Consider the following 144179-nt stretch of genomic DNA (forward strand, 5'->3'; position numbering starts at 1 on the left):
AGTGCCTCGATGGTTTCATATGTCATCATACACGAAAGAAGTACAAATTCACGGCTTCGCAGATGCCTCAGAAAAGGCGTTTGCAGCTGTTGCTTACCTGCGAGTAGTTGATGAAAATAATGCAATCTATGTATCAATGATTGCATCTCGAACAAAAGTGGCTCCTCTAAAACAGCTTTCTATTCCAAGACTTGAATTGTGTGCTGCTGCATTGCTGTCAGAATTAATGGAAGAAGTCACTGAAATACTAAAAGTTTCCATCGATAATGTTTACGTGTACACCGATTCCATGGTAGTGCTATCTTGGCTTCAATCTCAGCCGGGTAGATGGCACACATTCGTCGCCAACAGAGTGGCAGAAATACAAAGAAATCTTAATAGTAGCAAGTGGAATCACGTACAATCATATGAAAATCCAGCTGACGTTGCCTCCAGAGGAGTAAAATCCAGTGAACTTAACAACATTGACTTATGGTGGAATGGGCCAGAATGGCTTAAACATGAAAGAATACAAATCTTAAGAAATTATTCTATACCTCAGACCTATGAAGAAGAAAAAGAAGGAAGTGAAAAAGAAGGTTTTTATCATACCAACATATTACAGGAAGACGAAAAACCAATATGGGAACGATTTTCAACCTTAAACAGATTGAAAAGAGTTATATCGTACTGTATGAGAATGAAGAAAGGAAGCAAGAAGTTACATATCACAACCGAAGAAATGGAAAATACATTACAAAGGTGTGTTCATTTTTATCAAGGCAGAATATATCAAAAGGACATAGAAGACTTGAAGAAAGAAAGAAAAGTCAAACCCAAAAGCTCACTGTCAACATTGTGTCCTTTTCTAGATGGTATATATATTAAGAGAAGGAGGAAGACTGCAGAATGCAGAAATTTCTGAAGCTAGTCAACATCCAATTATTTTATCTCAACAAGTGTAAACGTTTCGACGTTACTAGCACAAATAGAAGCATGTCTAAACTCCCGCCCCATATACCAAAAGAGAAAGATTTCATGTTATGATATTTTTTGCATGATATTTTTGATTAATACAGTCCACTATTCGAAAGGAAGTTTTTCAAGTATTGTTACATTTTTTTTATAAGGTTAATAAGCATTGTTATTTTTTGTATAAAGTTAAGTAAGAAGTTTAAGATCAATATAATATAATGTAAAGCTTTAAGTTAAAAACAATATGTTTTGGTGAGCGGTATGTTTAGTCATGAGTTGCAATAAATGAGTCGAAGAGAGAAGACGTGTTTGAGTTTAATTTAACAATATGTGGTATTAGTCTAGTGGTAGTAATTTGAATATTGAACCTTAAGTGACCGAACAACACTTTTAATTAATTTCGATAGAGGGCGCTGTCATCAAGTTACTAATGCAATTTAATGTTTTATAAAAATTCGCCTATAAACAAATCGACCTATAATAATAATTAAATATATATTTTAAGTACTACACAGTCTTACGAGCACCCTTAAGGCCGAATAATTCATGACAAGGACAACAATATAATTCTCTATACAAAGATAAGAGACAAGACGACCTATGTTTAATACAACAGATATTTTGTCGAAAAAAAACCCGTTCACTCCTCTTGGCTGGAACTCTCGGAAGACGAGTCCAGCTGAGCAGTTCTGGTGGTTGGTGTGCGTTCCGTGGTTTTATTCGGCATTGTTAACTCGCCGAGAAGATTACTAAAAAAAAATAACCCAATAAGAGTTTAAAGCAATACTGCGATTGAGCTGCGACCTTTACGGTCTACTCACGCGACATCATCAGCGTCCAACTTCCAGTTGAAGAATTCATCACCGATGTTGAAAGTCAGATTCGATCTCATCACCAGGCGCACGGGACGACCGTCGTTCGACTGAAATAATACTTTGTATAACAACTACTTAACAACAATAACTTCATAAAGTCAGGCTAAAACGCTGGACCGATTTTAATGAAATTTGCATGGGTTCAAGTAAGTCTCGGGTCAAAACCTTAATTTTTTAAACATGAAATAGGTTCTATAACACTGCAACGCAACAGCGCAGGTGACAGATAAAAGGCAAATTTAATGTTCTTCCGATACCGACTTTGTATGAAGCCGAGGTTAGTGTATAAAAATCACAAATTTAGTACATTTCCACCTACCCACACACAATTTTTGTAACTACCTACACACTATTTTTACACATTTTATGTTAAATTGGGTCAGGTCACATGTAATTAAGTAAAAATCTATGCCCCATGCCCCAATATTACGAGGTATCCGGTTTCAACCGCAAACTGTCACTGTCACGTCCGTCGATTTTGACGTTCGCTCCGAGGCTTTACCTAGATCTGTTCCGTATACATCAACGCTCTGGAAGTCTTTACGAACGCCGTCCGTCGGTTTGTCTTCATCACTGCTCTCATCATAACGTTTATAAATTTCATCCGGTTGTTCTAGATCTGGTAAATTAACATTAGTTTAAATGGGTACTGAAGAATTCTCATATATTAAGGGCTTATAATATATTCTAATTTCAAAATTCGCCAATTGGTCGAAAAGCCTCTTCCACAGTCCCAAAAAAAGTTACCTGAATTACACAATAGCAACATTTTTTCTTCGAAACAATATTCTAAATTTGAATTCGATAATAGATGAAAAACTACCTGAATGCGTCCGTGGCAACGTCATTGTTTCTTCTAAGGGCGAGTCCTCAATCGATATTGGTTTTAACACATCGTTACTGCAAGAGTAAATTAAACTTTATTTTATTATTTGCACTACACTATGCCAAAATAACACTAGAACACATAACTAAGTGTAAAAATTGCTTGCCATAAGAACTTTGAAAGGTTCAAAGTTCTTATGGCGTCGATAGATATATTTTTGTTTTATTTCATAATAATCATATATATTATACATTGTCATACAGATTACAGATACTCATTTGACAGTTAGAAAATGTTTGATTGTGTTTACAGGCATGTTACGTCACAGGGTCTGCGATGTCATCTTGGTTTTGGTGGGTTCTTGAAAATGTTTTGAGTTTATTAAGGCAATAATTTACTAATTTAAGGGTTCTGATGTCATTAATAAAAAAACAAAAATTGTTTTTTTAAATCTTGTAACATTATTTACGATTTCAGTTCACGCTATTCTTGTTTTCACCACTCACGAACCCGAATACCCAAACAAAATTTAATCAAAATCGGTCAAGTTTTTTTTTAGTTTTTAAATACACACACAGAAAAAAAAATTATATAGATTAAAAAAATTCTTACTTAATCATCGGCAGTATTTTTTTGTGATGTTTTCGTTTTCTCTGAAACCAAAATATTTCAAAATGAGCGAATACCATTATTTTTTTCTAAAATATGTTTTCAACTTTTGCCCAAGGGATGGCGCTGCGCCGGAGATAGTTAAGAATACCTTAGGCTGGAGAGTGGGTTTCGGCGTGATCTCCACGAAATCCTCAATTATAATCTTCTTCTCGTTATCCTGCTTCAACCGCACCACGCCCGGTTCAGTCTTAACCGGTTTCTCGGGAACACTCGTTTTTATCATCTTGAACATCTGGTTTCACTTCCTTCGGCTGGATTTCTTCGTGCTGCAAAATATTATAAAATATCTAGGCTATCCCTTTCGTTTTAAGCGATATGAAAGAGAAACCTACAAATGGACACAAACAAACTACCCTCTATCTTATACGATGTGTCAAAGATCGATGGAGAGATGAAAGGAAAGAAAGAACAAAATAAAAGATACAGTTTTAAGAAGAACAACAACAGAGGTACAAAATACGCAAAAAGGAAGACAATTTAGAATATAGATAGACCTAGAAAACAGCTGATACATGGCAGAGAGTGAAGAGTCCAAGAGCAGCAGGAGTAACAGGATTTGGAGGAGGCCTGTGCCAAAAAAGGGCACAAAGAAATATGCATATGTTTAAGTGTAAATAACTGAAATAAAAAGCTCACTCCAAATGTTACATTTGAAAAAGCTACCTCCTATGGTCTAATATCATAATTTTGCTCACCACTTTGTGTTTGTGTGTGTGTGTATGCGTGTGCAGTGGTGTGACTCGATGTTTCTCAAACACACGCCCATTGTTGATCACCTGCGAAAACATTAAAAATTAAACAGATGCAGTCTAGGCAATGCAAACCTCAATTACAAAAACTCTAAGCTCAGATCATTGTGGACAGTTAGTGGCGCTAAAATGTAAAATGGTGAAACAGGTAAAAAACGTGGTGACATTTAGACACAATATAGGTAACATATCTCTATTACCGTTGTCACAAAATACAAAAATCTAAGTGATTGTATTAATAATGAGTTCAACACCATTTTTACCCCAAAGAAAGTCTCTAATTCGCAGTGTAAATCGTTTAGTGATTGGGCGACAGCGGGAATTTGTAAAAGTAGACAACGGTTGTATGACCTTTACGCTGAAAAGTCATATAATCATAATGAAGAATTTACTCCCTATGTTCGAAATTATTCCCGATATATGTTTCCCGATCTAATAAAACATAGTAAATTAATACATTATTAAAGGCAGGTAGTGTGTCGGACCCCAGTAACTTTAGACCAATTTCCTTACTACCGACTTGTAGTAAAATCTTTGAAAAACTATATTAAATCAACTTGTAAGTCATTTTAACGTAAACAAATTATTACATCATAATCAGTTCGGTTTTACCAAGGGTCGCTCGACTGCCGATGCCGGTGTTGAGTAATATAGATAGTTAAAGGTTTGGGAGTAGCATGACCCTTAGGTGTTTTCTGCGACTTATCCAAAGCATTTGATTGTGTCCGACACGAGACTTTAATCTTCTGACTTCCTACTTACACAGTAGAACTCAGAAGGTTGGAAGTAATGGTATTTTGGAAATTTGATATTTGTCGTTTGATTTTAAAAATCAAGGACGTATCATCTACAAAAAAACTATCTGATGTTTTTTTCTCTACCATGAAAGGTAGATCATTTATATAAACAAGAAAGAGAAAAGGGCCAAAAATTGAACCCTGTGGTACCCCCATATCTACTGCCGACTCAGAAGACATGACAATCTCGCCGTTGCCTTGAAAGTCTTGGCACAACTGGAGCAAGACTCGGTCGTCGCAGGAGAAGGCTGTTTTTTACCCTAATTTGATTATGACTTTTCTTTGCTTTCTTTCTTTGGGTGCCAAAGAAGAAGAATTAATATAGAAGTGAAAAAGCTCACAGTAATATCCCTTTCGTTGAGTGCGCTGACGATGTCTCTCACGAAGCTATTATTCGGGTACAGGGTTCGATGTTTGCAATAAATATCCACCTCCAGATGCTCCTCGCTGCTGATCGCCCTTCTCACTAATTTCAGTATAAACTTGTCCTTCTTCCTCTTCTTTTTGCTCTTTTTGTGTCGGCGTTGATCTGTTTCGTTCACCGATAATAGAGAACGGGAGATGCGTCTGTAAAAATACCAGTGTTGACAACTTTTAATAATGGACTTCTCTTATATTTGGGTGTTTTTAATTTATTATTTTTTATAAAAAGCGCTAATTAAAAATAGAGAAGAGTGCAATATTTCGATAAAAATTCCATTTCTAAGTATACGTTTAAGGAACTTACCGAGGCATAGTGTTGCCAGACATATAACCGAGAAAAATAAAATATATACCTCTGTCCTCTCAATTTCTGCAATCTAAGTTCTTGTTCACTCGGTTCACCTTTATCTGCAATTTTATGTTTAAATCAAATAACAAAATAATTTTAATCTGTGAGGGATGAACTCATTATTTTTATTTAATCATAAATAACTTAGCGAATGATATGTTTATTTAACACAACAAATTAGAAATAATTCTTTTATGAATAATTTAAAATTAAACTCACTGTCAAGTCTAAAGTCATTCTCTACAGTATAGTCTATGGACCATTTCTGCTCCACACCCGACACACACTTGGCCGCCGTGACGTCACCACCCGCTTCCCTCGGCGATGTCAGACATAGGCTAGTCTCAATGTGCTGAAGCTGTTTGGACGGCAGGTAGCGCCATCGCTGATAAGAAGACAAGAATGAACAACTCGAGGAGCAGTTTCAACATGAGAAGGAGAAAGTTGGTGCCTGAAAGAAATCTCAAAACAGCAATTTACCCTTCACCTAAAGAATATTCGCTTGGACACTTCGCACATACAAGTTGCCAGAGAGCTCGCAAGTGCGTTGCCGGCCTAAAAATAATGTATTTATAGTATATACCTTTAAATTCCACCTGGAACTTTAATTGTAGAACTATATTCTTGCAAATTAATCGCTGAGGCGATTTACAGGTGTCAGAAAAATTCACCTGGCATATTGAATTCTGAAATCCAACTCACCTGTCCCCTCAACTTCCTGTGACAGGTGACCATGAGCACACGCCGACTGCTGGCTTCATTTTCGTCCGGAGCACGTCTAAAACAACAATTGAAATTTGAACATCTTTTGGAAGAAGAGACCAAACAGTGACACAGTTGTAAACAGTTGTAAGTGGTGATATTAATAATATGGTACCTCTTTTCTTCACAGCGTAAACACAATGGCAGAAAGAGACGAGAGATAATTGGTTTAATAAAAAATATTGCAAGATATTTAACTACAAATTCCTATAAATCATTTAAAAACTAGAATATTAACTTTTATATTTTAATTTAGGGATCGTAATGTGCAGTCGATAAGCATGTCACGTCATAGTGCGACGCCATTTTATGTAACGTTTTGCCGGGTTTACTAAATGAAACATAGAGCAGTTCTTACCTGATATATTGCAATTCGGCACATCTTTCCTCGTCCCTGAGTTCTCCTTTCAGTGAAAGAGCGAAGTACTGAGTGGCTTCGAGAGTGTTATGACAAGGGTAAGAGCCGAGAGGAGACCCTTCGCCTTCTCGTTGGAGGCTATCCAGGCAGAGACCGGACGGATTGCGGAACCTGTAATGACTCCCACTTGTGAAGATCCATTCATAGGACCACAACCTTCTCAGGAAATTAAGTACAATTTAAGAAGGACTTTACTTTTTATGAGGAGCAGCGTTGGTATTGGCTTCAGTGTATCGCTAAGGTCGAAGAACCTTGGCTAAACAAACTAACGAAGGACGTTCCACCGCGTTTAACACCTGCTCGTATTAAGGAAAACAAAACAAAAGCGGTTCCTTCTCTTCTAAAAGAGAAGACCTAGGTTTGTTTCTTATTGATTAATGCGTTCCACTTTTGTTCCATCGCGATATTTTCCTTCGTTCCTAAGAAAGAAATTGGTTCAGCTCCATGGCCCATACCTGCCGAATCCAAAAACGTCTCTGACGGGCACAAATTTATCCTTATAAACATGTTGGAGGTACCACGCGAAGCTCTTGCATTTGAGCTTCTCCCGGAGAACCTTTCTATGTGTCACGTCACCGATTTTTGGATTGTTCTAGAAGGAAAAGGAGAAATTTTCTATAAACACTTTGTACTTTATCTCTTTTGATCACAGCGCCAAGTGAATTTCAGAGAAAGAGACGTAATGCGGATCGGTACGCCTGTTCTGATGGCCAACATGTGATTGTTAATTGCTATTGGGGAACCTTTTACCTTGACAGATTTTTCTAATATTAAGGATTGTCCATTGTCATATGCAAAGATTCGTAAGTCTGATCTGGAAAACCAGAATTTGTATCCGAATTTGGGTCTAATATTGTGGCGTCCTCGTCGTCATTGGTAGCTGAAATAAAATTATCAAAATAAATTATATATTAAATTACAAAAATGCACTTACCAACTTTTACGTATAGACCGTGTCTATTGTTCTCCGCGGCAGACGGAGGGCGAGGCACGCGCATTCCACAGCGCGCTCCGCCACCAGTACGGCCCACGACTTCTTAAGTGACACACGTACATCTCGCTGCCGACGCCGCGGTTTATTTTTACGAAAAAGATATACATCGTTGAGATCACACAAGTTTTATTATTTTTATATAGTGATATACGACAACGCGAACACTATACTGGTGACCCCGACGTGATAAGAGTAAGAAAAAAACTACACGCCACGCGGTCTTAGCACTTTTGTCATGCAAGACGATAACGGTGGGGACACGGACAATATGGAAAAAGGTGCACATGAAATTTTCAAAGTTGGAATTAAAATACCACCATTTTTACCGAATAGACCTGCACTCTGGTTTGCTCAATTGGAAGGCCAATTTTGTTTGGCGGGAATAACGTCAGACACGACTAAATTTTATAACGCGACTAGCCAACTGGACCCACAGTTCGCTATTGAAGTTGCGGATATTATAGAAAGTCCTCCCAAAGACAACAAATACCAAACCCTCAAAGCGGAGCTAATAAGGCGATTAAGTAAACCGCGCGAAGAAGAAATCAGGCAATTTTTAGACAATTAAGAACTCGGCACTAGAAAGCCTTCACAATTTCTTCGTCACCTACAACATTTGGCCGGACCACAGGTACCAGACGAATTTATTAGATCAGCATGGCACAATAGGTTACCCAATAACATTCAACCTATCATTGCATCGCATATGGATATGCCGCTAGAGAAACTTGCAGAGTTGGCTGACAAAATTATAGCCATCGCAGCCCCAACCCCACCAAATGTTTACGCCGCTACATCGTCCTCAGCTAACCAACATGCTGGAAATCCTCCAGACCACTACCTCACCGCCTTAGAAAGCTTGGCCAGGCAAGTTAACGAATTAACCAAGCAAGTTGCTTCCCTGAGCATGCATAATAGCCGATCAAGCAGATCACCACAACGTAGGTATAACAGATCAAGATCTCACTCTCGCTCCACCCAAAGATGGAAGGAAAACAAAATGAATAGCGTGTGTTACTACCACAGAAAATTCGGTGAAAACGCCATAAAATGTCTCACGCCCTGTTCCTACAAGACTTTAAACGCGAACGGCAGCCTGTAGTGGCGGCTAACGACTGCCTTACGCATACTCCTAATGACCGCCTCTTCATCGTCGAAAAGAAAACTAAACTGAAGTACTTGATAGACACGGGATCTGACGTTTGCGTTTTTCCTAAGTCGGCGACCAGAGACCAGCGTCATAAAACTAAATATGAGTTATACGCTGCCAACAACACTATCATAGCTACGTATGGCTACATAGCCTTACACCTGGACCTCGGACTTCGCCGGGACTTCACCTGGAGATTCGTAGTTGCGGACGTCACACGACCCATTATTGGTGTTGACTTCTTGGGCCACTACAACCTATTAGTGGACTGTCGTCGTCACCGCCTCATCGACGGCCTCACAAGTTTGTTCGTCAACGCGCCACGCTGCGCCAACATTTCTGTGGAAACGGTGACCATCAAAACAGTTGCTGGAAACTCCGACTTCCATGACTTACTTCGCAACTACCCAGATGTAACGAAACCTACTGGAAATCCAAAAGAAACCAAGCACCAAACGAAGCATCATATACGTACTACCCCTGGTCCACCAGTCGCAGCTCGTCCCAGACGTTTAGCCCCAGATAGACTGCTTATTGCGAAAAAAGAGTTTGAAGAGATGTACGCAAATGGAACAGCTCGTAGATCAGAGAGCCCATGGTCGTCGTAACTTTCCTCGGCTACAGCGTCTCGACTGAAGGCATACGCCCCCTCAAAGAGAAAGTGGAAGCTATTACCAACTACCCACAGCCAAAAACAGCAAAACAACTCCGACGGTTCCTGGGAATGATAAACTACTACCGGAAATTCATCCCTGATGCAGCAAAGATACAGGCTCCTCTGAACGATGCCTTAACAGGTAACATCAAAGGAAATGCACCTATCGATATGACTAACCTTGTAACAGCTTTCAATGAGTGCAAGCGCAGCCTTTTTTTTTTTTTTTTTTTTTTTACTTGGGGAAATGCTTTGCGCATACCCTTCCGCGGCGCGACTGCTTGGTGCAGAAGGATTATGTGGGACTCGCCATTGTGCATACCCACTAAAACCCCAAGGTGCCACCAACAATCGCCTTATGCGGGATGCGGTAACAGCAGAGCCTTATCCGCTTCCCAACACGCGATGCGGCGGTTGCGTCCGCCTCTTCCCGCCCATTGTTGATTTGTGAGGATGCTTGACACAGCAAGCATCTTTCACAGACCGGGCCATACGCATTTACAAATAGCTAGGGGAGATCGGGTCCAGTACTTGCAGGGATGGGTCATCATCCCTTCTTTTAGACGCATGGACCCCTGCTCCCCGCTTAGGCACTTTTTAGGCGGCGAGAATTTGGTGAGCGCGTCGCGCGTTTATGCGACGGGCCTGCGGTTTTCTTCGCCGTCGCGGATGGGCATCGGGACAAAGCTCCCTGGTCCTTTCCGCCTCTTCTTTTATTTTCATGACCGCCTCGCAGAAATTATAAAATATTTTCCACGGGCCGTCATTTCTCGCGCTCACTAAAACCTTCAATACATTTGGAAGTGTTGCGTCCTCGCCCTGGAGTGCATCCAGCAACGGTCCCCTTTCCACGTCCCATGCTGGGCAGTCTCTCAGCGTGTGCTGGGCGTCATCCGGGCTGTCTCCGGCACAGTGGTGGCAGGTTGGTGCCTCTTCACACCCTACTACTCTGTGCAGATAACTACCGAAACATCCGTGTCCGGACAGGATCTGCACAAGACGATAGCTGAGCTGGCCCCAGCGCCTCCTTACCCAGTGTTGGAGCAGGGGTCTGAGGGCTTCTATAGTATATTTACCGGCAGTCGCTCCCGCCAGCTCCTTTTCCCACTCTGCTAGCATTTCTTGGGCTTCCAGGGCTCGCCAAGCGTTTATTTCTTCCAGTGTGGGGTTGCTTCCTCTTTCCCTGGTTTCGGCTCTCCGCCAATATACTTCGCTAAAAGCAACCGCGTCGAGATGCCAGGGTGCGGTACCGGCTATGACACACACTGCGTCATAGGACACAGTGCGGTACGCCCTCGCAACCCTGGCTGCGATCACTCGCTGCGACTGCCTGAGAATCGTGCGATTGTGCCTGGTAAGTTTGTCGGCCCATATTGGGCACCCGTAGAGTGCTTTCGCCCGGATCGCATTTGCGTAAAGGTGGCGACACCCCCCATTCGGCCCGCCGAGGTTCGGCATTATGCGCGAGAGCATGTTTGCGGTGGCGGTGAGCTTAGGGGCAAGTGCTGCGAAATGTGGTCTGAAAGTCCACCGTGGGTCGAGAATCAGCCCTAGGTATTTAAGCGTGGTACCAACCCGGATGACTACTCCACTGACAATTATGTCTGCGCCTTGGGGTGGAGCTTTTCTGTGTCCGTAGAAGCATATAGCTTCTGATTTCTGAAGGGCGACCTCGAGGCCGATCTTTTTGATTTCAGAAACCACCCGAGCTACTCCAGCTGTCGCTCGAAGGCGCGCCTCCTTAAAATCTTGTCCAATAGCGACCACGAGGGTGTCGTCTGCATAGCATATCGTTGACACTCCCGGAACTAGTTCCCCTCGCAGCACTCTATCGTAACCTATGTTCCAAAGGAGTGGGCCAAGAACCGAACCTTGTGGAACGCCGCACTTGATGAGGTGGCTCCCTATGCTATTTTGTTTCGGGAAGATGACACGACGGCCGTTAAGGTACGATGCTACACATCTTCTTATATGGGCCGGTAAGCCGTGGTGGCGCAGGCCATCCAGGATACAGTCCCAGGGCAAGGAATTGAAGGCGTTCGCAATGTCTAACGACACCGCTAGAACTACTCTGCCCCGTGACACCTGCTCCTCGCACACTCCTCGCAGTTGCGCAATTGCATCGATCGTTGACCTGTTTTTTCGGAAACCGAATTGAGCCTCATGTATGTTCGGTCCTATAGTTTCCAAATGGTTATAAATTCGGCCGGCAATGATACGCTCGAAAAGCTTACCGGCTTCATCTAGAAGAACTATAGGACGAAACGCTGATGGTGACTCCGGAGGTTTTCCACCCTTTTTTAGAAGAACTAACAGACCTGTCTTCCATGTCGACGGAAAAAGGCCCCTTTTAAGACATTCCGTGAGGAGGTTTCGAAAGCGCATGTCAAGACCAGCGTCGAGGGCCAGAGCCAACACTCGTCCGTGCATGCCATCGGGGCCGGGTGCGGTCTTCTTAGAGGACATGCGTGCTATTGCCGTCTTAAGCTCCGAAGGAGACACTTCAGACACTATTTCTCCGTGGTCCAAAGTCGTATCATGTGGGGTGCTCGAGGCGTCACGTTTAGGAAAGAGTTCTGTCACCACTGTACTGAGCAGTTCCGGCTCCATGTGTGTCGTGAGGGGTGGGGCTCGCGAGCGTAGCTTGTTTGTAACTATTTGGTACGGGCGCCCCCATGGATCCCGCTCGAGCGTGTCCAGCAGTTCTTGCCATGCTTTCTTTTTTGCTTCGGCGATACCTGTTCGCAGCGCCAGTTTTGCAGTTCGGTATGCGCTATATGCTTGCCGTTCCTCTACTGCGCGAATGGGTCGCCTTCTGCGAGTCCTCGTGTAGCCTCGACGAGCTGCAACACAAGCAAACCGCAACTGGGCGAGTTCTGCCGACCACCAGAATACACTGGTCCGGTGAGGTCCAGGGCGGCTTCTTCGCATCGCAGCATCCGCGATGTTCGTCAGTGCGCCACGAAACCACTCTGCTTCTTTTTCAGGCTCTACGGAGGCTGGGCTGGGGCACCAGGCCTGCACAATCGTTGCCAACTCCGCCTGCTCCTTGTTCAGACTCTTAAGTGCCCATTTTGGGCCCAGTTCTGTCGAAACCGGAACAGGATTTGCCGACGGAGGGAGGATGCAGAAACGGATATACCGGTGGTCCGAAAGCGTCTCAACCTCCGTCAGGACCTCCCAGTCCTGGATACAGCATGAGAGTTGGGTGCTCGTGAACGTGACATCCACAATCGACTCACCATTTGCTCGAACACACGTAGCATCAGAGCCTTTGTTAGCCACTACCATACAGTGCGCTGCTGCCCAATCCATCAACGCATTTCCCCGTGGCCTGGTCACCGGCGAACCCCAGGCCGCGGACTTCGCGTTCAGATCCCCAGCGATGACTAAATGTCTCGGGTGACTCCATTGCACCAGGGTTTCCAGTTCGTTTAGGAAGGCCTCAAATTCAGCTAGGGAGCGATTGGGGGAGAAGTAAGTGCTCACGATACACATGTCGCTACCCAACTTTGCTGCCACATAGCCGTGGCCTTTTCGGACTGGGCCAATGCAGGGCGAGCTGTCTGCCGGAGTAACGATAATTGCGGCCAGACCATCGAGGTCGCCAATGCAGTTCGTTTTTTCGGGTATTGAGTAAGGCTCGGAAATAATGCCAATGTTGATATTCCACTGCGCCAGACTCTGGTACAGTAGGTCTTGCGCAGCAGCGCAATGGTTTAAGTTGCTCTGGAGAATCCGTAAGGCCATGATAATTTACTGCGGTTTAAATAACCTCCATGCGCGCATTGTTACGCGGAGACTTTGCGGGCGACTTCTTTTTAAGTGAGGGGTGGCGTCTGGAAAATTTCACACTGGGAGCCGTGCAACTATTTCCCCCTAGCCTGTGATCCGCTTTCCTACCGGCCTCGTCGCAGAGTAGGCACTTGGGTTTTGCACTGCAGGAGGCTGCTCTATGGTCTGCTTGACCGCAGCGAAAACATAGTTGGCTACGATCAGTGTCGGACATGCAGCGGCTAGCTACGTGCCCGACTTGTAGGCATCGAAAGCACCGTAGCTCTCTTGGCTTTGCAACACTAATATTTGCCGCTACCCAGCCGACGAGGAATCTCCCCGCTAAGAGTTTCTTAGTGGCCGTTATGGGGCAGTTAACCCAAGCAAGCGCAGCCTATCTCAAGCCACTCTTCTTGTCCACCCTGAAATCAACCTGGATCTAGCCTTATTCACAGATGCTTCAGACGACTCCATCGGCGCTGTCCTGCAACAAAAACGAAAAGGCAACTGGGAACCCTTGGGATTTTTCTCTCGTAAACTGACGACATCGCAAAAAAAATATAGTCCATACGATAGGGAGCTTCTGGCCATATACGAAGGTATCAAACACTTTAAATATATGTTGGAAGCAAGAAACTTTTGCATTTACACCGATCACAAGCCCATCACCTACGCCTTCACAACAAACAGAAGCCAGTGCTCTCCAAGACAATTCCGCTATCTTGACTATATATCTCAATTCACCACCGATCTAAAATACATTCCCGGTAAAGACAACATCGTCGCTGACGCCCTATCACGTGTAGAAGAGATTGTCACCATAAATTACGACGCACTTGCAAGAGATCAGGCTCAAGACCCTGAATTGCAAGCTTTGCTTACCAAAAACACAGCACTACAACTGAAGCAGATCGCTGAAAACCAGTTGTACTGCGATTTTTCCACCAAATCGCCTAGACCGTATATAACACCTGCCTATCGCAAACGCGTTTTTGAAACCATACACCAACTCAGCCATCCAAGCGGCCCTACCACTGCTAAAATGGTAGCTCAAAGATTTGTGTGGCCCGGAGTAAGACGCGATTGCAAAACTTGGGCAAAGGAATGTGTAGACTGCCAACGAAGTAAAGTCAACAAACATACGAACGCACCATTTACAACCTTTTCAGTACCATCAGAACGTTTCGCCCACGTACACCTGGACATTATAGGCCCATTACCATACTCTAATGGCTTTAGATACTGCCTGACAGCAATAGACCGCTTCACACGTTGGCCTGATGCCTATCCACTAGCGGATATTACAGCAGAAACTTGTGCTTCCGCGTTCATTACCAACTGGGTATCTCGTCATGGATGTCCACAAACTGTAACAACAGACAGAGGCTTACAATTTCAATCACAACTCTTCCAAAGCATCACTAACCTGATTGGCGCAGAACATCGTCCCACCACCTCATACCATCCGCAATGCAATGGAATGGTGGAGAGATTACATCGCCAACTAAAAGCAGCCATCATCTGTCACAACAACCCACAGTGGACTGAAACACTTCCCCTAGTGCTACTAGGAATAAGAGCTGCCTGGAAAGAAGATCTGCAGGCATCAGCCGCCGAGCTAGTATATGGAGAACCACTACGACTACCGGGACAATTTTTCTCAACTTCGCTTGACCAGAACCTAAATCCAGCAGACTATACAGCTCGCTTGAGAAATCATATGGCAGCATTAACCCCAACTCCTGCATCAAACCACAACAGTAAAACATTCTATTTGCCGAATGACATACATACTGCACAGTTTGTTTTTCTTCGCCGTGGTCCCGCAAAACGATCACTTGAATCACCATATACCGGCCCATATAAAGTTCTGAAAAGAAATACAAAAACATTTTCATTAGACATAAAAGGCAAAGAAGTTACAGTAACAATAGACAGAATAAAACCAGCTTACCTTACGAAAGAAAACAGAGAATACGACACGACCATTCGTTCACCGATGACCGTACTGCCGCTTCACACCAATCACGATGCACCGCTACCTGAAAAAAAGACTAGAAGTGGAAGATTAGTTAAGTTTCCGGACTACTATCGACCGTGAAACGGTCTCGGCAGGGGAGTGATGTGGCGTCCTCGTCGTCATTGGTAGCTGAAATAAAATTATCAAAATAAATTATATATTAAATTACAAAAATGCACTTACCAACTTTTACGTATAGACCGTGTCTATTGTTCTCCGCGGCAGACGGGGGGCGAGGCACGCGCATTCCACAGCGCGCTCCGCCACCAGTACGGCCCACGACTTCTTAAGTGACACACGTACATCTCGCTGCCGACGCCGCGGTTTATTTTTACGAAAAAGATATACATCGTTGAGATCACACAAGTTTTATTATTTTTATATAGTGATATACGACAACGCGAACACTATAATATTGTGAAAAGCTGAAATTCATCATACCGAGGCGGATTTTTGTTATAGAAGTGAAGGCAAACTTGCAAGCCGCTCACCTGATGTTAAGTGATATCGCCCATGGACACTCAACGCCAGAGGACTCACTCGGGCTGTTTTAATATAATTTTTTTGTGAAACAGGAGACAAAGAAGCAGGCGAGTCACTTTTCAAAAAAGTCAGACGCTAGAGGGTGTGTTGCCAACCTTTGAAATAAATGAATGAAGTGTCATTTAACAGTATATAGAATATACAAATTATATTTTAAACGCACCCCACAAAAACGGCTCCATAGCATGCGCGTAGGCATGTGTTTAGTCATTAGTTGCAATAAAGGAGTTGAATAGAGAAGACGTGTTTAAATTTTATTTAACAATATGTGGTATTAGTATAGTGGTAGTTATTTGAATATTGAACCTTAAGTGACCGAACATTTGGTCTATAATCGAGCCGGATGAAGTAAACGTGCAAAACAAAAAATAGTGAGCTCGGCCGCATTCCTTAGATAAGAAACCGGTTTTTGATGCATTTGAGTGGTCGTTTTGCGCATAGAAAGAATAAATGTGAATAAGTGAAGAATTAAGACGTTTTGAAGTTTTAAGATATATTTAAAATATAAACATTATATATATATAAATAATAATGACGACAACAGTTAGTGCTGAACAGCAGGTGCTTTTAAATAAACTAGAAGATTTAGCCTCAAAAATTAAAAAAACCGAAGTAAATTTTAAGAAAAGTCCGAAGTCAAGAATAACTACTGGATATATTCGTGCGAGGCTGGAATGTATTGAAGAATATTGGAGGTTATTTAATGTAGCACATGAAGATTTGTCGTCATGCACTCCAAAGGAACAAAAGGGAATATTACCCTATTTTCTAAACGAAGAATATTATAAATATGAAGAGTTGTATTTGTATTTTAAAGCCGATATGTTGGACTTATTAAGTAAGAATGTAATTGGTAGCCAAGAAAGTTGCAGTAACCACCAGAGGTTAAGCACCGAAACAAATTCATCTTGTGTAAAACTGCCTCAAATCGAATTACCCGTATTTTCCGGTAATTATGAAGATTTCTTAACTTTTCAAGATTTATTTTTAACCCTCATCCACAATAATAATTCGCTTGCCAATGTACAAAAGTTGCACTATCTGAAGTTAAGTGTTACCGGCGAAGCAGCTGCCTTGTTAAAACATATTAGTGTAACAGAAAATAACTATGACCAAGCATGGAATATTTTAAAGAAGCGTTACGGAAATAAGAGAATAATTATAAATTACATATTAAAAAGACTGTTTAACCTACGTAAAATCAACACACAGACATCAAATCAAATTAAAATAATTTTGGATACAACAAGTGAGTGCTTAAATAATTTAAATAACTTAGGAATATCGACTGAGTCTTGGAGTCCGATTATAATACATGTAGTGGTAAATAAACTTGATCAAGATACGCATAAAAATTGGGAAGAATATATATACAAAGATGACTCCGACTACTTACCAACTTGGGAAGACCTAAAGAATTTTCTAGAATCCAAGTATCGAACTTTGGAGCTAGTAAACACAACTAACCAAAACTATTCAAAAGATCTAAGACAAATAGTACAAAAGAGTTTTTACGTGGCTAAAGAAGGTGTTGATACTAAGCCCTCATGCTCCTTATGTAACAAAGACCATTACATTCATAATTGCACAGATTTTATTAAGCAAAGTGTGGAAGACAGACATAATATTGCATTAAAAAACAACCTGTGTTTTAATTGCTTGCTACCAAATCACAAGGTGACTGAATGCAAGCGACACATTTCATGTAAGTTATGTGGACGAAAACATAATTTTCTTCTGCATTTAAAAACGAAACAAGAAGCTCCTGCATCACTAAAAACAACTTCATTAACATCGCAAGATATTGAAACAAAGGTAGCATCACATTATTCCAGCGAAGAAAAATCGAGTCAAGGTGTTTTATTGGCTACTGCACTAGTTCACGTGAAATCAAGCTCGGGTGACTATCATACACTCCGTGCCCTTGTTGACCAGGGTTCAGAAGCGACTTTTGTAACAACCAGAGTCGTTGAACTTCTTAACTTAAAGAAAGAGAAAGTCAACGGCACAGTTTCGGGTATCGGTGAAGAAAAGCATTGCCTTAAGTCTAAAGTCCAGCTATCAATTAAAGCTAATTCTACTTACATTTACACTGAAGCCTACGTTCTAAAAACTATTTCATCATTAATACCTGCGAAGAAAGTAATTATGAATAAAAGTGATTTACTAAATATTGAGTTGGCTGACCCTACCTGTTTTATGCCAAGTCGAATTGATTTATTATTGGGTGCTGGTGATTTTGCAAAAATAATAGAAGATGGGTTAATCCGTCTTGAATGCGGTTTAGTAGCTCAGAAGACTAGTCTTGGTTGGATACTGTCTGGGAAAACCCTATGCTCCAACTATAACATTAATATTACAAGTATGCACATTAAAGAAGACAATGATTTACTGAAATCTTTTTGGGAAATTGACAAAGATTTATTTAAGAAGAAAGTTATATACACAAAAGAAGAAGAAGAATGTGAAAGAATTTACTCAAGCACAACCCAAAGAGACATTGACGGTAAATATATTGTACAACTACCACTAAAGCGAAGTAAAGAAGATACTATTAAGCAAGTAGGAGATACTAAAGAACAAGCAATAAAGAGATTTCAGCATCTAGAGAAAAGATTAAATAAAGATAAACAATTAAAAGATGAATATACAAAAGTTATAAAAGAATATATTGATTTGGGTCATATGAAAGAGCTTGAAGATCAGAATGACTGCAATACAATTTATCTACCTCATCATGCGGTAGTAAGACAAGACAAAGATACTACGAAGGTTCGAGTAGTCTTTGATGCATCAGCAAAAGGTTCTCAAGGGTATTCCTTGAACGATACAATGTTGGTTGGTCCTGTAATACAACAAGACCTTCGAAGTTTAATTATCACATGGAGACAACATTATATTTGTTTTGTCGGTGATATAATGAAGATGTATAGAATGGTGAAGATGTCCGAGGAACACACAAAATTACAATGCATCGTTTGGCGAGACAATTCAGATGAAATATTAAAAAGTTACCAATTAACGACTGTAACATTTGGAACGGCTGCAGCTCCATTCCTAGCTGTAAGAACTCTATTAAGGTTAGCCGACGATGAATGTTCTAGTGATGTTAGGTACTCTGAAGCTATGAAAGCAATAAAAGAGTCATTTTACGTTGATGATTTAATGGGGGGACATGAAGATGTAGAGAAGGCAAAAAAGTTATGTGTTGACATTAAAGAGACATTAGAAAAAGGCGGTTTCAAAATAAAAAAGTGGTCAAGTAATTCTGAAGAAGTACTACAACACATTCAAGAAAACAACAAAATTGAAGATTCATTGGAAATTAAATTAGACAAAGTTATTAAAATCTTAGGACTTACTTGGGATCGAAGAGAAGATGCATTTAAAATAACAGTTAACTTACCTTTACTTACCTATCCTATAACAAAAAGATCTATCCTGTCTGACATTGCCCGTTTATTTGACCCTTTTGGGTGGTTATCTCCTGTCATCATCATAGCAAAAACTTTTATACAAAAGCTATGGCTTCTAAAATTTGAGTGGGATGATGAACTTCCTGAAAAGCTAGTTAAAGAATGGATAGATTATAGAAATGACTTACCAGCTCTACAACACATTAAAGTGCCTCGTTGGTTTCATATGTCATCATACACGAAAGAAGTACAAATTCACGGCTTCGCAGATGCCTCAGAAAAGGCGTTTGCAGCTGTTGCTTACCTGCGAGTAGTTGATGAAAATAATGCAATCTATGTATCAATGATTGCATCTCGAACAAAGGTGGCTCCTCTAAAACAGCTTTCTATTCCAAGACTTGAATTGTGTGCTGCTGCATTGCTGTCAGAATTAATGGAAGAAGTCACTGAAATACTAAAAGTTTCCATCGATAATGTTTACGTGTACACCGATTCCATGGTAGTGTTATCTTGGCTTCAATCTCAGCCGGGTAGATGGCACACATTCGTCGCCAACAGAGTGGCAGAAATACAAAGATATCTTAATAGTAGCAAGTGGAATCACGTACAATCATATGAAAATCCAGCTGACGTTGCCTCCAGAGGAGTAAAATCCAGTGAACTTAACAACATTGACTTATGGTGGAATGGGCCAGAATGGCTTAAACATGAAAGAATACAAATCTTAAGAAATTATTCTATACCTCAGACCTATGAAGAAGAAAAAGAAGGAAGTGAAAAAGAAGGTTTTTATCATACCAACATATTACAGGAAGACGAAAAACCAATATGGGAACGATTTTCAACCTTAAACAGATTGAAAAGAGTTATATCGTACTGTATGAGAATGAAGAAAGGAAGCAAGAAGTTACATATAACAACCGAAGAAATGGAAAATACATTACAAAGGTGTGTTCATTTTTATCAAGACAGAATATATCAAAAGGACATAGAAGATTTGAAGAAAGAAAGAAAAGTCAAACCCAAAAGCTCACTGTCAACATTGTGTCCTTTTCTAGATGGTATATTAAAAGAAGGAGGAAGACTGCAGAATGCAGAAATTTCTGAAGTTAGTCAACATCCAATTATTTTATCTCAAGAAGTGTAAACGTTTCGACGTTACTAGCATAAACAGAAGCATGTCTAAACTCCCGCCCCATATACCAAAAGAGAAAGATTTCATGTAATCTGCATGATATTAATACAGTCCACTATTCGAAAGGAAGTTTTTCAAGTATTGTTACATTTTTTTTTATAAGCATTGTTATTTTTGTATAAAGTCAAGTAAGAAGTTTAAGTTCAATATAATATAATGTAAAGCTTTAAGTTAAAAACAATATGTTTTGGTGAGCGGTATGTTTAGTCATTAGTTGCAATAAAGGAGTTGAATAGAGAAGACGTGTTTAAATTTTATTTAACAATATGTGGTATTAGTATAGTGGTAGTTATTTGAATATTGAACCTTAAGTGACCGAACAGCATGTAACACGGAAGTTGCGATCTGACAGGTCAGTAGTAATCGCAATTTTTTATTATTGATATTTCTTACCCTCAAATCTGGTCGATGGAGATAAAATAATTCGGCATATTCATCCATCCACACATCGGCCATTCGGGCTGTGTTTATTCCTGAAATATTTCTAAGTATTAGCGCTCTCACCTTCACTATTCCCATATTTATCCCACATACGTACGGAAAAGAGATGACAATAACGTGAATGATCAGCTTTATCAGTGACAATGACAGGAGGCAAACGGCAAGAGGCTGACCTGATGTTAAATACCACCCTGGACTCGCTGCCTCAAGCCTCGCCCGTTGATGGCCTTTTGACATTTGGCACGTTTGTTGTGGGACTCCTCAGCCTTATGTGCCATGCCGTAGATTTTTAGGGTCTAAGACCAATTTCCTCATGATGTTTTCCTCCATAACAGGGAGTGTTAAACAGATAGAAGACCATTGGTGCACAGCCGGGTCCTACCAACTCAGGAAAGAGAAATGAAGCTACTATTCCAACACTGCGCAAAAAGAACTGCAACTGAAATTATCTATTAATACTACAATTATATAATATAAAGTTACCGTGTGTGTCGGTGTGTGCAGGTAGGCCATATGGATGGAACGATCGAAACACATGTCCGACCCGTGAACACGGAATCGTTTCGAGGGTACCGCCACCTAGGAAATTATAAATCTGTTTTATAACATATAAAATAAAAATACTAAAACGTATTAAATATTTAATAATTTATTTTGCTAATACAAATAGATTTATAATCTACTTACACTGCCAAATCCTAAAGGACATTTCCAGGTTCTCACCACCCCATCCAGCCATCTGCTCATCATACGCTCCCAATTCCCAATAATACTGACGATTTATCGCGAAAAGACCACCCGCCATTGTTGGAGACCTGGTATTTCAAGGACATATCTATGATTTCCAAAATTTGTCGTCGGTTTTAATATTATTCTATTATCTATGTATAGTACTACAAATGTTGGCCAGAGAAAAATCAGCGTGCTCTTTCTATCCCTGAGGTCGTATAGGCTGTGGACTTAATGAAGAAGCCTTAGACGACGTATCGGGCACAGAAGGATGATTTGTAACACCACTGGTTGTAAACAATATTTCCAAATACAATAACATAATATATAGAACAGTAGGATTACCTGATGATCAGTGATACTTGGACGCTCTCAATGTCATCCGGCTTTCGATAAAGATGCCAAACACAATTAAACAGATATTGTGATTATCCTACCATAAAACATATTTATTAATCTAAATCTTACGAGACTTACAGTTGGCCGAGGTTGTGAGACCAAGTTGTAGCAAAAACGTTGCAACTGAATTCTGTCTCCACTATCGTTAATTACAAACAAACAAATAGGTAGATCTTGGAAACCTTCGCTCGCTAAGTTGGATTGCATACATATTTCCAAGGAATCTCTTAGTCCACAAATCCTTACCATGTTGGGGCAATGTCTGATCCGCGCAGCTTTTTCTCCCATTCGGGAACATCAATCCACGTGAAATGGCCCATGAAAGTGAACCCTCCCACCTAGAAAATTATCGAAAATAAATACCACAGACTGTCATAGTGCTGACAAACGAAGTTAATTAAATACAATTTGTGGCTAGCGTTCAGAGTCGAGACTTTAATGTTTTCGATATGGACAAGAGCGCTCCCCCTGGAACTGGACTAAGGGTACAATTCAGAAAGGAGCCTTGAACATTGCAATAAAATATCTCACTTCAAGACAGGCAATTCAGTACCTTTTTACCTTAAAAACAGTTTTATGTAGACCAAAACAATGCGTATATGTTTGTGCATCTTGGCTTGTGGGGAAACTAATTTAAAATTCAAGAGGTTTTGCAGTTTTTTTTATCAATACATTTTGTTGGTCAATTTGCAGCAGCCAGTGTTGTATGAACAACACAAGGCACATTTTTATTTTATTTAAAATCTTTTATTATTGGTTTGAGGGCTTGGGTATCCAGAAGGTATATTCAGGACGCTCCATTCGTGTGTCATAATAGTAAAGGAATCCAACTCTACCAAGACGTGCGTCTGCTGCCTGATCTTCTTCCACTTGCCACTTTACCACTTGGCACAGACTAAGTCAAAGTTTGAGTTGATTTGTGAATACAATACGTGATGTACACATGCTCTTTTATGAACTTTACCCTCAGTCACTTTCCTTAGTTAAAATCAACTGTCATCTTGTCTAAACCATTATATTAAACCAACGTTAAGCTAAAACTACGTTAGTATTCGGTGGGCTGAAAAGTTCACTACATGTGGTTTTTTTTCCTTTACTCACAGTGGTTGCCTGGAAGAAATCGCTCGAAAGCGATAAGGGAGCAAGTTGCTTTTAATTAAATTATGTTCATTATTTTTTCTTTTATGTAATACAACGAAGTGTTAATAAAAATAATAATAAACTTTTCTGCCAACCTTAACAAACACCGCATGCATAACTATTTACAAGATAAGAAATAAAGACAATTACCGACTCTTTAGAGTTAGAGGTATAGGAAGGAAGGAATTGCAGCAAACCTCATTCAATGGTTCAAGTTTAACAAACTAGGCTAACTGATAATGATCATTTAATTTTCTCTTCTACATTACCTGTGTGAAGGCTGTATTAAAGTCGGCTAACCAAGTCCATGGAAAAGTGGACAATTAATAAATCAATATGTACCTATCTTAAATTACATCAACTGCCAGTTCTCAAATTATTGTCGGCTATTGTTTTGTCGGCATTAATTATCTGCTTTTGGCACATGCTATATTATTTATGCTATATTATAAATAAGCTATATATTATAAACGCATTCCGATGCTCAATCGAAAGTCCAAAGTTGCTATTTTAAGTTCAAATATGCCATTTTCAGGGCCAGATAAGCCATCAAAGCCGCATGTTCAATTAAAAGCTGCCGTTTAAAGGCTAAAGTGTAACTTTAAGGCATGCATGCATTGCATATAACCTGAAACTGCTCAGCGGCCTCAAGTTGAAAGGTGGTCTGATCTATGACATCTATCAACGGTGTCACGACCGCGTCCCGTTTGTGCGAGATTCTTTGCAACAGTGGCCTTATCCAATCGGGAGCGGCTTCGCAGTGCGCGTCCAGAAATATTAACACATCACGCCTTACGCGCGCCACGCATTCGTGCCCTCATGAGACCTTGCCTACGGAAGACTTGATGTTTGAGCTTAAGCGGTAGAATACTTTAAGCGTACCAATTCTGAAAAGGCCTTGCCTGATGTTAGGTTAAGCATTGGCTAACCTGCACTTAACATCAGGTGAGCCTCCTTTGAATGCGCTAACCAAAATATATATAGTTTTCTTTATAAATAGAGCACTGAGTTTTAAATGGAACAAACGTGCAGGAGGCACTCAATGCCAGAGAACTGGCCTTTTATGAATTGCTGTGCTTGAACTCGACTTGTTTCGCAAATACCTATTGCTTACAGACACCCATTGCCAGAGGGCTCGTGAGAGCGTTGCCGGCCTTTTAGGAATTGGTATGCTCTTTTATTGCAGGACCCTTCGGAAATACTTCAGTGGGCTGTCCACGACGGCGGTATCGCTTAACATCTGATAAACCTTCTGCCCGTTTGCCGCCTATTTTTATAGAACAGGGTTAGGTATATACTGTCAATGCCAGAGTGCATTGTTGGCCTTTTAGGCCTATCAAGGCAGAAATGTGCAAAGTGCCAAAAATACGTGACAACAAAATGTGCTGTACAAAATGAAACTTAAGCGAACCGCTCAAGACGTTACATATATCGATTAATACCCGATACGGCACTAGATATACGCGTATCGAAAGCGTATTGAAATGTCAAATATCGAGTACAAAGCCCTTAATATAATAAATATTTACTACGTACAAAATTACGTATGCAAAAGAAATTTAAATGTTTGTAAACAAACGTGTCGAAACCAAATCAAGTGATAGGTTCCTCTCTTAATCAGGTTTCGCTCTATTAAATTGAATTCATGTACGATATGATGCATATATAGAGTACGATTTCGATATAATACTTAAATATCGAGTCCTAATCGATATAAGACTTAAATATCTGAAACGATACCGCGTATCGAACGTATTTATTTCGTTATTACTATTCGAGGACGTGCCGATCGATGGATAAACCCCAAAAGTTCCCAAAACCTAACCTGAAACACGGCCGGGTCTTGAACGCTGTAGTAAAACGTGTCCGCCTCTATCACATCTATGATGGGTACCACAACAGCATGAGGGGCATCCTTGACCCGTTGGAGTAAGGGCCTAAGCCAGTCGGTTTGCGTTTCGCAATGTGCGTCCAAGAAGACCAACGTATCGCCAGTCGCGTAACGAGCTCCCGCGAGACGTGCTCGTGTTAGGCCGACACTGTATGAAACGACTTCGTTAGAAGCGAAGGCAAGGTGAGGAAGACCGTTGAAACTAAAGTGCCACTGTAAGGGTGAGAGACTGTTCCTCCAAACCATAGAACGAATCTTCGACCTGCCTAATCGCTGACTGGCTTCAAGGTACCAGTGATTAAAAATCTTAATGGAGAAATTGTAGTTGTATATGCTTAGTTGAAAATACTTCGATACCGCATTTAAAGGTATGACGTCATCGCAGTGACGTTCCTGTTAAAATTCTACCCAGACATTTGCTATCTACTCTATAACCTATGAATATTCTACCCCACTCTCAAAATCAAATTTATAATGAAACACTCCAATAGTAAACTAACTAAGGCAAAGCTTTTTAAAACTTGAAAATATTCTAAAACTACCCTCATTTTCATTACAAACTAGTCTACATACCATAATTTGATTTCTATTAAAACCAAACACAACCAAAGTACCCTCATTAAATAACCTCAAAATCTTTCCCCGTCTCATACTCAAACGTTGATTGATGTATCATATCAATGATGGGCGTTAGAACGGCTGTGTGCTTCTCTTTAATCCTCTGAAGTAGCGGTCTAAGCCAGTCGGCCATTGCTTCGCAATTTGAGTCAAGGAATATCATGACGTCAATAGTAGCTTTGCGACTACCCTCGAAACGAGCACGCGTAACTCCTACCCTACATTATTTTCATATAAAATTGAATTTCATTTTAATTGATTGAAATTATTATTGAAGTCTAGATGAACATAAGAACAGAAGATAGAACACACAGGGACTAGGACCCCTCTGAATAATAAAACTAGATATCTGTTTCATTATTATATTACAAAAAAAAAAATATATATGAAATAAACTCACCGATCAGGCAACCGTAATATCTTGATCAGATCTGGTGGTATCCTGGTTCGTATGTAATGACTAAGTTTACCTCTTAGTTCAGGCAATGTTGAGTTATCATCAACTAATATTATTTCTTTTACAAATGGTGATGATGGGTCTTGGCCGGGATACCCTAAAATAATAGAAGAAAGAAAACAACATTTATTTGTGCAAACAAGAAGTCTCAATCCTTGCATTGTACCTTGAAAGCTGTTTACAACTACTAACATTTGTAAAAACCCGATAGTTATAACAGCCACTGACATTGTTATAAGTACATACCTAACAGAATAAAATTTATCCGGGACCATTAATTTTGGTCAATATAACCAGTATGTACTTATAAACAATGTTATCATAAATGGTTTTGACTATACTTATAACTAGATATCAACTGTATCTTCTCTGGGTGTGTGAGACTCATAAAATCTGAGAGCATAATATATTTTTTTGTATTTATAAAGGTAAATTATTTGCTGAAGATGTTTTTAAAACATAATAAAGTAGTCCCAATTAATTTATAAACAAATAATTATCTTGATATAGCCTAAGTCATAATCAATAACTCACCCATTGTCATTTTGGCCCCTGTATGCCTATCAACATAGTTTACCCTTCTGTACCAGGGCTGGTTTCTTCTTGCACTGTTCACAACACTCCATATAGTTCTTACAACAACTGAATATGGCTCATTGTGAAAGATAATTATCACAGATGCTGATGGTAACTCAGCATCATATAAAACACGCTTACGTGCAGGATTACGATGATCTAAAAATTCATAATAAAAATTGATACTTCATAACAAATAAAATGACTCTTGAAGGAGGAACATACAACTCAAAGGTAAGTACCATTACTGCCTGTCAGATAGCTACTTAAAGTCCTTGTATGTTTTTATTTCAAACCTACAAGACAAAGACTTTTTGCCCAATGAAGGCAAAATAAAAAGGCTTTTGTATTTATGGTGCACATTATCATTGAAACAACTTTAGTTGGCTACTATGATACCCAATTCTTCTAACACAGTTAACCACCCACCTCATAAACTAAACGGCTTTCTTAATTACTGGGTGAAAATAATACTACTTAACTTGTTATACAGTCTTGTTGGCAGAGTTTTAGGCATTCAAGTACTTTGAGCCATAGTACAAACTCTACTTATGAATAACCTCACCAGTTAAAACAGTGTTAAGTTCTTTGACAAGGACCAGAACTCATTTAATAATAATATATCTTAAAAACTGCTAATGGATATAATCATATAGAAGACATTTCATTTAAAGAAATCAAGAAGAAAACTCGCATATGATGATGTGAATAACAGAACTGTGCCGGCAAGCGGATATTGAATATATTATAACTGTTCCTTACCCTCTAGAGAGCGATTGTACGGGAATTGGTCGCTCAAATACACATTGATCGCCAGTTGCTTCTCAGATTGTTCGCCAAGTCGTTTCGCATGACCGAACAAATGTGCTGCAACACCACCTTCTCCCAAATCAGGAATAATTCTGGTCTCGTCTTCCAGAATCTGCTTTTCAAATTCATTTTGCTCTTCAGTCTGCGCTTTAACAGTTCTTTTACCACCACGATAATGTTCGAACAAACTTAGTATTAAACAAACGAAAATTAAGAAGAAACTAATTTTTGCCACATAATAACACTGTCACTTTCTCACCGGCAATTTCATATTTTGTAAATACGTGAACGACGCGTCCACTCATTCATTCATTTTATTTTTAATGGCGACTTCTGTGTCAATCAGAGGATAGATTTGATGGATTGAATTAAATCTAAGCAGAGTTACCCAAAACAAAAATGACTTCACAGAAAAAAGACAACACATACAAAGCTTACATCAATCATAGATATATACTAATACATATATACAAGAGGTTAACATAATACTACAAGTTATGGAGGGGAGAATCCTATAAGTTTAATTTATTAGCAGAAATAAATTTCCCTAACATTTTGACGATAGGACTGGATGGGAGGGAAAGAAGGGAGTTAAGGTTACATGGACGAGGGAAGTTTGGAGGTAGGTGGTCATATAACGAGTCATTAATTAGAGAACAGTTAAAAAATATATGATCTGTCGAGCCTTCGTCCATACCACACTCACAGAGAGAACTGTCTTTAATTTTAATTTTGGCTAAGTGAACGGGAGTACAAGCGTGCCCTATACGAAGACGGCAGATTAAAGATGTGACCTTTTTGCTTAAAAACTTATGTTTAAAAAACCACGGCGAAGAAGGGATTGAATATTGAATATTGGCATAGTGCTTGCCGGTTTTTTCTTTAGAAGATTGCCAATCAATAGTCCAGGATTTTAGAAGGTGGGAGTATGCAAGAGCTGTTAGGTCGTGGGCTGAGATGTTAGGGTGCTGACAAGACCCGCAGAAAATAGCACCTTTTGCACAAGAGTCAGCAGTTTCATTACCCGCTATACCACAATGACTAGGTATCCATATAAGTACAATTTGAATATCTTTTTTACTACACCTAAACAAAGCTTCTCTTATTTTTAAAATTGTAATATGTTTTTTTTTAGATCTAAATGGATTAGAAAGAATTGCCTGTAAGCAGCTGCGAGAATCGGAAAAAATTGTAACTTTATTCAGGTTATGGGACTCAGCGTACAAAACAGCCTCCAGAATTGCAAAAGCTTCACCTGAAAATACGGAGGTCAAAGGAGGAAGTTTATAGCTCAAAACTGTTTTGTATGAAGGGACCCATACAGCCGCACCGATGCACTCATTACTGGGAAACTTGGAGGCATCAGTATACATCGGCAACCATCCCTGCCAGTCTTTAGAAATTTTTTCTAGAAAAGAAATGGAAGCTTGGGGGGATTTTATATCAATTCCAAAGTTTAAAATTATTTTAGGATCAAAAATGAGGGATTCGTAACTATTTAAAAACAAGGGATTACTAGGGAAACTTTCAACGGGATTAGGAAGACGAGAAAGTTTCTTAAAACTGAGTAATAGGCATGGAACATTACCTGTACTAGATGGCATCGTAAGAGAAGATAAGCGACGTAATTTGGACAAGATAGAGTGTGAAGAATATTGAAGGACTTTGATGAAGAATCGGTCACTTAAAAATTGTCTACGCAAATACAGGGGGGGGTCAGCACATTCTATTTGGAGAGCATTGATGGGTGAGGATTTCATAGCACCAAGGATGATGCGTATAGATTTTGATTGAATTTTGGAAATAAAAGGGAAAAAGGGCTTGCTTGTTGCCAGGATCTAAAAGAAAGGTGCCATAATCAAAATGACTTCGTACTACAGCATTGTATAAAAGCTTTTGCGAGTAGGGATGTGCTCCCCATCTCACACCAGATAACGAACGAAGAACGTTAACACCCTTCTCACTTTTTTAATGACATGGTTGAAATGGGGAACACCGTTTAATTTTGAGTCTAAAATAAGGCCTAAAAATTTTACATGCTTAGAGCAAGACACAGGGGACCCTTTAAATGAAATGTTACATTGAGGAACCCTGTATTTTCTAGTAAACGTGACTGCCGTACATTTGGACACAGAAATGGAAAGACCATGATCATCTAACCAATCACCCAAGTAATCCAGAGCCGAATTTATGCGTCATGATGCTTCTTCAATTGAATTTGATGAAAGGTATAAGGCTACATCGTCCGCGTATTGAAGGATCTGACAGAAGGAATTCACTACAAGCTCCAGATCATAGGTGTAAATATTATACAGGAGTGGACTCAACACAGAACCCCCCCCTCCCTATAGATCTAGGAGACAGCTCGGTATTTTGGGATCTTATAATAACACAACGACACGAAATAGAATTGCAAATAAAACGTACCAACTTCTCAGGGATACTCAGCTGAAGCATTTTTTGCCTGAGCACTGGAACCAGCACGTGGTCATACGCAGATGCGATATCCAAGAAAACACCCACAAGGAACTGTTTCTTTTTAAAAGCAATCCGAATATCGGTGGTTATGACACTTAGACTATCCGTCGTACTCAAGCCCTTCCTGAAACCGAACTGGGATTTTGCGAGGATATTGTTATTTTCACAAAACCATTCTAAACGATTTTTAATCATGTATTCCATAATTTTTAAGAGGGTGGAAGACAAAGCAATAGGTCTGTATGAAGAGAAATCTGATGGGTCCTTGCCAGGTTTAAGCAGTGGAATGACGATTTGTCGATTCCATGAGTCAGGAATAATTCCTAGATCGAAAAATATGTTGACTAAATCAAGATAGTATCTTTTCGTGCCTAATGAAGAATTTATGAGGAATGAGTAGGGGATTCCATCTACTCCAGAGGAAGAGTCAGAAAGACCATTTAATGATTTGTTAAGTTCTTCCAAGGAAAATTGACAATCCAGACTGTTTGAAGAGGGGATGAAAGAATTATACTTAAAAGGAAGACAATCATAAAAAGGGACTGAAGAAGGAGCCAATTTATCGGCAAAGGAGGTAATCCAGCTGGAAGGATCATTGAAAGGGACATCGTAGGAATTGAGCGAACATCGGAATCTTCTGATCTGCCTCCAAACCACAGACGAAGCGGTACCAGGAGACATGCTCTCACAAAACTTATGCCACCCAAGACGTTTTTTTTAATAAAAAGTCTACGAGCAGCTGCAGAGGCTTGTTGATAAATTAAAAAGTTTTCCAAGGTCATGCAGAGACTGTATGACCTTTCTGATGCTTTTCTTCTTTGAATCATCTCTGTGCATTCGGAATCCCACCAAGGAGGGGAAATTTTTCTTTGTGTTGAAGGTGGCGGCGCTGGTTGCTGATTATATTATTTATATTTATTGCAATTTAAAGTGGACTGTAATTTTCTAAATACGGTTGCTCAATATTTGGATCTTATATTGGAGAAAGAAAGAAAGGACACGGCACAGTACCTTCAACCTTCTCGGCTTCCTTTCTTATGGCTGGATGTGGCTTCTTGCTGCTGGATTTGAGCTTCTTCCACTAACTTTATCACAGACACCGAAAAAGTATGTAACGATATATATATCACAAAACAATTATTACAATAAACAAGATAAATAATTAATAAGGTTAAATGAAACGATACGAGCGTGCGGAGTCCGAAACAAAAATCAACACATTGCGAGGCGACCAAATTAATACTACCCGCTGCTCAATTTCCCTTTTTCTTAAATGTCGACGCATTATTGTGCGTCACCTACAGCCCGTTCCGGTACTAGTGCCGTCATAGGGAAGGACATTTAGGATGGATATATTGAGCAACCATTAAGATAAAAAAATGCGAATTTGGCGCAACCATTCCCCCGGGCTTGAAGGGTGGCCTTCAAAAAAAAAAAAAAACAATAAAATAAACTAGAATACAATAATCGAAAAGTTCATTAAGCTTACTAATCTACCTAGTGATCTATTAATCTAATCTATACAAATGTAAACTAACTATTCTCGAGGTAAGGGACAGAGACGTACTACAGGACGTATGTAGGAACCTGTAGCCGTACGAACGCGGACCACACGTGTGACACCGTTTGAACCAGGGAAAACTTCCTCCACTATTCCTAACGGCCAGTGAAGCGGCGGTGCATTGTCAACAATAACAATAACAACATCACCGTTAGAAATTGGGTTAACTGGCGTGTTCCACTTGTTCCGCATTTGCAATGTATGACTGCACTAGCTTATCAACTAACTCATGGCGTGAAAGCAAATGTAACCTATCTTCTTCGATTTCTCTAGCTGGTAGATACTTAAGCGGTGTTAAGTTAAAAAAATGAGCGGGTGTTAACGCGAGAGGTTCCGAAGGATCATTGGATAGCGTGCGACACAGTGGCCGCGAGTTCATCACTGCCTCGATCTGTGCCAGTACCGTGCTGAACTCCTCGAACGTTAGAATTTGATCACCTATCACCCGGAACAAATGAGTCTTTACACTTTTGATTGCCGCTTCCCAACTACCACCAAAATGTGGAGCGTTAGGCGGAATCATTTGCCATGTAATACGATTTTCGTTTAATACGCAGCGAAAGTCCTCACTGAATGCGTTAGAAAAAATGAAATTTTGACGTTCGCTTAAATAGGAACGTGCACCAATAAAATTAGTTCCATTATCAGAATAAATGACTTGGATTGGACCTCTGCGCGACATGAATCGTTTTAAAGCATTCAGAAATGAGTTAGTACTTAAATCAGTTGCGGTTTCTATGTGAATCGCTCTTGTCACAAGACATATAAATACGCAGATATAAATCTTTTCACTTTTACTACCCCGTCTACGAATAGGGGTATATGATAAATCACTATAGAATTTCTTCCATGCTTTAATAATATGAGGAGGAGCAATCTCATCCCAATCCTGCTTTAAAAGCCAAAGCTCCTTTATTAGAAGTTTTACGTATAGTATGAAAGGTGCGGCAAAACCTAGCACGTCCCATAAACGGGCAATGATAGAAAGCATATTACGCTCAGTTGCTGTGACATTAGTTAAATTACTTACTTCGAACGAGAAGGTATCTGATTTTGAATCCCATTTTACACTTACAACTTTATGAAACTCATTTGAGTCAAAATGAACTGCTTGCGGATGCAAATGATGGGAAGGTAAAGAAGAAAGTAACTTTTCAGAATTACTAGACCATTTTAAAAGATCAAATCCACCAGCTGAAAACATTTTAATAAGTTGAGAGGATACTTCAACTGCTTCGGGAATCGAATCGCAACTACAGCAAATATCGTCCATATAATAATTAGCACGATCAATAACGTCAGCAGCCAAAGGATATTTGGCCCTTTCATCATCGGCTAGTTGTTTCAAAGTCCGAAGCGCTAAATATGGGCTTGAAGAAAATCCAAACAAACGCGCTTAAATTCAAATAATTGTAACGGATCAGACGGATCAAATCTATAATAAACGCGTTGATATTTATTATGTTCAGGAAGGGTTTTCAGTTGTAGATACATCTGTTTAACGTCAGCGCAAAAGGTGATAGGGAACGTTCTAAACCGAAGTAGAACTGCAAATAAGTCAGGCTGTAAGTTAGGACCGACATGTAAAATGTCATTAATCGATATGTTATTATCAGTCTTCGCGCTGGAATCGAGCACCATTCTAACTTTGGTGCTTATAGATGACTCACGAATTACACCGTGATGTGGAATAATGTAACCTATATTGTCGCACTGATCTACTACATGAGAAATATAATCTTTTTCCAGATATTCAATGAATATTTTGTCGTATGCCTCACGATAACTAGGCGATGACTGTAATTTACGTTCGAGTGACAGAAACTGCTTTTTAGCTATGTCCATAGATGAACCCAGATTAAGAGGGCTTTTCTTGAATGGAAGTGCAACAACATATCGACCTGACAATTCACGATACGTGGTAGTCTTATATATGCGTTCACACTCTTCCTCTTCCTCACTAAGGAAAGCGGAAGACTTAGATGACGGCTCCTCAAGCTCCCAGAATCTTCGCAAAATGTTTTCTAAAGGGATACTCGAGTAAGCGCATAAAACCGATGAACTTTTTATATTAAAATTTGTAGACAAAATAGGCGCTTCACCCATTAAAATAAAACCAAATGTGGTTTGAACAGCATCAGGCATACCAGGCGGTCCCTGGATACGACCCTGCTTGAGTAGTTTCGAAAACAGCTGCGCACCGATTAACATATCAATCTGACCGGGTTCATGAAATATATCATCGGCGAGCGGTACGTTAAACAAATACTCCAACTAAAGAAAAACACTTTTTTAACGGATTATAGATATGTATTATTATATTTAAACTTATAATTATTTGTACATAATATAAATCCCAAGATTGGTACGCGAAGCCATTGAAATCAAAAAACACGCCAATTTCAATAGAGAGGACGGCCTAAAATTATCAAACACCTGGGATCCAATAATATCCAAATTAAAATCTCAAAATAAACAACCCGCGAAAATGGAGGACACCGTGAGCAATTTCTGCAAAAACCCTACATCTTTTAGTCGATACCAACTCCGGGGAAATAAATACAGATAACACAACATTTTCTGCAGCTGTAATACTTTTTGACATTTAACACCTTTGTCTTCAGTCACCGTGACCACGCACGCTGTAAAGCACGCGAAACGTCGGTTTAAATTTAAAATTATGTACAAATAATTATAAGTTTAAATATAATAATACATATCTATAATCCGTTAAAAAAGTGTTTTTCTTTAAATGTGTAAAAGTTATGTAAATAAAAGACAATACTAAATACTCCAACTTCGATCTATCAACCTTAGAAGTGGGTAAATAATCCGTAATGCGTTTCACGATTAAAGAATTAATAGAATATTTAATATTTTTATCAAAACGAGAGGATATAACAATATTGGTTACTCCTATTATATCATTCGAACAGCCACCAAACCCGTTCACAAACATAGGTTCGGAAAACGTATTGTAATTAATTAATAGTAACTTTTTACAACACTCAGTCGTTATAAAATGATTTTGAGAGCCGTTGTCTATAAGACAACGCAAAATATGCGGGTTACCACGCATATCAAGAGTACATACGCGGGCAGTACCAAGTAAAACCGTTGACGGTTGTGATATTAAAGTATTCGCTTCATTCTGCAATGAACACAGAGAAATCGGCGCGTGATTGTTATTAGGTTCGTCAAAGGAGCCAGACGCGACGCGCGGGGTACTGTCGACTAGCAAAGACTCACGCTGCGACTCAATGGCTTGCGCGTTTGATCGCAGTCCATCGATAACAGGTTCGAACGGTTTCTCCTGTTTATTGAACAAACTGGAATTTAACGAAAAATGCAGCAATGTATTGTGCGTATTAGAATTACATGTTTTACAACTTTTAACAGAATTACAATTTGTGGTTTTATGTTTTACGCTTAAACACTTCACACAATAATTTCGTTTTTTAATGATACTGAATCGTTCTTTAGCATTTAATTTTAAAAAATCAGGACAACCGTATAACTGATCATGATTTTTACTATGACATAAAGGACATTTTAAATTAGTTTGATCAGAGTTAGAAGTTACAAAAGATTTCACGGTTTTGGAATATTTATTATTAGCCGGTTTAATAATAATAGAATTGGTTCGATCCAAAACTTTACACTGTTCTCTTAAAAACATAACTAATTGCGTGTAACAGGGTAATTTTTCTTTTCTAACGGAATTCTCAAATGAAATAATTGTTTCGTTATCTAATTTTTTAAGTGCCAAAAATAAAAATAAAAAATTCAATTTATTAGGTATTTCTAGTTTTTCAAATGCTGCGATTGATGTAACAAAATTATCAAGAAAATTATTTAAACCCTCTGTAGAAGAACTAGTTAATGTTTTGAAATTATATATATTATCTAAATACTGAAACCCGAGAGACCGTATATCTTGATATTTATCAACCAAGGTAGAATAAATTAAATTATAATTATTCGCGGTTGGATTTATGCCCGCGATCACAGTTAGGGCCTTACCTGTTAGTTGCCCACAAAGATAAAACACCTTTTCTGAGTTCGAAATTGACCCATTATTATTACTACACATATGTAAGTGATGTACATGGCACAACAAGGTGGTTAGATCACTGTGTGGTGTCAGAGGTTGCGCGGAAGGCTGTAAAAAGTGTTTAAAATTTGTTATGACATTTATTGGTCTGACCATATCCCATTTGAAATTCATTGTGACATTAATGTATTAGGTTCTAAAATGATGAGCAATATAGAAACCTATAATCATATTAAGTGGGGCGATAGAAACCCCCAACAAACAGCTTGTTATAAAGAATATTGTAATAGTAAATTAAGAGATCTTGACTTCCCGATTGAGTTAAGAGAATGCAGTGACAAATTTTGTGACAATTCTGAGCATTTAAAAATTATTGACAATTTATATGACAAAATTATTAGTATATTATTGGAGTCATCAAAACTTAGTTACAACATTCGGTCCAATAAGAAACATGTGATAGGATGGAATAAGCACGTTAGACAGGCTCATATGCAGGCTCGGTTAAGTTTTCAAAATTGGGACTTACAAGGTAAGCCCAAGGTTGGTCCAGTCTATGAAACAATGTTGGCAACAAGAAAAGAGTTTAAAAGTAAGTTAAAATGGTGTCAGAATAATAAAGAACAGATAAAGATGGATATCATAGCATCACATCATTCTAATAAAAATTTTGCAAAATTTTGGAAAGAAGCTAATAAATTTAATCTTAAGCCGGGCTTGCCTGTGAGCGTGGGAGGTGTTAGTGATCCTAAACAGATTGCAGGACTTTTTAGAGGTCATTTCAAAGTAGAGTCCACGCTGAAATCATTTAAGGAACTGTCATACTCTAGAGATTGCACTAATAAGCCTCAAGTCCTCTTCACTAGTAGTCAGGTCGATGCTGCAGTGAAAGGTATGGCACGTGGCAGGTCGCCGGGCCATGACTCTCTTAGCATTGAACATCTACAGCATGCGGGTGTTCATTTGCCTCGAGTGCTTTCCATGCTTTTCAACTTCTGTCTGCGGCACACATATTTACCTAGTAGTATGATGAGAACTTTGGTGGTGCCAATTGTAAAAAATCGTACGGGTGATATGTCCGATATCAATAATTACAGACCCATTTCATTGGCCACCATTGTTGCTCGGGTGCTGGATAGTGTGCTGGACAAACACCTTAATAAACATCTTTGTCTCCATGATGCGCAGTTTGGCTTTAAGACAGGACTTTCCACTGAAACAGCTGTGCTTTGTCTTAAGCACACTGTCAGGTATTATACAGACAGGAAAACACCTGTTTATGCATGTTTCCTTGACCTGTCCAAGGCCTTCGACCTAGTGTCTTATGGAAAGCTATGGCAGAAGCTGTACGAAGACACAACTTTACCTTGTGAGCTTATAGAATTGTTTAAGTTTTGGTATGGGTCTCAAGAAAATGTTGTGCGGTGGGCAGGATCACTATCACAAACATACAGAATGGAGTGTGGAGTAAGACAGGGGGGGATAACGTCAACAAAGCTCTTCAATCTGTATATGGACAGGCTGATTGGTGAGCTCAATGACTCCATGGTAGGATGCTCTATAGATGGGATGATCATCAACAATATAAGCTACGCTGATGATATGGTGTTGTTGAGCCCATCAATCAGTGCCCTAAGAAAACTTTTGAGCATTTGTGAGCGTTATGCGGAGGCCCATGGTCTCAGATACAACGCTGCTAAGAGTGAGTTGCTTATATTTAAGGCGGGAACTAAACAGCACCAACAAATACCGCCTGTCTCTCTTGGAGGCAGAGTACTCAAAGTAGTTTCTAGTTTTAAGTATCTGGGACACTGGGTCACTGATTCACTGAGTGACGATATGGATGTTGAAAGGGAGCGAAGGGCGCTGGCTGTCAGGAGTAACATGTTGATTCGTAGGTTTGCTAAATGCTCTAAAAATGTCAAGCTTACACTATTTAGGGCCTATTGCCAGAGCTTTTACACATGCAGCTTGTGGACCGACTATACTCAACGGGCATTCAGCGCTCTTCGCATACAGTATAATAATGCTTTCAGGATGCTGCTGGGGCTGCCGCGTTTTTGTAGCGCATCAGGCATGTTTGCGGAAGCGCGAATAGATGATTTTCCATCTATAATTCGTAAACGAGTGGCGTCTCTGATGTGCCGTGTGCGTGGCAGTGTGAGCAGCATTCTGCAAGTTGTCGCTCAAAGAATGGACGGTTCGATTCTCAAGCATTGGATCTCATCTCATGTTATGGCGTCGAACCGCTGTGCTAAGTAGTTTTAATTTATAATTAAAATATGGGATATGGTTGAACATAAATTTTTAATTAATTAATTAATTAAAATAAAAATAGAAATTGTTATAATCTGTGTAGGATGGCTGGTGTATAGTGCATCCAACCTAATGGAAGCATCTTCGACAAGTCTTATGATTGGCTGTCCCGAAAGCACCAGTGGTTACGCCTCACTGATGCGTGGGGTTCGTGCGAGTACCAACAATATCCTGATGGTTATAGCAAATAAGCCTGAATGTGCTGTTTTGAGACACTGGGTTCATATACATGCCCGTGTGCTGGGTGTCTCAAATCAACGTAGACTAATGAACTAAATGTTTTTAATAATTTTACTAACATAGTTATAAGTCTTATAAGTTTTACTATACTAACAACATATGGACTAGTTGATTGGTCTGAAATAAATGATTTTATTATTTTATTATTATTATTATTATTATTATGCACTAAATGGTTAAAGGCTTCATAAAACGACGTCCAATTATTTGGGTCGCCATTAAACTGTGGTAATTTAATTGGAGGCAATTTCAATTTCGGGTGATCTAATTTCTCCTCAGGTGAAGTATTTTTAATTTCCTGCAGCTTACTTTGTATGGTTACGTACAGGTCCTCAAAGGACTCCCATGTTTGAAAAGAAGGAGTGAACTGAGGGTTATGCTTCATTTGTTCAATATTTAATTGAGTTACTAACTCATTAAATTCACTACGAAGTACTTGTATATTAAACGTTTTAATTTGGAAATTTTTTTCGTCTTCCTTACTATTAATATTTAACGACAAATCGTATAATGATTGCATCTTAGAAAAATACGAATTTTGTCGGGCTTGTAATAATATGGAACTTTGAACATGTTCTAACTCGATTGGTGAACATTCACCGGCCTTTGTTCTTGTTCTTTTGTCCATATTATCTACAAATAATTATTAATCGTTTCAAATTAACTTTATAAAATAAAAAAATAAAAAAATTAAATATGAACAATACGATTAAATTAAACTATAAACAGATTTATTTCGATTGTTAACTATGAAACAATTTTTAGAAAAAAGTGATGTAGGTACTAATGTTACGCATGATCATTCTCACCAAATCAGGCACAATATATTATTAAATACGTAAATACGTAATACGGGATATGAAATACGGATAATAGATTTATAAATACATATAATATTTATAATCTATATTAAAATTGTCGTTATACAGGTAATAAAAAATGCCCACCGGCAATTTCACCTAACGAACAAAATTGAAAGAAAATATACGAAAATATATATGCCTAACTAAGAGATATGATACATATACGGCTCGAAAAGGACCAAAAAAATGGCGGCGCTGGTTGCTGATTATATTATTTATTGCAATTTAAAGTGGACTGTAATTTTCTAAATACGGTTGCTCAATATTTGGATCTTATATTGGAGAAAGAAAGAAAGGACACGGCACAGTACCTTCAACCTTCTCGGCTTCCTTTCTTATGGCTGGATGTGGCTTCTTGCTGCTGGATTTGAGCTTCTTCCACTAACTTTATCACAGACACCGAAAAAGTATGTAACGATATAATAAGCTGTAAAAAAGTCAAGTGGAGTGTAGCAGCGGGGAATACTGGACTAAACTGGTTTTCAGGCTATATAAGCACGGCGCGCTGTATGGTCGGGCGCACTTCTTCGACGCTCGCACTAGATATAGGACGTTACTATTGTTGTTGAATTTGTGGTTATTCGTTGTGTAATCTAATTTGGTTATGTTTAGTAATTTTATTTGTTAATTTCTTACTTCAGAAGTGGGATTCGTTCTCATTTCTGATTAGTTTAAATTAACGCCCACGTGGTTTTATTTTAGTCAGTTTTAGGATTCATCATAAAATAAATACATTATTAAATTGTTTTAACTATCATTAAAAACAATTTTCTTACCTTGGAAAGGTACTATTGTTGAATGTTTTTTCTTTGCTTCCCATGATGGATGTAATTTCTCTGGTTTTTCTTCAATTTTATTACTTTCATTAACAATATTATTAAATGATTTACCTTTTCTATTAAATTGACTGTCACTTGTTGTGTCAATAAAACCATTTTGCTTAAATTTAGAATTGTTTTGATTAAACTTTTCATAATTATTCTTTTTCGGTTTGATTTTAGGAACATGTCCAAACATAACTGCCCTTCTATATTGTCTATTCCCTTGCTTATGTACTTCTTTAATTTCATCTGGTGCTCTAGGCTCAGCAAGAGATAGATAGTTATCTCCCGTTGATGTAACAAAGAAGGGATCAACGACTTTAACTACTTGTGGCATATCTTCTGTTTTTTTCTTAAAATTCCTATTTAATATTTTCTCATTGATATTTTTGTTTTTATTCTCCTTTCGTTTATCTAATTTTAGTTTTCTATCTTGAGTTTTGGGGTAACTTTTTTCTTGGATTACCTTGTTTCCTATCATTGAATGATTATTTTGGGCACTTTGAATACTGCCTTCATCAGGAGGAGGTCTGATAAACTTTCCTACATCCATTTTGCCATCGTCACTATTAATATAGCTCGAGCTATGGGCTGGAGAATTACCTTCTTCAATTATTAGATTAGGCTCACTAGAAATATTTTCATTTTCACTCATATCAGTATCATCAGGTGGAGGTATGATAAACTTCCCTAAATCATTATTTACATTTATATTTCCATCATCACTATCATTATCATTTGAGCTATGGGTGTGACAATTACCTTTTTCAATTAAATCAGGCTCACTAGAATTTTTTTCATTTTCCCTTATCTCAGCATCATCACTACTGTCATGTTCTGAAGCTTTGTCTACATTAATTTTTTCTACTTCCAAATTATGTTGAATATAGTTAGGGCCATCTATGTCCTCCGATTCTTTTTCCACTTTGGTTTCTTTCTTCAGTTTAGCATTTCTTTTTTCTTTTTGTTTATCTCTCAAATCTTTTTTAATCTTTTTACGTTCTTGTCTTGACATAAGCAAATCATCAATAGAAAGATTTCCAAATCTTTCTCTTATCATTTTATACTTCTCTTGTAAGGCTTTATGTAATAGAAGCCTAGCACATGCTTTGTTTTGATCCACTTCTGATTTGTTAAGATAGTCACTAAGTTTGCCTGAATGAGTTAAGGTAAATCTTGCAATGTCTCGAGGCTTAAGTTTCTTTATTATTAAGACTTCATTAACAGCTGATTTAGCTTTCCTTTCAAGTTTCAATTTTAAAGCTTCTGGAGTTTTTCTTTCAGTAAAAGTTTTCGCTTTTCTGGTTAGCTTATGAATAGTTTGAATCTTTGCTTGATTTAAATTCTTCTTTAAATTAATAACCTCATTATTAAATGCCTGTTTCACTGCTCCAACTTCCATTGTTTCGCTTTTAATTTAAATTAAACATTTATGATAAAACTTAAATAAGAAAGATACCTTAAAAGTTTAAGGTTATCATAATTATTTTGAGTTTTCCAGTATCTACTATCTACAAGTACTTAGTATACAGTTTGAAACGCGAGTGTTATACGTTTAATAAAAATAATGGAGGGTAGGCGGCGAACACGTAAAATAAGACGGTGTGCCCGTCTCTGGGCTTGAAGAAACGTTACAGTCGATATTAAACCGTCAACCGACGCAAGCGACTGAGCTATGTCCACCAGTGGTGTCACCACAACTGTGCTCAGCAACACCACCGCGAGGGGGTCGGCCCTTTGCACCGACATGCGCAACACCATCGGGTCTGCTGCTTTCTTCCGTAAGCGACACTCGTTAACACCTGGTACTGACGGTTCGCACAATGGTACTGAGAACGCTCCGGTGCCAAGTTCAAGCAGCGCATGCGAGTCAAGCACTGATCTGGTACTTAATCAGGTGACCGACAAACTAGTAAGTGCGTTGAGCACAATTCTGGTAAGATCTAACTCCATTTATATTTCTAATTTTGATCCGTCTTTCAAATATTTCGATATATGGTGTGAGGAGGAAGACTGCGCGGTTGTCTAATTATTGGGATGACCGTGAGTGTGTATCTCTGATTGGATACTGTTTGAAAGGGGATGCTAAAGTGTGGCTAAATGAGTGGCTTAGTAATGATCATAGTTGAGAGAATTTAAATAGCTTTTTCCGTAGCGAGTAGACTTAGCAAATATTTTATTCGACGTAATGACAACAGACTCTGATAGTTATCTCACGTATTGCGTGTTGTACGAGGAATGAGTGAAGAGTTAATTGTCGCAGTAGTTATTTGGGGTATTAAGGACCCACAAGTTCGCGCCGCCGCGACTAGTGCTAATTTATCATCGGTAGGCTTAGTTAAAATCCTCTCATTTTATACCAAGCCCCTAGAACCGCGCTCTATAATACAAAATCACGTTAAAAGGCCAAATTTGCGAGATAATTCCCGAAAACGAGATAATTTTCAGTCTAATATTAACTGTTTTTCATCTGGGGTAATTGGTCATATACAAATTTTGTGTCCTAAAAAAAAAACTAAGTATGGAACCGCACCAGAGACCCAATCTACAAACAATTCAAGTTTAGATAAAAGGCAGTTTTCTAATATCAAAATTATTTGCACATTTTGAAAGAAGGTAGGACATAAAACGGAGGACTGTTTTGTTCGACAGCGTTCCGAGTCGAGCGGTAGGCTAAATTAGTTATAGTATACCGCCCTTATAAAATGTCGTATGATGAAAAATTACGCGTTAGAGATATCATAAAAGATGTGTTGAATCAATAAATAATTAGAGATAGAGATTTGTAAAAAAAAAGCGATTCAGATAGGCTTTGTGTCGACTTTAAAGTTAAAACTCAAAGACAGTTGGAATACCCGCTTCCGTTAATTGAGGACCATAATATTGATTGGCTAGATAAAGCTACCTATTATATTTGCCTTGATATGGCTACTGGCTTTCACCAGATAAAATTAAATAAAAAATAGACACCACTCCCGAGATTCGTAACACCTGAGGGTCATTATGAGTACATAAAGATGCCATAAGAATTAGGTAATGCACAGGTTGTATATCAACGAATTATATCAAATACGTTACGATTTTACAAAGATTAGGCAGAGCCCTTGTGTGTTGTAATTGTGTATATGACGTATTATTACCTAGTAAAACAATAGAAGAGGGTTTAGGTACATTACATGATGTGTCAGAGATGGGGGTAAGGGTAAGGGACCAGGCAGGCTTTTTCATTAATTAAAAAAAAAAAATGTAACTTTCAGACTACGGAGATCGAGTATCTATGCCGAGTCATTAGCAATGGTCAAGATATGAAGACATCGTGCATTGCGAGGTTGACTCGCAAGGGTGTGCATTTCAATGGCGGCGATTTTGCATTTGTGCCAAGCTGTTGGTAAGCTAGACTCCTGTATGCGCGGACCATATGTGGTTTTAGCGACGTTGTCGCAGGACAGATATGAACTAAAATTAGTCGCTGGTTCTTATGGTAAAGCTGCCGCGGAATACATGTTGCCCTGGCGCGGGGAATGGACCCCTGATGTGTGTGCCGCATTCTTTGAGAGTAAGTAATTTTTACTTGCCTTTTGAAACTTATGTATGTTGATAAATGTTTGTGAGAACTGTAATTTTATTAGGACTGCTTATCATATAGGTAGTACCTATTTTGGTAAAGACCTGCGGGAGTCTTGTGTGATAGTAATGGAGTCGCTCTTACTATCAATAGCAATGGATTCGCTCTTGCTTAGTGTGATGTACAGTAATGGAGTCGCTCTTACTGTTAAAGCAATGGAGTCGCTCTTGCTTAGTGTGATGTACAGTAATGGAGTCACTCTTACTGTTGATGGCAATGGAGACGCTCTTGCTATGTAAAAAAAAATGAACTAATGTTGTGTCGAGAGTAATGGATGCACTCTTACTTTCGATGAAGTTATGTTAATTTAACGTTATAAAAACAAAAATGATGTAATTTTTAGGTGGCGCTGATGATGACGATAGTCCTTCACCACAACCACCGCACGCGATACAAGAGTCATCAGCAGGTCAAGTTTCAACATGCCAACCTGCCTATCATCACACGGGCGAGGACGCACCGTCGTCAGGAGAGGCCGAATAAGCTGTAAAAAAGTCAAGTGGAGTGTAGCAGCGGGGAATACTGGACTAAACTGGTTTTCAGGCTATATAAGCACGGCGCGCTGTATGGTCGGGCGCACTTCTTCGACGCTCGCACTAGATATAGGACGTTACTATTGTTGTTGAATTTGTGGTTATTCGTTGTGTAATCTAATTTGGTTATGTTTAGTAATTTTATTTGTTAATTTCTTACTATATATATATCACAAAACAATTATTACAATAAACAAGATAAATAATTAATAAGGTTAAATGAAACGATACGAGCGTGCGGAGTCCGAAACAAAAATCAACACATTGCGAGGCGACCAAATTAATACTACCCGCTGCTCAATTTCCCTTTTTCTTAAGACTCTAACATACGCCGATGACTTTGAGGATTTGACCTCTACTACAAACAATAATTTACTAACGCCATCTAGTCTAACAAAATAGTGAATAGTCTAACAAAACTACGTGAATACGAAACCAATTATTAGCTAAATATAAAAATTTATAAATAAATATTGGTCTAGAAAAAATGGTGGCTGCCAATTATTTATCTAGTACATACATGATTTTTTTACACGTTTAATTCGTTCTGAGGTTAAAACTTTTTAATGTCAGTATTGCTAAAATACCGAAACCGAGTCATCATCATCAGCTGACGATGGACTCTGATGGTTGGTACTGGATCTCGAGGATGGTAAGCAGTAGTCATACCGTCATTGAGCTCGTTGTAATCAGCTCAGCGAAACGATACTAGAAATGTGACTATATGAACCTGATAATGGACTCCGAAGGTGGGTACTGGGTCTCGAGGATGGTAAGCAGTAGACATACCGTCATTGAGCTCGTTGTAATCAGCTCAGCGAAACGATACTAGAAATGTGACTATATGAACCTGATAATGGACTCCGAAGGTGGGTACTGGGTCTCGAGGATGGTAAGCAGTAGACATACCGTCATTGAGCTCCTTGTAATCAGCTCAGCGAGACGATACTAGAAATGTGACTATATGAACTTATTAATATTTAATATTAAATAAATATTAGGTAATATTTACTATAATACCACTATATTTCTTTGAGTTTATTGAAAAAATAATCAATTTCAACGATTCGTCTTCCAGTTGAAATTTTAAATATTTTTCTTGGTTCTGAAACCTACGAGTGCAGCATGTTATATCTGAGCCCGAAAATGAAATCAGAGTCAATCAGACCCAGTACCCACCTTCGGAGTCCACCATCAGGTTCATATAACACATTTCTAGTATCGTCTCGCTGAGCTGATTACAACGAGCTCAATGACGGTATGTCTACTGCTTACCATCCTCGAGATCCAGTACCCACTTTCAGATTCCATCAGGTATCAGGTTCAGCAACTTATTTTACTTGGTTGTACAAGTTGCACTTGAAACTTGACAACTCTAAATTTGAGTTTTGTTTGGGTAGGTACTTATATACATATACTTATAACATACAATAATTTCCGAAGTTCATGTCCTCGCCTCACTTGATATTTCTTTTTATATTTTGGCATTTCTAAAAAAATCCGCGGGTAAAAACTAAAATACGCAAATATTTAATTATTATTGGCTTCGACACACAAGCGTAGTCCTCCCGTCGCAAAGCGTTGAGGTGGACTGAAGACAAGCCGCATGCAGGGCTCGCGGGTGTGAAATTGCGGAGGGAAGCCCATTGCGCTTGAGTTTATTTACCTTTTATTACTTTCCATGCCCAGGAAACGAATTAATACAAAAATTTTTTTATCAAAATAATAATATATGCTATATCTAATAATACGTGTAAGATTAAAATAAATCGCATAAACCGTTTTGGAGCGAATTTGTAATTTATGTCTAATCTACGGTTCGATGGTAAATTTTTTTTTGGGAAATTGGTATTGCTTTTATCTTTTTTGATTTTATCAATCGATACAGTAGGCTTCAACCCACAATATATATTTTTTTTCAAATGCATATGAGCGACAGTTCTTCCAACAATTTAATTTAAACTAGGGCTAGTTGACCGATTTGAGCACTGTTCAAGCCTTAAATGTCGACGCATTATTGTGCGTCACCTACAGCCCGTTCCGGTACTAGTGCCGTCATAGGGAAGGACATTAAGGATGGATATAGTGAGCAACCATTAAGATAAAAAAATGCGAATTTGGCGCAACCAGAAGGTTTAAGAGGAATATGTAAACAGGCAGATGAGTTAAGGGAATTGATAAAATCATTGTATAAAGATAGACAGTTTTCAGCAGAAACTGCGGGGAGCGCAGCTATTTTTGAGTCCATAGTGGATGAAAAGTCTGACCAATTGGCCTGGTTCAGATTAAATTTTAAGAGAGGAGAATGGCGAATAACACTCCTTAAATTGGATGGGAGATCAATGAAAATAGGGAAATGGTCACTTCCACATGTGCTCTCAAAAACCCGCCAGGATAGAAAAGGGAAGAGATCAGGAGAACAAAGTGATAAATCCACTGCGCTAGCGGGATTCTGAGATGGAAGACACCTTCTCGTAGGACACCCATTATTCAAGACACTTATGTTTATATCATCAAGTAAATCGAGTAGAAGGGACCCAAAAGAATCTGAGGAATGACAACCCCAAGCAACATGGTGGGCATTGAAATCACCCAACATGACAACAGGAGGAGGAACCGAAAGGATAATAGAACGTAAATCAGAAATGAGGTCAAAATGGGGATGGGGAATATAAACAGAAATAAATGAGATATTAAAAGCCCTCATAGCAACAGCATTAATACCATCACTATGAGGAAGGGATAATGAGTGGAAGGTGAGAGATCGACTGACCAAAAAGGCACAGCCAGCATAGCCATCATCCCTGTCATCTCGGAGACAACGATACCCAGAAACCCTAAAGCGGGAATCCGGCAATAACCAAGTCTCCGATATGGCTAGAATAGATGGAGAGAATTTGTTGATCAGAAAGGCTAATTCGGATTTTTTATTACGAATACTCTTACAATTCCACTGAATCACCAGATTCGCCATTTTTGGTAACAAATGAGTGGAGCAAGTTGATTTTTTGGGCAACGTGGGACGGTACGGGGATATCATCATACTTAGATAGCATGTTACAAATCAATGCCCATAAGCAGTCAAGAAGATTTTCATTAGGGGAAACTTCATTGTTGATAAGGGAAGAGGGGCTTATGGCACAACCATTTGGTAAACATGAGGGTAAATTGGAAGTAATGGCCTCATGGGCCGCTTTATCATAAGATTTACCTGATGTTGGCCTAGAGCGAGAAGGGAGAAATATAGTTTTCCTGTATGATGTAGTCTGGGGGAATACTTGGGAAGGTATAATAATGGGCTGGGATAAACTGAATGAAGAGGACGGGGTAGCTTTTGCAGAATCTGCAAAAGATTTGCCACTGCTAGGTCTAAAGCGAGCTGATGCTTCCAGATAGGATATATTTTCCTGCGACATAGAGTGTTTAATATTTCTTTGTCTATTATGCTCGGGGCATGCTTTGTTGGTTGCAAAGTGTGGGGCAGTACAAAATAAACATAATGATTTTGTTTCCGGGATATTACATTCATCGCCAGAATGGGCTAGAGTACAACGAAAACATCTAGGTTTCGACCGGCATTGTGACTTAACATGGCCAAATCTGCAACAGTTAAGACACTGGATTGTTGGAAGTTGGTAAGTATCTACGGGGAGGGAATTATGACAGGAGAATATTCTTTTCGGAAGATTTTGTCCTTGAAACGTCAAAACAACGGTTTGTGTTGGAGTCCATGTAATTTGACCATCGGAGATTGTCTGGCGATTTAGGCGTCTGGCCTTGAGGACTATACCAAAACCTTCGGGAATTTCAACAGTCTCAACAAATTCTTGCATCGACCAATCAGCTGGGACACCTCTCACAAGGCCCATACGGGAAACATTATAATTGGGGATAGTAACAGAATAATTGCTGGAAGGTACTATGGGACTAGATATAAAATTATTGGCATCTAAACCCGACTTAAACTCAACAGATATTCTGTTACGACCCACTTTCTTAACACCATCTCGAACAATGTTGGCTACTTTGTTTTTGACCAAGAAGTGACCAAATTTAATTGGGCGGATTGATGTACCAGCGGATGGGTCAGCTTCAGGGCAAGAAACATCTATACTTCTATACTAATATTATAAAGAGGAAAGGTTTGATTTTTTGTTTGTTTGTATGAATTGAATAGGCTCCGAAACTACTTGGCAGATTTGAAAAATCCTTTCACTGTTGGAAAGCTACATCATTCCTGAGTGACATAGGCTATATTTCATTTTCAAAAAAAATAGGCATCCTTACTAAAATTACGATAACATTAACATTTGTTTATTATTTGATACAATTTTAACAGATGGCGCTGAGTTAAAGGTAGTTTAGTTTAGGTCCGTGTCGTGGTACCAACGTTTCACATAAGTTCTCCTACGGTTTCCCTTGATTAATTTACTACTATGTAATATAACAAAAACCTTAGCCACAGCAACGCTTGGCCGAGTCTGCTAGTGTACTATAAAAGGACCCTTGTCATTGACAAGGTAAGTCTTGGGTGAGTCAGTTAATGATGGATGGGTATAAAACCCAGGGTTGACATCATCAGCAGATGACCGGCCTTCAATCAATGGTTTTTTAGAGGGTTCCATTAAAACTTCTTTGTCAGTGTCGAGTCTGCGTTTGACACCGGGATGGGAAAACATTGAGGGGGATGAATCCATTAACTCAACCGGAGAAGAGACCCTATCCGGAGGGTCTGGAGGATGTTTCTCCATTATGGACTACCAAAAATATAACAAGTTAAAGGGAAAAATTAAAAAATAAATAAAAATAACTTACGTTATTAGTTGATGTTATTAATTAACCACCACCAATTAGATAAGTCAGCTTAAACTACGATAAAAATAGAAAAAACTAAATAATTAAATCCGAAACACGTGTTAACACTTAAACCCGCAACGACGGAAAAAAACCGACGCGTCCACTCACAACGCGTTATGGATTTTGACAGTTGACATTGACATTTTTTGATTAGTGACGTTTAGTGTTTACAATTATTTTATGACCGGAAATCAATGTGAAAACAAACAATCCATAAATGTTTTCTTTTTAATAACACACGAACTTAAGATTAAATTTAAACAATAATAATCAACTATGCTGCATTAAATAGGCAAACATTACACAAATTTTCCAAACAATTTACTATCGCTAAACTTTAACTCTGCCGAAGGTATTTTGATGACATTCTTGGATAGTTTTGGTTAAGGTTTTCGGTCGGGTTCAGAGTTCAGACGAATTATTTTAAATATATAGTTATATACACATAGTAGCTGCCCGCGCGAACTTCGTTTCTCCTTAATGCCTAGTTTGGATATTAGTACACACCTTTTTAGCATCATCACATTATGTTATATCATAAAAAAACGAAAAATTTCGTCAAAAATATAAAAAATTCGCACTTCAGTGGACGCACGATATCGCTAAGGGGTATGCAAAATAGATAATAGCCGATTCTCAGACCTACATATAAAATTTGCTATGCATATAAAATTTGATAAAAATCGGTCAAGCGGAGGAGTATGCTAACAACTGACATTGAGACACGAGAATTTTATATATAAGATTATTACTTCAACAAATCATTTCTACGAAATAAATACAAGCAAAAATGGTATTCATGTAAAATTGGAAAGTATGACAAATATTTTACTTTTTTATGTTTATTATTTCATTTAATCACATAAGACATTGAGTGTCCATGGGCGGCGGTATCACTTAACATCAGGTGAGCCTCCTGCCCGTTTGCCCCCTGTTCTATAAAAAAAGCAGGTTTAGGTCTGGGCTATAGATCTGTATCTGTTTCATTGTAAATCTAATAGGCAAGTAGGAGATCAGCTTCGTGTCTGACTTCACCGTTCGACCTTAGGAAAGACCAAAACGTTCAGCGTGTGTGTCTACAGATTGTGTGTGTCTTCTATTGGCTAGAAGGTCGTTGTGGCGTTAGTCGCGTGTTTTCAGATATTTCTACAGATTTTTCTTTTTCTTGAACATTTGAACGAGAGACTTCGTAAAGAGTGAAACAAAAGCCATATACGTCTATAATTTTATTTCCAATAAACAATTATTCTAATAATAATAATAATAATTTATTTATTGCAAGAATATGGTACAAAATGTTAAGGTGGTACAATCGTAAGTCGTTCGCATATTCTGCCACACACAGTGGCGCGCAAATTTATCTTAATTTACATTTTACATTATTAGTTAGAGACAATTATTATATTATCTGTATCATATATATCATACTTCATTAAATTTGTATAAATTACAATGTCTCACACAAATAATAATTTATTGAATAGTACATTTTTTCAAAAGTAATGCACTAAGTCGCTTTTTAGGGTCTCTTTTTATTGTAAACTTTAATTGCCATTCAAAAGGCGTTTTTCCGAAACAGTTGTAAATGTATTTTTGGCTCTCCCAATTTCTCCCTATGTTTAATTTTTTACTTCGACTTCCACATTAGATTTAAAAATAGGTATATTTCTGTGTACGAATAGGGATATTTCTAAAATATGAATACATGGAAGAGATAAATTTGCTTTAATACATTTCTTTTGGGCCTTAAATACCCTAATACATAATCTCGACAGCCCGTCAAGTTAGCTTGCTATTCGTTGAATTAAACATTTACTTACGATATGAGGAAGCAATGTATAATGGCAGCTTTACATGTTCAATGTACGCAAATTGAATAAAACAAAACTATTGGAATTAAAGCTTACATAAACAGTATATACTATACTTTTATATATTTAAAATTTGTACAATTGTACAATAAAACATTTCACTATTTACAAACTTCTAACAAATTTTTTAATTTTATTCCTTGCGTTAATGATTTATCGAATGGTTATGATTTTTAGGTATATTAAATGATATATCTAATATAATGTCAATATATTTATAATAGTACAGGTAAGTAAGACTTACTCTTTAGGGTGGCGACCTGCCGGTAGCTTTGTCAATTTTTGCTCAAGCAGTTCCACTCAACTCGGCTGTCGGTTTTTCGGCGAATCCCTTTGAATGTTACATTAAAACCCATCACCACCTCTATGTCCGCCATTTTGAATCCGCTCTTAAAGTTAAATCTTTATTTAACAGTCTCACTATAACTCCTCGATGTCTCCTTAAAAAGAGCGTCCAAACTGCTCAACTGGCTCTTACTCAATTTGGCTCCCTTCATATCCAGCACTTTATGGAACTCCACCAGCGTGCTATCCGGCAACAATTGCAGGAACTGGGCCACAAAACCCTCCAAGTTATTATCCAACGGCGCCATGACCAGCTTCAGAATCATCTCCGCTTTCGTCATCAGTTTGATGACGACTTTCGTGTAGGTCGTCGGCGCTTGGCGTTTGACGTCCGAGCCGAGGGAGGGCAGCTCCAGGAGCACCGTCTTCAGCATGTGCGTGTCGAGAAGCAACTGCTCGGAGCCGACGGTGGAGATCGGCTTGCACTTGTAGATGTTCTGAATGAATTTCGGAATGAAGGAATTGGCGAATCTGATGCAGAACTGGGTGAAATACTTTCGGGACGAGGCGAGATTGTCTCTCAGGATCGGGATCGAGTTCTTCAAATGCATGATGGCCTGAGTGACGTACGAACTCTGGTCGCCGACCGTGTCGAAGTGGAGCCAGGATATTTTGGTCATGGAGGACAGGGCCGGCTCGCAGGCCAACTCCAGATCTTGGACTAGGATTTGAATGCAGGTGCTGATCATTTTGTGAAATAAATCCTGTTCCGGGCCCAAATCGATTTTATTGGACAGACTCGGGTGAATCTTTTCCTTCAACTTTTGCTCGAGATGAACTGTCGTCTCCAAACAGTACTCCGACGTTGTTATTACGCTTGTGATCTTCGAGATTTCCTGCTTCGTATATCTGGGAAGAGAAACGATCATGATCAAGTCTATGACGCTCCAATGTTTCCAGGGTTTTGTTGCCTAGCAATTGATCCCAGACCTAGGAGCTAGCGCCAATGATATTTAACAGTTTTGAAGCCTACGTTAAAAAAAATCTAGTTGACAATTAGTCAAATTTGGCATTTCCTTAAGTAAATGCCAAAATCGACTGACAGTTAAGAATTGAACTTTATTTGTCTATGCCAGCTGTCTTTAACAAATAATAAATAATTTTGAAAATTACCTCACAGCACTCTCGTCCTTCAGAAATGTGTGTATGTTCGTGACAATATTGTTGACTGTGTTCGAATTATTCCTCGGTAATGCATTCTGGAGGACCGAGCCCGCGTACTCGCGGAGATATTTCCCGAACACGGCCGACAATTCTAGAAAGACATTTAGATCTGTATGATTTTTCCACCAGAAAATAATAAAAACTTCGAAGTGTAGAAAATTTCCAACATTTTTCTTTCTTTTATAAATTAACCTTTTTGTCTTTCATGCTATTTTCATTTGACCTTAGTATTTAACTTGAAATACATCTGACACGTCGATGCCGGGGTCAGCTAAAGGAGTTAAAACACAGCGCAAGCTATCAGCCATAATCATGCAATAAGGTCTACCTATATCTTATAGAAGAAAGTTTGTTTAGATATGTACATAAAAACCAATTAGCTGACCTATTTTAAATAAACAAATAAATCCATAAAAATCGTATAACCCAACCCTCGACTCACCTAACATCGGTTCCCTCGTAGACAGAGTGGCGCATTGTGCGAGGCATTTCTTATAAAAGAGAAAGAGATCCGCACAACTTGCCAACACTCCTCCCGATCCACTTCCCTCGCAGTCACCAATTTCTATATTCTTAGCTTCCTACGAGTATAAATATGGGCTGAATTTAATTATACACTGTTAATATTATTACAAACAATTCACTCTTGTTATAGCGAATTTACCGTAATATTATTAATAAAATCAAACCATTAATGACAATTGAGACTAATAATGTCAGAAAGTTCGCTCATTGCCGAATTGAATCGAAAATACGGCAGTGGGTAGCCCATTTAGGTGATATTTTCATACGGAAAATTACCATAATTACTGAATTACTATTAATTTCCGTTGCGTAATATTACTGCGATGACATTAGTGTGGTAATACAACATACATTGTTTATTTGCAAAGAAAGTCAGCCATAACAAAATAGGTATATCCATAATAGATGTATATAGCTATTTTGAGATATATATATATATAACAAAATAGGTATTAAGGTGTTATATATATATAATATATACATAATAGATGGTAGATCCAAGAAAATATTCATATCCTAGAGCAACAATATCTCAAACCTTTTTACGTTTCATTAAGACAATATTGGTAATCAATATTACCGTCAAATAAGTGTAATTATTCTAACATTACCATTTAATTACAGCTATTACATTACAAAAGTATAAGTACCTGAATAAACCGATCCATGAGCGACCGGAGATTATTATCAAGACTGCTTATGTAAAGGGAAAGATGCTCTTCAAAGCATCCTCCGACCACACCCACCCATGGACTCCTGTGTGACGTCACATCTTCGAGATTCTAAAATAATTCACAATGCATTGTATTAAGTAAAACTCCACCTATGGGGCATTTAATTAGCAGTAATAGATAGATGGCTTACCTCAATATAATCATCAAAGGAGATGACTTCCGAATTAGCTTCCGCTTCTGGTCCCAACTCTGTGCCTGAAGTTAGGAGAAAAATAATAAATCATCTTTCTTCTGAGCTTGACGTATGAAGGCAATAAAAAGTATTTCGGTTTAAAGATTTTTTTTTATAGAACAGGGGCAAACGGGCAGGAGGCTCACCTGAACCTGACCCGGTTAAGTGATACCGACGCCCATGGACACTCTCGATGCTAGATACTTTATTTCTCAAAGAATTACATTCACTTAGAGAGAATCACTTAGTAGAGGTTAGTAATGTGCAAGTTAGTAATGTACAGTAAAATAAGTATTGTATGATGATTTGCTTTTTTAAAAGAGTACCGAGAGTTTTTTACTTTTTCTCTCGGCTTTTTCTCTAGGCTTACACCCTCTGTCTTTTTTGCCGATGAGTAGGGATGCCAACAGGCGTGAATTCAATGACGTGGAATAAGTCATACCATGATGATCTTATATTCCAAATTAAACGTTTTTTATTTTATTTTAAATCGGTTTGAAACTTCACGTAACATAAAATATTCACAATATAAGAAACTTGGATTGTTTTATAAGGACCGATGCACTTTTGCACATGCGCATACAGTTAAAAACATTTAACCAATAAATAGTATTTTAACTCACCAATAAAACGTTTATGAAGTAATAATTCGAAATTGTGCGTCTGTTGTATCGCATAAAGCAATAATTTGCAGTCGATTTCATTCCTACGGGACGACATTAGGGAAGTTAGACTTTCCCGGGTTATCTAAAAAAATTAAACACCACTATAGAAGTGAATATTCCTATAGAGGGTAACGTAATAATATACACTTATGAACGTCAAAAAAAAAAAATTAAATGCTTCTAATTTTACATTCACTGCCAGTTCTCAAATCAAGGGCGTAGAACGGAAGAGAAGAACTGGCAATAAACTCTTCGCCTCGCCAGTTTTTTCTTTTACACAACGCTTGTAAGGAGCTGCAACCATTACACCATGGAACATTCCATATGCCATCTTGAGTAACCAAGAATAATTTGATTTGTCCTCTATCAGGAGGCATGGCATGGGCATACATTCTGGCACTTCATATGAATCCTCTTTCATCCACCTACCATGCAAAAGTGATGAGCGATCCTCTCGCTGAGCCGCCATGCCGCTGGGAATATAGCACCTTTGGTCTGCTCGACGGCCAGCAGGTGCTTCTTGAGCCAGGAGTATCGCTTCGCTATTTGGGGCAACCACGCGCACTCTTGTTCAGGGGAAAACAGGTGTTCATACTCCTTAAATATATGCATCAAGTATATATCAGAGTTATTTTTTTAGAACAGGGGGCAAACGGGCAGGAGGTACGAGAAAGAGTAGAGTTTGAAGACAAGTGAGAGGAGCTCCGTTAGGAGACATACGGGTGGAGACTCATCCTCATCATGCAAGGTCCCATGGACATTGACAGAAGACACTCGTTTCCGGTGTTTTATGAATTGATAGCTCTTTTCTTAAAGGGACACGTGGGCTCTCTAAATTCCAGAGGGCTCGCGAGTGCGTTGCCGGCCTTTTAAGAATTGGTACGCTCTTTTCTTGAAGGACCCTAACTCGAATTGGTTAGGAAATACTTCAGTCGGCAGCTGGTTCCATAAAGTGGTGGTGGTGGTGGTGGCGCGGCAAAAACTGCATGGAAAAACGCACAGTTGTAGAACAGTGGATGTTTGAAGAGTTGCCAGCGCTCTGGCATTCAGTGTCCACGGGCGATGGGTATTATTGAACCAATTCAACTAAGGGCCCTGAAGAAAAGAGAGTACCATATCTTAAAAGGCCTTCTGGGAACGTTGGTGTCCATGTCCGGTGTCACATAACATCGCGTGAGCCACCTGCCGGTCTGTTACATTAAAAAGGTCGCTACTCACCTGTAATTGCAGTCCTATGAACCATTTGAGCAGATCTTGCCGCACTTTGGGCTCCAACGCATCGACGACTCCGCAGGCCTCACTCAATGTACGTTGGGAAATGGTGCTTTTACTTCCACCTGAACAGTTCATCCATTACCATTAAGGATACAGCATCGGTACTATGCAACTTCGACTGATTAGTTGATACATACATGATATATAGTTTTATAAAAGAAAACTAAGTACATTTAGTGTGCACAGGCGATGGGTATATTTGAAACAATTCAACTAAGGGCCCTCAAGAAAAGAGCGTACCAATTCTTAAAAGGCCGGCAACGCACTCGCGAGCCCTCTGGCATTGAGAGTGTCCATGGGCGGCGGTATCACTTAACATCAGGTGAGCCTCCTGCCCGTTTGCCCCCTGTTCTATAATAAAAAAAGCTAATTCATGTTAAACTCTAGGGGCGCATAACTATGACATGAGGACACATTTCACACATTATATCTTATGTCTATAGTCCTGACATCTTTTCTGGGCGAAAAGTGTCCCTAAATAAGTTTATAGACTTGGGGTAACCATCTACCAAATAGATTACATAACCAACAGTGTTAACTCATCCAAAGACCAAAGTTAAAACACTTACCAGTGAAGGCCTGTCTAAAATCCGCCAATATTTGTTCAGCGAGATTCGCACGAATCGAGTGGACTTCTTCTCTTAGAGCGTTCAATTCGCGAATATCGCGATAATTCTCTAAATGTTGGAGCACCTGAAAAATGAAGCCATCAACTCGCAACTCATCTCTTCTACCATTACCGGATTATTGATTCCCTACTTAAAGGGCCTTCTCACCTGGTCACATCATAATGCCCATAACAATATTATACACTACTTGATTTCTTGAAGCTTGTACGTCTGCTAGAAGAACGAAAACAGTCGAACTGCTTTGCATTCACATTGCCGTGTCACCAAATAATAATTCCCCTCAAACGGGACAATCCATTCATTAATTTATTAAAACAGAAAATGCACCAAAAACTTTAGTTATATAAAATGAGCCTTTGACCCACGACCTTCAAGCTGATCACCTACTTCCCTCTAAGAAACAAATACAAGTCTATACGCTGCGTAAATTGTGGTAAAAATCTGCAAAGCTTTTTAGGCTGCTGCTGCATGTGGAACCACAGAGCACAGCTATAAAGTACTAAAAATGAAACACAAACCTCCATAATGGCTTGCAATGGCAAGACGAGTTCTTTATACTGTCGATTCTGTGCCAATGTCCTCAAAGATGCGGCTCCACCGGCCAACATATGAAGATGGTTCAGCGCCGTGATGGCTGCCGTCAAATTCCACTTCGCACAATCCAATTGCTTTATTTCAGATGTGATCTCGCGAACCATACCTTCACTGCGTTCTGATTTCTTGTTTATATCCGCTACCTAAGACATGAACCAACTTTCATGGGCGTTCTAGGCATAACGTGTTGCTATGTGACAAATGACCCATGTATGAGGAAGCCTAATGATTCCAAAATGGTTAGTAAATGTGGCAGAAAGCTTAGGTGTGGATTCAAAAATTGTTTGAATAATTGCCTATTTAGAATTAGTGCACTATTTTCTTCAAAGCCTCTAAGTCGAATTGGTTACGAAATACAAGGCAGAAATGAAACCTAATCAGCATGTGAATGACAAACCCCAAAAACACAATGTATTAAGAGGAACTATGCGAACAGACAGTTCAACAACTTCGATGGTTTAGTATCATTTGGAATATAGTCTACATGTCAGTGATATGAGGTAGAGGTGAAATAAAAACAAAACCAATATCTCTTCTTCTTACCTGTAATGACAACTCCGAGATGCACTTCTGGGCTTCCAGCAATGCCTGGTGGCCGGCTTTCCTTTGATCGTGTTGGGCCTGTACCAACCTCCGGATGTCATGTTGAACAGCTGCTAAACGGAATTCACATCTAGAGGCTGCCGCCTCAACCCCTGATAATGACTGTTCCGTTGGAAACACTCGATTGATGTAGGCTACTGCATCAAACTGAAATTTTTTTACAACAATTAACTTTTAATAGAATCATTTCATTCTTATGATATTGCGCTGATTTTTTGAAAGATTCTTTCAATTTAGAAGATTAGATTTTCCTTGTACTGTTATGAAAATATGCATATTACACCTTTACCACTGCAGTATAATCAAATGTTGTAACAATTATACTCTGTTGTACCTAGATAATACTGAAAATGTTTAGAAAATGAAAAACGGCTTTTTTTTAAATAAAAATTTAAAATTAATTAATATTAAAAGAAACTAAGGAGAAATTACTTCAAGTTAATTTGTCAACTATGTAAGTCCAAGTTTAACAGTGTCTGAATACAAAAACCTATGTGAGCTATGGATTTTGCCATATGGGAGAAATAGTTTTGAATCATCTTAGATATAGGTACAGAAACAGATCTCTGAGGCCACAACCAAATGTTAGAGAATCAGTTTGTCTACAATAATAATACTGTTAATACAGTCAACTCTCGTTAATTTGAAAATTGTGGGACTCAATAAGGATTATCAAGTGTTTGAAATATTAAATTGTTTGAAATATTTGGGAGAAATAATAATAATAACACTGAATAATATTAAGTATATCAATTATTATTTATTAACTGTTATTTTATAACAATGTGAAAACTTTAGACATGCATGTATTCATAAAGTGAATTAATTAATCTTTCAAAAGAACTGTGTAATACTGGTTTGCTTCAAAGCACATTGCTGCTTAATAATATCTTTTTTTAAGAGAAAAAGGGCCTGAAATGGCAGAAATTTTGTAAATGTAATGAGGATCTTGCTTTGTTAACTGACACCTCATCAATCATAAGAAAATCAAAGGCTCATGAATGTGATTACAAGTTTAAACTTGTTGTAAAATGTACTTACAATCTTAACCCTTTGATTAGAAGTGTTGAGGGACACCAATGAGTTCGAATTCAAGAGTTGTTTTGTTATATATAATCTAATTACAATGAACTTCATCTTGTATTCAATAAATATACAAAAATACACAAAATATTTAAAATTACACTATTAATTACACAATTACACACTTACACTGAAACTTACTTCGTCGCTGTCGAAATGTTCACTTCCGCCCATTAATTCCTCAATTCTACTCATCACTGAGGAGGGAAAGTGTAATTGAACCTCAGGACCACTATCTTTTTGGCTAAACTTTCCAATATGACCCGTCGATTTGAATGCTCAAATTTTTTTTGTAGATAGTACTCACCATAAGAAAGCGTTTTGTAAAGTATTAAGTTGCGGAAACTTACGGTTCATGAGATATATTTATTTATACTTTCCATATAAATGGACAAATATCATTCCATAACACGTCATAACACAATGAATTTGACAAATAACTGATGTCAAACATCAACCATTTCACGTATCGATTAGTGAAGGGTTCGAAAAATTTGACGTATCGATACTACTAAACTTTCCAATATGGACCATAGATTATTTGTAACTTATGATCAAATTAATTATTTGTAATTAAAAAAATTAATTATTATCTAGTTCGGTTAGGTTAGGTTAGTATATGAATATTTTTTTTAATAACATTTTATTTAATAACCTAAAAGTACCCAACACCGAATCAAAGCACCCCACTATCCACGTGGTCTTGTCTGTCCTACCCCTAGAGTGTATATAAATAATCGGAGCCGTTCAAAAACCGAATTATTATCTAGTTCGGTTAGGTTAGGTTAGTATATGAATTTCTTTTTTCTAAGAACTGTTTCTGAAATCATCAATAAACATATAAAAAACTAATATTTATATCATATTATTATATTATATTTGAATAAAATTCAAGTTTTTATTCTAAAAAAACTATCGACAAATTAAAAAAACGATTTTGATGCAAAATGTCACGTCTCTAATAACTAATGGAATCTGTATGGCTAAAGTCCTTTGCCTTTCCCATTAGGGATAAATTGAAAATAAAAAAAAGTAAGCAATGGAAAATGTACGATTTATTTACGAATTTCTATAATACATTATACAGGTTTAAATAACCTTTATTAATATTTAGACGGAACTCCGGCAGAAAAAATAACTTGGAGGTGTTCCATTAAAGGTAAAGAGACACTTACATAATGAGTATTATCAAATTCAGGGACACATTTCTAAATTGTTACCATTCTAGCCTTAAAATTTTAAACATGAATATCTCCGTAACTTTGGGTTTCCGCAGGTTGGGAATGACACAGGGGGTATTTCTCCATCCCCTCTTCCATCTCCCATCAAAAAAACCTCAAAAATCGACGGGCCATATTGGAAAGTTTAACCATATAACTTTGAAAAGAATTTGAACCGCGCTTTTTCAATTTCCCGCCAAGAATCTCGCTCATTATCACTTGACAGACTATAGTCTATAACTATTAATATAGACTGTCAAGTATAAGTTGGCGTTCCAGTGGCGGCGCCTCCTACAACCCTCTGTGTTGCCACTTTTTTTGTTTAGTTTGGATTGATGGATATTCTTAGATATTACATTAAAGGTAAATAAAAAACTTAATAACAAAAAATTATTTTTTATAGTAATTATGGTCTGTTAGAGGCATTATTCCTTCCATGAATTCTTCAGAGTCATCTGTGTCAGAAGAATCTGAGTCGCTGCTATTCAAATCAATTAAAAATGGTTCCATTACTGTTTCAAGGCGGTTGTCTGTCATACGATAATTATTTTCAACATTTATAACGTGATTACAGTGTTTCTGCCATTCTTCAGCAGTTATTTTGGAAAATGCACTATGGATTCTCTGTTCCATGTTTTCAGAGAGGTTCACGGTTCTTTCAGAAACACCTTAAATAAAACAAAAAATATTTTAAGTTATCCATCAATCACATTTACTTTCAAAAGCAATTATTATTTTTCCCTAAATTTGGGGATATAAATATCACTTTTAACTGGCAATACTTTACCTGTCAAAGCCGCTGTTCGAGCATTCACTTGTTGAAATGGAATAATCGGCCCATTGTTACGTTTCTCCTCTTCACAAAAACGTTTTACAGCTAGAATAATTTCTCTAGCTGCACTCCGCACTACTTTTGGCATGTTTCGTAATGATTTTTACACTTTAAAACACAAATTATTAGCACCGACACACGTGAGGCTACCAAGCTGTTAGAACTGTCAACACAACTGTCAAAATTAGTACCTTTTTCTGCCACACGCCAACTTACACATGACAACCTATAGCTAGCAAACGATTGTGTGTATTTCCACAGATCATAAAATTATTTATGTGATCTGTGGAAGTTCATTCAAACTACAGCCCACAACTTGTGGACATAGGCTCTGGTAGAGTGGTAGTCTGTACTCTGTAGATGCTTTTCATGGCTGTCCTAATCTGTCTCAGTTGTATGTTATAACCTCGTGTAAAAAATTAAAGATAGTGATTTAGATTAATATTTTCCTTTGAATAGACTTACATAATTTGATCATTCAATTCGTGTGCAATGTAAGTAGAGAAAGATTTTAGTGTGTTCTCATAGTTGTTTATCAGGGATAATTGCTCATCTTGTGCTTCTAACATTTCTTGGTCTGGCGGTTCTTAGTTCTAACCTTTAAAGTTAAGCTTTGAAATAACACTAAAGTAGTAAACAACATGGCAATAAAACAAATAACAATATTAGAGTGAAATACAGCCTGCAAAAGCTCTGATTTATAAAAACATATTATTATCATAATTTTACTCCATTTACAAAATTAAAATTGTCAAAAACTTCTCTAAATCGTATGCAAAACATCTTTTTCTTCTTTTTTTCGCTATCCCATCATAATCAATATTTCTGTTGATACTTGTTTTATTCTTCATGACCTGTAATTTTATTTAATTAACTACTAAAAAACTTGAGTAAACATCAATTATCTCTCTTCAATTCCGCCATCTTGAAGTCAAATGGGAATACTTTAGAGCAACTTTTGTTGTTAGCCTTATTAAAATAAACTAAAACAAACATGGACTTCCTGCTTAGTAGCAGTTAAAAGTAAAAGTTATATAGTTGTATACATAAAAGTTCTTCTGTCACAAATCTCTTTATGATAAATTTTAAATTTGTATGAATTTTTCTCTGCCATGTGATTTCTTTGTGATGGCATAATTTTAAATAGTGTCTTCCAAATCTTCTAAGTCCCATTCTGTGCTACGCAGGGCCCTTCGAAGTTCAATTGAGGTCCATTCAACTTCGGCAGAATTTGAAAGTACTGGGGATGTTAACAACTCTTGCCAGGGTAGGTACAAGCCACGAGTATTATTTAATGCCCGGAACACCTCACTGATTAATAAATAAATATATTTTATACATAGATAATGTTCCTAATAGCTAAAAAATCATAATTTCAATGGTAAACATTTTGTATAAGTCGTTATTTATACTAACTACACAGAAGAACAAAAACATTTTAGTAACAACAGGGAGATGAACCATGTAGACTTAAGAAAACAGTGGTGGAATAGAAAACTAAATTAACGGATGTAATTGCTGGGGTTTCTAGAATTGTATATTTATTTATTGTTGTATGTTTATTTTGAAATAGTTGATATATACTTATTGCATTTAATAATTAGAATGTGAATAACACTTCTATTGTATGCCTTACAATAATTGTCCGCTATGTTAGCTAGGCAATACAAAAATATCCGGTGGTTTTTACAATGAATACAAGTTTGTTATAATTCAGGTAATTTAATCAGAAGATGATTTTTATTATTTATTATCTTAAATTATTAGTACTTATAATAGATACAATGATGTACGTATATTTAATGTGATTTTGTAAATAATAGTTCCATTGACAAGACCCACGATTGGTGGTTTGTTCTCATGTAGTGTGGCGGGAAAATATCGGGCGTTGATTGGTTAAGTGAAAAAACAATCAAGCGGGGTGGGGGCCCGTCGGCAGTTTTAAGATTCCCCAGGGCATTCTTTGTTTCGGTAGCTATTAGAAATTCTCATGAAACTTGTTAATTATTATATACCGGTGTGCAAATATAAAGTATTTATCAATTTTATTGTTCTCTTCTTTAAAACTTGGGAGAGGTCTGACAGTATATATATATATGTACTATCAAATATTGTATAGTTTTCATCGTTAGACAGTTTACGTTCTATTAAGATTGCTTGAAGTGAAACGTTTATTGTTGAAGACGTCGTAAAATCTAGCAAAAATTGATGAACTCGACTTGACCAAATTTATTTATTCTAGATTTTTGAATGCCGCTCAAAACAAACTGCAGCGACTTCCAACAGCAAGGGATCCCTTCGTAGAAGACTATGATGGAGGGAGAAGAAAAGCGGCAGTGTTTCTTCAGACTTTCTTTCGGCGCCAGTTTTACAGGAACTATATTTGCAGGTATGTTTTATCATTCTTGATTACTGCTTACTTCTGGTTCTGAAATCTCTTCTTCTTCGAGTATTTAGCAAGAAGGACAAGTTCCGCTTTCTTAATTTTTAGAGACAGATTCTTTGAAGAATAATTTTCTCTGTTTCCGACGCATTTATCAAATTATTGGCATATTCGCTTCACTGAAAAACTTATAACATCATCGACGAGGCCAATTTCTTTTTTAAATGAACCCGATGTGTTAATTAATGGTGCCCATGGACACTCACACTGGTCTCTGGCTCTTCTTGAAGGAGCTTAATATTGTCCAATTAATAAAGTGCAACATGGTTCAGTAGTTGGACAGAACTGTAAGGTCCTTAGTTACTGAACTCGCAATCTGGTGGCAAGAGAAACACCGATAGCAAAGACATTTCATGACATTCAAGCAATAGGTCTTTCTATAGGTGGACGTTAGAAGCGGGAGATTGCAATGGCGTAAGATCACGACAGATTTATTACTTAGAACAGATTTATTATTGACTTAAATTTATACGTATTTTGCTAAACAATATTTTTCCTAAACTGTGTATGTACTTACATATTTTTGAAGTGACACTTATCGGCGTTGGAAAAATATTAACCGTCACGTTTTTCTGTTGCGCTTCACATTTTCCCGTTACGCACCATATTTTTCGTATCCCTTGCTGGCTTTCGGTCAGACAGATGGCGTTATCGACGTTATCGACGCTGCTTTAAAAATAAAAAATCAAAATGCTAGCGACTTGATTGAATATCGATCTTTAATTAACTGGATTCAATTAACTCTCTGATTTAACTACTTTACTGCGACATGTACAATGTTTGGGGACACAATGAATAAAATTATTATGTCCATTTGTGCAATCACACCAAATGACAGTGCATCCAGTGTTTCGTCCCCTTCAGATTCTCCCCTATCGGGAGCTTCGCCTTCCAGCAATTCGGCGCCATATGGATTTATTATTATTAACAGTTGTTTTATTTAAAAATAAAGTAAAACAACTGTTAATGTCCTAACTTTGCTATGTATGTGTGTCGTTGTCATGTTTTGTTTTGTTTGTATCATATAGTTACAACAAATAACTCCAACTGCTCAAAACAAAACAAAGGCTCCAACAAAGCCTTGAATCTATAAATAATCCCAGGTATTTGGTTGTTTTCGTGGGTTCCAGGAGAGGACAGTTACATTTGTTGCGAAGGTTCAGACATGAGTGTAATTTAATAGGGGGGATAGGGTTTGGTTTGCTGGATTTCGAAATGTGAAAACATATGTATTTGGTCTTAGACGTATTTAGAGATAGGAGATTATCTAAAAGCCATTGAGAGATTTGGTGAAGACCTAAATGAGCTAACCGTGAGGCTTGTTCCCAAGAGTGTGAGTAGAAGACTATAGCTGTGTCATCAGCGAAAGAAAAGAGTAGCAAGCATTGGTAAGCTGAAGTGACCATAAATCGTTAATGTACACTAAAAAAAGCGTTAGACTGAGAACACTTCCCTGTGGCAAACCGCATGAGACGTTTTCTAGTTGATTGCTATGCCCATCAACTCGAACCCTCTGCTTTCTATTGGATAAATAGGACTGAAACCAACGGAGGATATTTCCACGAATTCCTTGTCTTTCTAATTTTTCAAGTAGTAATGGCCTTGAAACAGTGTCGAAAGCTTTGGCAAGATCAAGAAAAACACCGATACATCTTTGTCCTACATCTAATTTGGAGCTTATGGTTTCAACCAGTCCTGTGGTAGCATCTTCTGTAGATCTACTTAGTCTGAATCCGTATTGATTGTTGGCAAGGATAGATTCTTTTTCCAAATAATTCAGTAATCTGACGTTAATGATTTTTTCTGTAATTTTAGCGAGGGTTGGGAGAAGAGAAATAGGACGATAGTTTGAAATTTCTATTTTATTGCCTGATTTATAGATATGTGTGATATTAGCTATTTTCCATGATTCAGGGAAGATACCTTGCTCAATACTAAGATTGCAGATATGAGAAATTGGTGCAGCAATAATGTTTTTTAGTAAAATGACCACTCGATTACTAATATTATCAGAAATTGGCTTAAGAGAACTAATAATTTTTATGACTTCACGCTCGTCAAAAGGAAGAAAAAGAAAAGAATTTAAATTAGCGGAAATTGACACTTGTAGCAAAGGTCTTGTTCAGTCTGGTTTGTCTTAGACAATATATCGGAAGCCAATTTATTACCTACCGAACTGAAGTAATTGTTTACAATATCGAGAGATTTTTCAGGGTTTTCCTGTAGATCAAGAAGTTTATTAGAATTGGTTTTAGTTGGGTTAAGGTGGCATATATTTTTGATAGATTTCCATAGTTTCTTAATATTTTCTTTGTTCTTAAGGACGGTGTTAGCCTCATGTAAATTTTTTAGGGTTTTTAAGTATGTTATTATAGAAATTTCGGTATTGCGTATATTGCTTTTGGAGCGGTTCGTTGTTAGGTTGTTTTCTTGATAAGATATGCAGCTGATCTCTTCTTCTCACACAGCGTAGCAAACCAGGTGTTATCCATGGCTTTCTAATACTTTGAGAATTTATTTTATAAATGATTTTTGTGTTGTTGTTAACTGCATTTGTAATTGTACTTGTGAAAGCACCAACTGTTTCATTTATATTTTCGATGTTATAAAGAAAGGTCCAATCGACCCCTGATAGATCTTTATACAGTTGGTCGTGGTTTTTAACTTTACTTATCAAAAGAGAGGCTTTAACTAAATTATTAGTCTGATCGATTCCTATAATGACAGACATGTGATCATTCACTTGGGATGGGCAGCCAGCCACGCGTGATTGTGAATGTGATCTAATGAGTGCATGATCTAGACAATTACCTCCACGGGTTGGTAAGAAGTGTCCTTGTATAAGACCGTAGAAGTTCACTAACTCAAGAAACTTATGAGCTCTTCGATCGTCGGTCGTCTCTTTAATGTCAATATTAGGATCCCCAACTATATGGATAGGGTGTCCATTGTACGATAAAATGAGGTTTTCGAGTGAGTCGAGAAAATTATCAACATTATAGAAGGAAGGTGATCTATAAATTGATATGATAACAGCATTATTATTTAAATGACTAACTAAGCAGTTAGCATCTGTAAATGCCGGTTCAGTTTTATTAACGTTAATGTTATTTTTATGAAAAATTACGATTCCGTCGCACTTGTTAATATATTTGTGGGAGAAACTACATGTATATCTATCTATATGAATACCTGTAAAATTTTCATCAATCCAACACTCAGTTAGGACAATTAAATCAGGATTAAATTGAAGCCTCATAAGAAACACTAGAAAACTATCAAAATTTTTATTAATGCTACGGATGTTTTGAGTAACTATGGTGAGGTCTGTGGATTCTAAAAAAACTTTACAGTCTTCCGGATAATTAAAATATTGGTTGGTTATGAAATTTGTATCATCTATGTCGCGAATTAAACCCAAATTATCGAATTTTCAAATAGATAGAAAAAGATGGCTAATAATAATAAAAAACGATAAAATTGTATATAAATGTGTTTAGGATTGTATTACCGATTGAGTCATTTGTCGAATAGTATAATAGGGAAAAGTAGACAATTGTATAAGGTATATGGCCTATCACTATCATGGTGGTACTTTGATAAATTTAATATATTCATAATCATAGCAATAATTAATGGTTCAGTTATTTTGCTGTCATATCTGTGGAGTGGTTCTGTATAGAGTATATTTTGTTTGTAGAACGTGTTAATCTTTGTATGGAGTTTTGAAAAAGTAAGGAAATTAAATATAAATAATAACAATAAAAAACTTATAACTACAGCTAACACCAGTCATGCTTTACTTAGCGAGTTAAGGTGATCTTCATTTTTTATTAGAATGTAATGAAAGCCGTTCTTCTTCCTAAGATATACGTTGCCATTAGCAGACCAGCAGTACTCGTACTGTTCTGACTTCGCAAACTCCCTTGCAAGAAAATAAATGCGCTTTGCTTTAGGTGTTAGGTATTCTGATATATAAATTGCTTTATTACCTCCGAGTCCCAAATGGCTGGCATTCAGCTTGTTAGCTGTATTCCCAACGTTATACTTACGTATCGCACTTAAAATATTGTTCTTTATAAGGGTATTCGAAAGTTCAACGGTGAGGTTCCAACACATGTTGTCTTTCCTGCTGGTGAATCGGCTAACATCTCTAATATCACCTGAGTGTATCTCTATATTAAGCCCAGAACAAAGTTTCATTATAAAACCGAACAGCTCCGACTTCGTTGGGGTTGGGGTTTGTTTAGGAACGTTACGAATCTCGATGCATGTCTTGTTCATAGTTTGAGCTAAGGCTTCCTGTTTATCCTCCAGGTCACTAATTTGAGACGAAATTGCCGTCCAATCTTTTTTAAAACTGTCAATTTTTCCTTGTAGTTCAAAGATCTTTTCGGAAACAAAATCTACTGACTTTCCAATGTCTTGACTAGTGTTATTAGCAGTTGTTAATTTAGCTGAAAGTTCGGCAATACGACCTTCCATGGCATCCAGTCGGCTGTTCTGTTGGTCTTGCAATTTGTCGAGCCTGGCATTTTGGTCACGTTGGAAAGATCGCAGCCATTCCCTGATTTCGTTTTTTAGAACGAGGAAATCGTCCTTCTCGTCGCGCGCAGGTCTTCGCTTTTGCCGCGATTTAGTATTGACGTGGTCGCTCTCCTGTGTTGAGCTATCACCTGCATCGCGTTCCAACTGAATATTTCCTTGTGTTGGAGAAGATTTTTGCATTATGTACTGCAGTTGTCAAAGCTAAGGTTCAAAATTCGTTGGAACAGATAGAAATGTCAGCAACAAGTGTAGCAGCCCTGATTGGCGAGCGTCCTTCCAGTATTGCGTAAGCTGATTTGCGTATGCGCAAAGAGACAATTTTTGCGCATACAAAACATCACAACGAAAAACTAAACCTCCCAACGTTTCATGTGAGCCGGGTGGCGTAACACAATTTTGATACCAATTTCTTTAAATTTTGGAAATAAATAATATTAATTAAACTGCACTTTCACTTAAAACACGTCTATACTGTACGGCGCAGGAGGGGGATGAGGAAAAAAAATCAAAATCCAAAAATTCAGAAAAAACATGTAAGACAGACGGCTGATCTAGAAGAATTGTCTTGAAAAAAATCAATAGAATAAATAAAAGGTAGCAGTTGCAGATGAACTTAATATTATTAACACACGTCCACATACCATACTTTCTTCATTACCCTATGCATGCATTCAATCCATGGGAGGTCGTAAGGGTCTCTGTGCCAACAACTCATCGAAAACAACATTTCCGAATGTAATGTGGGCGCAGTCATTCCGACCACAGGATCAAGGAAACTTAATATATTTTGTATGACCTTACTGATAAGATTATTATTAGTGGCTATAGAAAACGTAAAATAAATATTGATCAAACCAAGGCAAAGCCCCTATAACTTTCTATGCCAGTCAGCATCTTTTTTATAGAGCAGGGGTCTAACAGGTCCTGTAGCTGGTTCCGCAAAGTGGTGGTGCGCGGCAAAACTGCCTTAAAAATCCCTCAGTTGTCGAACGAAAAACGTCTAACGAATATTACTCAGTTATTTTTTTTATAGAACAGGGGGCAAACGGGCAGGAGGCTCACCTGATGTTAAGTGATATCGCTATAACCAATAATACAATTTGACTCATTAATATTTTACTATAAATTAACTTTTAATACTGTCGAATAACCTGCGGTGTTAGTAAAAGGGTAGCAATAAAACGAGTGACTGTAAATTACAGTTCTAAGTGTCAAAATAAATTAATTTGGGCTATAGAATTACTAAGTGAGCGACTGACTGCGAGTGACGAGAAATCAACAGAACAGCAACTTACAAACATTAATTTGAGTTACTTAAAATACAAAATGAGCAGCTTCATAACATTTGTTTGAGTGTCAACGTTACGTCCTGCATTTTTTTCAATATTTGGCAAATGTATTTTTTTATACTGAGCGGCATTTTATCTTAAATGAAGTGTTTCGAATACAAAAACCACTTTGAAAAATACACTAATGAGCAGAGTATAATGCTCACATTTAAAAAATAAAAATAATATGAAATAACTATTTGAAGAAACACTATTCTATTAGTTGAGAAATTTTATTATTGAAATATAAGGGTGATTAAATAAAACAATGTACTCCGTAAAAATAAAGTAATATGCGTGCATTTATTTCAATCAAATGAACAAAAAATAAAATAAGACGCTTCAGTCAACTAAAAAAAAACTTCTTATTAATACTAAGAAACATTGATAGGTATGAGGTGCCCTACTACTTATCGTCACTGGTAAATAAGTGCGGGCTTGGACTTAGTGGGCCGGCCTCGTTTTCTTTTTTGTCCAATGGGTATCATTTTTGCTTCCAGTGGTGGTGTTGTTAGTTTGAGCCGAATTGCTAGCCCCAAAACGTGTTTGCATACATATCTATTGAAAAATTCGGGACAGTCGCACGATCCTTTTTGCCAGTCCAAATTTGGCAATGTGGTTTTCTGGAAAGCAACTGACTGCTTTTTATACTCGTCAAAAGTCTGCCAACGATCATTGTAGTTTAAATCTGTAGCATTTTCGTTGCAAATCAAATATACTTTTTTGGTAGGATCCGATGCTACTATCTTTATATTTATGCTTTTCTTCGCCCAGACGTAAGCTTCCGTCCATTGTCGAAGCTCAATAGTAGGTGCCTCAGGTAACGAAGAGTTTACTAATGACCACTGGGCTACCATATCATGTCTGTTGCTACCATATCGGTAGCAACAGACAGAAATCGCGACAGAGGAAATCGTTCTCGCAATGTATTATGGTCTTTTATGTTTCTATTAAATGACTCGAGGGATTTTTTTGTCGATAGCGACATAGGTGCTGCACCTAAGAACCAATTGCGATTCTTTACCATTCCTCTTCCATGTACTTTACAAAGGTGGTTTGTGCTTTCCATTTCTCAAGGAACGCTTGCGAAGCGGCATTAAACACTTCGAGTGAAGCTGCGTTATGCAAAGCATCTACATGCCTCAAAACGCTTTTTTGTTCCTTTTTTGGCACAATTTTTTCTACTTTCTTTTGTATATTTATTTTAGCATGTGCCCAGCACATACGAATAGTCGGTTCTTCACCAAAAACATCTGAAAATGCGTTTTTTATACTTTGAGCTGCGTCGCAGATCAGAACTCTGGGTTTCATTGTGTAATCGTATAATTGCATAACTTTATCCTTTATTCCTTGGAACATTGTCTGAAAATCTTCTTGGCGCTCATTTGTAGCTACTCCCAAGCAAATAGGATGAAACTTGCGATTTATATCCGTAGTGCCAACAATCAGCACCGGAAATCCCTGCCATATCAGTTTGTAAGTGGCATCAGTGTGTATGAGTTCCGTGAATAAAATTGTTTTCAATAATGTTTTTGTAGATAGATTGAATCGGAAACTTGGCTGATCACCTTCAATAACGTGGTAACTAATGACGAAAACCTCGTTGTCATCTTCTGGAATAGCGGTACGTTTAAATATCCACTGCTCTAATTCGCCCAGACAAATACCCGATTTTCTAAATTTTTGTGCTCTGAGATCCGACAAATAATTGTAGAGTTGCTTTTTTGGTGGTAAGTGTATTCCTTCTATTTTAGCAAGTTCTGATAAAATTGCTTTGGGTTTCAAGCGTAAATTAAACAATTTCTTAATTTCCTCTTTTGTATTCTCGTGAATGCCGTAAGTATCTCGGGTACCAATATCACTATGGTTATGTTCTGAGTCAGTTTGATACACATTTACCTTATCGTCATCATTAACAAATAACAAATAAAGCTCCGCGTCGCATTGCGGCTTTCTCCTTTTGACTTTATTGCAGCGATAGAAACTTTTTTGACCATCTTCAGTGGCACGTGTGTAATTCTGCGACCAAATACATTCAGAATTTACGAAGTTTAAAGCATCTTCTTCATTAGAAAATTGTTTTAAAAATATCCAATCTTTCGTCTTCTTTTGCTTTTTAGTCACTGTTATTTCTGTTTCACTCTCAGATTCACTTTGGTACACTGGAACTTCATTCATATTATCACCACTAGTCCCTGGTAAGCTAGAATTGTTCATGATTGTAACTATAACCAGTTAAAGATGTTAAAACAAATTAATTACGCAGCACGTCCAAATATTACGTCACATCAAAACATAAACAAACGCACAATGCAACTCACCTGACTGCAACGATTCGTCGCCTCGCCCCCATTCGAATTCGCGCGCATTTAAAAATCTGTAGTTTTCATTAAAAAAGCGTATTATTTTTGTTAAGTTGTAAAAGTTGTAAGTGAGGTTGTACATTATGTATAACCTCACTTAGAAAAATCGAATCTATCTTAATATTGAAGTTGCCCTCTCTGTATTTCCAGTCGCTCACTTAGTAATGAAGTCGCTCGGATAAAATTTTAATATCTGAAATGGATTTATCACAATCCACTTTTTGTTAGCTCGTTCTGGATTTTATTATAAATCAATTTTCGTCGTCAGTTTAGTTAATTTTTCGCTTACTCAAATTCATACCGCTCAAGTTATTAAAACAGTATGTCATCATCAGTCGCAAAGTTTTTTTTTGTTCGCTCGTTTTATAATTCCCCTTAGTAAAATATGAAAACAACTCAAAATTGCAGTTATGACTAAAATTTGATATAATTTTTTTTAAATATTAAAATTCGATAAATTTATTAAGAATATTGATTTACAAAATGATCGCTCAGCTTCAAGTTCCAAGATGTATTATTATGGTCGGTTGAATCATTATTTGGAAAATCACGAACCGCCACCAATCCGCGGCACCCGTATCTATGGAAGCTGCATCAACACAGACATGCTTTGTCCTCGACAAGACGGGGTCCCAGTATTATTTTTCTATAACATTTGTGTTCCGACTTGTGGATGACAAAATGGTTTTTGTATTCAGAAGTGTTGTAAACATCGAAATAAAGTTAGGTTGATGGTTATTCCACCGCAAACTGTACTGCTGTGTCATGGTGACTCAATTGTTTGATAGAGCCAATATATAATATGTAGACAAATTTACACTTAAAACATTTATTTGCTATAAATCCACTTGGTAGTTTTGTTATTTTCTTCAGGCCTCGCATGTGCTGCACTAGGTTGTATAAGTGTGGTAAGTCAACTTCCAAGCCGCTAAATGTTGGTGGTCGCTTGAATGGCACTTTCTGCGATGCTAAGAAAGCTTTGAAAGCGCTTAGCTCTTTTGTAGCTGGCCCACATCATTCGAACATGCGTTGGACATATTATTAGTTTGTAATATTAAAACCCTCATGGTCCCATCAAGATTACAGATTACTTTTCTTACAACTATGAGACACATTTTTGCATCCGTTAAAACAAGGGCTAATTGATAAGCGGATGGAGAGTTTGAAAAAGTATCTAAATTTAAACACCTAATTACGACACAATAATCGTTATTCTTTTGAACTTACACAGATGACATTTGTGTTCTGACTTGTGGATGACAAAAATGCTTCAGAAGCGACTTCAGCTACTTTTTCAAATGCATGGAGATTCATAGATCGACCGGGAATAATGCAGTCTTCAGTCTCAGCAAGAGCATTAAATATTAAACGATCTTTTGTTGGTATTTCATCAGACAAATCATTATCAGTTGAATCACATGGCCCCAGCATTTGTTTTTGTGTGTGCAAAGGACTTTTTGCACGCTTAAATATCCTTGAATGACGTCTTTCACACTAATGCTCAACTTGTTCTTTCAAATTATGTTTCTCCAAAGATGTGATAACTTCATATGGGACTGGATATTTCTCATAAATCTCTTTTATTTTTTGAACAGGATTTTTTAAATTCCTACAACATTCCAAATGTTCAGCCACATTGTTCCATTTTGGTAGATTTGCTATTTTCTTCAGGCCACCCACGTGCTGCACTAGGTTGTATAAGTGTGGTAAGTCAACTTCCAAGCCGCTAAATGGTGGTGGTCGCTTGTATGGCACTTTCTGCTATGCTAAGAGGGCTTTGAAAGCGCTTAGCTCTTTTGTAGCTGGCCCATATCATTTTATTTAATACATCTGTATTGACAAAGGATTGTGAAATTAATATTTTTTCTATTATTATTTCATTAGATAAGTGTGATTAAATTGTTGCTTGCTAAAAATTTACATTGGCTAGGCACAGCTGACAAAAGCACACTAGTTACTTTTAAATAGCTAATTATAATATCCATAGTATAAATAGCAATACTGATTTTAAATCACTATCTCTTGGTCACCTAAAAGTTTAAAAATCTAATATAGCTTTTAAAATAGATTTTGATAATATTTATATTTAATGTAAGTTGTACTTGTTATTGGTATTTCAATGTAATTGAACAACCAAATTTATCGTGACCTTATTAAGAATCAAAACATCTAAGAAAAGGTAAGTTATTTTCTATATTCCTATGAATTACTATTAACGAAGATAAGGAAATATTGTTATTGTACAAAAATAGTTTAAATATTTCTTCTGTAGAAATTATTAAGTAAAATACTATTTTCATGTGAAAAGAAAAAGAATGGCTGCCCACAACACAGGGAATCCTAGTGTGGGGGCCAGTGCACTTGACTTGTATCTAAATATTCCTGTATATTGTGTCTAATAGTTTTTTTTTTATCTTTCTTGCTTTCTTCTTACCTGCTAAAGTAGCTACGTTCTGGCGCAACTTCGCATTAGGAAATTGGTTTGTTTGTAGGCGCTAAAGGACCACTACTGGCTGAATATGCTTATGTATCTGTCAAATTGTAAAAAACACTACTTCACCCTTATAACAGTGCCCAGATCAGTTTTTCTTAATACAAACATTGTTTAGTCGTTAGTTGTCAGTCATTTCTCACCCTGAATATTTTGAGCCATGAATTTAACTTTAATATTGCAATAATAATGACTTTTATAGAAACTACAGTCTGTGTTATATTTACCTTGAAGGAGTCACAACTAAAATCAAATTACTTAACATCCTAGCTAACCTTGCTGGGGCCAACTTCAAATAAAGCAGTAAACATTGACTAAAAGCAACCTAGTTTTTGTTATAAGCTTTATATTTTGATTGTTAATTTACTATGTTTTGTTTGCTGCTTACTGTTATCATTTAAGAGGGAAAATAAAAAAAATAATGTATTTTATAACAAAATTAAAATGAGTTAAACTTATTCACAAGATAATAGTTTTTCATAATGAAATGTGCAAAGCCTACATCAATTAATTGCTTAACTTTGTGCTTTAAAGTTGTGAAAACACTATTTATACGCTTAATTTAAAGTATAAGAAAATAATTTACCATTAAAAGCAATTAGTCTGACCAGGAGATTGGATGGTTTTTCACACGACATAGTTTACGGTCTGGATGAGGCCTGGTTTCTGTGGGAGTCTCCAATTGTGGAGCTTGGCACTTCAAATTATGTGTACATGCCAGCAGAAAATTTTCTTTGAGCTCCAAAATTCTGACTATTAAAACGTATAAAACATTTAGGTAATTAACAAAACTCAACATCAAAAATATGGATGCTTCTAATATTACTTTAAAAAATAATGTATAAACTTAAAATTCTGGAAAAGATTAATAGGTATTATTATAGGTTAGTACTACACTTTAGCCGACGTTTTGTTTTTGGTAAACGTTGAATTCTTAAATGGTTTAAAATTATTTAATAAGTAGATTTTTGTAACTACATCTATTTTATGCGGTTTTAAACATATACAAATTTTGGTAATTAAAGCAAAACTTTACATCTATTTAGATACCACGTTGTTTAAACCATCACAATCTCCAGCTTTTTCAGTGAATATTTAAAAACTCACCCCAAGTTGTAACTTGTAGGTTGTAGCTCGCAGGGCTGCCAGATCAAGAAAGAAAGAATTATCGACGGCGCGTACGCCAACTACTTTTTTATTTTTTATTAGCCGGATACAAAGTCTATTGGCACTTTTAAAAAAAGGTATAACAAAATATCTTACAAAAATAATTATACTAACTTAAAATTATATACAATAAAATTATATAAAACAATGGTGAACTATAAGCCAGTCTCGTCGGTTGCTTTTACCCTGGAATCGTCGAATATGTACCAATCACTATTGTCTTTTCCTAACGTATAATAGTGGCCAACATTCATGGTGGTGCCGGCGTGAATTACAGCAGCGAACAAATTATACGAGTTATTATCCGTCTGGCTGCACAGAGTTGGCAATTTAACAGATGTATTGTACATCACAGAGTGCATTAATTTCGTCTGAACTCGAAGTTTTGCATCGTATCTGAAAATTTAGTAAGTTTACGTTAGGCTTTTAGGAATGTTGAGTCTGTACGAAAAGTGCAGCCGTGCCGATTATTAAATAATATCTTTATGTTATAATACAAATTTGTCACTAGTTTTTCAGTATAGGAACCACATGACCAGGGCTCTTTCAACCCAAGGTTCCCTTTCTTGGGCTTGCCGGATCCCGTCGGCATTCTTCATCGTATTAGATTGAATAAACGTTAAATTTAAAGTCGAAAAAAATGCCATTCTCTTCCACTAAACCCCTAAATACGCGGTATCTAAAATTATTTAGACTTTGTAAACCGAACAAAATTTTATTTCCTTACGAAGTGTTGATAATACTTTACTGTATAACTCGAATTTCAAAAAGGAGTCTCCGGAAGTAGTACATTTTAATTCATAATATCGCACACCTAGATAAAGAGTAGCATAAGTCAAAATACCTCTTTTTTCAGGAACAGCAAAAAACGTTTTACTCAATTTCTGATTGACCTATTTACAAAATTCTTGTATTATCTTGTACATTTTTTTATTATGCTATTTATTTTCTCCATTTCTTGCACTTAAATACAGATAATCACTGTTTTATTCAGTTTTTTCGTGTTATATTAGTAATCGTGACTCAATAATTGTTAAATATTTTTATCAACTCAAATTAATCACATATTTGTAAAACATTTTAAATTAATGTACTCTTCATCTGTATATTTTTTCATAATCTTTTCAGGAAGAGTAGTGTATCTCAAAAGTTTTTTTATTAATTGACCATTATTAATAAAGTAAAACATTATTTTTGGTTTACACACATATTTATTTTATATTAATGCACAGCACAGAGGACAAGCAAATAAAGGTTTTCAAAAACACAGCACTTTTTGAGGAACAAAGTAGACTTTTTCTTATAATTTAGTTAGTAACATCTCTATAATCAGTATTATAAGTCTATAAACTACAGACAACATTGTCCCTAAGTATATTTTTTAAAGCAAAAACACAGCCTTTCATGGCTATTTCAGAAATGACCTCGTCACAAAACAAGTAGCTTATTCAAATTAACAGGCATAACAATGGAGGTACTAGGTACCAACAAGGATACTTGCCCTTTAGGCAATTGCATCACGGCTTCCGTACAACTACCTATTTCCTTTTCTTGTCGGCTTCTTTTTCTAGTCTAGACAACTCTTTCTCTTTCAAATGTTGGTCATAAGCCTCACGCATTTTTTGTGTTTCTTCTCCGTTAGCATTTTTGAATGTTTAGCAAAGGTCACATGCATCTTTTTTCGAAATGTGAAAAGAAATATTTAAGTGTGCATTAAAAATGTGGTTAAACGTTGATGACGAAGCAAATGGTAATTGGTCATTTTCGCGTAGATCTTTATAGTCTCGGTAAAGATCTGCAATTGACTTTTCGCTTGGAATGAACTCTCTCGTTGTTTGTGCTCGAAGGTAATGAGATTCTATTCTGGAGATGGACTTGATGAAAGCCACCTCACTTTCTTTTATTTCATTATCTATGGTGGAGTGTTTCTCGTGTTTACCCCTCTGGTCATCTTCTATGAAACCGCCTCCTTGTCGTTTTGAAAGAGCTGTCCTAATGTACTTATTAGTCAGTTATGTTAAGGGTAGCTTTGAAAAAAGTCTTGCAGACTCTAATACGAATCATAAACTTAAAAGAAAAATGCAGAATTGAGTGACCTTAAATTTTGGGTATTGCTGTATCTGTATTTAGGCTTTATCTCTTATGCCTTACAATGAACTCTTGAAGATCTCCTAGACCCCAAAATTTGTCGAACTAGGATTTGGCTTATATATCACTTATTTGAGATTTGCATTTCAATTTGTACTTATCTTGGCATGGAGGCTGGACCGTTCTTGCAGGGAACTTACGTAAGTCTTGCCGGTATTTCGACGAGTTTTCTCAACATTTGTTGCTCAACTAGCAGGGTTTCTTGTCCTTTTCCTTCCCTCTTTAAGGCTTTTAGGATCAGGAGACTGGTTAATAATCAGTGGAGAGATGGAAACTTCAGCAAGTGGATTTTCTATTAAGAGATTGACAGGATTCGGCATGGTAAAGTGGAGGTGTGAAGGTGAGGTGGGTTGAAAAGCGGATCCGCATCCGAATCCTTTAATTCACTAACCTCGCGGTTAATCGGTGAAATGTACATCGGGTACGATGGTTTCACCTGTGTGCTTGTTGATGGTGATGCTAATGTTGCTGGGTTCTTTTGTAACTCCATGGAGCCATTTTCCGATATTATTTGTTCTATCTCCTCGAAGAAGGTGTTGTTGAGTTCTCTGGGAGCGCCATCTCCGCATTGCTGCCTTCAGGGTCTTTAGTAGTAGCCTCCATCGCCTTCTGTAAAAGTAAAAGGCCACGGCCCTTCATAATCTTTAGTAAAAACTACAATGTTAATAAAATTCACGAATACTATACTAACTCAAAAATGTTTATAGATTGAAGTATTTTATTAAAGAATTAATATTTTTTCAAATCTAATTCTAAATACAAACGCAACTCTAAATAATGCCTTTAGCAAAAGAAACATAGCATTTATGGTTTTAGAATAAGAGTCAATTTAAATTTAACCAGCAATAACATACTAACTCAAATAGTGTAAATAATTTCACAAACACTAAACTATATCTAATTAGTAAAATAAAAAATACTTACTTTTGTAAACAATACCAGGGTAAGTGGAAATAATTTGAAGCACGCCCAAGAAACAAAACTGTTCAATCACGAATATCAACTGAACTCAAAATAATTTACGCTTCATTACTTAGTTAACCACAAATAGAAAACTAAGTCGAAATAATTTAGTATTTGGGAGTATTGACAGCATCTTTCCCTACAGCTGACATGTTGTAATTGGTGATGCGTTACTGTTGTTGGTGAGGGGTGTACGTGGTGCAAGTCAGAAAGACTGACTTACAGCGCTATCAACATTTTATTAATGGAGATTAGTAAACAGGTGTCTTTGAAGTTAGTGTAATTCTCAACGCAGATTCCGATAGGCGCGAAAACTTGATTTTGGATTATTTCGAGTTGTGCGACCCTTTATCTAGGTGTGCGATATGTAAAAAAAATAAATTGAAATGTTATGCTTACCTATTCGACTCTACAAATAGAAAAATACACTGAGAAATCGCGCGACTCGCAGTTCTTTAAGTTAACTCGTTAACTCGTTGTTTTTGATGATATAAACGATATTGACTGACTAAGAAATGTTTTATATCTCCGGCAATGTAACCTGAGACTTTAAAACATCTATGACACAGGGAAGCTTTAACACTCCACATACCACATATTCGTTAATAAATAAAATATAAATTCGTAAACCCCATAGAGCTACCCGCGATCGCCCGAGGCTGTACCGGTCCTTCCGTCCCACTGTGATAGTAATAATATATTGTCTAGTAAGCATTGAACTTTATTTGATGACTGTCTGTCTGGCTTAGGACGGCTTCAGACTTTCTTAAAAATTGAACCAATATAATAGTGAAACAATGTTATCAATCAAATAGTTTTTAAGTTGATTTGTAATTTTCTTTCTTCTCCATATAAAGAATGAAGATAAATTATTCGTATACAATCATTATTTTTAAATTAAAATTTAAGAAATTCCAAATACAATAACGTATCAGAATTGATTCAAAAATAACATATCACTGAAACTGTATACCAAAACTTACTTTCAAAATTATTATCAATATTTTTGGGGTAGATTCTATGATGACACATTTCTCGGCATCCCGCATAATATTACAATCTTGGCACTGGTACTGATTCTCTCCTGTTAATATTTCATTAGAGAAATAAAAGTCGATCAGCCCATGAATGGTGTACTGGTTGCCACCGGATTCCTCTGGGAACGCCAATTGTATATCGCGGCAAACATCTCTAGAGCGTGAAGAATAGCCACAAGTTATGCATGTTATACGGGTGAGGAATACTCCAGCAAATATATTGTTAATGAACGAATCGTCAAAACGCCACCGTTTGGTATTATTGACAGTATTGACATCGACGTTAGAGTGCCGTTTTAGATTGCACGGACCAGCTGAAAATAAAAAATCTTTATAATATAGTCTGGAGCTTTCTTGATAAGCGTCTTTAAAATTGTGCGGACGAATAGCATTTCGCTATATGTGTATTTAACAATGTGAGACAACCGATAAGCATTATACAATGTGTGTATATAAACTTTAAATTAGTATGTCTGAATAAAAAAAAAAATTGATGTGCAAAAAAATAAGACATAAGTTAAGTAGATTACTTTAATTCAATTATTAAATTAGATGAAGTAAATTCTTTATTTTACATATCATAAATTATAAAAACTTGAAATCATAACTTCTTACTACACTAATTTAAAGTTTAAACTTTGTGGCGGCGCTGGTTGCTGATTATATTATTTATATCTATTGCAATTTAAAGTGGACTGTAATTTTCTAAATATGGTTGCTCAATATTTGGGTCTTATATTGGAGAAAGAAAGAAAGGACACGCAGTACCTTCAACCTTTTCGGCTTCCTTTCTTATGGCTGGATGTGGCTTCTTGCTGCTGGATTTGAGCTTCTTCCACTAACTTTATCACAGACACCGAAAAAGTATGTAACGATATATATATCACAAAACAATTATTACAATAAACAGTAAAAGATAAATAATTAATAAGTTTAAATGAAACGATGCGAGCGTGCGGAGACCGAAACAAATATCAACACAATGCGAGGCGACCAAATTAATACTACCCGCTGCTAAATTTCCCTTTTTCTTAAATGTCGACGCATTATTGTGCGTCACCTACAGCCCGTTCCGGTACTAGTGCCGTCATAGGGAAGGACATTAAGGATGGATATATTGAGCAACCATTAAGATAAAAAAAAGCGAATTTGGCGCAACCACTTTGTATAATGCTTACTATCTCATATTCTCCCATGTAAAATCTGTCTGTCTGTTGCTTTTTCGTTTATCGACTTCCAGCTAATTAACATATAAAAACTTTAATAATGATTGTAGTTTTTATTAGAAGTATCTCTCATTATGTCGAAACCATCATTTTTGAAGGTTTCACTTCTACCAAGAGTGAATTGCACACATGATTTTTAAATGATTAATTAATATTTTTTATTACTATAAACCTCTTTTATTTATTTTAACGAAGGTTAACGTTAGAATAACGTTTAAATGAAATATAAAATGAATTTCGTTAAAAAATAACGCTGTTACAAATACAATCCAAAGAGTGTAAAAAAAAGCATTCTTGAGCATTAAATATACACACCCGTGTTGCTGGATTCTGCAGTTTGTGACGATGTGCATGGCTTTTCGGATACTTTTGGCTCGTTACTGCAATTTAAATAATAAACATATTAAAATTTTAAACTGCCCGATAGTACACGAATTAAATGTTGATAATCTATCTCCGTACAAGCGCTGCTTATAGGGATGATGATGACGCCTTCTTTTACATATCAATTAGTTTGGAGAGTAGACTGTTGATAGAAAATGGCGAGCTGAGTTGTTCGAAGGTATATATGATATCGAGACGAGATTGTAGACCCAAATTCCCTGGGCGTCTGGAGCGTGTGGGTCATAATCGGGCGTTAAAGGAAGCTTACCTAAGTCCAAGCGGTCATAGACCAGTAGGTTGGCCTAGGTACTGCTCAGGACAGACTGGAGGAGCTGCAGCAGCTGAAAGCCGGCAATTGGCGCAGGCCAACACATTTTTTTGGTTGCAGACCCAGCGGAGTGAGTGAGTGAGTGAGTGTGAGTTTGTAGGGTTCATTCGTAATTTCAAAAGAAAAATATACATAAAACAAGGCATACTTAAGCCTAGCTCAAAGGGGTTTATTAAATAATAATGACAGAATTTAAAACGTCCGAACTTAAATGTCATTTATTAAGTAAACAAAATAAATCAGTGGTGCTACAACCTCCTTAGGTCTGGGTTGAGGCCCAAATTTCTGAATCTATTTCATGATCATTTTTCAATCTAATAGGCAAGTAGCCTCCTGTGCCTGACATACGCCGTCGAATTTTGGGTCTAAGACATGTCGGTTTCCTCACGATGTTTTTCTTCACCGTTCGAGCGAATGTTAATTGCGCACATAGAAAAAAAGTCCATTGGTGCACAGCCGGGGATCGAACCTACCGCCAGTCAGGGATGAGAGTCACACGTTGAAGCTACTAGGCCAAAACTGCCCTTTATTAAGTTTTGTATAAATTTCCATGAGTTTTGGTGGTTTCAAAGACGGGACAACACGAACTATACCACCAAAAGGAAATAAAAAAATAAAAAAAAAACACTATACAACATCATGTGAGACGATTAAAACGTCACCATATTCTAGAACTAGAAGGCCAGCAGTCTCTAGGTGGCAGAAGAGTCGCTTCCAATGGGAACTCCACATACCAGCACCACAGATTAGATTCTCTCATAGCCTTTTTAGGGCTGATTACAAATTCGCTCAGAAGAAAAAAAATAATGATTACTCTTAAGGCTTTTAGTTGTGTAATTTTTTTTTTTTTTTCAATTTATCCCTAATGGGAAAGGCAAAGGACTTTAGTCCTTACAGCCAGGTCTTATTTTTGGTAATAATTGGAAAATTTTTGTAGTTTTAAAGGCCGAAGCCACGTCTTCATTGTTCTTCATCGTAAGGCCGAAGCCATGTCTTGTCTTATTTTTGTCATGTCTTATTAATCTCGATCTTATGAGCCTAAATCACTTTTTCGACGTTTTGAATTGGTCGAAGTCAAATCCATGAGCAATAATAATAGAATCCAAGTAAAAATTATTAAATTTTCAGGTGCTTGTTTCAAATCCGATCTTAAGATAAGATAAATCCAAAAATATGTCCATTCAAACCAATTAGTCAATCCTAGGAGTAAACCTTATCCTTTTAAATTTCTTGAACCGTATTAGAAATAAATTCATAAATAGTATCATATATATCATGGTTCATAAGCAAGTCTTGAATACAGCGCGGAATATTTTCAGGTCTTATGTGATAGTTTAACAGATTAGATGACAAACATAGGCGTTGGATATGGAATTCAGAGCATTCGAAGAATATGTGGTCTAAAGTTTGATCGACGTCTGAATTGCAATACGAACAGGAGGGAGACATAATAATGCGCATGCGGTGTAAATGTGAATTAAATCTGCAATGTCCGAATCTAAGGCGGCATAGTGTTGTATAAAATCTTCTGCTTTTGTAATTGCTGGATTTACAAAACCATGGCATTTCAATATCTTGGTTGATTGCAGCATACCAAGTGCCTTTTCTCGCTAAACTTTCTTGCCAAAGATCTTTCCAATCCTGATTAAGTTTTGACTTTAGAAGTGGTAGTAAATCTGTGTACGGAATGGCAACATTGTCAGCAGCGCTGCCGCTGTCACTGTCGACAATCGCACGTGCAAGGAAATCCACATGCTCGTTGCCTGCGACTTAATGTACACCATAGACATGTAAACACCATAGAAATCATATAATTCATAATACACATAAAATGGTTCAGGGAAAGCTATTTAGACGGATACATCAACTATACTATTATGATGCCATACAATTTTAATATCCTTATAATTATCATCAAATACTTACTTCTTTTCTCTAAATATATATATGCAATCCCACTGATGGGTGCATAATATTTGTGTTTTAAAGTTGTAAGCACATTTAACAATTATGTTAACAACCCTTATGAATAAAATAATTGTTTACAACAGATATTTGTATAAGATAACAGCTCTCCAGAATTTATTTGATATATTAATCACATTGACTTATTACATAGGCCACTAGTGGCTTACTGTGGGTTCTAAAAGTGTGTGTATTCAATGGTATGTACTTCTATCTATTTACAATCCAATATATATATAAAGACTTAATTTATCATAAATTTTGGTTACAGATAAAAAAAACAAATAGTCTAGTGTTTGATCAATGAAGAATTATAAATGATTCGATTTAATTTAATTATTTGATTGAAAAGTGACATTTAACTACACTAACATAAATGTTCTTAATTAGATGTTTTGGTTTTCATTACATTGAAAAATACAATTTTCATTAGCTGCAACCCTCATGTAACGCTCACTCTCTTAAAATGTTCAGATTATAGTTCCACACTAAAATGTTGACCCGCACAAATATATACTCTTGAGTGTTGCCATACACAATAAAAATATACTTTATTAAAACGTTTTCTTTCTTATAATCATTTCTGCAATAAAGAATTTAAATCGAAAATAAAAATGAGTTCCGACACTTTTAATCTCACTCCACATATGTGTCTATAGTGTTTATATATCACAGTCTAATGAAAAGTCCATATACTTGTCATGTGTCTTACTTGAGTTTTGGTCGTTTTACGGAGTTCTAAGTGGGCCTTGTTGCATGACATCACCGTTTGTTGCATCTGTTTAGGCAGAGTTGCGAAAGCTGCAATTGTACCTTCAACTACATCATTCCTCCTATAGAAGAGCATATACGGTGTGTGTGAACAGTCGAGCCTGTTAATGCCAGTCTCGTCTGTTGCTTTTACCCTGGATGTTTTTCAGTTATTCGTCCAAGGATCCATTTCCCAGGTGGTAAATTTTGTTGTTTTATCAGTACGACATCACCAATTTTAAATTCTTCGACTTTTTTAACCATTTTGGTCGTTGTTGTAGATTGGTCAAGTATTCATTTTGCCAACGACACCAAAAATCGTTTAATAGCTTTTGTGTGTATTGCCAACGGGCTAAATTTGAAATTTTGACGTCGTTTAACTTTGGATGCGGTGCAACTATTGGGGCTTCACCAATCAGAAAATGTCCAGGTGTTAGTGGATCAAGATCATCTGTTTGGCTTATATGACAGAGTGGCCGTGAGTTAAGACAGGCTTCGATTTCACATAATACAGTGGACATCTCTTCGAAGGTAAGGTTGTTATTTAGAATTCGTTTTAAATGATATTTCATTGACTTAACTCTAGCCTTCCAGAGTCCTCCGAAGTTTGGTGAGTATGCAGGAATGAAGTGCCACTGAGTGCCCTCATTTGCTAAGCTGTCTACGATTTCTTGGTCAAATTGCAATTTTGCTTCTTCCCATGCTTTACGTAACTCTTTGTTTGCTCCTACAAAGGTTTTTCCTTGATCACTCCAAAGATGTGCGCACTTGCCTCTTCTTGATGTAAATCGTCTGTATGCAGCTATGAATGAATTTGTCGTCATGTCACCGACTAGTTCTAAGTGAATTGCTTTTGTAGACATACATACAAAAATCGCAGCGTAGGCTTTGTTTGTTTTATTACCTCTTCCTTTGTTCATCAAAATCTGAAATGGACCAGCGAAAACTCTTTCCATTGGTATTCTCATGGCTTGTGCTACTTGGGTCAATAGTCGGGATAAGAGTAAAGCTCCAGAAAGTTCTAATTTTGGCAACGAAATTGTCTTGAGGGGAGCTACTCTAGTTCTAGCTGCAATCGACGCTGTTCTATATGAACCGTCCGTTTTCTTGACTAGAAAATAAACCACGGCGGCGTAAGCTAAAATAGAAGCATCACAATAACCATGAATTTGAATTGTATCCAAGTTGGTGCAAGAAGTACTTAACCATCGATCGATAGAAATGTTATTCACATTCATAAGATCTCGGCGAATCTTCAACCATTCTTCCTTCAGAAAAATGTTAAGATCCTCATCCCAATCAACGTTTTCCAGCCATAGCTTTTGAATTAATATTTTAGCTTGAACGATACTAGGTGCGATCCAACCTAAAGGGTCGAACAACTTTTGTATATCTGAGAGGATGTTCCGCTTCGTAATAATGTTTTCTTCATCAACTTCAGGTAGATTAAAATTTTATTCAAATCGATCATTCCCTAAATTCCATTGAACCCCTAATGCTTTAATTATTCCATCTAACTTTAAGTCCAAATGAGCTTTAGTAGTTCTTTCATCTAGATTTAAACTTTGCATAAATTCAGCATTATTAGAGGACCATTTTTTCAACTTGAATCCTCCTCTACGTAATAATTCTTTTAAATCTTTGCTTATCTGAATTGCTTTTTGAACGTCATCACTTCCAGACATGCAATCATCCACGTAAAAATCTTCATTTATTATTCTAGCTGCTTCAGGAAACTTATCCCCTTCATCAATTGCTGGTTGCTTCAGGGTTTTTACTGCAAGATACGGTGCTGAAGCTGTCCCGAACGTTACAGTAAGAAGGCGGTAGTCACGTATCTCATCGAATGGATTTTCTCTCCATACTATACGCTGGTAATCAATGTCATCTCTATGAATTTTTATCATTCTATACATCATTTGAATATCTGCAACGAAACAAACTGTTACTGTTAAACAAAAGTTATTTGTCTTAAAATTGCACAAAATAGTTGCTAAACGAGTTCCTTATCGCATTGGAATGCGTAGTCTATTGTTCCTTCGATTGAGCTCAGTCGACACAAAATCCGGCGAGATTGCGACCATATGTTAAGGCAATAAGGTTGCTTTTGACTATATTGGCTTTTGTATATTATTTTAGTGCAATGAAACGTCTGCTTCGCGTTGAATCTACTTTATTACTGAATATGAAAAATTTAAAAAATAATATGAGTGAACAATTAATATCCTTATAATTATCATCAAATACTTACTTCTTTTCTCTAAATATATATATGCAATCCCACTGATGGGTGCATAATATTTGTGTTTTAAAGTTGTAAGCACATTTAACAATTATGTTAATAACCCTTATGAATAAAATAATTGTTTACAACAGATATTTGTATAAGATAACAGCTCTCCAGAATTTATTTGATATATTAATCACATTGACTTATTACATAGGCCACTAGTGGCTAACTGTGGGTTCTAAAAGTGTGTGTATTCAATGGTATGTACTTCTATCTATTTACAATCCAATATATATAAAGACTTAATTTATCATAAATTTTGGTTACAGATAAAAAAAACAAATAGTCTAGTGTTTGATCAATGAAGAATTATAAATGATTCGATTTAATTTAATTATTTGATTGAAAAGTGACATTTAACTACACTAACATAAATGTTCTTAATTAGATGTTTTGGTTTTCATTACATTGAAAAACACAATTTTCATTAGCTGCAACCCTCATGTAACGCTCACTCTCTTAAAATGTTCAGATTATAGTTCCACACTAAAATGTTGACCCGCACAAATATATACTCTTGAGTGTTGCCATACACAATAAAAATATACTTTATTAAAACGTTTTCTTTCTTATAATCATTTCTGCAATAAAGAATTTAAATCGAAAATAAAAATGAGTTCCGACACTTTTAATCTCACTCCACATATGTGTCTATAGTGTTTATATATCACAGTCTAATGAAAAGTCCATATACTTGTCATGTGTCTTACTTGAGTTTTGGTCGTTTTACGGAGTTCTAAGTGGGCCTTGTTGCATGACATCACCGTTTGTTGCATCTGTCTAGGCAGAGTTGCGAAAGCTGCAATTGTACCTTCAACTACATCATTCCTCCTATAGAAGAGCATATACGGTGTGTGTGAACAGTCGAGCCTGTTAATGCCAGTCTCGTCTGTTGCTTTTACCCTGGAATCGTCGAATATGTACCAATCACTATTGTCTTTTCCTAACGTATAATAGTGGCCAGCATTCATGGTGGTACCGGCGTGAATTACAGCAGCGAACAAATTATACGAGTTATTATCCGTCTGGCTGCGCAGAGTTGGCAATTTAACAGATGTATTGTACATCACAGAGTGCATCAATTTCGTCTGAACCCGAAGTTTTGTATCGTATCTGAAAATATAGTAAGTTTACTTTAGGCATTTAGGAATGTTGAATCTGTACGAAAAGTGCAGCCGTGCCGATTATTAAATAATATATTTATGTTATATAAATACATTCCTATTAATTGCGACATTAAATAATTCTAATACAAATTCATCACTAGTTTTTCAGTATAGGAACCACATGACCAGGGCTTTTCCAACCCTAGGTTCCCTTTCTTGGGCTTGCCGGGTCCCGTCGGCATTCGTCATCGTATTAGATAGAATAAACGTTAAATTAAATGTAAAGTTCACAAATATAATAAACACTGTAAAGACATTAAAGAAACAAACAAATTTAGGCGGCTCTTTTCGCACAGACTCTTATAACACATTTTTTTAATGTCCCAGGTAACACAAAACGATAAACCACTATACGTTCTATTCGATTATAATTGAACAACAGCCTCGCAAGTCGAATACGCATTGGCAAGTGTAACACGATACATGATATTACTCCCGTTTGACCACGTTTCCACTGTCTATTTACTTTCTCACACGTAAGCAATAAATCAAACAAATAAATTATACGTCATTTATCATCATATATAGTAGTTAGTCAAACTGATTCAATAATAGCATATCGCTGAAACTGTATATCAAAACTTACTTAAAAGTTTTCAAAATTATTATCAATATTTTCGGGGTAGATTCTATGATGACACATTTCTCGGCATCCCGCAAAATATTACAATGATGGCACTGGTACTGATTCTCTCCTGTTAATATTTCATTAGAGAAATAAAAGTCGATCAGCCCTTGAATAGTGTATTGGTTGCCACCGGATTTCTCTGGGAACGCCAACTGTATATCGCGGCAAACATCTCTAGAGCGTGAAGAAGAGCCACAATGTATGCACGTTATACGGGTGAGGAATACTCCAGCAAATACATTGTTAATGAACGAATTATTAAAACGCCGCCGTTTGGTATTATTGACAGTATTGACATCGACGTTAGAGTGCCGTTTTAGATTGCACGGACCAGCTGAAAATAAAAAATCTTTATAATATAGCCTGGAGCTTTCTTGATAAGCGTCTCTAAAATTGTGCGGACGAATAGCCTTTCGTTATATGTGTATTTAACAATGTCAGTTAACCGACATGTATCAGGCGCATAAGCATTATACAATGTGTGTATATAAACTTTAAATTAGTGTGTCTGAATTAAAAAAGAATAGATGTGCAAAAAAATAAGACATAAGTTAAGTAGATTACTTTAATTCAATTATTAAATTAGATGAAGTAAATTCTTTATTTTACATATCATAAATTATAAAAACTTGAAATCATAACTTCTTACTACACTAATTTAATGTTTAAACTTTGTATAATGCTTACTATCTCATATTCTCCCATGTAAAATCTGTCTGTCTGTTGCTTTTTCGTTTATCGACTTCCAGCTAATTAACATATAAAAACTTTAATAATGATTGTAGTTTTTATTAGAAGTATCTCTCATTATGTCGAAACCATCATTTTTGAAGGTTTCACTTCTACCAAGAGTGAATTGCACACATGATTTTTAAATGATTAATTAATATTTTTTATTACTATAAACCTCTTTTATTTATTTTAACGAAGGTTAACGTTAGAATAACGTTTAAATGAAATATAAAATGAATTTCGTTAAAAAATAACGCTGTTACAAATACAATCCAAAGAGTGTAAAAAAAAGCATTCTTGAGCATTAAATATACACACCCGTGTTGCTGGATTCTGCAGTTTGTGACGATGTGCATGGCTTTTCGGATACTTTTGGCTCGTTACTGCAATTTAAATAATAAACATATTAAAATTTTAAACTGCCCGATAGTACACGAATTAAATGTTGATAATCTATCTCCGTACAAGCGCTGCTTATAGGGATGATGATGACGCCTTCTTTTACATATCAATTGGTTTGGAGAGTAGACTGTTGATAGAAAATGGCGAGCTGAGTTGTTCGAAGGTATATATGATATCGAGACGAGATTGTAGACCCAAATTCCCTGGGCGTCTGGAGCGTGTGGGTCATAATCGGGCGTTAAAGGAAGCTTACCTAAGTCCAAGCGGTCATAGACCAGTAGGTTGGCCTAGGTACTGCTCAGGACAGACTGGAGGAGCTGCAGCAGCTGAAAGCCGGCAATTGGCGCAGGCCAACACATTTTTTTGGTTGCAGACCCAGCGGAGTGAGTGAGTGAGTGAGTGTGAGTTTGTAGGGTTCATTCGTAATTTCAAAAGAAAAATATACATAAAACAAGGCATACTTAAGCCTAGCTCAAAGGGGTTTATTAAATAATAATGACAGAATTTAAAACGTCCGAACTTAAATGTCATTTATTAAGTAAACAAAATAAATCAGTGGTGCTACAACCTCCTTAGGTCTGGGTTGAGGCCCAAATTTCTGAATCTATTTCATGATCATTTTTCAATCTAATAGGCAAGTAGCCTCCTGTGCCTGACATACGCCGTCGAATTTTGGGTCTAAGACATGTCGGTTTCCTCACGATGTTTTTCTTCACCGTTCGAGCGAATGTTAATTGCGCACATAGAAAAAAAGTCCATTGGTGCACAGCCGGGGATCGAACCTACCGCCAGTCAGGGATGAGAGTCACACGTTGAAGCTACTAGGCCAAAACTGCCCTTTATTAAGTTTTGTATAAATTTCCATGAGTTTTGGTGGTTTCAAAGACGGGACAACACGAACTATACCACCAAAAGGAAATAAAAAAATAAAAAAAAAACACTATACAACATCATGTGAGACGATTAAAACGTCACCATATTCTAGAACTAGAAGGCCAGCAGTCTCTAGGTGGCAGAAGAGTCGCTTCCAATGGGAACTCCACATACCAGCACCACAGATTAGATTCTCTCATAGCCTTTTTAGGGCTGATTACAAATTCGCTCAGAAGAAAAAAAATAATGATTACTCTTAAGGCTTTTAGTTGTGTAATTTTTTTTTTTTTTTTCAATTTATCCCTAATGGGAAAGGCAAAGGACTTTAGTCCTTACAGCCAGGTCTTATTTTTGGTAATAATTGGAAAATTTTGGTAGTTTTAAAGGCCGAAGCCACGTCTTCATTGTTCTTCATCGTAAGGCCGAAGCCATGTCTTGTCTTATTTTTGTCATGTCTTATTAATCTCGATCTTATGAGCCTAAATCACTTTTTCGACGTTTTGAATTGGTCGAAGTCAAATCCATGAGCAATAATAATAGAATCCAAGTAAAAATTATTAAATTTTCAGGTGCTTGTTTCAAATCCGATCTTAAGATAAGATAAATCCAAAAATATGTCCATTCAAACCAATTAGTCAATCCTAGGAGTAAACCTTATCCTTTTAAATTTCTTGAACCGTATTAGAAATAAATTCATAAATAGTATCATATATATCATGGTTCATAAGCAAGTCTTGAATACAGCGCGGAATATTTTCAGGTCTTATGTGATAGTTTAACAGATTAGATGACAAACATAGGCGTTGGATATGGAATTCAGAGCATTCGAAGAATATGTGGTCTAAAGTTTGATCGACGTCTGAATTGCAATACGAACAGGAGGGAGACATAATAATGCGCATGCGGTGTAAATGTGAATTAAATCTGCAATGTCCGAATCTAAGGCGGCATAGTGTTGTATAAAATCTTCTGCTTTTGTAATTGCTGGATTTACAAAACCATGGCATTTCAATATCTTGGTTGATTGCAGCATACCAAGTGCCTTTTCTCGCTAAACTTTCTTGCCAAAGATCTTTCCAATCCTGATTAAGTTTTGACTTTAGAAGTGGTAGTAAATCTGTGTACGGAATGGCAACATTGTCAGCAGCGCTGCCGCTGTCACTGTCGACAATCGCACGTGTAAGGAAATCCACATGCTCGTTGCCTGCGACTCCTATAATTATGCGAGGGCGTCCATAAGAATTCCACACTGTAATTTCTTTTAAATAGCATATACAATAAGTATCTTATTTCGGTGATAATATAGCTTGACTTAGCACTGAATTGATGATTTTGTAGAGCTTTTAGAACACTCATGCTGTCTGTGATGATTAACCAATATCTTTCCGAACGATCTTCAATGAATCTTAATGCAGAAACAATAGCAAGAGCTTCTGCAGAAAATAAAATATGCTCAAATTTTCATTTAGTTTAGTACCTCGTCCAAACTTCAAACTTGGTATATAGAATGCCATTGAAACCTTATCCTCCTTTTTTGAGCCATCTGTGTAAATGTGTTTATAATTGGGATATTGAGATATAACATTATAGATTTCGTGTCGATCTCTCAGTTTATTGTCTATAACTATGCTGATGTTATGCATAATACTTTCATAGCTCTTAGTATAGCAAACCCAGTTATCTGATTTAGAGATGTTGTGCTGATTGACCAAATTTAACAAGAAGGGGAGCTCATGCAAAAGAAAGGGATAGTTGCTTGATAGAGGGGAATTCATATGCAAACTATTGTTCAGATGAGTAAGTTTGTTAATAAGGGAGTGATTATTAATAGAAAGTAATTTTAGCAAAAATCTCCTTTTTAGATATTGAAACCTTAAGTATAGTGGAGGAGTGTTGCATTCAACTTGGAGTGAATTTATGGGAGTTGTTCTCATTGCCCCAGTGATAAGTCGAAGACTATGATTTTGAATGACATCCAATTTGTGAAGCAGTTGGTTATTTGAAGCAAAACAAAAGAAACTGTATTCAAAATGGCTACGAACAAGAGATTTGTATAGAGTTAAAAGAATTTTAGGATCAGAGCCCCAGTATGTTCCAGCAAGAGACCTCAAAATATTCAGTGCCTTTGTAGCTCTGTCAGTTACACAATCAACATATTTACCCCAGGATACATTGTTAAGAAACAACACACCCAAGAACTTAGCTTCTGTTACAGCTGGGAGTTCTGTACTATCATAATATAATTTGACCTGAAAAGGCCTTCCTTTATTGAATACTAATACTTTGGATTTCTCTATACTTATGTCTAAGGCAAGATAATTAAAATAGGTATGTAAATTTTTTAAACTAGAATTTAATATGGAAGCTATATTCTTAGAGTTGGCAACCGAGTAATATACCACTAAATCATCTGCAAATTGTAAGTTAGTTACTTTGGGACCTAAAATTAAGTTAAGTTTGTGAATATACAGTGTAAAGATTAAAGGACTTAAAATACTGCCTTGGCAGGTGCCTTTATAGGGGAAACGTGGGCCTATAAGCCTGTTATGATATTTAACATAAACTTTTCTACCATGTAAGAACTCAAATATCCTTTGCACAACCTTTACAGGCAGACCAATGGAAACAAGCTCTGAAGACAGAATATGATGATTTACGTTATTGAAAGCCCCTACTACATCAAAAAATACACTGGCCAAAACATTATTGGATTTGAATGCTTGAAAGATGTCCAAATGTAAATGGGCAATACTCTCTCTAGAAGATCTGCCCTTTCTAAACCCAAATTGATTAGAAGGTAATATTTTATTTAATTCTATGAAATGTTCTAATCTTTGTTTCAATAGTTGTTCAAATATTTTCCCCACACAAGAAGTCAAAGCAATAGGTCTATATGAATTAAAATGAAATTTCTCTTTATTAGGTTTTAATATGGGCACTAAACAATCAATCTTCCGTCAATCTATCGTCTGGGATCAAAGTTTGTTCCCAAAGACGATTAAAAACTTTTAAAAGTACTGATTTGGATTGAATCGATAAGTGCTTTAGCATTTTATATGGAATACCATCTAAGCCTCAAGTTAAGTTGTGTCTCTTCTAGATGATATTGCTGACATTAATTCGGCAAATGAAAATGGTTCGAAACACAGACGAAGGTGAGTAAGTTTTGTTAAATTTACGCATATATATAGTGACCAAATAATTGAAATAGGTGTAGTTCTGCTAAAGGATTCACATAATTTGTTCCAACTTAATCTTCTTTCAGATCTAATTATGTATTTCTTCTTAGCTTGAAGCTTTTTAAAGTTTACATAATTCTCTTCAGTTGGGTCATCTTTGAATTGTAAGTATGCATTTTTACTATCTGTGACAGCTTTAGAACAATTTGAATTCCACCATGGAAGTGGATTTCTTTTTGTTTTTGTGTTTGGTTTTAAACGAGAATTATTATGACCAGATGAAGAGAAAGGAAGAGATTCCGATAGAGCCCTGTTTAAGCATTTAATAAGATTGTTGTATGTTAAAGTAGGATCTTGAGTATTTAAGGATAAATTATGAAATAACAAATCAACTTTAGTGGAATATAGATCCCAATCAACTAATTTTAAATTACAAGAAGAAGGGAGAGGATTACTATCAGGTATATCTATAGAATAAGAATTATTACAACTGAGTAGAATTTTTGTTATTACAGGGAGGTGATAGCTGCCTAATGGATCGTCGAAGACCATCCAGTCACCTTGTAAAGAGATGGAAGGAGAGACTATGTTTAAATCCAAGACATTAGATCTCTATATGTGAGAGCCGACTGTAGTAACATGACCATCATTTAGTAGGACTAAATTGTTTTTATGAATGACATCTAAAATGTCTTTGCCCCTGCAATCAGAGGTTTGGCTGCCCCAAACTATATTATGACAGTTAAAATCCCCCGCCAAGAAAATTGGTTCAATTAAATTGGCTTTTAATTAAATTATTCAGTTTATGTGGTGAAAAAGGAGGGCTGCAATTACCTGGGCTGTAAAGGCTTACAATAGTTAATTCCTTGCAATTTGAATATTTAATTCTAATAGCTATATTTTAAAGAGAATTATCATAAACAGTATTTACATTAGAGTAAGAGATAGATCTATGTACAAGTATGGCTACACCATTGTGAGAGTTTCCCGAGTCTAGTCTTACTACATCGAAATTACGCAATTTAAATTTATGATGAGGTTTAAGCCAAGTCTCGCAAAGAATGGCCACATGAATATTGTTATCCAAAAGAAAATGGTTGAAAATATGTTGATTGTGCAATATACTCTGATTTTATACATACATTGCAATGTTTAAGATAAATGCACTAAAAACAAAAAAATAATAAAATAGATACAGTCGTGGGAATTATAAACATATGCATAGACTAGACTAAAATAAAACCGTGGGGCACGTAAATTGTCTACAAAATATCGACTTAATGTTCGATAGAAGAATCGTTTAATTCGTCGTTAAAATAGGTAGTTGGCCCACAGACGGTGAGGAAATTACTTACTATTTTCTTGCTCATGGAAATTCCCCACGGTTTTATTTTAGTATATTGTATTCTACTTGTTGAGCCCTTTCATTTGATACTCATATTGATAGGATTAATAAAACATAAATTATCCGCCATTTTGTAGCGGCGGCCATCTTGAGTTTATAATGATAATGAATAAACATAATTGTATTGTCACCAAAATCCAAAGTGTTGTGGGGTATCGTATGTGTAGACACATAACAATATATAAAGGAGAAATAATATAATTAAACAACCATCTCAGACAAGCCTTGGAAACCGACTCCTTATTTTTATTCATTTAAAATATAATGTAGATGCTTACAGGGCATTGACTTAACCTAGATAATAAATGCAATGTAAGAATGATTGCGCCATATATGTAGGCATCTACATAGTTCCCCCCTTTAAATAAAAAAAACAAAATAAAGATGTAAAAAAAGAGCAAGTTAATACATTATGATACAATATTTTAACAATTTACAATATGATTAAATAGTGTTATAAGAAGGTAAATATATAAAAATAAAAAATAAGATGTATAAACTTTCTTAGTAACTAACTGATGTTTTCATATATCCTACTATCTATTCTATCGTACTATCATATATCCTATGGTTAAATTCACAACGCAAAACGCACCACTGGACGCACAATTCTGCCACTTCGTGTTTTTGTTAATTCATCTTTGTCATCATTTTGCAACTGACCGAGTTTTTGATTATAAACTAACCGGTTATTCACCTGGTCGTCACTTAAAATATATGCAGGCTTCAACCTATCTATTGAGACTATCTTTGTTTTGCTTGGCAACTGCAACTTGTAAAATTTTTCATGTTTTTCAAGTATCTTGTATGGGCCTTCATATGGTGGAATTAATGGTTTCTTTACGGCATCGGTCCTTATAAAAACGTATTTGGCGTTTTCCATATCACTGTGTATGTATGGCTTGTGTTTGGCGTGGTGGTTGTCCTGAAATGGACTTAGTTGTGACATCATTCGTTGTAGATCATGTGTGTACGTTTCTGGAGATGTAATTTGCTTTTTCTGCTCTAAAAACACTCCTGGTAATCGTATATTTGTACCATACAACATTTGTGCGGGGCTAACGTTCTCGTCTTTTCTTAAAGCCGCTCTTAATCCCATCAAAACAATTGGTAAATCTGTGGACCAATTTGTTGTATTACCACGTGCCATTAGTGTTGCCTTAAGGGTCCTGTGCCATCTTTCCACTATGCCGTTTGACTGGGGGTGGTAACTTGTTGTCCTATTTTTCTTAATTCCTAACGCCTTAGTAAGAGAAATAAATAAATCGGACTCGAACTGTCTCCCTTGGTCGGATGTTATTACAGATGGACATCCGTAACGGACAATCCAAATATTAACTAAAACCTTCGCGACTGTATCTGCGCTTATCTGCGCCACTGGCACAGCTTCTGGCCATCTTGTTGCCCTATCAATCATTGTTATAATATATCGCTTTCCATCAGACTCAGGGAGTGGGCCGACAATATCGATGTGTACGTGATCTAAACGTGACGATTGTTGAAAGGTTTCAATAGGTGCTGAATTGTGTCGATGTACTTTACTCTTTTGACACGATACGCATGTCTTTGCCCACTGTCCGATGTCTCTGTTCATACTTGGCCAAAAGTAATGTTCTATAATTAATTTTTTTGTTGATCTTATACCTGGATGTGTAACGCCATGCATAATGTCAAAAACCTTTTTTCGGAGTGTATTCGGCACATATGGACGTACTTTTCTAGTTGAAAATTCGCAGACTAACTCCCGTTTGTCATCGATCTTGATTTTAGTCCATTTTAAGTTTACTTTAGTAAATAATTGTTTGAGTTCACTGTCCTCTAATTGCATATCTGCCATGTCTTTCCAATCAACGGGTGACGGACAGTCTATTTGGCTTATTCTCGACAATGCGTCGGCTACCGGATTCTGGTTACCGGCGAGGTGTCGAATATCCGTTGTAAATTGTGCGATGTACTCGAGGTGACGTAATCGTCTTGGGGATACCTTTTTACTTACGACATTTTGCTTGTTTGTGAACGCATGGCATAACGGCTTGTGATCAGTATAGACAATCAATTGTCGCCCTTCTATATATGGTTGGAAGTGTGTTATTGCCATGTAGACAGCCAGCAACTCACGGTCGTATGTGCTGTAGTTGGACTGTGTCTCGCTCAGTGCTTTGGAGAAAAATGATAAAGGCTTCCATTCGTTATTTTCATATTGCTGAAGTACCGCTCCAACACAAGTTTGTGACGCGTCGGTCATGACAGACAGTGGGGCGCCGCTGGCGGGCGCAGTGAGCATTACTGCATTACTCAAACTATCCTTGCATTTTTCAAATGCTTCGGAAGTTTCGTCGGTCCATTCTATCTGAGTCTTGTCTCTTTTTCTCGCATTACTTTTCTTAAGGTATCTGTTAAGGCAAGATTGGTATTTTGCTGCCAGAGGTATGTTATTTCGATAAAAATTTATCATACCTAAAAATCGTCGCAGTTCTTGTATGGTTTTTGGTTTGGGGTATTTTGCTATAGCTTCTACTCGTCCTGGTAGTGGTTTGACGCCGTTAGGTGTAATACAATATCCCAGGAAATCGATCTCTTGTCGCCCAAACTCGCATTTGGCTAGATTGATCGCAATTCCGTGCTCGTTCAGTCGCGTGAATACTTCCTTCAGGTGGTTTCTGTGTTCTTCTTCTGATTTCGACGCAATTAAAATGTCGTCGACAAATGTAAAGATATAGTCCATCCCTGGAGACAGAATGGAATTTAAAAACCTGACAAATGTTTGTCCTGCGTTACGAAGTCCGAATGGCATTCGTGGGAATTCGAAGAGACCAAACGGTGTTATTACAGCTGTTTTTTCAATTTCAAGGACAGGAATTTGATTGTAGGCTCTCTGCAGATCTATTCTGGAGTAAATAGATGTTCCTGGAAGTATATTCATGAAGTCTAATAATCGCGGAACAGGATATCTGTCTGGAACAGTAATAGCGTTAAGCTTCCGGTAATCGCCACATAGTCTCAAATCTCCGTTTTTCTTTGTAGTCACATGAAGTGGACTCGCCCAAGGACTTTTTGATGGTCTGCAAATGCCAGTCTCTAGCATCATTTCTATCTCTTTTTTAACTCTATGGTATTTGTCCGCCGACAGCGGGCGGCACTTGGAGTATACAGGATGTCCGTTTGTTATTATTTGATGAGTGACGTTATGCTTTGGCTGTATGAATGCATTCACTGGTTTCGTGAGATTTGGATATAGCGCCAGTATGTCAGCGTATGGCTCTGACAACTTGATGGTTCGTAGAGTTGAAACGCTAGACTGTATGAGCCTCCCTGACGTCAAAAGTCCTGTTGTCCCGTCTATTAATTTCCTGTTGCGTATATCTACCAAAATATTGTGGTGCTCTAGGAAATCTGCGCCGAGTATTGGTTGCGTAATATCCGCGATAATAAATGTCCATGTATATGGTCGCCTCATATTTAAATTCAGCGTCAGCGTTTTGTCGCCGTATGTCGTAATTTGGGTTCCATTGGCAGCGTACAATTTGTAAGTACTGTCTTTTATATTATGGAAACCTCGCTTGGGAATTACTGAGACATTTGCGCCCGTGTCTACCAAAAAACGATACCCACTTTTTCGGTCGGTAACGCAAAGGCGGTTAGACGGAAGTATAGCGCTGACGACCGCCTCTGTCAACGCTTGCTTTAGTTTTCCGACGGCGACTTCCAGCTGCAAGGCTTCTCGCAGTTTCGCGCTCTGTGTCTATAACGTAGATGGTATCTGCATAACCATTTTGGACTATCTGGGGTTATTCTGGTGCGCGATTTGGATCTTGACCTTGAAAAACTGCGTTCACGGCTACGACGATCGTTGGTCAAATGGACCTGCGACTTTAGCGCTGCCACTTCCAGCGTTAATTTGCTTAACTGGGCCAATAACTCCGTCACGACGATTGGTTGAGCGGTGCTAATCTCATTAACCTCATCGCGGTTGTTTTCCAAAATCTTATCCGCTATCCCGGCCAGGTTATCTAATTTTTGATCCTGACTTACTGTCAAAACTGCACGCACGTGCGAAGGAAGTCTTGAAGTCCATAAATTATGAAGTGTTTTTTCTGGAACCTTCGTGTTTTCCGCCAACTCGCGCATGCGACGTAATAACTGCGAAGGCTTTTGATCGCCCAAGCTCATTTCACTCACCAGCTTTTGAAACTGCCGCTCTTCGGACTCTTCATATACTGACAAAAGCCTTTCCTTCAGCGCTCCATATTTATTAATCGCTGGCGGTGTGATCAAAATATCCGTTATTTGTCTAATGGCATCCTTATTGAGCTTTGAGACGACTAAGCTAAATTTTACATCATCTCCCTGTTTCTGGGGTGCTATGACGGTTTCGAATTGCGCAAACCATACCCTTGGCATTTCGCTCCAAAACTCGGGAATTTTCGAAGAAACACTGATAGTCGCTAAATCGCCGCTACTGGTGCCGGCGCCACCGCAGATGTTATCGAGAGACATGGTTTGGTGACTATATGCCTCTTGATAGTTAAATCGGTGGAATCCGCTTGTGGAAAGCCGATAAAACCGCGCTATCACCAAACCTGTTCATATAAATCTCGAATTAAGTCTTCAATCACGTCGGCCGCGGTGGTCTGCTAACGTCGGGGTCACCAATTGTGGGGTATCGTATGTGTAGACACATAACAATATATAAAGGAGAAATAATATAATTAAACAACCATCTCAGACAAGCCTTGGAAACCGACTCCTTATTTTTATTCATTTAAAATATAATGTAGATGCTTACAGGGCATTGACTTAACCTAGATAATAAATGCAATGTAAGAATGATTGCGCCATATATGTAGGCATCTACAGTGTATACAAAATGTCAGATTAATCGGTTGACAGAAAGAGGGTGAAATTTGAATTACTTAGTTTGACCCAAGAATAATAAATAATAAATAAATAAAACAAACGGGGTGAGCTAAAACCGTTTAATAATAAAAACCGAACAATCAATACAAGTGCGAAAGCGTGAAGCGCCCTCTACAAGGGTTATCGTCTCATTAATATACTGGATTCTGGAAGAATCCTTGACAGACACTGAGCATTCAATTTTCGAATTGAACTCAACTTCCGGAAAATTTTGTATAAAATTTAAGACTCACATCGCTTACGCTCAAAAAGTCTTGCTATTTTGCATTCTGATGACACCATATTTTGACATCTCATGTGATTTAAAATCGGCAGTGAACTCGATTTTTTACGTCAAATTAAAAGTTGCTTTTTCCTAGGTGAAATCATGATTTACAAGTGAGTTAGCCATTTTAGAGCGAAGTTAAAGGTTGTTTTATTTGAAAATATTCTAATATAGGACAATCTATATATATGTGATAAGTTTATAAATTAATATTTATAAATACAGCATTTTTTTACGAAATTCAAATTTATATCTATAAGCAGTAAGTTTAGTAAAATAGAATTTTTTTATTCTTACGGAAGGCCCGTTTCCACTTTAAACCTCTATTTCAATAATAAATTATGTAAACAATTAAAAAATACTTAATATAATATCTATTGATGGCGAAGAAAAAGGCATGAAACGACCAATTGGTTTCTCGGCGTTGGTTACTATCGCTTTTATCCAATACCCAAGACATTATGTGGTATTTAAGAAACCTAAAATATTTCCTATATGGGCTGCTGAGATTCAAACATTTTTATTATTTTAGCAATAAAATATAATTTTTATCTCAGAACCAATTTTTCAATCCACTCTTCATCATGTCGTGTCTCCAGTAAATTCATCCTATTTTATGAGTAGGTATACTAAAATTATTAATGTAATCATTTCAGAGTTCCGATGTTCAAAAAATCCTGGTTGTATTTTCTGCCTTTGAAGAAGAATGTAACATTTATATCAATGACAAGGACCCTGGATATAGAGACACAATAGTGCAGATATTTTCAAATAATTGAATTTCAACTATCCTTCAATTTATAATAAATGATATCACAGCCCGAACAACCAAAATTGGCGGTTCTTATATCTTTATAAATTAAATTAAAAGGTTTTGAATAAGAACATTATTCTGCTTTACACAAGTATAAAATACCATCATTATGTACATGATAGTTCAAGTACTTATTAAGCTTTTTAATATTTTTGTTCATAACAATTACTTTTTCTTAACTGATTAGAAAATATATTAAAATAAATAAATATATTTGTCTACAAAATAAAGTAGTAATTGATTAGCTCTATGTGAGGCTGGGTTTGATTAGTTTTTATTATACTTAAGTTTGAGTTTGTATTACTGAAAGTTATTTTGTATTGTGTTAAAAGTTTATTATTGACATTAAATCATGTTGTGTAAGTTATTATTCTGTTCTTTTATTTACCTATACATAAACACAGCATATGTATTTTTTATTTCTGCTTAGCCATGTATTTAAGGTTACTATGTTTTTATTAGGCAGTCATTAAATAAATAGTAGATTTAATTAATCATTTTATTAATATAATATTATTAACTACAAAAAAATTATTATGAAGTACACAATTATCTTAAACACTATTGAGCAATTTAAGTAAAATAGTTTTTGAAAATTTAACTAGGTGGCAACACTATATATGAAGATTGTTGTAACTAATTACTAAGTGTTCTTGCTGTCATTCATCTTATTACCAAATAAAAGTTATATTTGTGCTAATTACTATCGTTTCTTTGATAAACGACCCATAATCCTTCAGGTTATGGGCCCAGTAGATTCTGCAATTGAAAGTTTTAAGGAAAATAGCAAAGAAAAATATTTCAGTGCCTAAACCGGCTGGAAATAATGTTGAATGGACAAAGAATGATGGCATGGCCATGTTTATTATAACATCTTCGATGGAACAAACAAATAACTTTAATAGAAAATTGTGAAACTGCTAAGGAAATAATGACAAAACTTGAATCAATATACGAACAGAAGAGTGAATTATGTAAAATGTTGATCCATGAAAAGTTTTACTAGTATAAAATGTCTACAAATGACAGTGTAGCTCAACACATTTCTAAAGTGGAATCATTGGCCAAGCAGTTAAAAGAAAGTGGCGAAAGTATTAGTGAAATGGCTGTGATAACAAAAATACTTGGAACACTGCCTCATAAGTATAGATCACTTCGTCAAGCGTAGATGTCTTTGGATCCAGAGCAACAGACTCTTGTCAATCTCACTGCTCGTTTGTTAGATGAAGAAGCTAGTTTACAGTGTGAAGAAGAACAAGAAACCGCTCTTCTTGTGGCTAAGAAAGGATGGAAAAATAGCCCAAAACAAAGTGAGCTGAATAGAAATGCTAGTAATTCAAATCAAAATAAAAACGGTAAACACAGATTTGAATGTTATAATTGTGGGAAACGAGGACATTTTTCTCGAGAATGTCGTGCTCCAAAGAAATCCAAGTATAGAAAACCTCAACAGGAAGGTGCAGACTTGTTAGCGTTTAATGTAGAAACCAAATTCCATGAAGCTGAAGACAATGTGTGGATTTTAGACAGTGGTGCCTCTGCACATATGACCTATAGAAAGGAGTTCTTTGCAGAACTATTGGAATGTAACCAGAAATCATTGACATTAGGAAACAAACAATCAGTGGAAGTGGCTGGCATTGGCAAGGTGTTAATCAAGAGATGTGTCAATGGACAGTGGGAGAACAGTGAACTACATGATGTATTGTATGTTCCGAATTTGCGACGATATCTGTTCTCAGAAGGTGTGATAATGCGTAAATCCTATATCATTATCAAGAAAGACTCTGGTGCATTCATTTACAAAGGCAATGACTTGGTAATGTGTGCAACAATAACAGAAAATAATTTATACGAATTGAAAATTAAAGCTGTGGTCTCAGATACCTGTAACTTAGTTCAAAGTGATCAAAATAACATTAAAATGTGGCAAGAAAGACTGGGACATGTTAACCTAAAACAAATCAAGAGTATGAGTGCTGATAATGTGGTAGAAGGCTTGAAACTGAATAACAGTGATAAAACTGATTTTGTTTGTGAAGCATGTGCATATGGAAAGCAGTGCAGATTTCCATTTCACAAATCTATACGAGGAGAACTACAGCCAGGTGACCTTGTATATAGTTATGTCTGTGGACCTATGAGTCATACATCTATCCAAGGTATGAGATACTTTATATTATTTAAGGATGCTGCTACAAGTTACAGGCATGTATATTTTGTCAAACATAAAAGTGATGTGATGGACATATTCATGAAATACAATGCTATGATCAAAAATAAGTACATGCATAGTGTCAGAATATTGCATACTGATAATGGAAGAGAGTATGTGAATAAAACCTTCAATGACTATCTCAGCAAAGAAGGTATAATTCATGAGTGTACTGCGCCATATACACCAGAACAAAATGGGCGTGCTGAAAGAGGGAACCGTACCATTGTGGAGAGTGCACGTTCAATGTTGTACGCGAGGGATGTGTCACTGGAATTATGGGCTGAGGCTGTGAATTGTGCAGTATATTTATTAAACCGGACTTCCTCCAGCCAAACTCCTAAGAAAACACCATTTGAATTATGGAACGGCATCATACCTCATATAGGCCATGTGAAGGTGTTTGGAAGTATTGGATATGTCCATATTCCTAATCAGCTAAGAACTAAACTTGACAAAAAGAGTGAGAAAATGATACTAATTGGGTATGATAATAACAATTACAGGATGTTCAATCCAGAAACCAAAAAGGTTAAAATATCAAGAAATGTAATTTTTGAAGAACATAATGTTCTAGATTTAGGTGAAAATACTACATCTGTTCCATTGTATGTTGATAATCAGAGTGCAATTAAGTTAATTAGCAATCCTGTTTATCATAAGAAAACCAAACACATAGATGTGAAATTTAATTTTATAAGGGAAAAGGTTGAGTTGGGTGTAATTAAACTAAATTATATTCCTAGTAACAGTCAATTAGCAGATATGTTAACTAAAGCGTTACCAACTCAAGCTTTTATCTATTTAAGAGATCACATTTTGTTTTTCTTTTCACAACTCTAATTTCAGTAGGAGTTTATTTTTTTTTATATTTGTACCTAGTTTAAATTTTAGTGGGAGTATTGAGCAATTTAAGTAAAATAGTTTTTGAAAATTTATCTAGGTGGCAACACTATATATGAAGATTGTTGTAACAAAGTGTTCTTGCTGTCATTCATCTTATTACCAAATAAAAGTTATATTTGTGCTAATTACTATCGTTTCTTTGATAAACGACCCATAATCCTTCAAACACAGTCATATAATTTTTCATATAAATCAATTGTTGATCTCAGTTTAATACATTTTCTTTTCAATCATTGTTCATTATCTGCCTCGTTCTTGACAACTACCGCTGATGGCTGTAATACAATTGTTATCTGGTAAAATAGTAAATAGTGAGATGTGGCATGTGACCATACTGACACAATAATATTGCATAGCAATTTAATTAACTATATTGTTTTATGCAAGTTATTAATTGTAATAAATACAAACAACACACAAAAACTAAAGCTATTTTGATTAGGATAACCTCAAGTGTAGTGTAGTAGGTATCTTATGAAGTTTAAAAATAATGTATGGAATACTATTATAATTCTAAGTAAAGTTTCTTAAAAACTAGTTTCATAAATAAGCCAAATATTATTAAGAGTTTTATGGTAAAAATGGCACTTATAACACTATTTTGCACATAATATTTGATTCAACAGTATGAATAAAAATCCTATATGTTAATAACGGTTTGCCCTAGATTTTCTTTGATTTGGATTTGAGTCAACCCAAAAATCTAAGAAAAGTATGCACTTTGGCCTGATTTGTTTCATAAAAACAATTATTTATAAATGAAACAAATCTATGGTTCAGGCCCATAAAGGGTATGTTTAGTGCTAAACTGGAGTCAGCAGCAATGACTACCTTTTTAATATTAATTGCTTCTATATTTATAAAATAAGTTATAGCAATGTCATTTCCAACATATCAATAAAAATCAATATTGATCACTTACAATGGTATGAATTTGAGCAATTGAATGCTTATAGATTTGATCCAACATGATTATTATTCATTTATTCTGAACAAAATATTACATGAAACCTTTGGTACTCACCTTTAGTAACATTTTGAAATTTAAGATATCTATCCATCCTGTTTAGTTTGAATCCTTAGACCATTTGCTGAGAGTATCACTTTAAGAGTGACATGATAATCTTTTTGTCAAGATAATATTCTTAAATTGTGATAATATATCCAGATGCTAAGTATCCTTTGTTTTGTCCTGAAATATAATTAATGTTTTTAAGTTGTCTGCCCCCACAAACACCATGGCTTATCAGTTGTCGCCTGTAGGGTTAGAGTAAATACTCAATATAAACTCTTCATTGGAAGTTATAAATAAAACACGTAACTTAAGATGTACTAATAAATAAGCTTATAACTTACCTTTAAGCGGCCCCTTTGCCAGATGGGCTTTACGGTCAATATCAATATCATCTTAATTCTTAACAATATTCATAAGGTAATAGGTTAAAATTGGCAAGACGTTTTTTTATATTTACACTACATTAAACAAGTGTATTTATCCAATTTGAATTCAATCTAGGTCCCCCAAAACATGATTGATGTACGTATTCTATTTTTTATTTCGAATAAAATAGTAATATGTATTTTGTTTATATGAAAATTTTGACAATTAACTCTTTTTATAAATAAAATGGGTTAATTGTCACGATATTCATAGACCACAACTCATTTAGTAAGTCATCTACCCTTCACTCACAAAAATGAAAAATGAAATTGCTTAACAGAATGCCGTGAGATTCACGTATGACAAAAACAGGGGTTAGGATAGCCGTTCACTGGGTGACATTATTATTTTTATTTCTTTTATAATATAGGTTCCTGTTTGAATTCTAATTTAAGTGTAAAAAACTAAAAAAACAATTTTTTTATCTTCGGAACCTTGCCTTAAGGGACTCCTTTTAATAATATTTTTTAATAATTAAATTTTAAGGTTAGTTATTAGATATATTTATATGTATTATGTTATTTGTTTTGAATAAAGAAAATAATTTATTTAACTGTATTATTTTTATTACAGAACTAATGTTGTATTATCTACTTTATTATATATATATACAACTTATTAGAATGGAATTGCCTTAAGGGACTCCTTTTAATAATATTTTTTAATAATTAAATTTTAAGGTTAGTTATTAGATATATTTATATGTATTATGTTATTTGTTTTGAATAAAGAAAATAATTTATTTAACTGTATTATTTTTATTACAGAACTAATGTTGTATTATCTACTTTATTATATATATATATATATATACAACTTATTAGAATGGTATTAAGTACCATGGTTAACATTTTTATTTAATATTGAAATAATATCGTTATGATAATAACAAACTCGTACCGAGTTAAATCAATGTCAGGCATCAATGTTGTACAAGTATTGGTGTGAATGCAAAAAAAATCATTGGAGTGGTTTATAATTATAAATTCTATATATTACGAGAAAAGCTTTTCTTTTGTTCAATTATTTGTCATAATTTCTTCAATATCTCATAGCAATTATAAACGATATATACATTTTCTATAGTATAAAATCCCACGTAGAGAAAGTTATTTCCGATAATAGCTAGAAATATCGATAAATTCACATTCACATATTTTGTAGCAATTAATTCTAGTATTTATGAAATAAGAATGTCCTGAAATCCAGAAACCTGAAGTATAAGAAAGTTGTAAGAAGTATTATACAGGTTTCGTAAATTGATTAAGATTCAAATGACAGCTTAATAATAGTCAATGTCATGGCAATGTCAACGTCAACAGTGGGTAGTGCAAACGTGTATTAGTGTGTCTCTTGATTTGTACCAAAATAAAATAGTATTTCAGTTTTAACTTTTTTACTTACGGTTCCAGTGATGAACTAGTGGCCCACTACACATTATTCGCTATCTTTCTTTTATATTATCCTATAATTAACTGTAATTTACTTAAAGTTTGTTAATCACTTTTCAACTACCTTCTTTTGAACAATTAATTTCATATAATTTCACTGTCACCTTATTATGGAGGATCTTAAGAAGTCTCTAAGGGATGTATCCAAAATGGTGTCTGCCAAAATGGAAGAGTTCCAGCAGCGCCTTATTGCAACGCAGAGTAGGTCCCCTTCGCTGGAACAAACTCCTCTTGCTAAGGAGTTCGAGGTATTTAAAAGTTCAGTTCTCTTTTGCCTTGAGAATCTCCAGGCTCAAATGGCGATGCTATTTAAAGTACAGGACGAGCAGGAGATGCGCAGCAGGCGAAAGTGTCTGTTGCTGCATGGGGTTAACGAAACAAAGGATGAAAGTTCAGGCTCCATAGCTAAGATGATATCCGTCCTACTTAAGTGTCCCTACTTAACAGAGCAGAGCCTCACCAGGTGTCATCGATTGGGAATTATATCCAGAGAGAAGCCTAGGCCAATCTTAATAAAGCTTCGAGAGCATGACGATAAATTAAGGATCTGGGCTGCCAAAACTAGTCTTAAAGGCACAGGCATAACCTTGTCTGAGTTTTTAACTAAATCAAGGCGCTCTTTATTTATGGAGGCGAGAAAGCGGTTTGGTGTCACGAAATGCTGGACCAGGGATGGACGGGTACAAGTGATAGGGGCTGATGGGAAACTTCGACGCATCTCTTCACTGAAGGAACTGGATACGGTCCCAGACAGCATCCCCTTATCGGCCGCCGCTGATGATCCAAAGCTGAGAGGAGACAAGACCCGTAACAAGAAGGGTTCAAAGAAGGTTCAATAACTCCCATATGTATTATGCGCTTATGTTCCGTGTGTGCGTTTGATTTTAATTTCTTCTTGGTTTCTGGGCATAGGTTTAAAGTGATAAATAGTTCTCTGTCAATTACTTATTTGATTTCTCACAATCTTCACCTTGTCTTGTTTATTTATTGTTATTTAGTTATTACAGCTCAGTGACAGATACCTAGAAAACTTTATGTGACACTGTCAAAGTTTGTGATTGTCAGCGAGGGATAGTTTGTATTGTCCGTCCACAGATCATTAAATTATTCTCTCATAATATTGTACCACGTCTTAATCTGTGTGTTTCTCGGATCATAACAATCTTTTTTAATGTAAAATAATTTAAACATAATATTATCCTTATACTTTGACTGTGTTCCAACGAGATACCTGTAGCTATAGCACTGATACGATAGCCACTTAGCGAACTAGTGTGATTTTTTGGGCTAAATTGTAATTTGTTTTTTGTTTTGTTTATATATTATTATTATTAGTTAACTATTCTCTTTTGTGTTCTTATAGTTATATAGGTTTATTTGTGTGTGTGATTTGTTCTTGGATATAGCCATATCTCATTGTCTGGTGGATATATCTTGGAAAATTATCATACTTTTGTGAATTCATGGATTGCAATAGTGATAACTCTGATTTCTTATCTTTGGAATCGTCCGATTGTGACTCCTTCCATAGTATAGACTCTTCCACGCCTCCACTACCTGATTCCTTATCCTCTATTTTTCAAAACTTGTCTAAGCACTTTAACGTTATACACATTAACGCTCAAAGTGTACCAGCTCATCATACAGACCTGCTCACGTTGGCTTCTAAAGACATCCATGCCATTCTTATTTCTGAAACATGGTTCAATCCTTCCCTCTCCTCTGTTACTTACTCTCTTCTTGGTTACAATTTAATTAGAAATGACCGAATCGGCATGCGAGGAGGTGGTGTGGCAATTTATTTGCGTTCTCACATCCCCTTTTCCATCATTAACTCATCGCCACAGCCTCCACCTAGCAATGCAGCCGAGCACCTCCTTATAGAAGTTCTTCTCTCCAATTGTAAGCTTCTCTTGGGAGTCTTCTATTCCCCGTCATCATCGGTGGACTACTTTGCTTCCTTTGAAGACACAATTGATCAATTTTCTCCCTTATATAAAAACACAATAATCATGGGTGACTTTAACACATGCCTGCTAAAAAATGATTCTCGCTCCAGACGGCTTATTTCTTTGACTCACTCCTACAACTTACAAAACTTGCATCTCAATGCTACGCATAAAATCCCCGGTCTTACTCCGTCACTTTTAGATCTTATTTTTGTTTCTTCTCCTCACCTTGTGGCTAAGTATGGGCAACTTCCTGCTGTCGCTTTCTCGCACCACGACCTTCTCTATCTCTCCTTTAATGCGAAGCCACCCAAGCAGAAACCGACAGTAGTTATGCGTCGCAGCTTTGGTGGAATCGATCATGAGAGCCTGCTTAGTGATGCATTCAAATTTGACTGGAGTGGTCTATACAACTTAGCCTTCCTCGATGACAAAGTTGAGCTGTTCACCTCTTCTATCATAAACCTCTATGATAAGCAGGCCCCAGTGAGACGTGTTAAACTTAAACATTTACCTGCTCCCTGGCTTACTGATGAGATAAAAAGTTTGATTCACAAAAAAAACAGAGCCAAAGCTAAATTGAGAACTGCCAAATCTGATGCAGAGCGCGAAAAATATAAAGTAGTTCGTAATCGTTGTAACACTCGCTGTCGTGATGCTCAAAGACAACATATTCACGATTCAATATCCAATGGTGACACCGCGAAAATCTGGAAGTTCCTCAAAAAATTGGGGATTGGCAGAGTGGCACAGAATGATATTTCTTCAGCTATTGATATAGACAATCTTAACTCTCACTTTACCTCTTCTACTACCCATGATAAATCTTCTCTTGAGAAGACACTCAATAATCTAGCATCTCTTCCTACTCCAAACTTCATTCCCTTTAATTTCACTGAATTCACCGAGCCTGAAGTGGAGGGTTGCATCCGGTCCATCTCTTCGGATGCTGTCGGATGTGACCAAGTTAGTCGAGCTATGATATTACCTATCTTGCCAGCTGTCCTTCAAGTTATCACTCATATCTTCAATTATTCAGTTAAGGCTGGTAAATTTCCTACTTCTTGGAAAGATAGTTTAGTCATTCCTATTCCCAAACGGCCTGATCCTACTAACCTTTCTGACTACCGGCCCATTTCCATTCTACCATTCCTATCTAAAGCTCTAGAGCGCCTTATACACTCGCAGCTTAGCGGATTTCTGAATAAGAACTCCATACTAGATCCTTTTCAATCGGGTTTCCGCCCGGGGCATAGCACGACTACTGCATTGGTTAAGGTCTCTGACGACATTCGTCAGGGGATGGATGATGGGCAGCTCACTGTTCTCACTCTGCTTGACTTTAGCAATGCTTTCAATACTGTGAAGTTTGAAATTCTGCTTGGGTTGCTTCGTTCTTTAAAAATCTCTCCATCTGCTATTGCTTGATTCGATAGCTATCTCAACGGTCGTCGCCAGCGTATTAAAATTAATGAAACACACTCGCAGTGGAATAATGTAAGTACTGGTGTTCCGCAGGGTGGAGTACTTTCGCCTCTTCTATTTTCTATCTTTATTAACACACTGACAGCACGTCTTTTGGTTCATTATCACCTTTACGCTGATGACCTCCAAGTTTACGTTCAGTCTACACTGGATCGGCTTCCTCTCGCGATACAAACGATGAATGATGCTCTTAAAAATATAGCTAACTGGAGTAAAGACTTTGGTCTTAAAATTAATCCTTCCAAGAGTCAGGTAATTGTCATTGGAAGCCCTTTCTTTATTTCAAGAATGAAATGGGCTCAGATCCCTGGCGTTTACCTTGACGGTGTGGCTTTGGCTCTTAATAAAAATGTAAAAAACCTTGGGGTCTTCTTCGACCAAACGCTATCCTGGGGTCATCACGTAAAGGTAATCAGCCGTAAACTATACGCCGCGTCTAATTCTCTGAGACGTCTTTCTAATTTCCTTCCTATCCGCACTAAAACTATGTTAGCGCAATCTCTTCTGCTTCCTATTCTCGACTATGCGGACTCCTGCACCTCTGATATGAATGAAGAGCTACTCAACAAGCTCGAACGCCTGCAGAACTTGTGCATACGTTTCATATTTGGTCTTAGGAAATATGACCATGTGTCTAAGTTCCGCAGGCAGCTGGGGTGGCTACCTATTCGACTCAGACGTGACGCTCATATTCAATTCTTTTCAATCCCAAAACCCCTTCTTATCCCCAAAATAATTTCAAATTCTTAGGTCCTTCTAACTATACGCTACGCTCTTCTAATAGATGTCTATTGGAAATTCCATCCCACAGCTCTTCCTTCTTAGGCAATTCATTTAGGATTTCCGCCATTAGGCTGTGGAATAAGCTGCCTGAGTCTATACGATTGGCTTCCTCCCTATCGTCTTTTAAAACTCTTCTATACAAATATTTCCTAACCTTATCCTATCCTGATCAATCGTGACCTGTGTAATTCTTGTATCTCCTGTTCGTTTTGTAAATTCTCTATTTTCTTGAATTTGTAAGATTAGTTTTAGTTAGTTATTATAATATATATAGTTACTAATAGATTAAGGATCTATATTTTAATATAAATTTATTTTGTTTCTTATATAACTTCTGCACTTCTTGCACCCATCATTTTTCTTTATTTATTTCTATAGCAAAGAAGTGTAAATAAATAAATAAATAAATAAATAAATAAATGAGGTTTGAATTTTGGCTAATCTGAAAGATAGTTCAGGTATTTCATCTTTATTTCTAGTAATGAAATTATGTCTAACAGATTTGTAACAACATAGATTATAACTGGCTATGACAGCTTTCTTTTGAAAAATATAAAAATGGATTCAATGTCAGCAGCCCGACCCCACTGTAAAATCCCGTACGACATTATGCTTCTTTGTGCAGCAAATGTTTTTGATTCTCTTCCTTAGCATAATTGGGCAAATCATGCTCTCTCTTTTTTTTTGTTTTGATAGATTACTGGAGTGATCCGTTTCTTTTCAGATTAGGACTGGGTAATCCTTGAATAGCATCATCAATTTGGCGGTTTCTTTTTGAGCCCAGTTAGTACGGTCCCTTTAACAAAACATAAATGTATTACTTTTCTATGAAACAAAAGATAACTCGGAATAAATAACACGTTTGTTTGTACTTACTTGTTTGCCCGTTGGCTGCTTGCTGACATCGTTATTTGTATATTTTAGTATCGTTATAGGTGTAAACCGTATTAAAACAGAAAAACAACTTTATTTATATTTTGATTAATTTGACACTTCAAACTTTTAAAGCACAAATAACGAATGAAGATCAGTGTTCACAACCTGAAGCCAGGCAACTATCGTACCAGAGGCCGAAACATTATCGTACATGGATAAAAATTATCGTACAAGTCTGGAAAACGGATAAAATACTTTTAAAAATGATATGAAACGTGCAATAATGTATGTAGGAAATGATTTATAGTTTAAATCTTGTAAACTTGTGTTTTTTTAAATTGAAAAAATAATAATAATTCAAATTAAATGTTCGACGTATGGCAAGACTTGAGCTGGGAGTGGACGTCGGACGAGGGCACTTCGAGTGTCATGAACGTGCCAACATTTCGAATTTATAATGAACAACAGTAATAACCAATGAAAGGATTGCGCCATGAAGCAACGGCATGTGATCCTAATAAAACAATGAGCCAATAGATGGCACTAACACTAAAAACTGTAATTATTATTGGGCTATCTGTGTAATAATCAAATTTTTCATGAGAACGGAAATTATCGTACAATCTGTGTACGATAGTCACGTACCATCGTACATCGTACATAGCTATGAAATTATCGTACATGTACGATAATTATCGTACGGTTGTGAACACTGATGAAGATGTCAAAATTGGATATCATTCACTCAGTTTGTCTAGTGTTGTCATACAAAATAAATATTCCCCACAAAAAAAAAAAAAATTATGGGATGTCATTGTTCATTGCACTGGCAACAAAATGACAAATTGTTAAGTTTGACTATAGTTAAAATAGACATAGTAGAGTGCCGTAAGGCATAAAAATGGTCAAACCTCGGAACCCAGGGCCAGTCAATGAATCTGTATATCAAGTATGAGACTGCATTATTAAAACCTCAAATAAAAAAGTTAAAAAAAAAATTTACCGATCTCGAGTTACAACAATTTACTGAAAAATGAGAGGCGGAAGGGGGAAAAAGTGTTTATAGCGAAAAATTTAATTTTATTTGTAATAAATTATAGAGTCTGGCTGACGAAAGTAGATACTGGATTTTTTTACAAACTTTTTATATGACAACACTAAAGTGTTCCTACCATCGGATATTTACCCTACAAAGTGGGGTATTTTAAGCAGAAAGTACTTAGGAACAATTAATTCCAAAAAGGCATTTTCAAAACAAACTTATTTTAAACATTTTATAAATTGAGTTTTAAAAATTCGTACGTGTGCTAAACTTGTATTCATCGAAAATAAGTATCGTATGTACGTGTTGGGGATCATTTCAAGAGCAACACTAAGCCTTAAGTTGGTCTAATAAATAGCTTAATTAATTAGGTACACTATTTACTAGAGAAAAACTTGGCAAGATTATTTTAAAGAAATTAATTTTCGGCTGTTTTCCAAAAGATTTGGTAAAATCAGAATCAGTGTATGGTATCCCTATCTCTGACGCAACAAGATGGCGTGTTGTTGATGTTTCGTTGTGGTTGACTTGTGTATAGTTTTGTTGCGATATATCCGTGTTAATGCTATAAAAATGAATAAAACTAAAAAGAAAAGTGAAGTGCGAAAACTATGATTTCGAAATATGAAGAGAAAAAGCTTGTGAAACAAGCCGTATTGCGAGAAAAACAGGATTGTTTACGTACTGTGACTGATTTTTTTGGTTAGTACGGTCAAAATGTCTTGATATTTTTTTATTTTAAAAAAAGTACATATTAGTTTTAGTTACTTTATAAAATGTTATTGTTCTTTTACAGATAGTCTTGAGGATAATGCACGAACTGCTGACGTAAAACAAGCAATTGAAAAAATCACAGATTTAGATCAAAAAGATATGATGAAATAGTACTTAGAAGAACTATCTTCACTCACCGGTAAGTTTTCACTCAACGTTAATCTTAGACTAGTTTTGTAATACTTGTGTATTTTCTATTATTTCTTAGTTATGAGACTCACGATAATTGACATTTTATTTTATTCTTTTTGCAGATGTAAGTGTTATTACATTGAAGAGAATTAAAAAAGAAGGTGCGGTGAACGAAGGGGTCTGGAGGACTCCAGGTAAAAACGACCTCACCCTTTAAAAGTGTCGAACTTAGATAGTTTCGATATGGATGTTATTCGTAATAAAATAAACGAATTTTACATTGTGAGGAAACAAGTACCAACATTAAGATCTTTGTTGGTAGAGTTAAAAGAAAGTATAGAATTTGGTGGATGTCGTGAAACTCTCCGTCGCATATTAATAGGCAACTGTTATAAATTTAAGAAAAATAAAAATGAACGTTCATTATTAATTGAACGGTATGACATAGCTGCATGGAGAAATCGCTTTTTGCGTACCATTGCATCGAAACGTGCAGAAGGCAAGCCAATAATCTACTTAGATGAAACTTATGTTCACAAAACCTATAAGCCTAAAAAATGTTGGCAAGGTCCATCAACAAGTGGAATAATTGAAAATATATCGTCAGGAAAACGATATATTATTGTGCATGCAGGATCAGAGAAAGGCCCTGTTCCAAACTCATTGTTGGTATTTAGCACCAAATCGAAAATGGCCGACTACCACCATGACATGAATTCCACAAACTTCAACAAATGGCTTCAAGAAAAGCTTATGCCCAATTTGAATAAACCAAGTGTAATTGTAATGGACAATGCATCATACCATTCTGTCATAATAAATAAAGCGCCCACATCTCAAAATCGAAAGTTAGAGATACAGAATTGGCTTACATTGAATGGTATTTCATTTGAAACATACAATTCAAAAGCAGAGTTGCTCTGCTTAGTAAAACCGAACACACCAGAACCTATTTATGAAGCTGATGAACTTTTAAGCCAAAACGCACATGAAGTGCTAAGACTTCCTCCATATCATTTTGACCTAAATGCTATAGAACTCATATGGAGTCTAGCAAAAAGAAATGTGGGAAGCAAAAATGTAAGCCAAACTCCAAAAGAGTTCGAGGATCTTATAAAACAATCTTTTGAGTGTATTACAGCAAATGATTAGAAAAAAATGACAGACCATGTCATTCATGTGGAAGACAAGTACAAAAGAAGAGACCATATAAAGCTTTATCATCAATTTAAGAGACAGCAGCGACTCCAGTGATTGTGACGATTCACTCCATGTTGAATTTTTAGATTCAGATTTTGATTATAGTGATTAAAAAACAGTATAAAAATATATGGTGTTGTTTTCTTTGATACATACTCACATAGATTTACAAATATTTAAAACTCATGATAATATTGATACTCATGATAGTGTTTGATAGCCTGTTTGTCCCTCTATATACGCCACAATGGAGTGACGTATCCGTGTGATAATAAAGAGTTAACAAGTGATATAAGCTACTTTTAATCTCGTCATAACGCGGACAAAATTTTGCAATTTTGTCCACTAGTAAAATAAAAATAAATGTCAAAGTATCAAACTGAGTTGTTCCAACTTTCCTTTTTACTTTAGGGCTGCCATACTGACATTTTTTAAATTTGCCGCGCTTTTTCAGTATCAACTTTCATTAGCCAGACTTTATGTGCAGAGTAACTTCAATGTTAATTTATTAGATTATCGTAAAAAATAAGTTACAAAAAAAATTTATCATTAACTATACACATTGTTACATCATCGTACATTATTGTCGTCGTCGTCGATCTCGTTGATATAGATTGTAGGTGAAGGATTAGTGCAGCTGTCACCATTGCATTCTAAGCAAGCTGCAGTGCAGTTTAATCCACTTTTCCTGCACCCACAAGATGCTCCACATCCTGTTTTGCGTGAGCAAAAAATAATTTTTAATAAAGATTCTGGAGCTGGTCGTTGCGTCATTGTTTGCGGTGTCAATATTCCGCATTCATATTTCCAGCCCCATTCTTCTGGTAATATTTCTCTTCCAAGCCATGTTTGAACTTGCAACAATACTCTTTTAAAGTGTTCAAATGCGCTATCTGCAGTGGGTGGTAATGACGGCAGTTTAACGTAGGTATTTTTAGCAGTTGCTTTCAAAAAAGAGTTACCTATATCTTAATGCATTAAGATCTTTTATTTTCTGGGGGGCACCGTATAAAGCAAGAGTGCATGTAACACCAGCCTTAAAAATGTCATCAGTATTTTCGCATTCATTTTTGAAGACTGTCGCAGCATTTTGCAAGTCTGGTCGCTTTTCAAAATTTTTTGCAAATACGTTTTTGCCAAGTTGGAAAAAAGCTGATGTCGTGTCACATCCAGTGAATGCATGTAAGAACAGAATATGCTCTTTACACTTAGGTAATATTCTCAAAAGTATTTGGAAGAGTACGTTTTTTGCGGTATTTTGCCTTTGGATGGTTTTCGAAAATAAATTTCTCGGTCTGTTGGTGAGAGAGCAGTCAATAAAACTAAAACATCTATATCTTCGGACACTACAGCAACCTTTTCAGATTGCAGATTAACAGCAGTTTCGATTATTAGTTTATCGGCATCAGCTTCTTACGACGTTCTTCTTCTTCGTTATCTTTTGACCTCTCACTGTACCAGTTGTCGGACAATATGTCGTATTGTTGATTCTTAAAACATATAATTGTATTGGAACCAAATTTACTGGAGAATACAATATTATCCTCGTAATGGTTCATTAACCTCATTTTTATTGTTTTATCGTTAGGAATATGGTCAATTGTAACAATACTTTTTAATTCTGCGAGTGAAAATTGACTTGCTGCATCTACTTGCATTGTTACTGGATGAATTTTTTTCTCCCTCAGAGTCTGTTTTAGCGTTGTTTTTAAACGCATGTAACAATCCGCGTGATGTTTAGCTCCCTGAGCTACTAAATCTAACACGCCTACAATTCTTTTATGAATATTGCGACAATATTCACTTTTGTCTTCACATATCAAACTTACTATACTTTTCTTGAAATCAGTACTAGTGACGTAGCTGATTTGTTGTCTTGACGACTTGGACTTCCTTCTTTCCTTCATTTCATCCGCTTCTTTTTCACAAAAGAAGCACCTAGTTTTCCAATCAAAATCAATTGAAGTAGCTGTTCGAAGCTTTTTTTAGGTGGAGAGCATGCAGATGTGGTGTTCTTTTTTTTAAATAAGAATTAATGCATCCTTTATTAATATATTTTTGTCTGCATACCGAATGCACGTAGACAAAGTCACGAGTATTTATAATATACTGAGAAAGTCCATCCCCTCTTTCCGCAGATGCAGCCTTTAATGATGATATGCCTCTAGTGACTTTTATAATATCTCCTAGTTCAGAGCTTAATTCAGAACTAGATCCGATTTTATCACAAATGAGGCAATCATTGCTTGTACTTTCACTACTGGATGGTTCACCCATTGCGACACGTGGCTGCAACAACAAATATTAGTAATATTAATAACTAACTTTTATATCATAATTAATGATTTATATTATTAAATTCAACTATTATATTCTAACTTTTAACATCGATTTATTACAAAATATTCATAACTATTTTCAAAAGCATGTAATATAAATGAAAAACAAATACTCACAATTTATGCCACTATTTTCAAAGTTTTTAAAACTCAGCAATGTTCAGTAATTAAATTTTATCACACTCACTGCACAATAATATAAACATTAATTTTTAATAAACAAAAATCTGAAATAAATATTTTTCGGAACGAAAACAACAGCTACGTATTAAGTCTAGCAAGTTACGTGTACTATCCTGTGAGGGCCCGCCATGAACAATACCGAACAGCTGCTGTTATCCCCTCTATTCTCCAACCCGACCTTCATCGGTATATCTGCAGTCCCTAAAGATCCAAGATCAAGTTTTCAAGTTTGTAATAGTTGTTCTTTTTAAAATATGACTTTTGACTAATATAAATCAATGAAAACTCCAAAAAATTAATAATTGTTTATAATAAATTTTAAAAAATTGAGAGCGCGAAAAAATTGTTTTTAACATTTTTCTATATACTATTAAAAACATATTTTCAAGGTTTATATTAAGATTCATTGACTGGCCCTGGATTCCGAGGTATAAACCTTACGGCGCTCTACTAACATTGAAAAACGCATTTACGATTTGACTACTGGGTAGTCATTTAACTATACTTAAAGTAACAAATGGTCATACCACTTTTTACTACGGATCAAAAAACTGGCCCTAAGTGCACAGGCGAGTTTCACAAGTATAATCCTCAAAATGGTTGTAGTAAAAGTCTTGTAATATTTGCTTTGATAAGTATATAGGTATATATATATACGCCCATTTGGCCCGGTGTGCGTAAAGTTCTGGTTAATTAAACCAGCCTCTTCCAGAAGCAAAGCAGCAGCACGCTTCACAGCGACCTCAAAGCTCCGAGGATTTCTGCACGTTGGGAAGCGATATTCCAGGACTAAATGACTAAAACTTAACCTATATTCTAGTATTACTAAATCTAGAACACTTACAGTGATTGTGACAGATATTTGAAAAGTCCCAGTTTGGTGATTTTGCTCCCCTTGATGCCTTCATTGACAATATTCGTGACGGTCAAAAAATTCTTCGTCAAAAAATTATAGACACGGTCGAACGAAAAAATTGAACCAAAAACTCGAAACTTACGTTTTCCAACAACACATTAATTTGCCAACAGTACCTAAGATCTAATAACATTCTATTAATAAAATGATTGATTTAATCTACTATTTATTTAATAACTGCCTAATAGAAACGTAATAACCTTAAATTACATGGCTAAGCAGAAATTAAAAATATACCTACATGCTGTGTTACTGTATAGGTTATAATAAAAGAACAGCATAATAACCTACACAACTTAATTTAATGTTAATGATCAACTTTTAACACACTACAAAATAACTTTCAGTAATACAAACGCAAACTTAAGTATAAAGGTGTCTGCCCACTATCCCGTAGCATACCATGACCGTGCTAGGAACGTATCCAGCACGGAAAGCAATCCGGTACGCTCTATTTCACCCACTGAAGCGGGCCGACAGCGTTCTGAACCCGTTTACAACCCGTATGTAACCCGTATATAATCTGTATGATGCCCGTATGTGACACGGCAGAAATCTTTTCAATACACTCGTAAAGCATCCGACGCGTTAATATGGTGAAATATTGAAATATTTATGGCTATAAGGAAACTACCGATTGAACAACTGGCAATTATTGCTTCATTTTGGATGAAGAGGAAGAGGAATGGGTTTGTAACGGTCACACTCCCCGCTCAGTCACCGTTTAGCCGCCTGCGCGCAGCGGTCTGACAACGTCGCGTGCCATGCACGTAGCGAGTCCGCACCGGCAAAATATTCCCTCCGACGAATAGTTGACGGCCCGTGCATGGCACGCTACGGTGTCGGCCGGTGACGGAACGGTCTAGTGGGCATAGTCTCATACTTCTCAATACAAAGAATAGTTTTTTGTCTGAAACGGTCCTAGCTCGGTCATGGTATGCTACGGGATAGTGGGCAGACACCTTTATGAAAACTCATCAAACCCAGCTTCACATACAGCTTATCTATTTCATACTACTTCATTTCGTAGACAAATATATTTATTTATTTTAATATCTCAATCAATCAATCAAATCAAAAATCATTTATTCATATAGGTAACATAATGTACACTTATGAACGTTAAACTTTCAGTTTTTTATTATTATTATATATCATTATCATCAGAGAAATGTTTAATTTTAATACGTCTCACTGGGGCGTGCTTATCATAGAGGTTTGTGATAGAATAGGTGAACAGCTCAACCTTGTCATCGAGGAAGGCTAAGTCGTATAGACCACTCCAGTCAAATTTGAACGCATCACTAAGCAGGCTCTCATGATCGATTCCACCATAGCTGCGACGCATAACCACTGTCGGTTTCTGCTTGGGTGGCTTCGCATTAAATGAGAGATAGAGAAGGTCATCGTGCGAGAAAGCGACAGCAGGAAGTTGCCCATACTTAGCCACAAGGTGAGGAGAAGAAACAAAAATAAGATCTAAAAGTGACGGAGTAAGACCGGGGATTTTATGCGTAGCATTGAGATGCAAGTTTTGATGTGAAACATCTATAACCGCACGTAAAACCGATTTCTGTGTTTCTCTGTTTCCGTGGCGACGCATGCCGTGGCGATGCATCTGGCTATTTGATGGTATATACATATATTTATTTTTCTCCTTATTTTACAAAATAAGATAATGTATCACAATATGTTATATTAGAAAACCGCTGTGGTTTGTATTAATGTAACAATAGCAGTCTTGTGTAGGAGCGCGACAAATGCATGTAAAAGTAGTTTGTTTTTTTGTTTGTTGTGTAGTCGATATGTTTTAGATCTATGTAGTCTTGAATTACTTTCTTATATTCTTGCTTTAATTCTTTATTTTGATTGAACCTTCTTTCTAATTGCATTAGTCTTTTCAATGCTATTTCTCTCGTGTTTCCGTCTGTTGATTTAGGTTCTTCAATGTTGAATGGTAATTTGACAACGTATCTTCCACATTTATCTCGCTTCTGTGTCTTAGTGTATATATCTTCACATAACTGTTCGTTTTGTGTTAGGTTTCTTTTCGTATCTTCATCAACTTCCCATATTGTTTTCAGTAAATCTTCTATATCAACTTCTTGTTTCATGACCGTTAAGGATTGCTCATGATTGACCTTGATGTCAATTCCACCCATAAGGATCCATCCCAGGTCCATCTTGTGCGCATGGTGTACCTGGTGGACCTTTGATTAATCCCTTCTTCATAATGTTTACATACTCATTGACACCCAACAGCAGATCAATGTTACAGGATGCGGAATATGTTTCATCTGCCAGTTGAATGCCAGCAAGGTGCGGCCAATCTCTTCTTATTATTGTGCCCGAATGTATGTTAGAGGTCAAGGGCTTCGTCATCACGTAGGCTTTAATAGGTAATGTGAAATTGTTCCATCGTGATGATACATTAACATTTACTTCATGCCTCACTCTAACCTTCGTGGACTCAAGTCCAGACACGATAAGATCTACTGCTCTCTTCTGTAGTTTCAGGATCTGAGTTGCCTTCTCACTTATAAAACATGCTTGAGATCCTGAGTCTATTAGCGCCTTCAATGTAGTAGTATGTCCACGTTCATTCTTTAAAATTACAATTGCAGTGGCTAATAGTGAAATTGTCTGTTTCCGCCCTGCGTGATAGTGTGACGCAACCATTGCTTGAACTTCCTTTTCTTCTCCATTTGCTTGATTGGATGACATCGGTTGATTAGCTACAACATGAGAAGCCGATGCCTCCCCGTAGTTAGATAGATGTAGAAGAGTGTGGTGACGTCTCTTACATACACGGCATAATGTTGGCAAACGGCACCTAAACACCGAATGTCCAACCCCGAGGCAGTTGAAACAGAGCTTGTTTGTTTTGACATGTTCTCTACGTTCGTTTGGTGACATCTTGGTGAATACGTTACAATGGAATAACGTGTGCGCATCTGTACATAAAGCACAATTTCTTTGCTTTGGTCTTTCTGTGGCTATAACGTGAAGGACTCGTTCCTTGGCAAGCTTTGAAGTAGTGGTGGAATTGACTAATTCCAATGTTCTGAACTTTGCCTCCAAAAACTTGCGCAGATCCCTCCAAGTCGACAAATCCTGAGAGTTCTCTGAGTAAGAATTTTGTTCCCACTCCTTCTGGGATTCTGGGTCCAACTTCTGTGCGACCAGAAATATAATTACTGGATCCCAAGACTCCGTCGACACCTCCAAATTTTCTAGACTTTGTAATACTTCGTTGGTGGTGTCGAGTAGAGATTTCAGTGGTGTTGCGGCTTGGCTGGTACATTTCTTCTGGGCAAAAAGTCGCTTCAACAATGCATTCACTATTAGACGCTCGATGTTCCCATATCGATGGTTCAGCGTTCCCTATGCTTGAATGTAGTTAGCGCTGGTTACTGGAATGTGCTTCAATAAAGTCGCTGCTTCACCTGTCACACTGGTTTTTAAGTAATGGAGTTTTTCGACGTCGCTTAGTGTTGTACAATTATGGACGAGTGATGAAAACAAATCCTTAAAACTAGGCCAGAGTTCGTACTCGCCCGAAAAAAGAGGTAAATGTATAGCCGGGAGGTGAACTTTCTTATTTTGCAGTTCTTCTGGCGGCGATTGTGAACTGTTGTCAGACTCGACTGCCGCCAACATGTCTTTTAAATCTCCCAACATACACAAGTATAAATCTTCATGTATAAAAAATTCCTCATTCTCGATGAATAGGGCTATATTTTCGAGTATATTAATTGCCTTTTCGGATTCTGTGGCCATTTTTCATACGTATCAGTCGAAAATCTCACACTAAAACTTGTAAATGAATGATTCGTCGGCGCGAAAATACTTAAATGTCTTTTAAATTACACTTAGCTTCAACCGGGCGCTCGCTCATCGCTCAGGAATGCACGTCTTTTGTTTGCGGTAACCGGTTCTCGATACAATATTATTTAATTTCTATTCAGCTCGAAGTCGACCATATGGTGTGGTCGCAAGGTTTAGTTTTGCTAGTGTCGGGTTTAATTTTGCTAGTGCCGGCGGATCAATTAGAGAAACACGTCTTTAACTTTTGAATGTATAATGACAACTAAAAACTGAATCACCATACAGTCTATATGTAGTAGTAAATTTCACATTAAAAATATTTAATGAAAATAAATGTTTATTCAATAAATAGTCATCGTTATCTGGAAAAAATCGTAATATTTTATTTTATCATTATTTATTACTTTTCCAAAATAATGTCAATGTTTCACATCTGCCAGGCGTCCCGTGACGGCTCACATTTTTTCAGCAGGCATGTGTTAAAGTCACCCATGATTATTGTGTTGTTATGTTTCCAAAGGAAGCAAAGTAGTCTACCGATGATGACGGGGAATAGAAGACTCCCAAGAGAAGCTTACAATTGGAGAGAAGAACTTCTATAAGGAGGTGCTCGGCTGCATTGCTAGGTGGAGGCTGTGGTGATGAGTTAATGATCGAAAAGGGGATGTGAGAACGCAAATAAATTGCTACAGCACCTCCTCGCATGCTGATTCGGTAATTTCTAATTAAATTGTAACCAGGAAGAGAGTAAGTAACAGAGGAGAGGGAAGGATTGAACGATGTTTCAGAAAGAAGTATGGCATGGATGTCTTTAGAAGCCAACGCGAGCAAATCTGCGTGATGAGCTGGAACACTTTGAGAGTTTATTTATTTTATTTTATTTATTTAAGTATTCCTACAGCTAATACATTAAACAATAACCAAACAATTACATTACACACAAAAGCCAAAACGGAATACACATATAAACGGAAACATAAAGCACAGTTTTACAAAGCACAGTAGTAAGATTCGAGATCGGTAAATCAAAACATATATTCAACATGAAACAACAAACAAAGCCATTATTGGTAAAAGTTACCTGAATTTTTTTTAATATTTTTTAAGAATTTTTTAGTCACATTAAATATATCGATTTGCTGGTAATTTATGTTGTAATCTGTAGGTATGCGATACATAACAGTTTCGTAAATAGTTGGTCTTAGAACGAGGAATTTCGAATAATTGGATTTGCCTTGTATTGGGTGATGAAGGGGTCTTAAATAGTAAAAGCGATAACAAGTCAGGGCAGTCAATAAAACCATTGCAAATAGCATGTAAAAATATAAGGTCGCATTGTTTACGTCTACATTCAAGGGATTCAATACCAAAGTACTTGCAGGAATCCAAGTAGCTACTAAACTTTTGGAAATCCTTAAAACTTAAAAACTTAAGGAACTTTTTTTGAATGTTTTCTATTGCTTCAATGTATTTCTTGTAACTGGGGGACCAAAACGTTAATGTGTATAACGTTAAAGTGCTTAGACAAGTTTTGGAAAATAGTGGATAAGGAATCAGGTAAGGGAGGCGAGGAAGAGTCTATACTATGGAAGGAGTCACAATCGGACGATTCCAGAGATAAGACATCAGAGTTATCACTATTGCAATCCTTGAATTCACAAAAGATATAACCAACAGACAATGAGATATGGCTATATCCAAGAACAAATCACACACACAAATAAACCTATGTAACTATAAGAACACAAAAGGGTATAGTTATATAATAATAATAATATATAAACAAAAAAAACAACAAATTACAATTAAAACCCAAAAAAAACAGACTAGTTCGCTATGTGGATATCGTATCAGAGCTATAGGTATCTCATTGGAACACAGTCAAAGTATAAGGATAATATGTTTAAATTATTTAACATTAAAAAAAGTTTTTTTTTTTATTTTATTTATTTACACTTCGTTGCTAAAGAGATACAAATAACACAATATATATAAATTACAAAGGATGCAACGGGCGGCCTTATCGCTAACAAGCGATCTCTTCCAGTCAACCCTAGTAAGAAAAGAAATAAATAAAAAAAAATGATGGGTGCAAGAAGTGCAGAAGTTATATAAAAAACAAAATAAATTTATATTAATATATAGAACCTTAATCTATTAATAACTATATATATTATAAAAACTAACTAAAACTAAAAAGCTAATCTTACAAATTCAAGAATAGCAAATAGAGAATTACAAAACGAACAGGAAATACAAGAATTACACAGGTCAACGAACTACTTTATATTTTTCGCGCTCTGCATCAGATTTGGCAGTTCTCATTTTAGCTTTGGCTCTGTTTTTTTTGTGAATCAAACTTTTTATCTCATCAGAAAGCCAGGGAGCAGGTAAATGTTTAAGTTTAACACGTCTCACTGGGGCGTGCTTATCATAGAGGTTTATGATAGAAGAGGAGAACAGCTCAACTTTGTATGTAATTATGTTTTGATCCGAGAAACACACAGATTAAGACGTGGTACAATATTATGAGAGAATAATTTAATGATCTGTGGATGGACAATACAATCTATCCTTCGCTGACAATCACAAACTTTGACAGTGTCACACTCACATAAAGTTTGCTAGGTATCTGTCACTGAGCTGTAATAACTGAATAACAATAAATAAACAAGACAAGGTAAAGATTGTGAGAAACCAAATAAGTAATTGACAGAAAACTATTTATCACTTTAAACTTATGCCCAGAAACCAAGAAGAAGTTAAAATTAAACGCACACACGAACCATAAGCACACATAATACATATGGAAGTTATTAAACCTTCTTTGAACCCTTCTTGTTACGGGTCTTGTCTCCTCTCAGCCTTGGATCATCGGTGGTGGACGATAAGGGGATGCCGTCTGGGACTGTATCCAGTTCCTTCAGTGAAGAGATGCGTCGAAGTTTCCCATCAACCCCTAACACTTGTACCCGTCCATCCCAAGTTTCAAGCATTTAGTGACACCAAACCGCTTTCTCGCCTCCATAAATAAGGAGTGTCTTGATTTGGTTAAAAACTCAGACAAGGTTATGCCGGTGCCTTTGTGACTAGTTTTGGCAGCCCAGATCCTTAATTTATTGTCGTACTGTCGAAGCTTTATTAAGATTGGCCTAGGCTTCTCTCTGGATCTAATTCCCAATCGATGACACCTGGTAAGGTTCTGCTCCGTTAAGTTGGGACACTTTAGCAGGACGGATATCATCTTTGCTATGGAGCCGGAACTTTCATCCTTTGTTTCGTTAACCCCATGCAGCAACATACACTATCTCCTGCTCATCCTGTACATTAAATAGCATCGCCATTTGAGCCTGGAGATTTTCAAGGCAAAAGAGAAGGGAACTTTTAAATACCTGAAACTCAAGAACAAGAGGAGCTTTGTTCCAGCGGAGGGGACCTACTCTGCGTTGCAATAAGGCGCTGCTGGAACTCCTCCATTTTGGCAGACACCATCTCGGATACATCTTAGAGACTTCTTGAGATCCTCCATAATAAGGTGACAGTGAAATTATATGAAATTAATTGTTCAAAAGAAGGTGGTTGAAAAGTGATTAACAAACTTTAAGTAAATTACAGTTAAAGTTTGAAATATAGAATATTATTAAAGAAAGATAGCGAATAATGTGTAGTGGGCCACTAGTTCATCTCTGGAACCGTAAGTAAAAAAGTTAAAACTGAAATACTATTTTATTCTAGTGAAAATGAAGAGACACACTAATACACGTTTGCACTACCCACTCACTCGTTGGAAATCTCACACAATATTCTGATAATATAGTGAAGTGTTATCAGATACCAAAACGGCAAGGCTGAAAATATGAGATTTTAAAACGAATCAAATAATGTACAATTAACCATTAAATAAAATAACGCCTATAAAAATATTAAATATGTAATTAAAATTCTGAAATAGCGCCATCTTTGATACACATACTCAAACAGTATGCTTATTGGCAAGATGAATAATTATTCCAATTGCTGTCTTCCGCGCTGCACCCGTGGGTGGCGCCGGGAGCCCCGTTACGCCCGTGGGCTTGCGGGGGGTATCAGTTTCGCGCCCCGCTCAAGGGCGGGGTGGTCGTTGTGGCGGGCCTGGAGCGGCCCTGGGTCTTTTAGGTGCTATGTAGCGTCTTGGCTGCAATGTTGTTGTGTGTCAGCGGGGGTGGAGAATGCGTAGGTACTTCTTTAGGTATCGGAGTCCTCCTCGCGCACCAGCTCACGCGGGAAGGATCGGCGGTGGTCGGGAGGCCTGGTGTGGAGCGGGGCGAGATTCTGGAGGTGCTGGAAGCCGGAGGCGTCCGCACGCTCGAACATGCGTCTCGCCAGCGCGCTGATAAAGTCATCCAGGCTCTCCTGTTTGAGGTCACGTTGAATGGTGGAATTCCTTACGTAGCGCGGCGCGTCGACTATACGCCGCAGTGTGGTACTCTGCACGGCCCGCAACTGACGTCGGTGCGTCTCGGCCGCAAGCGCATACCACGCGGGCGCCGCGTACGTAAGGTGCGGTCTGAGGTATTGCTTGTAGAGCGCCAGTTTGCGCTTTATAGGCAGCGACGACTGGAGCACAGGGCGTAGTTTCACGGCAACCGCCTTTGCGCGGCCCGTGGCTGCAGCGATGTGGTGGCGCATTGTGAGGCCTCGGTCCAATGTGACGCCTAGGTAGGTTGCTTTGGGGCGCCACTGGATCTCGACCCCTTGTAGCTGGAGCGGTGGCGGGAGGTGTCGCCGGCCAAAGACTATGGCCTGGGTCTTGGCGGCATTTGCGGTCAGGCGCCGCTCAGCCAACCAGGCGGGAAGGGCATCCAGCGACCTCTGCAGCTTGACGCCTGCGTAGCGCGCGTTGAATGCCGTTGCGATGTAGGCGGTGTCGTCCGCAAACAATGACACCGCACACCCCGCAGCGACTGGAACATCATCGGTATAAATAGAGTACAGGCTCGGTGACAAGCAGCTGCCCTGCGGGACCCCCGCGGTGATCGGCCGGCAGCTCGACTTCACCCCCTCGACGGAGACGTGGAACCGCCGGTCGAGAAGGAAGGAGCGGATGATAGCCACCACGCGCCGCGGGATGTCGGAAGCGAGGAGCCTGTGCACAAGTCCCGCGTGCCAGACCCGGTCAAAGGCTTTCTCCATGTCGAGAAATACTGCAGCCGCCGCCTCTTTCTTGTTAAGAGCGGCGGTGATATCGTGCAGCACTCTCGACAGCTGGAGGGTGGTGGAATGTTCACTTCGGAATCCAAACTGTTCGGGCCTCGGAGTAAAGTGTCGCCTGATTGTCGGCAGCAACATGGCCTCGAACAGCTTGGATTGCGTGGCGAGTAATGAGATAGGGCAATAACTCGCTGGGTCGAAGACGCTTTTGCCCTTTTTGGGCAACATGATAACTTTTGCCTCCTTCCAGGCTTCGGGGAAGTGTGCGGTCCGGAGGATCGCATTGAAGAGACGCATAAGCGTCACCACCGCACGGTGGGGCAGGTGACGCAGTGCTGCGTTTGTGATACCGTCTGGGCCGGGGGCCTTCCTGAGCTTGAGCCGCGCTGCTTGTTTCTTGACGGCGCTCGGCGAGAAGAACAGCACCTCTTCGTCTGCCGGTGGAGGGGCGCCCAGCTGCTCGGCGACGGCGGTCTCGACCTCTAGCGCACGGGCTGGGTCCTCCGCAGGGTTAGGGGAGAACTGGTGTTGAAGGTGGTCCGCGAACAGCTCGGCGCGGCCCTCGGCGTCGTAGCGCAGTGTGCCGTCTGGGTGTCGCAAGGGGCGGATGGGATCGGCTGTGCCACTGAGACGCCTGCAAAGGCGGTGCAGCCGTACCCAATCCGTGCTGGCCTCATCAAGGCCGCGGTCCCATGACTCGGAGGCGTGGTCGTTGAGTGCAGCCTTGACCCGATCGGCGAAGGCGTGCAGTTCTGCACGCATGCGCGGACAGCGGGTCTGTTGCCAGCGTCGACGTAGGGCGCGTTTGCGGCGGATGAGCGCCAGCAAACGGGGCGGCAACTGTTTGTACGTGGCTGGTAGAGGACGCTCGGTGGTAGCTGCGTCCAATGCACTCTGTAACAGTGTGGTAAAGGATGCAGCAAGTTCGTTAATAGCCGCTAGGGTGACGGGTGGGCGCGGCTGGGGTGCGTCATTTAGGGCTCGCTCGAAGACCCTCCAGTCAATGCACTTCCGGCGAAGCGGTGTATGAAGTATCATGTTCGGTGAGGAGTTCACCAGAGTGACAACCACGGGAAGGTGATCGGACCGGAACTCGTCGACGATCACATCCTGCGTCATCTGGCACGTCAGTCCCTGGTGGACCACGATGTCAATGATGTTAGAGACGTCACCACACTCTTCTACATCTATCTAACTACGGGGAGGCATCGGCTTCTCATGTTGTAGCTAATCAACCGATGTCATCCAATCAAGCAAATGTAGAAGAAAAGGAAGTTCAAGCAATGGTTGCGTCACACTATCACGCAGGGCGGAAACAGACAATTTCACTATTAGCCACTGCAATAGTAATTTTAAAGAATGAACGTGGACATACTACTACATTGAAGGCGCTAATAGACTCAGGATCTCAAGCATATTTTATAAGTGAGAAGCTTGCTGGCATTCAACTGGCAGATGAAACATATTCCGCCTCCTTTAACATTGATCTGCTGTTGGGTGTCAATGAGTATGTAAACATAAGGAAGGGATTAATCAAAGGTCCACCAGGTACACCATGCGCACAAGATACATACCTGGGATGGATCCTTATGGGTGGAATTGACATCAAGGTCAATCATGAGCAATCCTCAACGGTCATGAAACAAGAAGTTGATATAGAAGATTTACTGAAAACAATATGGGAAGTTGATGAAGATACGAAAAGAAACCTAACACAAAACGAACAGTAATGTGAAGATATATACACTAAGACACAGAAACGAGATAAATGTGGAAGATACGTTGTCAAATTACCATTCAACATTGAAGAACCTAAATCAACAGACGGAAACACGAGAGAAATAGCAATGAAAAGACTAATGCAATTAGAAAGAAGGTTCAATCAAAATAAAGAATTAAAGCAAGAATATAAGAAAGTAATTCAAGACTACATAAATCTAAAACATATCGAAGAAATAAATAATAAATCAGTCTACCTACTTCACCACGCCGTGATCCGTAATGATAAAGAAACTACGAAGACTCGTGTCGTATTTGACGCCTCGTGCAAGGGCTCTAACGGTGTCTCTCTCAATGACGAACTGTTGACGGGTCCTGTACTGTAAGACGATCTGAGAAACCTGATAATGAGGTGGAGAACTCACGCCATTTGTTTTGTTGCTGATATCCAGAAAATGTACCGTATGATATGGGTTGACCAAGAAGACACAGATTATCAAAGAATTTTGTGGAGAAACGACCAATCTGAAGAAGTTAAAGACTACAGATTACTGTACTAAGAAGACTGAAGACTACTGTTTGACCCACTCGGCTGGATTGCGCCTAGCATCGTTCTGACAAAAATACTAATGCAAGAACTATGGCTGGAAAAGATAACCTGGGACGATGCATTGAATTCAAAAATAGCCAGCAAGTGGATCACATTGCGATCTGACCTTGAACATGTGAATGGAATCTACATAGAAAGATGGGTAGGTACGACGTGCACCAACAGAGAGTCCATCGAACTCCACGGTTTCAGCGATGCATCCATCCAAGCATATAGCGATGTAGTATATTGCAGAGTGACGTACCCAGACGGTACGAACAAAACGACGCTTATCGCAGCAAGAACAAGAGTGGCTCCGTTGAAAACATTATCCTTACCTCGTTTGGAGCTCTGCGGCGCGTTGTTACTCTCAAGATTGCTTAAGCAAGTTGGTCAAGCAATGAGAATACCTGCAACTCAAATTTATGCTTGGACAGATTCATCCATTGTCCTGTCATGGTTATTTGGAGAGCCAAATAACTGGAAGGTGTTTGTGGCAAACAGAGTTGTTGAGATTACAACCAATGTATCTCGCAGTCAGTGGTATCACGTTCAAACTCAAGATAATCCAGCTGATGTTGGTTCCAGGGGGATGCTTGTAGAAAATCTTAAAAAATGTGATTTATGGTGGCATGGGCCAGACTGGTTACAACAATCGAAGATACAGTTCACTCAACCCAACATAATACAAACAGATATTGAAAGGAAAAATAATAAAATACAAAATTTAAAAATAACTTACAACAAAAATGAACAAGATAAGAGACTACTCACACAATTTAAAGAATTTGATACACTATTAGAGCTACTTAGAACAATCACATACTGCCGAAGATTCCTGAAACAAAAAACATTAAAGGATAGAATAGATAGTAAAATCACGACTGAAGAACTACACATATCGAAGCAAATCTGTATAAAAAGAGCACAAGAAGAATTTACAGAAGATATAGATTCGTTAAAACCAAAGAAAAGAGTTAAGAAAACAAGCAAACTAAAAGCACTAGATCCTTACCTTGACAAAGATAGAACCCTTAAGGTGGGCGGTCGGCTCAGGAACTCTGAACTGGCTAATGAAGTGAAGCACCCAACCATATTGGGTCACGCAAGTAGACTTACCTATTTAGTGGTCGCAGAAGCACATTTGAAGACGCTGCATGGAGGAGTGCAACTGATTTTACCAGAGTCTATAGTGTAAATAATGGAGATCATATAACGAAGAGATGCGTAACCAAACTATGTGCGTTGCCTATCGAAATCGATTAGTGCTATATAGTTTATAACATTTATTATTTTACTATTGTTCTGGTATAAATTCTTTCTGACGCATCATATGCCTATACGTAATAACTTAATGATTGTTGTAGAAGCAAACTCAAAACATGTGATTAATTACAGATAAATTTTGTTAATCTTGCTTATTTTGAAAGGACTTTAGTAGTCCTTTGGTGGGCGGCTTATGGTGATTCAGTTTTTAGTTGTCATTATACATTCAAAAGTTAAAGACCGCTAATTGATCCGCCGGCACTAGCAAATTTAAACCCGGCACTAGCAAAACTAAACCTTGCGACCTCACCACATATATACTACTTATAACAAAGCAAACCAAAGTACATGTGCCTCTCTGTGGCGAATAATTATTCTATACTCCAACTTACATGGTTTCTGTTAGTCTATGGAATGTAAATTTGGTGCCTTCAGCAATTATTATAGAATACATTACTTATTGTCTATGTTATATCTGGTATCTATGATTTGCTCTGTGTAATATAATTAAGCCTACTTCCTTTTTCGCCATTGTCTGGTTAACATTAAAATATAATTAACACAGTGATTAAATAAAATACTCGTTTCATTTAACAGGTTATGGGCCCAGACCACCTGATTTTATTTAAAAACAAAATAGTTAAAGTGAAAAGTACGAAATTGAGTTCAGTATAACCTCAAAACTCGCCACGCGTTTTTCAATTTTCTTCATCAGCAAAAAATGTCTTCAAATAATACGATGGCACTGATTGAAAAGCTGACTGGAAGAGAAAACTATCCTACGTGGAGATTTGCAGTGCAAACCTACCTCGAACATGAGGAATTATGGAGTTGTGTCACCGCGAAAGACAATGAAGCAATTGATCCCAAACTTAACACAAAAGCGAAGTCGAAAATTATCTTATTAGTACATCCCATCAACTATGTACATATACAAGAAGCCAAAACAGCTAAAGAAGTTTGGAATAATTTAGCCAAAGCTTTCGATGACAAAGGTTTGACACGCCGAGTTGGTCTGTTGAGAGATCTGATCAATACAACACTTGAAAATTGTCTGAACATTGAAGATTATGTTAACAAGATCATGACCACTGCTCACAAGTTAAGAAACATTGGTTTTGAAGTCGATGATGAATGGCTTGGGACTTTATTACTTGCCGGTTTACCAGAAATGTATCAACCAATGATCATGGCACTTGAAAGCTCTGGTGTGACAATTACAGCTGATTCTGTGAAGACTAAGCTTCTGCAAGAAGTGAAAAGCTCTGAGTCTAGTGCATTGTATGTCAAAAGTAAGGGAAATCAGTTTGTCAAACAAGCTCAAGATAAAAACAAAACAAGTAAAGGTCCAAGGTGCTATGTGTGCAATCAATATGGGCATATAAGCAAATATTGCCGAAGTAAGAAAAAGGAACAGAAGTCTAAGGAGAACACAGATTCTGGGTATGTTGCTGTGCTATCTGCAACAATAAACAACGACAATAATTGGTATATTGATTCTGGAGCTTCAATGCATATGACAATGAATCGTAACTTGATTTACGATGAAATTACACCTCCAATTTCCACAATAAGAGTAGCTAATGACAAGAAGCTAGTTGTGAAGGCCTGTGGAAAGGTAAATATTAATGTTGTCAATACACAAGGTAAGTTGGAAACTATCAAGGTACAGAATGTTCTCTATATTCCTGAGTTGGCTACGAATCTTCTCTCTGTCAGTCAGATAATAAATAGTGGCTGTCAAGTACAATTTGACAAACAAGGTTGTAAAATTTTGAATAAAACAAACAAGCAAGTTGCAGCTGCTAAAATGATAAATAATATGTACAGGCTAAATACACATAGTATTCCAGCATACATATCTGCTTCAACAGAAAATGATGATTTCTACTTATGGCATCAGCGTATGGGTCTTTTGAACTACATTGACCTGAAGAAGCTGGACACCTGTGCTGAAGGTGTGCAAATGTCCCTGAGCAGTAATGTGACCTGTATTTCCTGTATAGAAGGTAAACAAACAAGCTTGCCATTCAAAAGTGAAGGTTTCCGAGCAACAAAATTGCTAGAACTTGTTCACTCCGACGTATGCGGGCCCATGGAAGTGAAGTCACTTGGAAATGCAAGAAAAACTTGTGGGCTGAAGCAATAATGACAGCAGCATACATAGTGAACCGTTCACCTACACGAGCACTAAATTATAAAACACCTGAGGAGATGTGGAGTGGAAGGAAACCTGATGTAAGTCACATGAAAATATTTGGTTGTTATGCAATGGCTCAAATACCTAAAGAGAAAATTAAGAAATGGGACTCTAAATCACAGAAACTTATATTTGTTGGTTATTGTGAAAATAGTAAAGGATATAGATTATTAGATTCCAAAACAAAAAATATCATAAAAAGTAGAAATGTAATTTTCCTAGAGAATAGTATAACAAGAAATGTGGTTCCTCTCTCATTGTCAGAATCAGAAAATAAAGAATCAGATCATGTAATTGAAAGTTTTTCAAACCGTGAAGATAACACCACAGATTTGTCGTCTCATACACCCGTGGATCACAGCGATGGTTCTGATGACCCTGAGTATGTACCGGAGATGTCAGTGAAGTATCCTCAGAGTTCTAATATTACACTTCGTCCTCGAAATAAAATTAATAAGAACACAGGACCTAAGACATACCTATGCTCAAGTAATGTACCACTCTCTGTCACACCACAAACATATGCAGAAGCATTGTCATCAAAAGACTCTAACTTGTGGATGAAGTCGATTGAAGAAGAGCTGAAAGCACATAGTGATAATGGTACATGGCAGTTAGTAGAACAGCCACCTGAAGCTAGAGTTATAGGATGTAAATGGGTGTTTCGTATAAAGGATGAAACTGAAGGACTAAGGTACAAAGCAAGGCTATGCGCTAAAGGATTCACAAAAGCGGTATTGACTATACTGAGACATTTGCACCAACTGTCAGGTATGACTCAATTCGCTTACTTTTATCTGTTGCTGCAGAACAGAAAATGTCAATGATACAATTTGATATTAAAACTGCATTTTTATATGGTGAGTTGAAAGAACAGATTTACATGACGCCGCCAGAGGGCCTTACTGTTCAAAAAGATATTGTATGCAAGCTCAAGAAATCTTTGTATGGCTTAAAACAATCACCTAGGTGTTGGAATGCTAAATTTGATAATGTTTTAAAGAAATATGGTTTTAAGAACAGTCATGCTGACAGATGTGTTTATGTGGGCTGCATCAATGGTATTAAAATATATTTATTACTGTATGTGGACGATGGATTATTACTGTCTACAGATGCCTCTGCTCTTACTCAAGTAATAAATGACTTAAAGAAAGAATTTGATGTAAAGATTTGTAAATCATTACATTTTATAGGAATGCATATAGAAAGATGTGATGATTATATATTTGTGCATCAAAGTACATACATTGAAGAGATGCTGAAAAGATTTAACATGTGTGATACCAATACTAATAGCATTCCTGCTGATCCGCATGTTACTTTGGTAAAAAGCACTGAGTCTGATAGCAACAACAAACATATTCCTTACAGAGAAGCTGTGGGTTCTCTCATATTTGCTGCAATAGTGAGCAGACCTGACATCATGTATGCAGTGTCGACAGTTGCTCGCTTCCTCAATAATTATGATCAGATGCATTGGAATGCGGTAAAGCGTATTTTTAAGTATTTAAAAGAAACAAAACATTTTGGACTCTGTTTCAGATCAACTCAAAGTAACATACTTGAATGTTACTCTGATGCCGACTATGCCAATGATCCTGACACCAGAAGGTCTATCACTGGTTACATCTTCATGAAAAATGGAGCAGCAGTGACGTGGAGCACTCAACGACAATCAACCGTCGCTCTGTCTACCACTGAGGCAGAGTTTATGGCATCCTGCTGTGCTACAAAAGAAGCTCTCTGGGTTCGGCAGTTAATGCTTGATATTAACGAATATAAACAGAGTTGTATTAATCTTCATATAGATAATCAAAGTGCTATTTGTTTGATCAAGAATAATGATTTTCATAAACGATGTAAACATATTGATATTAAGTATAACTTTGTAAAAGAAAAATACACACAAAAATTGATAGATTTGAAATATGTTAGTACTAATAGTCAGTTAGCTGATATATTTACAAAAGCTCTATGTAAAGTAAAATTTCAATATTTCAGAGAGAAACTTGGTGTGATTGAGAAACCAAAAATGTAAAGCTATCATATTACTGTGTTGCTCAAGTATGTTTATATAAAGTTTTATAACTAAGCTATTTAATGTTTGGTTTTCATTTGTAAGCTTTAATAGAAGGCTCAAATTTAGTAGGAGTGTTAGTCTATGGAATGTAAATTTGGTGCCTTCAGCAATTATTATAGAATACATTACTTATTGTCTATGTTATATCTGGTATCTATGATTTGCTCTGTGTAATATAATTAAGCCTACTTCCTTTTTCGCCATTGTCTGGTTAACATTAAAATATAATTAACACAGTGATTAAATAAAATACTCGTTTCATTTAACAGTTTCAATACTGACGCATAGATGTCGCTGTATCGCAAAAAAATTAATATGAATTACAGAGTTACAAATTTTGAAATACAATTTATAATTTACGTGACAATATATTATACAACATTATAAGAATCTTGACATTTAACCATCTTCTATTATTCAGTATAGAAAATTAAAAATATCAAATTAAAAACTCAAGGATTACAAACGAGTTAATGTTATATCGCAAAACAATTACGTTCATCTTAAGAAAACATTTACTTCGGTATTTTCTGGAACATAAATATTGTAGATCTTTTTGGGAAATGTTTAAATGATTGTCTTGAAATAGTTATCCTTTGCTTATACGATAGTAGTTACACGAAAGCAAAAAATATTTGATTCAAAAATGAGAATTGTATCTATCTGGCCAATATTAAAAAAAAAAAAAAAAGTTAATTTCTTACAAAATTTTCAGTATCTATTAGTGCTACGTTTTTATATAAAATGAACTAAAGGAAGTTCCTATGAAAGCGAGCGGTATGTAAACATATCCCTTTCACTGATGCTCATCTAGATAAGTAGGTGAGGCTTTCATACTGGAGTGAAAAAGTGTGGCTAGACTAGAAAAAACTGGCCAATTGCCGAATAAAATAAACAATAATTGTTACGGGCAGTGCTGTATCCAGGGTCGTTAGAACAAACGTCATAAATAAGGGTTTGTACAAACGAAAAAATATGTTTGCAATTTTTTGTTAAGCATTGTGTAATGTACTTTATGTAATTTATTATGATTATGATATTGGAAAGTAATGTCACTGGAGAGTTGCAGTCGTGGAGACCGCATATTATCGCATCGCATATATATCGCATCATAACATAAAAGCTAGGCCGGCCGCATGGAAAATAATTACCTTTGGAGTAACGGTGGTTCCAAGGGCGCTAATTAAAGAATTGAATTAATTAGTAGATAGTACGGGTGACCCCAGTAAACCAGTATTAATATACACCGACCAAATTTTTAAAATTAATATAGTTGTCTATTTATCCAATCATTATTATTATTATTCAGATTAAAGATATTGTAAATGCTGTATTGTGTTTTGTAGTTATTTATTATTATAAAATTATAATAAAAATTGTAATCCCTAAGTGCACAGGCGAGTTTCACAAGTACAATCCTCAAAATGGTTGTAGTAAAAGTATTGTAATATTTGCTTTGATAAGTATATAGGTATATATATATACGCCCATTTGGCCCGGTGTGCGTAAAGTTCTGGTTAATTAAACCAGCCTCTTCCAGAAGCAAAGCAGCAGCACGCTTCACAGCGACCTCAAAGCTCCGAGGATTTCTGCACGTTGGGAAGCGATATTCCAGGACTAAATGACTAAAACTTAACCTATATTCTAGTATTACTAAATCTAGAACACTTACAGTGATTGTGACAGATATTTGAAAAGTCCCAGTTTGGTGATTTTGCTCCCCTTGATGCCTTCATTGACAATATTCGTGACGGTCAAAAAATTCTTCGTCAAAAAATTATAGACACGGTCGAACGAAAAAATTGAACCAAAAACTCGAAACTTACGTTTTCCAACAACACATTAATTATATTTCAACAATAACAAAATAATCAAAAATTTCACTTAACCGATGCTTTTCATTTTAATCTATTAATCAACATAAAACATTCCTTAAGGTTTCTTTTGCCTATGAGTGTTTTTGTTAAACGCTTATATAATCAGACACGTTTTATTAGTTGTTGTATAAATAATGTAGTTGTCAAAATAGTTAGTCTTTAGCATTATTAGCATCCTTGTGATTTGAAAGTAGGTATAACGAAAAAGAGACGATAAAAGAGACACAATATGACGTGTGTGTTGGAAATGACACAATGAAATATCGTTCATCAACAATAGTTGACAAATTTAAACTGAAATTAAAAGAAATGTTGATATCTGACCAAAATAACGTACGCCCTCGTGCTCTCTCCTTGATCATTTCAGTGCGACTGGAGCCTCCGCTTCATACTAGGATGGGGGAGGAGGTAACACTAAAGGATTTTGTTTTAATGTTATCTACATATTATTTACACTAATGATTGAAAAAAAGTGATCGCCTATTTAATCATTGTGAAATTATATTTCTACATTGTCCTGTGCGATGATACGCGTATTAAAGTATATAGCTGAAAAACAAAAAAGTACTGTTTTACCCGGTAGTAAATTTTTAAATCCTTGTATTCATAAGAAAACTTATCACGAGATGAGATATATAAAATTATCGCGAGATGTTAACCACTAAATTTTGGCCTATTATTGATGACATGGATATCACTGAAATGTGGTTTCAACAGGACGGTGCCACATGTCACACAGCCAATGAAACGATCAATTTATTGCAAACCAAATTTCCCGAGCGCATAATTTCGCGAAATTCAGCTGTTAAGTGGCCAGCCAGATCGTGTGATTTATAATTTTCGGCACGTAACTTGGCAAGAGTCATTAGATGCGCAGAAGTCGTTTTTTAGGTCTCTTTGGTGGTCAAGCGGGACGCGGGGTATGACGTAGCGCCGATCACAGCGCGCTATTGGTGCGTTAGTCGACCCTTGCCTCCCGCACCGCGTTTACATTTCGATTACACTTGCCGGCACGAAAGTTGTACCATTTGTTTTGTTGACTTTTTGGTACGAGTTCAGTTTTAAATTAAGTTTTGATTTTGTTTTGGTTTTGTTAATTGTAGTTGTTTTAAATTTAGTTTTTGTAACGTTTATTACAATGCCAGGACCAAATACCGTTTTACGCAGACATGGCAGAAAAATTTAATTAAAATACTAATTATAATAATAATAATAAAATCATTTATTTCAGACCAATCAACTAGTCCACATGTTGTTAGTATAGTAAAACTTATAAGACTTATAACTATGTTAGTAAAATTATTAAAAACATTTAGTTCATTAGTCTACGTTGATTTGAGACACCCGGCACACGGGCATGTATATGAACCCAGTGTCTCAAAACAGCACATTCAGGCTTATTTGCTATAACCATCAGGATATTGTTGGTACTCGCACGAACCCCACGCATCAGTGAGGCGTAACCACTGGTGCTTTCGGGACAGCCAATCATAAGACTTGTCGAAGATGTTTCCATTAGGTTGGATGCACTATACACCAGCCATCCTACACAGATTATAACAATTTCTATTTTTATTTTAATTAATTAATTAATTAAAAATTTATTTAAAAATTTATGTTCAACCATATCCCATATTTTAATTAAAAATTAAAACTACTTAGCACAGCGGTTCGACGCCATAACATGAGATGAGATCCAATGCTTGAGAATCGAACCGTCCATTCTTTGAGCGACAACTTGCAGAATGCTGCTCACACTGCCACGCACACGGCACATCAGAGACGCCACTCGTTTACGAATTATAGATGGAAAATCATCTATTCGCGCTTCCGCAAACATGCCTGATGCGCTACAAAAACGCAGCAGCCCCAGCAGCATCCTGAAAGCATTATTATACTGTATGCGAAGAGCGCTGAATGCCCGTTGAGTATAGTCGGTCCACAAGCTGCATGTGTAAAAGCTCTGGCAATAGGCCCTAAATAGTGTAAGCTTGACATTTTTAGAGCATTTAGCAAACCTACGAATCAACATGTTACTCCTGACAGCCAGCGCCCTTCGCTCCCTTTCAACATCCATATCGTCACTCAGTGAATCAGTGACCCAGTGTCCCAGATACTTAAAACTAGAAACTACTTTGAGTACTCTGCCTCCAAGAGAGACAGGCGGTATTTGTTGGTGCTGTTTAGTTCCTGCCTTAAATATAAGCAACTCACTCTTAGCAGCGTTGTATCTGAGACCATGGGCCTCCGCATAACGCTCACAAATGCTCAAAAGTTTTCTTAGGGCACTGATTGATGGGCTCAACAACACCATATCATCAGCGTAGCTTATATTGTTGATGATCATCCCATCTATAGAGCATCCTACCATGGAGTCATTGAGCTCACCAATCAGCCTGTCCATATACAGATTGAAGAGCTTTGTTGACGTTATCCCCCCCTGTCTTACTCCACACTCCATTCTGTATGTTTGTGATAGTGATCCTGCCCACCGCACAACATTTTCTTGAGACCCATACCAAAACTTAAACAATTCTATAAGCTCACAAGGTAAAGTTGTGTCTTCGTACAGCTTCTGCCATAGCTTTCCATAAGACACTAGGTCGAAGGCCTTGGACAGGTCAAGGAAACATGCATAAACAGGTGTTTTCCTGTCTGTATAATACCTGACAGTGTGCTTAAGACAAAGCACAGCTGTTTCAGTGGAAAGTCCTGTCTTAAAGCCAAACTGCGCATCATGGAGACAAAGATGTTTATTAAGGTGTTTGTCCAGCACACTATCCAGCACCCGAGCAACAATGGTGGCCAATGAAATGGGTCTGTAATTATTGATATCGGACATATCACCCGTACGATTTTTTACAATTGGCACCACCAAAGTTCTCATCATACTACTAGGTAAATATGTGTGCCGCAGACAGAAGTTGAAAAGCATGGAAAGCACTCGAGGCAAATGAACACCCGCATGCTGTAGATGTTCAATGCTAAGAGAGTCATGGCCCGGCGACCTGCCACGTGCCATACCTTTCACTGCAGCATCGACCTGACTACTAGTGAAGAGGACTTGAGGCTTATTAGTGCAATCTCTAGAGTATGACAGTTCCTTAAATGATTTCAGCGTGGACTCTACTTTGAAATGACCTCTAAAAAGTTCTGCAATTTGTTTAGGATCACTAACACCTCCCACGCTCACAGGCAAGCCCGGCTTAAGATTAAATTTATTAGCTTCTTTCCAAAATTTTGCAAAATTTTTATTTGAATGATGTGATGCTATGATATCCATCTTTATCTGTTCTTTATTATTCTGACACCATTTTAACTTACTTTTAAACTCTTTTCTTGTTGCCAACATTGTTTCATAGACTGGACCAACCTTGGGCTTACCTTGTAAGTCCCAATTTTGAAAACTTAACCGAGCCTGCATATGAGCCTGTCTAACGTGCTTATTCCATCCTATCACATGTTTCTTATTGGACCGAATGTTGTAACTAAGTTTTGATGACTCCAATAATATACTAATAATTTTGTCATATAAATTGTCAATAATTTTTAAATGCTCAGAATTGTCACAAAATTTGTCACTGCATTCTCTTAACTCAATCGGGAAGTCAAGATCTCTTAATTTACTATTACAATATTCTTTATAACAAGCTATTTGTTGGGGGTTTCTATCGCCCCACTTAATATGATTATAGGTTTCTATATTGCTCATCATTTTAGAACCTAATACATTAATGTCACAATGAATTTCAAATGGGATATGGTCAGACCAATAAATGTCATAACAAATTTTAACATTTTTTACAGCCTTCCGCGCAACCTCTGACACCACACAGTGATCTAACCACCTTGTTGTGCCATGTACATCACTTACATATGTGTAGTTGTTAGAATCACGACCTAGCAGCTCTAAATCTGCACATCGCCACTTTTGTTCTAAACAAAAATCATCAAGTTCCAAACCAAAACGTTCACCAGGATGAGCATTATAATCGCCCAAAGCAAATACAGAGTCAATATTACATACCTCCACAATAGCAGCAATCTCACCTAGGCATTCGGTATACTCAATAAGATTTTCAGCCGAGTCCGTAGGCATATATACCGAAAACACTAGAAGCGAATGCTCAGGTAACGCTAATTTTATGGCCGCTAGACGATCGCTTTTACACTGAATCACTGACACAGATGAACATAAGCTTTTACGCCAGAGAATAGCGACACCACCATACGGCCTACCTCGCACAATACCCGCACTAGTATCCACTGCAGACTTTCCCGTGTATTCAAAATCTTCGTGAATACTGCCCAGGAACGGAATATCATGTGGCATCAACCAGGTTTCTTGAAGTGCCACTATATCCGCGTTTTGACACAAATCCCTGATGCCGTCCACCGACCGAGTCACAGATTTACAGTTGAAACTTATGAATTTCAGCTTATTTTTTCCACTTGAATCCATTAAACAACTTGGTTATGCCTGGTCTTGTCATTCTGTGTCACCTCATCACTTTTCTTATAATTACTCTTAGAATAATAATTACTTCTATTTAAGTAAACAAATCTACGAAATTGAATGCCTTCCGGCCACGTCGTATCGTCCAAAAATAATCCTAATTTATTTTCTGGTACAAATATTTTATACGAGTCATAGTGCTTTTCAACCTTCATGTTTATCTTTTTAATTAAAACAGACACATTTGTTTTTTGCTTTATGTACTCAATTATATCACCCTCGCTAGTCTCCTTATGAACTTTGTTTACGAAAAGCGGAATTTTGAGGTCGGCAGCTTTAAACTTCACATCTGGTAATGTCGTTGCTTTTCCTTTTGCACCTATAAAGCGGTTTCTTAATCGTTTTTTCTGCACTAGGAGCCATTGGTCTTCCTGAGTAGGCATATCACATTTATTGCACGAAGTTTTGTTTACTTTAACAACCTCTGCGCACGACCTTGACGCGGATTGCGTTGACATAGTAGACAATCCAATTTCGTTTTGTTTATCTTTCATCTCGCTCACTCTCCTAGTGTCGACTTGTTCTGTTTCAGCTGTCACAACGAGTGAATCCGATCGCTGCACTCGGTCTGTTGCGTCAATGATCGGGTTTTGTTGTTTCACTCGCTCCCTAGATGGTGAGGGAGACGGCGATACTATGCGCGCAGGCGCACTCGATTCAAATTCGAAACTCTCAGCCGCTGGCGCCGAATTTGGAGATTTATTTGAAATTGGAGGTAGTCCCATGTGTCCACTAAGCATTCACTATCTAATAAGTAAACACCTCCTCTTTTTCGATTAACGTTAAAATCAAAATTATTAACGATTGATGCTTGCTTTAGATTCTTTATTTCACATTGTAGCTCCTTGAACTGTGTTTCCGTTACGTATGAATTCTTAATGTTTCTAAGCTCGTTCTGCAGAATTAAAATGTCCTTTAATAATCTCGTCGCATCTATGTGGTCAAAAGTAACCGGTGGAAGTTTTTGCAAATCTTTTGCTACAAATATGGGTACGAACTCGGGATCAGTCTGTTTGAAAACAGATATGACATCGTAGAGATCTCGTTGGGATTTGCCACTTCGTTTTCTTGTCACATTTCTTTGTGTTGTCGTAATCGAGTCAAATAATAAGTTCTTTGCTGCTTCGATGTCACCAGCCGAGAATGATGATGTACACAATCTCACCAGGCTTTCTTCGTCCATCACATCTACCTTGTTTTGTATAAATGCTAACAGCTCACATATCACTATATTACAACTTTTACATTTTACAACACTGGAGGCCATTGCCCTCGACTTAAAATGACACACATCCGCTCACGACAGCGTTACGGACGCGGATGAATGAATTATATATTATTAAAATAATTTTTAATAATAATATTTTTTTACTTACTTAAAAAATGCATATTAAGTTTTATTTATAACACCTAATAAATGTCACGAATTCCTCTGCTTTGTTTATATACAAGATTAAAAATAAATGATGGCAATAACAATAATGACAATCAATAAAAGTGAACAGTTTTTGTTCCACTAAGTGTACGATGCGCGAACTTGCCCCCACTACGCCAAAACCTTGCCAACTAACGTGCCGGGGACTATAACACCACTGGATTATTTTTTGTGGGGCTATGTTAAAGACAGAGTCTATACGGAGCCAATCGAATCGATTGCAGCCTTAAAACTCAAAATCCGTGATGTTATTAACGAAATAGACCCTCCATTTTGCCAAAAAGTGATTAAAAATTTTGATGAAAGAATCAACATCTGTCAGCGTGGTCGTGGTGGACATTTGCCAGATATCATTTTTCATTCATAATTGCCAAACTTTTCTCTTTGTAATACAATAAAAATTTTATTCATTTTCCTCTAAATTCTTTGTTTTATTTTGTTTTAGAAAACAAAGTTCTTGTTGAAATACCCTTTATAATCAGACACGTTTTATTAGTTGTTGTTTAAATAATGTAGTTGTCAAAATAGTTAGTCTTTAGCATTATTAGCATCCTTGTGATTTGAAAGTCGATATAACGAAAAACAGACACAATATGACGTGTTTGTTGGAAATGACACAATGAAATATCGTTAATCAACAATAGTTGACAAATTTAAACCGTAAGTAAGGACATCAATAGATATTTAGCCCTGGCAAGGGTCAAATTTTATCCAAATAAACTTAACATTAAAATTTACAAAGCAATCACATTTGGTAAAAAAAGAAAATACTATATACATAGTAATATTGCACCTACAGATATTTAAGAGGATGTCAATCGGAGACTATAGATATGTCACCGTAAGATTGTAAACATTATTACAGTTATATTACAATCTATCTAGTGAGATTGTAAACTATCGATAGATTGTGAACCGTATCATTATGATTGCAATGTAACGCATCATTTTTCGCTATATTGTAATCTACCGAAGTGAAACCGTTAAATTACAATCTGTCCCGCGTCAAATTGTCAACTGTCTGCAAGTTCTTCCTGATTGGTCGGTCTCATTTCATTTAGAAATGAAATAGACGTGTCACTTAAATAAAATAAATTTATTATTTAATAGGAAATTAGAAATCCTGACATATGTTAGAAACAAATTGTAACGAAATATTTATTCTACAAACACAAATTCTAATTAAAAATTTCAGAAAAATCAACAATTATTATGTCTTTAAGCACAAATTATAAAAATAGAAATAACAAACAAATATGACGTGTAGCCGGGGTGGCGG

The 144179-nt window shown here is 37.0% G+C and overlaps 3 protein-coding genes and 6 long non-coding RNA genes across 10 annotated transcripts; 3 read left to right on the forward strand and 6 right to left on the reverse strand.

Annotated features, from left to right (window-relative positions):
• Nucleotides 1-2295: 2295 nt before the first annotated feature.
• LOC123690480 lies at nt 2296-3542 on the reverse strand. Its single transcript, XR_006751100.1, has 4 exons — nt 3416-3542; nt 3268-3308; nt 2653-2729; nt 2296-2448 (listed from the first exon to the last, which is right to left on the reverse strand). It is a non-coding gene; the product is annotated as an uncharacterized LOC123690480 (long non-coding RNA).
• On the reverse strand, nt 3543-29237 carry LOC123690431 (polypeptide N-acetylgalactosaminyltransferase 1-like; the record flags this gene model as incomplete). Its single annotated transcript, XM_045633863.1, has 17 exons — nt 29222-29237; nt 27586-27780; nt 26782-26982; nt 26191-26344; nt 25107-25320; nt 22388-22479; nt 21701-21828; nt 21497-21592; nt 20966-21045; nt 7281-7417; nt 6766-6936; nt 6348-6423; nt 5865-6030; nt 5650-5704; nt 5215-5440; nt 4023-4103; nt 3543-3593 (listed from the first exon to the last, which is right to left on the reverse strand). Coding segments are annotated over exons 1-17 (2139 nt in total), but the record flags the coding sequence as incomplete, so codon positions are not given.
• Nucleotides 29238-39870: 10633 nt separating this feature from the next.
• Nucleotides 39871-41484, reverse strand: LOC123690472 (MATH and LRR domain-containing protein PFE0570w-like). Its single transcript, XM_045633895.1, has one exon. It carries the CDS (start codon nt 41366-41368, stop codon nt 39893-39895), a length of 1476 nt encoding a protein of 491 aa, XP_045489851.1. The 5' UTR covers nt 41369-41484; the 3' UTR covers nt 39871-39892.
• A 9465-nt stretch (nt 41485-50949) lies between these two features.
• LOC123690432 (vacuolar protein sorting-associated protein 53 homolog) lies at nt 50950-58998 on the reverse strand. The gene is made up of 13 exons (XM_045633864.1): nt 58992-58998; nt 58783-58919; nt 57499-57705; nt 56880-57098; nt 56302-56425; nt 55676-55794; nt 54887-55054; nt 54416-54539; nt 53751-53815; nt 53537-53668; nt 52804-52942; nt 52311-52452; nt 50950-52046 (listed from the first exon to the last, which is right to left on the reverse strand). Exons 1-13 carry the CDS (start codon nt 58996-58998, stop codon nt 51257-51259), a joined length of 2373 nt encoding a protein of 790 aa, XP_045489820.1. The 3' UTR covers nt 50950-51256.
• A 2015-nt stretch (nt 58999-61013) lies between these two features.
• On the forward strand, nt 61014-91949 carry LOC123690477. The gene is made up of 3 exons (XR_006751097.1): nt 61014-61187; nt 62936-63082; nt 91788-91949. It is a non-coding gene; the product is annotated as an uncharacterized LOC123690477 (long non-coding RNA).
• Nucleotides 73037-74561, reverse strand: LOC123690486. 2 transcript variants are annotated; one of them, XR_006751109.1, is made up of 3 exons: nt 74453-74561; nt 73810-73906; nt 73037-73205 (listed from the first exon to the last, which is right to left on the reverse strand). It is a non-coding gene; the product is annotated as an uncharacterized LOC123690486 (long non-coding RNA). The 2 variants fall into 2 exon arrangements; XR_006751108.1 differs by lacking the exon at nt 74453-74561 and having other exon boundaries at nt 73810-74445.
• On the reverse strand, nt 86184-89562 carry LOC123690482. Its single transcript, XR_006751102.1, has 3 exons — nt 88969-89562; nt 87877-88252; nt 86184-87237 (listed from the first exon to the last, which is right to left on the reverse strand). It is a non-coding gene; the product is annotated as an uncharacterized LOC123690482 (long non-coding RNA).
• A 1-nt stretch (nt 91950) lies between the features above and the next one.
• On the forward strand, nt 91951-93712 carry LOC123690479. The gene is made up of 5 exons (XR_006751099.1): nt 91951-92253; nt 92537-92722; nt 93026-93080; nt 93191-93268; nt 93620-93712. It is a non-coding gene; the product is annotated as an uncharacterized LOC123690479 (long non-coding RNA).
• A 19557-nt stretch (nt 93713-113269) lies between these two features.
• Nucleotides 113270-113931, forward strand: LOC123690483. The gene is made up of 3 exons (XR_006751103.1): nt 113270-113355; nt 113450-113566; nt 113682-113931. It is a non-coding gene; the product is annotated as an uncharacterized LOC123690483 (long non-coding RNA).
• Nucleotides 113932-144179: the final 30248 nt, after the last annotated feature.

Source organism: Pieris rapae, chromosome W (assembly GCF_905147795.1).
Source record: "Pieris rapae chromosome W, ilPieRapa1.1, whole genome shotgun sequence".
Classification (NCBI taxonomy): domain Eukaryota; kingdom Metazoa; phylum Arthropoda; class Insecta; order Lepidoptera; family Pieridae; genus Pieris; species Pieris rapae.

Bases quoted from the DNA above. Each gene is read 5' to 3' on its own strand.
- LOC123690472 (XM_045633895.1), bottom strand. From the start codon at position 41,368: ATGGAAGTTGGAGCAGTGAAACAGGCATTTAATAATGAGGTTATTAAT.
- LOC123690432 (XM_045633864.1), bottom strand. The intron at 55,055-55,675 runs GTGAGTAGCGAC...CATATATTTAAG, and splicing joins TCATAGGACTGCAATTACAG to GAGTATGAACACCTGTTTTC. The intron at 52,047-52,310 runs GTAATTTTCAAA...TTCTCTTCCCAG, and splicing joins AAGGACGAGAGTGCTGTGAG to ATATACGAAGCAGGAAATCT.